Below are 103,608 nucleotides of genomic sequence, written 5' to 3' on the forward strand. Positions count from 1 at the left end.
TATATATTACCAAAACTTGGTACAAGAGAACGGTTAGTAAATATTCAAAATCTTTAGCATTATGACTTTTTCCTTTTCATTTAAGTTTCTTTCTAATTTGATGAATATTTGCTAAAATTTGGATTGAAAATTTCGTAATGGGCAGACATGGATGTACCTTACTGTCCCACTTGTGCTCTATGCTGGCGAAAGGTTGCTTAGAGCATTCAGGTCAAGCATCAAAGCTGTTAAGATTTTGAAGGTAAGTCGAATCCTACAAATTTTCGTGCTCGTAATAACTACACCGTCTTATATATATATATATATATAAAAGTTGTTACTACATAGTCGAGGATAATAAAATAAACTAAATATAGTGGTATCTCCAATATAAACGGACAAACAAATACTTTGTTGTTAATTAAAGGTTAGACATGTTTAACCAAATATCACAAGGACTTAATAGAATTTGTCAATAATTGAGGATAAAAAATGCAATTATCCATACAATCATGATTTTAATATCAGTGAAAATGAAAGATTGAATAAGTACTAATTAATTGGTTGTGAAATTTGTAGGTGGCAGTGTACCCAGGAAATGTGTTGGCCCTTCACATGTCAAAGCCACAAGGCTACAAATACAAAAGTGGACAATACATGTTTGTCAACTGTGCTGCGGTTTCTCCATTTGAATGGTAGGTGAAACTTTTTTATTTAATAACTTAAATAAAATAGAATCAACTCATATCATAAACTTGACCAATTCACGATATACATGAATTATTGGCCCTTTGAATTACTACGTCAATGCAGTATTTGCTGACTCTTCTGGATAATATTATAAATTTCAGGCACCCATTTTCCATTACTTCGGCCCCAGGAGATGACCATCTCAGTGTCCATATTCGAACTCTTGGTGATTGGACCAGACAACTTAAAACTGTTTTCTCTGAGGTAATTAATTAGTCCTTTAAATATAATTATATCTTGTTTTTTAAACTTAAATCCTTAATTTCTAGGAAATATAATTTATTGCAGTCAATGACAGATATCAAAATATCTAGTCTAGTTAAATCTACCTGCATGTCCTTAGATGCAACAGTTTTTGGCTATATGCATCAAAATTGTAGACGCGTGATGTCCCACTTTGGATGACAGCTCTACAAGCAGCCCCTTAAATTTTTCTTTTTGTCTTTTTTTTTTTTTTTTTCCAAAAGTGCATGTCAATTCCACTGTGTTGGTGTAATTATTGATCTTCCTGAATTAATTATAGTCATTTTGGTCTTTGGTAGGTTTGCCAGCCACCACCTAATGGTAAAAGTGGACTCCTCAGAGCTGACTACTTGCAAGGAGAAAACAATCCTGAGTAAGTCCTTTTCCATTAATATATAATCAATCTCCATTACATTCACCTTTTAGAGCGCACTGATTAAGGAAACAGCCTGGACAAATGCAGAGTTAAATTAAGAAAATCCCCACCCTAATATTCGGAGATATTATTCTAATACTACACTTAACTTTTTTGAAATTTAATACTACGAATGTAATGGCGTTATATATCCTCGAGGTACTATCTTCCATTATTTTAGAACTTATGGTGATCGTGATTCATAATGGGTACTGGGTCAGACTCTGGACTGGAAGATATAACAAACTCGTGATCTCTTTTATGCTAAAGAATCGGTACAAGATCTGAATCATTGAATGGACCATCTCTTAAGTAGCAGGATTGTTATTTTTGTAAAATTACTGAGACAGGAACAAGGAGGGATAAGACAAAAATCAATTATTGGTTGATATTTCTGAAGAAAAATGGAATCTTTGCTAGATAGATATTATTCTAGAAAAGGATTTAACATATATCTACTTACAACAACGTAAATAATTTTTCCACTACTAGTGCAATTTTACCTTCTATAGCAGGTTATTTTATTTTTCAAATTATTAATTTCAATTGTTATACTACATAATTACTTGTAACTGCCTTTTAATCTGATAGTGTAAAAATTTATGTTCTTTCGGACTCTAAAATATATCGAAGGGTGCGTGTCGGTTCCTCTAAAAGTATTGAATTTTTGGAGGATCGTAACAGTCTACAACAACGTTTGAGACAAATTGAGTAATATGAATAAAAATTCATATACATTATCCGTGCATAAAATTTAAACTCTACCATAAAACCTTAATTATATGCATATAGCATCGCTAATGGAAATCATGTGTGATGATTGGCAGTTTCCCAAGAGTGTTAATAGATGGACCCTACGGAGCACCAGCACAAGACTACAAGAAATATGAGGTGGTTTTGTTGGTGGGTCTTGGAATTGGAGCCACACCAATGATCAGTATCGTTAAAGACATTGTCAACAACATGAAAGCCATGGACGAGGAAGAAAATTCCTTAGAAAATGGGCACGGAATGTCAAATACGGCACCAAATGCTAGCCCAAATATTGCACAAAAGAGGGGTAAATCAGGTTCAGCAAGCGGAAGAAATGACTTCAACACAAGGAGGGCATACTTCTATTGGGTTACAAGAGAACAAGGTTCATTTGACTGGTTCAAAGGTATAATGAATGAAGCTGCAGAAATGGACCATAAGGGAGTAATTGAAATGCACAATTATTGTACAAGTGTTTATGAAGAAGGTGATGCTCGTTCTGCTCTTATTACTATGCTTCAGTCACTTCATCATGCCAAAAGTGGTGTTGACATTGTTTCTGGCACGAGAGTTAAGTCGCACTTTGCTAAGCCTAATTGGCGAAATGTCTACAAACGCATTGCTCTCAACCACCCTGAGTCTAAAGTTGGTAAGTGCTATTAATCTTCTTCCTTTTGATTTTTGTCTCCTCTTTTTCTTCCGCCACAATATTTGATAGGATAATTGCACTTTTGATCGTTTAATTAGTGATAAATTCTGATTTTGATCCTTTTAATCTTTCATTAAGCTCATTTAACCTTGAATTAATTAACATGTGTGTTTTTGGTTTCTTTGCATAGGAAATATATTATATCTAGATTATTTTTAAAACTATATTACCTCTTAGGACATATTTAACATAATACATCGGTTATTGTATTGTTTAATAGTTAATAGTTTATTATTTTTCAAAATCCACAAGCAAAAGCATCAAAAGTGAATATTTCAATTAACTGAAGTTTGAAAAATGCATAACCAAATATTCCAAAAACCAAAATTAGAACTTGTGGATATTTCAGGGACTAAGAACATAAATTTCTCTTTTAGATATATCCCCCACATATATCAACTTCTACGTGTAAAAAGAACTTTAAGACTTTTGGTATCTATGTCCTTGTTAGAGTTGAAAAAGCATGCTCAATTGATAGTTTTTCTTTATGAAAGCAATTTGCATTTGGGTCGCTTACTCGCTTTCAAATTCCCGTCATGACATAAATTGTCGAAGGCTTACTCGTTTTTCCTTTTTGACAAATTGCAGGAGTGTTCTACTGTGGGGCACCAGCACTCACCAAAGAACTAAGACAACACGCGTTGGATTTTTCACACAGGACATCCACTAAGTTTGATTTCCATAAAGAAAATTTTTGATCAAGAAATGGACCATTAAGCAGCTACGGACAAGTTGTTTTTCTAGAATCCGCCTCCTCTCCCTACCGTGTACAGATAATGTTGTTGCACACCAAGTTGATAAATTTTAATTGTGATTATAATAATAGTATATTATAAAGAATAAGAATATTTTTAGTATATAGGTAGATGCTGAAGGAATTAAGAATGTTCCCTTGGAGAGGCAAAGGCCAAGGCAGGCAGAAGATAGTGGAGTTGAAACTGTTTTCATGGGTGCCATCCACCACTAAAATTGGATTTTACATTATACTTTCTTAGAGGAAGGTGGCTGTCATCATTTTTTTGTTAGTATTGTTTATTTTTTTGTCCTCTTTTGCGTGTTGGAAGAGAGAGCCAACTAGCCACCTACTTAGTAATTATTGACCATGATATGTGGATGTTTAATACTCTGTTTCCAGTAATAATTGTAAACTAGGCCTTCTTGTATAAAAGAGTTAAATAGTTTGGATACCTTAACTGAAGGCCATCAAATTATTCTTTTTAGTGGGACGTAGGTGGATGACAAAATGTTATTATCTACCCTCTCCCTCTCTCCCCCCACCCCAACCAAAATAAGGCAGTTATTACATATTAATTAAGGATGTATATAGATCGGGTTGGTTCGGATTTTTCAAATACCAAACTAAACCAATTACATCTGTTTTTTAAATGTATAATCCAAACCAAATCAACAAAAGTCAGGTTTTTCAACCTCGGATTTTCTCTGTTTTTTGGGTTGTTCGGGTTTTTCCCCGTAAAAGTCTTCATACAAAATATATAACTTGTACTTCAAATATTTCTTTAGTCCTAGCAAGATACGGCTTTCTAATTATGATACTTTTAAGAAAATAACACAAAATGTGAGATGAGAGATGACATTGTACTAACATATTCAACAAAAAAGAAGTAATGAAATCACATAAAATAAAATGATCATAATCTAAAAGTACTAAGACAATAAATTCGACTAATTTACAAGGCATTTTATCATAATGTGAAACTACTAAGTCATGCTAAAATAAGTACGGCTAATACGTATTAATTACATGACTAAATATTAGTAATGTCTAAACTAATATAAAACTAAAGAATAGATATCCAACATTATTGTCATTCCTAGTGTTAGAATTGAATTTCTTTTGTTAGCGTTAGTATTGATTTGATTTTTGTTGGGTTTTATTTGAGTTACTAACTTCTATGGGCTATAAAACTTATTGGACCATTCAAAAATTCTAAATCCAAACTTGAAATAATATGCTAAAAGACAAAAAATTATGAAAAAGTTTAAGAAATATTTATAAATTACATTATAAATAAATAAATATTTTTGAAATTTTATACATGTAATGTCGGGTTGGTTTGGTTCGGTTTGACTTTTTTTAGTTAAAACCAAACCAAACCAAACCAAATCAATGGTGGTCGGGTTTTTCTTTTTAAAATCAAACCAAGTCAAACCAAACAACTAGTCGAGTTTTTTTCTCAATTTGATTCGAATTGTCGGTTTGATGCGGTTTTTCGGTTTCCTTTATACACCCCTAATACTAATAATATGGATCTTTCGTTTTACTCTCAGATGACATGCCTTCACCCATGAAAGCGAAACATAACCTTAAGAATTGCTTGGTTTGCTTAAAATTTTAGAATCCTAATCATGCACACCAAAATATGACTCAATATCTCTAAATTTAAATATCTATGCCAGCACACCAAACTACTTCAGTATATAAAAGTATAATAGAATATCTCTCTTCTTTTTCTTTGCGAATACTAAGGAGACCGTCCTCTTTAATTTGTTTCCAGTAGAAATGGGTATATAAGCTAATACAAGAAGTGAAGGAATTTGTAAAATGTAATCCGATTACTCCTACATAAAAACAATACCTCATATGTTGATCATTATTCCAACTACAATATATTGATACGGAACACAAAATTAGAAGGTAATGACGAGAACAATAATAATATGAGTATGACAACAATTACGAGGAAGATAATAACAAAAATTACTGCAATTACCTTTTAAGAAACATGATACTAAAAATGTTTTTACACCATCGATACGTAATTAATTACACTAATAATTTTAATATTTGTAGCATATAGAACTTTTCTATAAACAGTAGCCAATTATGTGTTGGTAATTGCTTCCTTAAAAATATTGAAGCATTGCGGGTAAAATCGGATTCAACTATATTCGGCAGGATGTACATGCGTGTTTGTTTTCGTTTTAAGACTAAGATGTCTAAATTTAACTATAATATGATTTTTAAGATAGTATATTTAAATTTGAATGCTAAATTATTAAAATTCCTAGTTTTCTCTACATTTAAATGTGTACAATCTATATTTATTTAATACTTAACTTAAAATTTAGATAAAATAACACTTAAAAATATAGAAGGAAAAAAAAAACAAAAAAACGAGCAGCTTCTTCTAATGGCTTTTGGCTGAAGGAAAGAAAACCACAAAATTTTTCACATAAACGTAGTGCCCGGAGAATAAAAAAGGACTTATAACGAGGGACTTGTGGATATTCAGACAAAATTGGATATGAATGGCATTGTAGTTGAGATTAAGATTCTCACATAAATTGGATTCAATATCCCTTAATCATATACGAAAACGTAATTGGTCATGGGACAGATGGAACTAAGTGACATTGAGTGCTTCAAGTTGGCCCCTATATTGATGGCTAAAGAAGTTCAAAAAGTATATACTTTCACTAAACCCGGCCACTAGCACAAAGATACACTAGTGATTATAGTGGTACTCCATCTACTAATTAACTTCAAATCATGGATTACTTCGTCTTTTGACGTCCCACAATCTAGAAACTAAATGATGGGATACAGGCAGGCTGATGTTAACTCTCACACAGAACCGGTTTGGTCCTACGCACAAATGCAGAAAAGGAAAATTTATAATTTCGAAGGACTTGAGATGGATGAGATGTTTCTACAACCCCACCAAGTATTTCCTGCACTGATGAGCAAAACTCAAGAACGGATTATTTATTTGTTTGATGGATCATCAGGTACAGAGCATGAGCGAAAAGCAATTTTTAAGCACCAGGAAAAGGAACAACACTGGCCAAAAATGAAGAAAAAGGAAAAAAGAGTGAAGAATATGGTGGAAATCCACAAACGAGCTAAAGGTCCTCATTCCACCTTATATTTGAGAACATAATGCCTCACTCTTCATGAAGTTAAAAAAAAGACAAATAAAGAACTCACTAACAAGTCTTTCTAGTCTCCCGAAGAGTATCCATCTGATCTCCGTCCTGAATATTAGGTGAACGATGAAGCATCACCCTTCTTGAATTTAGAACTATGGTTTGATACATCCATCTTTCAAAATGTAATAATGCAAGAATGCATCGCATTTAACTACAGTAATTGAACTTGTCGTTTCTGAGATATGTGTTTCCAGTTCATTTACCCCGGACAAGTTCTTTCTTTATAATGATTCACCGTCAACAGTCAAAGCTTAAGCTACAAGGATATTTCTCCTGACAAGTTCCTTAATCTTGGCTAAATTGTAGAGTAAAAATTTCAAAGCTCTTCATTTCAAAATTTGAAAGGCATATCACAAGGTATGGTGGTAATCATGACCCTCCAGAATCATTAATAGTTCAAGAACGTTAAGATTGAGGTACAATATAGAACATCTTATGCACGTGATTAGTTATCTTATGAAAGACGGCATGCTAGAAAATAGAGATACCAAAACAACATCGAATCAGAAGGCGGACCTCATGGACCTCTCTGCATTCTGAAAGCTTTCTGCTTGAAAAGGATTTTCCTAGTTATCTTTTCTTCTTTAGCCTCTGAAAGTTGGGCTTTATGGGCTGGCTCGAAACAATTGCCTGACTGTTAGTATTGCTGGGTCCAAAGGGGATCAAAGGCTTCTTTACTGAAGAGCTTGACACTGTTTGGGAAACTGACAATGTAGGGGAAGCTGCTTTTCTTTTTAGCTGCTTTGGTATCTCCAGCCTTTCAAGGATTCGTGAAGTTTTGTCATCAAGTTTCACAGTACTTTGTGGGTGAGATAAAACCTTCTTATCCAACTTCGGCTTGGAGATACAAGTGGGAGAAGACATCTTTGGCATCTCAGATACAACCAGCTGTTCCCATTCTTCTGTAATTTTAGCACTAGTTTTACCATCAGTCAATTTGCTATCCAACACATTGTCTTCTATAACCTCCACATTGTTGGCTTGTACTGATAAATCTTCTAGCATAGGGTCTTGCAGGGCTGTGTTTGATGCTGTAACCAGTTCTTTAGCCTTAGCAGGTATTGCCCTGAGACAGCCAAACTTTTGAGATGAAGGTCCATGACAGGGCCCATGAGAATAGTGAAAAGAAGTAATTAAACTCAATGCCTACATAATGCTGATGTACACGTGATCATCATGTACACAAGCTCCTAGAACATATATCTTAACCTAAGGGGCACTTAAATGGATATTGTGGAGTAATCAACAGTTCACCTCAGCAACTTAGTGCAGTTTCCAGATAGATCACCAGCAAACCTTTCAGGTCCTTAGCGGAAGAAGAAAACGAATGAATTTCAAGAAACAACTAATGCATAGATCTCATATGGCTAATTGGTGAAATATATTTTACAGCATGCAGATGAAGAAAGAACTCTACAGAAGAGAACAAAGGTTACCCAAATTGTAGGCTCTCTTTGACAAGCAAGTTTAGTCTTTGATGAAAGCCCCTGTCGTGCTGAACTGGATCATAATTTCTTAATTCAATCTGGAATATAATAATAAAGAGTATCAACTTAATCTGGAGAAGTACCAAATTGACTTTCCTCTATGCACCAAGGAAACACAGCTCAGCCCTTTCTTTATATCTAGCAAAGTGCAAATAGATTAGGGATAGAGCTACGTTATTATTAATGATGGGAATGTGAAACAGCAAATCCTTCAGAAAAATAAAATGAGATCCAGTTATTGGCGCTTGATGTATTTATAAATGGATGCTGCTTCATCTTCGATCTCATTAATGCATCTAACTTGGCATTGCTCCCAGTAAGGAACAAAGAGGTTTGGAAGAATCAACTAAAAGCATAGAAATAGAAGTTCCCTAATGAAACAGACCTTAAGCAAAGAGGCTTGCAGAGAATTTTCAATATCCTCATTGACTCGGATGCAAGCAATATTAGTGATGTCAGGGACAGGCAAGACTTCCTCTGATCCAGCAAGCCTCTGCAAATAATTGTGCAGTGACATTACATAATAAAGAGTAGAGAAACATATTGTAGGATAACTGGACATAATAAGACAAGAATAAATCAGAGATCGTTGGAACAATAGAATTTTCTCATCGCAGGTTATAATGTGGTGACACATTGGACTGGGGTACCAACCAGAAAACATAAAGACGTTAAAGGAAACAACAACAACGCAACAACAGTGACTAATTGCACGTTCTCATTGGTGGCATAGTGCTAGTTAAACTTAGTAAGGATTATCTGTCACATGAATATTTTAAAAAAATATGAGAAGGAAAGAAAGCACTAATGCTTGATCAAAATGAAGAGAAACGGAAGGGAAACAGATGCTGTTGACTTCTTTTTAGCAGGAAAATAAAGGTTCAGATGTTGGAGGGACTACATACTTACTCTGAGAATCATCACTCCTTTCTCTGAAGGTAAAAGAATATAATAGCACAGGAAGGAAGTTTGCTTTGCAGTTTCTACGTTACAATTTGATGAGCAAACCAAACCCTGGTCAAGGGAATGCAGTACACCACACAGCACTTGAAAAACTGCCAAATCACAAAGCCAGATCGTGATCTCTTCATCAAGAGTATTTACAGTTTAATCTCAGCGACTGTGTAACATAAAAGTTTATAAGCTCGGCAAGTTTATGCAGTATATATGGAAATGCATGGCAAGAATAACGGTAGGCATTCTGCTTACGTTTAACATTTAGCTCTGATTTGTCAGTATCATCCAACTCAGAGAAGGCTGGGGTAACAATGTAGGAAGCACCTAAAATAACCCCTGACAAGAAACAAAAGCATATATTGAGTGTCGATCACCAATGATCAGAAAAAGGTAAAAATGCATGTTCGAATTAGGTGCCAAACTGATTAATCATGTGCATCATCAGAATCTCCAAGTGAAGTAATTAGTGCAAAGATAGGGTATCAATATAAGTTTTGTCTTCGTTAGGTCTTTGAATTCTCATAACGAATATATTTTCAACTGGGACTAGACATTAACAATATAAATTCTAAACATTGGCATCAAAATCATAAACTAGATGAATCATATATTATCATCTAGGAAATGGCATATCTTGTATTCTTTAATTTTTAGGATGCAAACATTACAACAGAATGCTTTTTAGTTTCATTCAAACTTACCTTCATCAAGTGAGCTCAAGTAAGTTCTCTCAATAACATTGAAGTTAATTGGTAAACAAACTTTCTGAATGTCCTGGCAACATTGGAAAGAGGGCATATAGAGGACTGTATGTTCTCCTATCTTCACAGAGCTATCAACCAAATCCAGTGCTCCAAGCTCAATGCCGGTTACGGAACAAGAAGAGATATTGGTCCGAATCATTTTTGAGTTGTCAAATGGAATGCCATGACACCTGCATGACTGTCAAAGGAGTGACAAATCTAAGAAATTTCACATGACACTTACCGCTAACTACAAGAAAGTAAACAATGTATACTCCTGCAAACCCAGCGGAAGTAAAAATGGGTTACTGATGCAATTAATGGTAGGCATATCAATAACATTCACAGTAACCTATCTTATAACAATTTGCAAAGATGTGTATTTTATTGCAACCAAATAAACTGAATTCACATATCAACATGCTCGGATGGTCAGATTTATGGCAGCTTCAGAAGCACCAACAAACATTATGTGTAGCTTCTTAGGATAGAAGATGCCTTCTAAGAGAAGCTTCTCTAATAAAGATAAATTTCAGCAATATGCTTCGTATCCCAAACAAGTTCTCAGCCGCAATGCCCATAATACAGATTGGCACTGCCAAAACGATTCTGCTTGAACATTTCTGAACTTCCTAATAAACAAATTGGATAATTTAACACTGCATTCTTCCAATATAGTATCCTTGGAACATATTTGAAATTCTACAGGGGAGCCTGTCTGGATAGAGACATTTGGGTTTTAGAAGGATTTTCAGATATTTGAGATTAATCTGATATAAAGACAGAAATGAATTGAAAAACTGATTTTTTATTTCAAATCTAACTTTTCTTAGGTATATCAACAAGTGTAAAGGATTTAACTATTAAGCCTTGGAATTTGAAAAACATAAGACAAATATCTACAATTAAGCATGATCAGAAAATTAACAATGCCGTCGGACTAAAAGAAAGTAAAAGGATTCTGCCATTTGTGGGGAAGACAACATAAATGGAAATAGTTGTTATAACGGTAACAATTTGTTATTACAGAGAAGTCAAGAAAGAAAATACTTTGTGCAGATGAGGATGGCTCTTTGGATAGGAAGACTAAATGAAGATCATATCAAACACGGAGGACCGTACTTGATGGTGTTCCTTTTCAATAATTCATCCACTTTCTAGGTTTGACCAAATAATCTGTTGCATATTCTATCTTCCGTTAATTGATTTTAATGTTTTTTCCATTCTAAAGACTAGCACTAAAAAGTTAATGTAAGCTCTGAAGTTTGTTAATATTTCCTATAGGGCAAGAACATACGATCTATGTGAGCTTTCAGCACTATGTTATAGTATAATAAGGGAACTACTTTTCTACAATTGCAAAAGCAACAAGTACTTCAATGATTTTGCAAGGTTTTGCGTGACTTCCCACTCAAATATGAGATCCACAAGTGATATGAAAACTAAAGGGAAGACCAAAATTAGTTATTAGTGTGACACACTTCTAGACAGGCATAAGGGATTTTTGTCAATCAAAGATTTACTATTAGAGATTGGTTCAAGAAACTAATATGGGAGTGCAATTATACTAATAAAAGGTATATCATCACGCAAAATTTTAAGCTTACTCAGAGAGATAAATCGTAAACTTACTCTGAGAAATTAATATAATATCTCATGGTTAAAATCATAGAATTTAAATTATCACATGTTTGCTAACCAACTTAAACTTACTCAGAGAAATTAAGATAATATCCCATGGTTAAAATCATAGAATTTAAATTATCACATGTTTGCTAACCAACTCATCAGGCCATCACACAACACGTAAGTAGTTTAAATACATCATAAAACAAATCCAAAACTTGAAGGCCAATTACCAATCAGTTAAAGAATGTAACTTAACAGTAGGAAAAACCCTAAACAGTGAGAACACAACGATTTTACTGAAGAATCTATAACCAACAGTTCTTATCATCCCGCTCATCAAGACTTTCACCTTTAAAATAAGGAAACATTCTTGAAATAAACCAATTGTTTTGCATAATATCGTAATGAACTTTATTTATACCTTACAAGGAACGAATTCATCGATTATCTGGTTGAAAGAGGTGCACAAGTTGCAGGATATCTGGTTTATTGAGCCTAAAAGATTGCTCTTAAAGACAAAACGAGCCTCCAATTGTTCTTCCAAGTCCTCCTTCAGTTCCTGAAACCATTTCTTTACCAAGCCAGACAAAGCATGTGCATCTGCAGATCTATTCGTTATAAATATCAAGAGAAAACTTGATTTTCCAGGGAATTATACAAAGATGTTAGGGCCAAGATGTACTCATCCATTGAACTAAATGAAGGAGATTTAACCTTTATGATTCAAATTCTATTAAAACCAGTCAAGGATATTTGCCTTCATAATCCAAGGAAAATTTAACCTCTTTGAATACTCAAGCAAGTAAATGTTTTAGCTGCCATTATCATTACGTTAACAAGGATCCAAAGACATAAGAAAGAACATGACGAACCACAGATGAAAAAGGACAACTTATCATAGTTTCATTTTAGAAATACATGGTCATTAAAATCATTATCACTGTTGAGTAATTTGAATCAGTGACAATTTTATGTCTTATAATTGTAAATGTTACAACCTACAACCAGAAGAACAGAATAGGCATTTCCGAAATCTTATCTGGAAGCCAACTTCCTACTGACTGAAAGGATCGGAACAAAATGATCTCTATGGTAACTAAGGGTACAAAATCGATTCTATGAATCTGCTATAGAAACCAATAAAGATAGGCCTTTCTCAATTAAACAATTTATTATATTTACCCTCAACAAGATCAAGATGAGGAAAACCAAATTTTAAAACATATTTGAACAATTTATTATATTTAACCTAAACACTCAGTGAACAAATATGTTTTAAAAGTATCATCTTAAATACTCCTATACAGAAAGATTAAGTAGTTTCCTTAACCTGGAATATAGTTTTGAAATGAGCAGTTCTCGAGATCACCAATCTGTTTCAGGAATTTGTTAATACTTCCAGGAGTATCAACAAGATGACTTGAATTTTGCTCCAGAAAAACAAACTCTACCGAAACACAGTTATCTGCTGCATCCTGTCAGCAATTCAAGAGGTTTAGACTTTTTTTTGGACATAGGCAAAACATTACCATTTGTTCATTATCCTTCTAAATTTAGTAGTAAAACTGAACAACTAATATATTTAATCATGACCGCGAAGGCTGGAGAACAAAAGTAGAAGGGATAATGATAGGAATGCAGCGAGTAGATGCCTCACCGCGAGAGCCTTTTTGGTAGCAGAGTCCATGGTTTCAAATATGGAGGAACTAATCAAAACCACCTTTCTCGTAATATCTTTACTATGACCTCCCCATGAGTACAAAACTTTGCCATTTAGGATACTGCAAAGTTTCAAATCTGCAAGTGCCAAACGGTGCCCACACTAATTGTAACAAGAGCGACCATATCAAATTAAGTGTGCGCATGTAGCAGCACAGCAACTTGAATACATTTACATTATAGAAGCCTATAAAAAGCACGTAAGATTTACCGCTACAACAAAGAGCTCCAGAACCGTTGAAATCAGGTAAAAAGGCATCCAAAGGCAAATTATTCACAGCATGATGGAAATCGCGGAGATTGAAGTTCCCTCGTGGACTATAAGCTACCTTAAGCTGTGTATAACACCAGTTATCAGTTTACAGGAGTACTTTTTACAAGTTTAGTCAGGTAAACATAGTAGTAATTCGCATTTCATACTAAAAATGACATAAGCATATACAAATTGGTGCTAAAATAGAAAAGAGTTACTATATTTACTTCATCGGTACGTGAAATTCGATTTTTCAACACATAGCACAGTTCAATGCGATCGAGTAGAGGTTTTGTTATCAGGTAAACACAGTAGTGATACGCATTACAGTCTACAAATGAATACACGAACCTAAGCATTTAAAATTTCGAGCTCAATATATAGAAGAGATATTATATTTACTTCATCAATGCGTGAGATCCGATTTTTGAACACATAGCAAAGTCCAATGCTATCAAGCAAGGGTTTCAATCTCGAACTGCCTGTACTATTAGTTGAAGACGATATCGCGTAGAAATTTGCGAGCTGTAACATCGACTGGTAGAGAAGAGAACATGATAAGTATGCGATTCGAAGTGAAATTAACGATAATCATGAAAAAAATTAGACAATGCAATGCTTTGTAAACTCAAATAATTCAACAGATTGATTAATTGCCGTATAGAATTGTTCACGCGTAAATGCATGAGGCTATAAAGCACCTGCTTCAAAGCGCGAAATTGTACAAAGATAAGTATGCGATTTCAAGTGAAATTGGAAGATGGTGAAAAAATAGATAACGCAAGCAAGTCAAAAAATCAATCAAGAGATTGAATTGCGGTATAGAAATTGTATATGCGTAACAATGTGTATATATTCACCTGCTTCAAGTCGCGAAGCAATGGAGGTGATAAGCTCCGTAGATCCAAGACGAAGCAAAGCATCACCATTTTACGTTACATGTTTTTTCCTCCAGTACTCGCTTATTTATAAACTGGTTTTGGCGCCTAACCTTTCATCAGCCTTCCTTGGGATTCGGTTTTTGACTTGTACCGTTAAAAGTGACCCCATCCTTTATTAGTTAAGTGACCAAAATAATGGCTTTTGGATTTAGAAACGTTTTAATAGTTGTTTAGTTTTACTCTAATTGTGTTTTTTAAAGGGCAAAGTGCATATTTGGCTAGGATCTGAGAGATTTTTTTTTTAATTTTTTTTTTGGAATAATTGCTTTTGGTTTTTTCTTTTGAAATGATAAAATAATAGTTGCGGCTTTTACTGAAATGCAACTAAATGATTTCCCTGAATAAAATTATTTTTTTAACGAGACGGAATTAGGAGCTACTTGGGCAGGGGATATAGGTCTCTCATTGTTATTTTATTTTCGTTCACAATCATATGGGCCTCATGTGGCCATTCTGCGAAAGCATCAAAGGAACCAGTATGTGTTGGAACCGTGAAGGAAGATTTGGAAAAGGAAGCTTTAAGGAGTAAAGTTCTTAGTATAATCATGTCCACCCAATTGTAACATAGTATCCGGATCAGCCTCCACGCACTTCAACAAATTCTACAGGTCCCGCCAACATAGATATTGAATAACTCTATCCACCAATGCTTGAGCACATGAAAAGAAATCGCCTGACAATTTTGCCACCGTTGAAACCTACTTCATTGACAACAAGATCACACCCTTGGGTGCAATCCAGTCCACTCATTTAGTACAGAGATGCTTTGAAAAAATAAATTACTATATATTAAAATGAAATTAAATAGAACATCATACTTGAAAGAGAAGTTTAATTGTGATGAGGAGTCCAGAAGAGATTAACAATTGGGGTAACAGCAATTTCAGAATAAAAATTCCTACAAAAAAGTTGTGATTCGCAACTTGGTTTGAAGCAGAATCAGTTGAAACCATTATCAGAGGAAATAAGGCTCTTTTGATCAGGGTCTGAGGAAACTTCTGTTGTGTACTCATTTGGAGCAGTAAGAATTTCAGATATGAACTTTATCAAAGAGCAGAGACCCCCCAAGAAGTTATGATCAATGACACCTCTTCCTTCAATAACATGAGCAAAATCAATCAACTTGATTTGTCCACCTGGATTCTGTCCTTCCAATGCAAGTCCTTTTTCAAACGTCATCAGAATTGAGCAAGAATAAAAATGGTACATGGTTTGATCCTCGAACCACGCTTTCAGCTCTAGTAACTGAGATAAAATGCCAGTAGAACCGCCATAAACAGTTGCTGCAAAAGCACAATCTGGTGGCGAGTACATGCCAGTCGACGTATTAGAAGAAACAAACTTTTTCAGGATTAACTTGACTTCCTCTGCAGGAAGGTTCTGCATTGTAGTCCTTTCGGGTTTCCAGTAACCTGATTCTTTGTTTCCATAGATTTGTATCCCTGATAACCTGAATCCTAACGGAAGGCTTGATGTCTCTCTATCTTTTTTCAAACACTTCTGGATGTACTCCTCGGATGCTTCCGGTGGCCAGGTTCTTGAACCAATTTTAATATCCACAATTGATGGATTGACTCGACCAACAGAGAGATCCTGTAAAACTAAATGGGGTTTCAAGCCAGATCCATCGGATGCCTCTATGAGCTGAGTGCCATGAAAGGTAGGGAAGAATTTGGAGATGTGTTCTGGAATCCTAGTGTCGGAAGAGAATGATGTGTAGAATTTAAGCTCATTCGACCCTCGTTCATCGCCTTGGAGAGGCTTGTAGAAACGTCCTGATTCATCCACAAGGGGACCAAGCTTCCCCTTGCCTCCTTGGTGTCCTGCAACTTGGTTGGGAGGGATATTCAGCATCCTCACAGAAAGTGAAGCACAATATAGCAATCAAAGTCTCTGATGCAGACGTCTTTCCTGTGTATTGTAGATGAGTTGCAGTTAAAATCAGCCCTTAGGGTAAACAAAAAACCCAGCCTGACTAAACAGAAAAGGGAATCTTGACTTTGTTGATTTCTTTACTAGCAAGTAGCAACAATAAAAAATTCATGTAGATTGAATTTCAATTTCTGGTATAGGTGTTACAGGATATTACATCATTTGAATTAACTCTCATCATGATCGCCATTAAATAAAGAAATATATAAATAGCTGATCCCTCTATTGTTCACAGGTCCCAATACCCAATTTCCCCATAATAAAATCTGTCATTCCATCTCCTACAATATAACAAAAGGCAGTAGCATTGTTCAGACAGGACTACTTTCAGAGCCATGCAATAGCATGAGCAGAACACATGATGTGTAGTCTCCTCAAAGACAATATTAGGAAGCATTTGCCTTACCGGATTAAGATTGATCTACTCTCATAAGAAAAATACAAAGCCAATTACTAACAATGAAGACATGTCTAGTAAACACAATCCTGACATCGATCTCCATTCTTTCAATTTTCCTTCCCTAAGTAGATAAAGAATTTGCCCGAGGACTACAAATCAAGCCGTAAGTGAACATAATGACCACATCATCAAGGCAAGATCCCCAAGTAACTATAAGCTTGCAAAACACATACTATCTCCACAGAAAATTCATGGATATGAATTCAAAAATATCCACTTAAAACAACATATCTCTATCGAGTACATATAATTTTCCTCAAGACACCAGCTAGATATGATATCATTCAACTCTTTTTTCCACAAACATCGCACATGTGATTCAAAAACATCTAGCAGATTGTAGAATGTGAATCAAGAGACGAAAACTTCTGTTAGAACAAATATAACTATGAATCCAAAATGCATTTACCAAATCACGATACTATTATAGCACTTCTTCTGTCAAAAGGAAATGACTTCTTTCCAATTCTTTCACTAGCTTTTTTCACATCACTCTCTTATCTATGCCTAGACTAGAACTTTAAGTTGGTAGTACCTACCATTCCTAAGTTTCTTACTTCTTAGAAATAAAAGAAATATTACCAAGAAAAAAAAAATGATTTCCTATACATTGTGTTAATGGGCATTACTATTTCCTCATAATGATGCTATAAAGTTAATCTAAAAGTAATTCAATTTATTTGTGTTTACATTGCTTGTATGAGCTGAACCCTAAACCCATTTTGTATCAGAGGTAGATCCGACACTTTAGTTATGGGTTCTATTTAGATCACAACCTTTTCTGTTTATTAGGTTCTGAATAGATTATTTATATATATTAAATGAATTTCTTAACACAAATATCGGCCGAACCCCTAACTGTGACCGGAGATCTACCTATACTTATTAGTCATTCTAATAAGAGGTTAATAACAATCAGAATCTTACAAGTATGTGCATGCTTTTGAGTTCTAGAAAATGTTAGAAGTTGGTAGAAGAGTAACGTGAAGAAACTTAGGTGGAAAAATTAGAGAGGATCATTCAATAACCCTGTCAAAAAGTAGTCATTAAATTCTCTGGGCATATACGCAAAACACATGCTCAATAAACCAGATGGCAGATATGTCATTAAAATAAAATAAATCCCCAATTTAGTCATAGGCAAAAGTGGTTAACGTTTTGACAACACAAATCACCAAAGAGTGAACCAGAAACATAAATAACACGATCCCACTTCCTTTTTAGTACTTATAAAATAAAGGGATCTAATAAAGACAGGAATTATTTACTGAATGGAACATCAAGGATCTGCATTAATAACAAGATTTTACCAATTAAAAAATATTGAAACACGAGAGAAAAACAAAGCAGAATGAAAACTCAACTTACAGATTGGAAAAAGCAGCGATTGCGTTCCGTGTCTGATGAGATTTTTCTATTTAAATAAAGAATCGCATTCTAATTTGGTACAGGCAATATACAGTATATTGAGATAAATTTGATGCTATGAAAATTTGTTTTTTTTTCCAAAAAAGACGTGTCTTTATCGGAGAAAGACTTTATTTTGGGTCCCTAGTAAAATCAGCATCACGTGAAATTAGAATCTGGTCCTACATGGCTTTTTGTCTTTTTAAAAAAAAAAATCTGATGTACTTAACTATTAATATTTCCATAAAGTCAACTAAAAGATCTTTCTTTTTTTATTATTTCACAACCAAAATATCTTAACTAACTCCAACTGTTTCTTTTTTTTCTTTTCAAATGAGGTATATTCCTTGTATAAAACTAGTGAGCCTTTTTCAAAAATCCATAACTTATTTATTTGGTGCAAATTTCAAAGATTATACGTAATTGTTATTTTCTTCTAAAGAAAAAAAAAAAAGCATGTCCTTTTATATTTAATTTGTTAGTTGGAATTACTATTTTCTTCTGATGATGTCATAATTCTAGATGTAATTCATCATTGTTACCCCCATATATTTTTCATTAATCTTTAATGCAAACTAATGTCTTGTGAGTAAAAAGAGATCACCACATTTCATGAAAATGACATCCTAACCTAAATATGAAAATAAATAGGAGTTGGATGATGAAATGAAATAATAAAAGTATAATTTTATACGATGGATAGCGTGGGGTGTTGAATGATTAATTTATAAAGAGGTAGTCCAATATGTTACAAGAAGATGTTTGTTTATTGAAGTCTAATAAGATGACCTTTTCCAATGCTTTGTTAACAGAAATTAAACTAATTTTGACTTCAACGAGGGCCGGCACGTTAAGAGAAATTTAGTTCATAACATTCTTAGTCGTTCGTGGAAATTGATGACATTTTGGGTCTTTTTTTTTTTTTTTGTTGGTAAAACAGACATTAATATATATAATTTAAACTGCTGCTAGTGCAACCCCATTGTTTTAGCAACCCCATTGGTAAAACAGACATTTTGGTTCTAAGTCAAGGTAGCAACGGCTACTAGCTGGTCAAAGAGGATCATAATTACAAGGAAAAAGGTGCAATTATACCCCTCAACTTTGTGATTTAGAGCAGCTATACCCCTCGTTAAAAAAGTTGTGCATATATACCCCTACCGTTACAAAACTGGTGCAAATATACACTTTCGTTGACAGAATTTTTTTTAAAATCATTTAGCTTGTTTTCAATTTAAAAAATGTCACGTGACTTTAAAAAATCAGTCTACCTATTTCTTAATTAAAAGATAAGCTAAATGATTTTTCAAAAATAATACAGTGTATATTTGCATCTGCCATTATGAATTCAGGAATATATACGCATTACTTTTTTAACTATGATATCTCGCTTAAATCACAAAGTTGAAGGGCTAAAAGATATTGCACCTTTGCCCTAAATACAAAGGAAAACACCAAGCTTTGCTTTGTCATTATTGTTGGCTTGAAAAAAAATGTTGGAACCGCCCTTATTTGTTCCTGTAATTCTGCTGCAATGGAAAAGGAGTGAATTTCTCAATAACCTCAAAACCTTGAGCAATTAGTAATTTCTATTCAAGATAACTTATGTTTTGTTCCTTTTTTTTTTTTTGTGTGTGATTTTTACTACTTTTTGAGATGCGAGAATCAATACGTAAGAAAGAAGTAATTTGGCTTATATGATGATATTATACTTTGAATTGGTGTTGATTTGAAGGATTTGAACTTGAGAATTATGGGATTGAACCCTTAGCTCCAAACTTAGTTGACTTTAAGACTCCGATTGGAAAATTAATTACATATTTGAACTCACTGGATAATGCTAATGCAAAAGCATATAGGGTTTATCAATTTGAAACCTGTTGTTCAACGGTTGACCTTTGACTTTAACCGAGTCATAAATTTTAAAAAGGATTCAAGCATATTTTGCATAGATCGGAGGTGTTCGACAGGGGGATAAGGAAATCAGATAAACCAATTAGTTATGCGCTTTTTCAGATACAGGGCAAGTGGAGATCTAAAATAACATTGATTGCTTGTTTTCTTAAAAACATGATTCCGAATGTTGCATAGCTGCTTTAGAAAATGTGTTTTGACTGCTTGGCATATGTGCATCAGCCATCAAGATGCTAGGCAAAAAGATTAGTTGGTGGGGGGAAGGTGGGCGGCAGATTTGCCCAAATAGAAAGCAAAAGACCGGGCAGAATAAATATTGCCTCACAGTTTTGACATAAAATTTATCACATCCCCGATGGAACGACAAAGGAGGCCCGATTATTCAGAGTCGTATAAATTAATTTTTTTTTTTAAAAAAAAAAAAAAAATCTAAAAAAGAGAGAACGAATTTCTCTCACCTCCTGAAGTCTTTTTCTCCTAAAGTTACATGTGAACACCACAATAAATCTAACTCAAACTTTAACCTCTCTATTTCCTTAGACAGCAATTGTCTTGTTTGTATAATTGGAGGTCCTTAGCCTGAAAAGGCACCCATCCAAATTGGCAATTGCCACCAGTTAACCCCGTTGCAGCATTCACCGCTTCCCAGCAGCTTTCCTAGCAGGGATAGCAGAATCCTCATCATCTGATTCAACATCTCCGTACTCCCACATTGCAAGTCTCTTTTGACGTGCTTCTGTTTGATACTTCTCCAATTCATCCAGAGCCTGTTGCTTGTCCTTGGGCTCCCACCTCTTCCTTTTCTCCATCCTCGCAAGTCCTTCCTGAAAATTTTAAAGGTCCCTTGTTAAAGTAGGAGGCAGAGGAGAATGGAAGCACTAGGTCTTTTCAGAACCCAACTCTACCAGATAAAAGATAATCTAGCTAAATGGAATTTGAACAGCCATATGCAAGACGCGCTTCAAATGATACTGTAGGGGGTAGTGAACAAAAGACCTAGTGGCTATTGAAAAGCTCGCAGAATCCAAAAGTAATAGAAATGAATAAAATAATGTTGAGTCATAATTAATACTATAAAAGTGGCTATAGTTTCGAACCTTGAGCAAGGTGGCATTTATGCTGACGTCACTTTCAGGATCAACCAAAGTCACCAAAAAGACTGTCCCTGTTCCTTGACCTTTAACTTTTCCACCTGAAGTGTCTTTTTCCTCGATAACAGCTCTAAACTCCTTTGGCCCACTTAGAAGAAGCTCACTTAGGCGGTAAGCTGCCTCCTGACCATAATCACCTTCTAGCCCAGGAACTTTAACATGAGCAAGACTGCAGAGCTGAGCAAGACCGGGACTGGAGGAAGCAGATGCATCAAGAGGACGCAACTGACTGTAAGAAACAATTTCTTGGTTTCCATAATCAACGTAGAAAACTTCAAACTTGTCTTTGGAAGATTCCACAGCACCGCGAGGGGCATTGACAATCTTACATATTTTGAAGGGGGAAAATCAGAAAAAAGAATATGATGTGACAAGCAAAAATATAATAATAAAACCAACTATATCCTTCCAGAAATGGAACTTCTTTAACCTACAGTAATGACCAAACAATGATATGCAATATTGGCTAAAGAAAAAGGGCTTAGGGGACAACTACGAACGAAGTTCAATTCACGAGACAAGTGCAGCAGCAAGACGAAGTAATGAACTATTTAAAGAGCTAGGACATTGCATGAACAGGGATTGCTTTTAATATATATATGTGTAGTACCAAAAAAACAATCGATTAACTAGTACAATTTATGAGATGACAAAAAAAGTAGTATAGTTTAAGCAATTGGTTTAATTGATTGATGGAAAAGCACACATCCTAACTTTCTTTGATACAAGAAAAGTAGCAAATCGTAATTTTGAAGATTTAACGGTTTGACTTCATACAACTAGCCAAACTAGTAATTTCCATTCACGTTATAGCATACACAAAGTTAGGGTACTCACTAATTCAAGTCGAATCTACAACTGTTTAAATCAAAGCCTAATGGAACTACATATATAAAATAAAGTAAGAGTAATAGGATTATTGGATCACTTACCATTGCTCGGTTCCATGAATTATCAGCACTGAATTGAGCAAGAACAATATCACCCTTCTTTGGATTAAAGGCACCAATTACAGGAGCCTCCTGAAGACTCAGAGAAGCAAGTTGCTTCTGAATGGCGGCGGCTTTTTGGTCGGAAACCAACTGAACATAAAATTTACCCCCGCCCAAAACTTCGGTGACTGTGACCTGAGAATATAAACGTGTAAAAGTATAGAAGTCAAACAATCATAACACAAAACTAGTACTCACAATGAATCCAGGTGGTAAATTATGATAAACAATAATTAACTGAGAAGTACTAGATCTAATTACATTACCTTCACCTCTTCTTTTTGGCGCCTTTCAGCTGCTCCACCATTATTGCCAACTTCCTCTCCCTCAACATAATTCTCCCATATCTATATCAAGATACTTGTTAATAAATAGTAAAAAACAAATTCGTGACTAATAAGTATAACAGATCTTGCTCTTGCCTTCAATTTCTGCCTTCTGGCAGCCTGTTCAGCTTGCATGAGGAGGTGAACTTCTGGGATTCTATCAGCTCCAAAAGAAGTTTGAAGCCTTGCTAAACCAGCTTCCAGTAGTGTCACTGCCACATTGGATCTCGATTCCCATAATGTGCCAATGAAAGTCCCGGTTCTATCAACTGTTTCTACCTCGATCTATGTAGAGGCAATAGGAAAGAAATAAGAGAGAAATTCAAAATGTAGCACATTACAAATGTTAGAAAGAAAAAATGTTACCTCGACATCCCTCTGCATTATCTTCCGCCTCATCAAGGCAATGGCTTCCTCCGAGTAGGGTTCATTACGACCTGGGCATCTCACTCCAGAAATAGAGAAAGCAATGCTGCAAGTCTCCTTGGGAATGAACAGTTTGAATCTATGACCACTGAGGACATATTCTACTACAGCAGACATCCTCCTGTTACGCTGCAAGAAAGGCAGAAAGTCTCTAGCTTTCTTTGACGATGCCTGCAAGTAAAACAGAAACGGTTAGATATTTCCTCCTTAGCGCCACATAAAAAGAGACAATCAGTGACGAGGACACTAACCGTTAGCAAGTCTGTTACATGCATCACCGGAGGTTCTTTAGGAGAATGGATGCCCTTTTTCCCAGAAGTAGCACGTGATTCTGCTGAGAGAAGGGCATCATAATAGTTTGAACGTTCTTCAAAATCACGATGTCTAACAACAGTTGCAAAACCGCGGGCAAGCAAAAGCTCAGCAATATTCACTCCAGGCAACTGGTTGCCTGCAGCAGATGGAGTGGGTGATGCATCATCCCCGTCCTTGGATGCTAGGAATACAGTTCCAAAATCCATCACCCTTGAATCTGCTCCACTGGCGGGAGCAGCAGGTCCATCTGCCATGCTGACCTTCCGAGAGTACTCCATTGAAACATGCACCTGAAAGGATATAAGCTTAGTCAATCATCTCCTTCTGATTCTGTACCTCTGAAATCAGGAAAAGAGATATCAGAAAAGACAGCAATACCTGTCTTCCGATAAGGCGGTTTCTCAAAAATTCCTTTGCTTCACGAGCGTAGGGAGCAGGCTTTTCTTCTCTACGAGGATTCCCCATTTTAGGAGTCCTAATACTTGAAAGATTGACTCTTCGTTCTGCTGATGGATCTCCAAATGGCAGAGAATCATCAGCTATAACAAGACAATCTCCACTGACAACCTCAACCACCTAAGAAAAGTCAAGAACAAAACATTTGAAGAGAGAGAGAGAGATAGATTAAGAAAAACTTGAACAGCGCTTTGACTCGTAGCTACCTTTCCTGTGAAATTTTGGTCATGAATAGCCTTGGAATTTGTTGCTGGGGCTACATAGTTCGTCCAGATTCTTAAGCGTGTCTTCTTGGCCTCAAGCTCGGCAGTTTTCAGCTTCTTCTTGGCTTCAACTTCAAGCATGTTTGCACTCCAGTCAACATATTTAGCATAACCCTATGCCAAAGGAAAGGGGAGGGCGCATAAACTTTAGATAAGAAAGATCTTAAACGTTCTAAAACTGGAAAACAATTATGCATTTCTTTTCTAGAATTAGGAGGAACTAGCTAATCACCGTCATAAAGAAAGTTACGGCAAGAGAAAGTTAAACATTTAGGTGAAACAGGATCCCTTGCTAATCCACATAAAGAAACCAAGGGATGGTAGAAAATAAGAGAGAGATAATGCCCACACTTAATCTAAAAGTTAATACATTTTGGTGAAAGAGGATCCCTTGCTAATCCACATAAAGAAACCAAGGGATGGTAAAAAATAAGAGAGAGATAATGCCCACACTCAATCTAAATGTAATATAAAGACTTTGATAAGAAGCACAGTGTGTATGTAAAGGTAATAAAGACTACGTTAGGAAACAGGTACATACTGCACACAGATGCATAATACTAAAGACTGCTTCTGTACTGTTAATGACCAGCAAAATAAGAGGACTAACAGCGTAACTGAACAAATCAAAGCACATCGAAACAAAAAAGCAGAGCCTTCAGAATTAGAGAAAATCTATCAGTAAATAAATAATCTTTACAAGAGACAACCAACAAGAAAGGTCCATCTAAGCATATGACAGTTTCCCATTTCTTGGAGAAACCAATCATAAAAAGACAAAGTGTTTTAAAAAAATCAGTTTCTTATTAGACACAGAAATAATTAAAACAGACGTTCTAAAGTATCAGCAGTAGTATGTATATCACGTACATTTTCAATAAGCTCCAATCCCAGGTCCTTTGCTGATTCTCCATCAGGGTAGTACACTGAGCCAATTAGATTGCTATACTTGTCAACACCCTCCAGGACAATTCGAACCTGTATGTTAAATTACATTAGAAAAAGAATAAACAGGAAACAAAAATCATTAAGAGCTAACAGATAGAAACTCACATCTCTATTTAAGACACGAGTTTCAGTAAAATGCTTTGCTTCTCTGCCATATGGATCAGGAGCAACTTCTGTTACAGATGCTGCTGAAGATGCCAGCCTCTGCGCTGATGTCGGAGTTGCACGAGGTTCAGTAGTTAATTCTCCATTTGGTTCATCGGAGGTAATACTAGCATTAATAATAGTTTCCGATGGTGCTCTTCTTCCCATAGTTGGTGCCTGTTTATATTGAAATAAAAGAGTAAACGAACTGGTAAAGTAACTGGTAAAGTAACAAGAGCTGGTCGTAGAGAAAATTTAACGTGTATTGCATTGACCTGTATTCCAGCAACGAACACTTGGATGAACTGGAAGTTTGGAAGCAAGTACACCCGCAGTGTACTTCCATCACGAACCTGCTCAACAAATGCTTCAATAAGCTTACCTTTACTTTGCTCCAATAGGCCCATTGCATCAAAGTTACTAGCATCACCAATTGCAGATGGAGGTAGATCCCTAATAGACGCCTCAGAAGCACCAGGTGCCTGAAAACAGCAGTATGCCAGGAATTACTACGCACGAAAAAATAGAAAAATAAGACAAAAATATCAAGCTTGAAATTTCACTATATATGAAAAACTGAAATAAAAGGCAAAGATACTGTGCAAAAGATCCACCAGCCAACACAAACCACAGCGAGAGGAACTACCCACAAAAGAGCAGTACAGTTTAGATTAGATCTAGTGGCCTTTCTACTTGAAAGAATAACAAGAAAAAGAGTTTCTTTTTATAAGGTAAAAGTTTTATTAATAAAACCAAAAAGGTTGATAGGTACATCCAAAACAGACACAGCCCTTGCAAAGATTCTAGTTTCATATTTCCAAGTGAATCCAAAAATTCCATATACTGATCCATACTCTCTAGTATACTCTTCTTACACCAAAAAAAGAGAAACAAGAGAAAATATAACAGGATAATCTGGATAGCATCCACGGTCTCAGCACTTAACCTAAAGTGCTAGCCATCAAAGCTCAACACATTCTAGATAAAAATCTCGTAGCACAAGGTGTATTGCAGACAGAAGCAGAGCACAAAATCGAAAAACAAATATTCTCAATAACATCTGGAAAATGAAAGGCTAGAAAGAAAGACTTGAACATCAAAATGGAACGCAAATATAAGAATACATAGGCACCAAAAAAGGAGAGTTAAACGACTTCTTAATGTTCCAGTCCACAGAAAATATCATAAAGCTTCGAAAGATATTGCTCTGAAGTTAACAATATCTGTTCTTGATCAAGTAAAAAGGTAAAGTTCACAATATTTGTCCAATAACAAAAACACATCAGAGACAATGAGAAGCGTACCCTAGTCCAACAACCTAGACCTTGTTGTTTGGCTTGTTCTTCAGCATCTTGCAGTGGTTTTAAATAGGGGTTAGCATCTTTCTGTTGATTTTGCTCCCTGACCTGGTTCCATCAAAATTAATCATTTCAAACTAGATATAATGGGAAACAAGCCAGCTGAGAGAAATTAACACCAAATTCACCAACCCTGGCCCAGCCTGCAGCAACAACTAGCATGGAAACATTCTTGTCACCAAGAAAGACAGTGCCATATTCTCGCCCTATGTGAGGTACAGTGTATTCCACCTTGAAAGTGACCTCCTAAAGAAAGAAAAAAAGGACGAATTTCAATCTTATACTACTAAAAAAGAGAAGCAATATATAAATATATACAAGTTAGAATGATCAACGCAAGGACACCTTTCCGATGCAAAGCTTCCTCAAGAAGTCTCTGCTTTGCCATGCAAATGGCTCATCCACTCCACCACGACGTGCCTAAAAGTGGAAAGCTAGAATGAGCAATGAAAAAAGCGATACAGATATAGGAGCACTTTGAAGATATAGATCATAAAAAAGGTAAGGGCTATTAGTGCATGTCATACCAATCGTGGAGCCATTAGAGATGCTAAGGTAATAGATTTTTCAGGGGGAATTTCAGCCTTGGAACTACCCATTATCACCAAACTGTCCCCAGAGGGAACGGCTTTCACTCTTCCCTTCAACCATCCTGTTGATGCCATTTCAACTGCTAAATGCCTGAGAAAAGCAATCCAAGTTAGGAAGAAAATTTAATGGAGGACAAGAGTCATACTGCTCTCACCAAACAAAGAGATCTCATCATCCAGGTAGACATGCAGAAACAAAGAAGCCACAGCCACACTATTCAAGACAAAACCTTTATATGAGTAAGGCCTAATAACTATAGATATTAGTAGAATGATGAGATCTTAGTATCTTACATGGACGAAGTAAAGGTATCAAAATCTTAACACGAATTTTGTTATAGATCTCTGCAAAGGTAAAGCTATTGTAATAGCTAAATAAAAATAACGACCAATATCTCAGCCTAAATAACACAACTGGAAATAAAATATGATGCATAACCAACATACTGTAAAACTAATTAAATAAACATAATACAATTCAGAGGAATGTCAAAGCCGACACGCTAGAAAAATCCTCCCAGACATAACTAAAATATTCCCGACTAGATCATATCAATGTGAATTTTGTTAGGATTTTCTTTCGGTTGTAATCTTGAAACACAAACAATCTAATTCAAAAGACATGATTGAAGGATCATAGAACATAATGATTTTCAAAAAAAAAAAAAAAAAAAATTAATAGTAATAATAATAATATTACTTTAATCAAGAAAACGTAATCTTGAATATGTTGAGCGAAAGTCCTTGCAGTTTCTAGTTTAAGAGAAATTTCTTTCTCTCCTTTGCACCGTTTTGTTTCTCATGTTACTTGATGAAAATAACTAAGAATTGCAGTTGAGGGAGAACCAGTTTCTTAAGGCCACTTTATACTCCAATTACAAATAGAGTAGGCGTGTATGAAAGTTACTCTTTTCATGATGTGTAATAAAGAAGCCCTAATGAGCTACTTATAAATGTAGGAGGATTGCACAAGCGTGACCCGTGTCATGTTCCTAGACACTTGTCCAAATTCATCAGCCACCTTATCGTAAACTTGTGCACGGATACCACCTAATCATGAAATAGACAGTTAATTTTTCACTTTCCATCAAAGTGGGGATTATTTAATTGCCTTATAAAATTACCTCATAAGTTCTACCCAATATACTTTAATTAGCTCTTTCATTTATTAAAACCAACTTAAACACGTGGGAGATTTTTTTTTTTTTTTTTTTTGGAAACTGGTAAATAAAAACACGTGAGGGATATATCATGCATTCTCCCACATAGCGCACGTGACCTAATTCACTAAATGTTTTAATAAATTCTCTGACATTAAGTGCACAAGTGGGTAAAAATTTATATTGGTTCTATTAGTCGTTATTAACTAACGAATGAATACGGTCATGGCAGTTGTACGTCACTTTATTTGACATAGTCCCCTCCCTGTACTACAATACTAGTCAGTTACTTAACACAAACTATAAATAGGGAATATGTCTTTGGTCCAACAATAATGCTTAAAATATCCTTATGTAAGCCAGCGCATGTCATCATCATTCTCAGCATTAGCTATACAAGGGAAAACATGTAATAACATAAATATTTACATAAATGAGCTCAAAGTACCAATTGTATAAATATAATAAAGTAACTCATTGCTATCAATAGTGCCCACTTTTTCAACATGTTCTACAAACATTTTAGGAAGTAATCTTTTCGTCAAAGGATCATCAATTATAAGTTTGGTGCTAATATGTTCAATTGACACTTTATGTTTCTGGACTTCTTTTTTAACTGCAACGTATTTCAATTCCATATGCCTGGCAGTAGCACCCTTCAAATACTTAACGTTTTTTCTAGAAGAAAACAGTTTTGAAATTATCACAATAAACTTTAAGCGGCCTGACATATTGTCGACTAGCCCAAGTCCTGAAATAAAGTTCCGCAACCAATTAGCCTGACAGTAGCCTCAAACCATGCCACAAACTCAGCTTTCATCGTGGATGCAACAATAACAGACTGCTTCATACTCTTCTGTGATATTGCTCCTGCTCCTCCATCTAACAGGAATAAATAACCAGATGTGGATTTTATCGTATCCACAACCAGCATAATCTAGATCTAAATATTCACCCACATCAAGATGATTTGATGTTTTATAAGTGAACATATAATTTTTCTTTCCTTGTAAGTATCTTAATACTTACTTTGCAACTTTGCAGTGGTTCATTCCTGGTTTACTTTGATATATGCGCAACATCCCAACATCAAATTGATGTTTGGCCTCGTACATATGTCGGCATACATTAAGTTCCCAACAATAGATGCATAAGAAATATCTTTCATTAGCTTTCATTCCAAATCGTTCTTTGAACGATGCATGAGACTAAACTTATCTCTTTCTGAATTGGAACGAGCCTTGATGAGCAGTTTTTCATTCTAAATCTCTCTAACACTTTATTAACATTGGATTTTTCATACACCCCAATTGAACGTTGTATCGCTTCTCGGTGGGACCAAGCTTGGTGGTAGTCTGGAGCACCGTGTCTGTCATAGTACTAGCCTATTGATGCAGTTTCTTGCTTTGGATATCTGTTATTATCTGTTGTTCATTTGTGTTTTGGATATCCCAATATTTCGTTGTCGTCGTTCTTTTTTTGTATGCCATGTAATGCTTTCATTATTAATTGCCAAGTTTTCTTCACAACTCTATTGCCTTTGATCATAACTACTTTGATTCTTTGCACTTGAGCTTGGGGTCTTTTGAAAAGAGCCTCTCTACCTCTTCGAGGTAGGGGTAAGGTCTGCGTACACTCTGCCCTCCCCAGACACCACGTGTGGGATTACACTGGGTATGTTGTTGAGACACCCCAACAATCGTTATGATCTATCCTGAGGTATTTCTATTCGATCACATAGGATGCCTCTCTTATAACTTTCATTTCAAAGTTGTTAGGGAGAAATTTCTTGATGTCATGCATCTACCAAGATCATTAGTAGCAAGCAAGAAGTCATCAACGTACATAACTACCATAATAAGTCATCAACATACAAGATTAACATTATAAACTTACTTTCACTGACCTTCTGATAAATACACCGATCAACAGTGATTTTCTTAAATCCAAATATAATAATAGCTTCGTTAAACTGAAGCTAAACTTAAGAAACCTTTGTCGAGAAGCTTGTTTAAGTTTGTACACCATGTGTTCCTTTCCTTTAATGCCAAAACTCTCTGGTGGATCCATATAAGCTTCTTCTTCTAAACTCCCAATCAGAAAGGCAGTTTTCACATCCACCCAAAATAGCTCTAAGTCATAATGAACCACTTAAGCCATTATAATTTTTGGTGATCTTTTCTAGAGAACATTGAAAGTCTTTTTATGAACAGTGCATCCTTCTGAGTGAAATCTTTGGCAACAAGTCTGGCCTTATGACGATTAATGTTGTCATTTCAGTTGTGTTTGGTCTTAAAGACCAACTTACACCCCACTTGTTTGCAATCTTTTCGTAACTCAACAAGGTCCCAAACTTCGGGTAAAAACATCAAATAATATTACTTTAATCAAGAAAACATACACGAATCCTCATACCATTTTCTTGAATATCTTGAGCGTAAGTCTTTGAAACTGCTTTCTTTCCTTTACACTGTGTTCGTTCTCGCGTTACTCGATGGAAATAACTGTGAATTGCAGTTGAAAGAGAGCCAGTTTCATAAGGCCACTTTATACTATAATTACACGTACAGTAGGTGTGTTTTACTAAGCTATTCTTTTTCTTGATGTGTAACGATGAAACCATAATGAGCTACTAATAGATGTAGGAGGGTTGCATAGTGTGAGAAGGGTCATGCTGAAGAGGCACGCATGCTGACCACCCACACATGCTGACCAACCACGCATGCTGATATGTGTAAAGCAACATCAGTGTTTTGGAAGGTGCACGGCGACAAAAGGGAGACAAGGATCTGCCTCGCCTTTTTTGGGAGGCGAGAGGCAAGGCACTCGCCTTTTTGAAGTTAGGCGCCAATTAATACCAAAAAATTAAAATATTTAATTGCATATATAAATAATCAAAATCTCGATAGCAATAACGTATTAGCAAATATTTCAATTCAAAAATTAAAAGTAGATGGTAGATATTAAAAGTCTAGAACTTGAATGGCTCAATAATTCATAAGACAAGCAATAATAAAAGTCTATTCTAATTCTTCTTCAAGATTTTCAAGTTCTTGAGTTCCAAGATTCTCAACAGTATATTGCTCCTCATCTTCTTCCTCCTCGGAGTCTTCATTTACTAAGGACCGACTTGAACGTGTAGTAGCAACTCCTTTGCCCTTGTTATGTGATCTTGAACTTGAAGAACTCCCCCTAAGACCATAGATATTCTCCGCAACTCCAACCTCCCTAAAAACAATACCCCAATGAGATCACGTCCCTTACATACTAGCTCATCTTCTTGATCTTCAGGGCATCCAACTAATCATTCATTTGCTTCATCAATATTATCCAACTGAATTGGATCAATGGTATCGCTAGCATGATAACAACACTACAATGTTCAATTGTACTTAATGTACACTAGATCATTGAGACGCGATAGCTCAAGCCTATTCCTCTTTTATGTTTTAATTCAGGCTCTTTCTCCCCTCGTCACCTCATCTTGCCTTTTTGTAACTGGTCGTCTCGCCGGAAAAAGGTAATACTCCATCGCCTCGCCTCGCCTTGCCTCTCGCCTTTAATACACACTTATCCAAATTCGTCAGCCACTTTATCGTATACTTGTGCATGCATACCACCAAATCATGAAATCGACACTTAATTTTTCACTTTTCCATCAAAAAGCAGAGTTATTTAACAGCCTTATAGAATTGCTAAGTACTACATAAATTCTAACCAATTAAACATCTAGGACATATATCCAACAAATACAACCCAAACACATACAAAGAGAAAATCCAATCTTCAAACCAGCGATTTGAATTCATAACTTATGTAAAACAAAAGCATCACATAAAAACTAACGAAAAATCTAAAGGTTTGCATCAGCGATACATTCAATTATAAAATTAAGTTGATTTGATACAGAAACACAATGAGAGCGTTAATGAAATATACAACACGATATAACAATTAATTACCTGAATGATCAGCGCTGAATGGATCGATTGTAGACGGAAGGAAAGAGAGAAAGCAAAGCAACGTAACAGATCTAAAAAAGCAAATCAGCTAACAAATCAATGTAGAATTGAATTTATTAAAGTTGACGGCGGATCAGATCGGAGAGAATTTTATTTTAGATAAAAATCCTAATTGCAGAGGGACAATATTTATAGGTGAGCGGGGCATACAAGAGAGGAAGTGATAAAAAAAGATCCACCTCTTTTTTGGGTAAAATTACTTAAAATGCCATATTGGTTTGACTATTGTATGGTTGTTTAAGAAAAAAAAAAAAAAAAAACTATCCTCGGGTTTTCTGATTTGGTTAAATAAAAGAAGGTTAGTTACTGACTTTTTAACCCAATCAAGAAAAGAAAAGAAGTGACTGTACTTGGACCAGATTAGGACAGGCGGATTTTCCGTAGTTATGACGACGACGGAGTGCCACGTACGAATATTCTGCCTTTAGGCTCCTGCAATGTCACTCTTAGATACGTTACTTTTGCCAAGTCAGCAGCGAACTGTGGACACTTTTTCGCCCCCATATTTCTTACCTTTTCGCCTCATTTGTGGGGTAAATTTGTCAAAGACAAAACTTAAAAGTTGAAGGCCGGCCTAATCAAATCAAAATTTTATGGTAAAACTTACACAAATAACTACCTTTTTAATGTTTCTAACTAAATTTTTACAAGTCAAGATTTACAATTCAGAATAAGCAAAAAATATTTTAACAGATCCGCGTGATTTTTTTAAATACGGTAAATATACGAAATACGTAAATACAAAACATGTTAGAGTAAATTTAGGCTCTATTTTTGGAACATATTTTTTTTAAAAAAAATCTGAGAGAAAAAATAGGCTATATTTTTGGAACATAATTATTTTCCTTTTTAAATAGTAAGTCAAATTAAATCAACCATATTTCAGACAAATCATTGAAGAGTAAAATCAGGCCCTAATTATGGAATAGTTTTTTTAAAAAAAAAAATTATGGGATTCAATTTAAAAGTTCTCATAAATCACGCATAACGGTTGTTCTTCCATAAAAGCTTACGAATCTCTCTCAACTTTTATTACAATAAAAACTTTTTGAATTCAAAAACCATTAAAGATCTAAAAACTTCCAAATACAGAAAAATAAACACTGAAATATAATGAAATATGGTTAATTGTTTAAGAAATATAAAGTTGTAGTATGCGTATATACAATGGAATACAATGAAATATATCAGAAATTGTTTCATAAATTAGAAATACAAAATGCAGAAATACATTGAAAATACAGCGAAATACAAAAGTCGTGAAAATAAAATGTTGTAAAAATAGGCTCTATATTTGGAACATTCACTATATTTACACCAAAAAAAGATAAATACATTGAAATAGCGAAATAATGTACTGAAATACACTGAAATATACTGAAAATTAAATATACTGTTTGTTAATACACAGAAATACGCTGAAATATACTGAAACATTTTATCAAACACTTGTGGGCACACACCACAACTCTCATCAATGGTGTTCTCGTACGAAAGCACATGTCGTCTCGTATTGCTACAAAAAGGACGTTATCCGAGGAGATAAAGACTTTCAATTGGACTAGTTAATAAAGCTGCACTCCGTCGTCCTTCACCGTTGTTAGAGCTTTTTTTTTCACTCCTTCGTCGTCGACCATGGCTTCACTCCGTCATCAACCTTCACTCCGTCGTCGACCATGGCTCTTTTTAATAAAGCTTCACTCCACCGTCGACCATGGTCACGCTTACTATCCGTAGGATTCTTCGATGTAGGTGATGGAATGGAAGCATATGGAGTTCGCATCTCGAAGAACTAGAACCTGCAAGGTTTTTTCCGAGTTCGAGACGGAGATGGAGATGGTAGTAATAGTGGTGGTGGTGTTGTCGGGCGGCGTGGGTGGCGGAGATAGAGAAGGGAGTGTGGGTAAGCGAGTGGAAGGAGAAGAGAGGGCACCGGAGATAGATAGTAGGGAGGAGAGAGGCGAGCGGTGGGTTGGGGAAGGAGAGAGAGAGGGATTTTTTTTTTTTTGGGTTTGGAGAAGATGATAAATTTTAAATGTGTAGTGAGGGAGAATAGAGAGGTACATGTATTTCAAAAGTTACTGGACCAGTTATGAAATGTAATTTTGGAAAAATAAAGCTACGAAAATTAAATAAAAAATAAAATAGTTATTATTCATAAATAAGTCTTACAGGTAACTATGACAAGTAAATTTTCCAATTTTATGAATTAGGCTAAAAAAAAAATTCATATTGGACTGATTTTAGCCCAATCCAACATAAGTTATTTTAATGTGATATCCAATTTAGCCAAATTTTAGCCCATTTTTAAGATTTAATTTAATTTGAGTTTATTATTTGAGATATACTTTATTTTTTTCTATGTATTCACTTTTCTTGTATCGTAGATCTCATAAGTTTGGGTGTGTTTGATATTTGTGGAAAATATTTTCCCAGAAAACATTCCACGAAAAATATTTTCTGTGAAAATATTTTCCTAGAAAATAAAACCTTAAAAAAAAAAAAAAAAAAAAAGTCAAGTTGGGCGGTCACGATCCAGCCCATTTCAGCCCTAGTAACTTTTGGGCCAATATTAGCTCAATCCATTTATTACCTTACCCAATTTGATAGGCTCAATTTCAGCCCAACCTGCCCATTTGACACCCTATCACTTTTTTCCACAAAAGTCACATAATTATCTCTTTTTTCACCAAAATCATATAACTATGTTTTGTAACACCAAAATCACAAAATGTTAAGCTTCCTAACATAAAATCACACCTACCGGAAAACAACTTCCGATGGGTAATATTTTTTTAATCTAATAGATACAAACCTAATTCAAAAGAATCGGCCGGACCAAATACCCATATGCAGGTGATAAAATACTAAAAGGGTGAATAAATTTAATTAAAAATTATCACAAGATTGTTACTTTCGATGCAAATACAATAACTATTACTATATAAAATTCAATTTCCTACCATCCAACAAAATGTAACACTTTCCAATATATTGAAAAATGGTCAATATACCCTAAGATTGGAAAAAAAGAAGTTATTTCGAGTAAATTAATCAAAGTTAACTAATATTTAAATCAAGCAATATAATATTTGCGTAGGTAAGTTTTTTTCTAAAATAACTCTCCAAAAATTTTAGTAGTCGCCATTCGTCCAGGAGAGAAGCAAGCTAACTTTCTTTGATCCCCTTTCCGAGTAGGGAGGAGAACGAAAATGGACAGCAAATGGTAGTCTTGGTTGATTCGAGGATCTTACGCGGTGGAGCGAACGTATCTATCGTGTTGCATTTTCTCTAGCAGACCCCTCCCCCCCTCCCCGGTCCATCGTACTGGAGCGATTCGAGAAGAACGATAGTTGAGCATATGATTAAATAATGAAGGACAAACTTATCTACGGTCATGTCCTCCTCTAATACATTTTGTTTGCGAACCACAATTACAGAAACTTCACTATCCAACAGTTAGCACAAGCCAGAACATTTTAGTTCTGCTCACGAAAATGAATCATATAGAAAATGCCACGACCCAAATCGGAAATTGTGCGGGCACCTACCCAATCTCACCTAGTAGGTAAACCCATTTTCTCCAAAAGCAACTCATATAATAGGAAAGAATGAATAACTCAACACTACCTCATTTCATTTATTAACAAATCGAAAATAATACAAGGATACCTATACGATAACCAATTTCCAAAACCGTGTCTAGACTAGTACAAAAGATTCTAAGATTTACAACTCGATAAGTGTAATACAACACTCGTACTGGTAAGCATCATAGGCCGACAACGATTAGGAGAACATAATAGCAATAGTAATCGGCGATAATGACGGGAGCATGGTGGCAATAGTAACTCAGACATAGGTATGGTCCACGAATCCGTACGTGGGGAGGGGGGGGGGAGGGGTTACCACAAGAGATACAAATCAACATTCAAGCGTAAATATGAACTTCTACTCCCCAATCCACTAATTATACAAATCAAGATTCACAAATATTACCTCACATAGAAGTAACCTTACTAAGCCCAATTATAGATCAAGTTTACGTCTACTACTCATAATATGCCTACTCTCAGCAGGTGGCTCTTCCACCTCACTAACAAGATAAACTGGCAACTCACGCCGCAAGAGTGGACAACACAAGGACTCAGGATACCATATACAAATACACTAAAAAACACAGTCCCATACAACAACTCAAGAGATAGAAATACTAAATCAGAATCCAATAAGTAAGTAAATGTAATAATGAGTGCATATGCAACGCAATGATATGCAATGGTCAATGAAATCTCCGTACACACATGTTCCAGGTGGAAAACATCTCCACGCTTGGACAGTCATGACCCATGGGGAACCTGCGAAGTCCATGTACCACTCTCGCTATCCCGGTAAAGACATCGGGCATCCGACACTCTCACGATCCCGGTACAGACCTCAAGCATGGCCTCTTATCTCTTTCATCATCATCATCATCATCAGTACCAAGTCTCGCCCTCATATCAGGTTATCATGAAAGATAAGAATGAATGCATGCATAATGTCAATGCTAATGAAAATATTTCTATATCAATCGTGCCACACATGGACACATATCACAACATCATGATCAATATTAAAGCCAACCGTGCCACACCTGAACACATATCTATCAATATCAAGAATAAGTCAAGTGCTTTCCTCTATCCAAGATATTACCCAATAAGTGAGATACAATGATTTCACAATAACGATAGGTCAAATAAGTACTAGGTCTAATATCACACACGTGGCGACAAGCCAATATATCACAATAAGGCATCAATCCCACGACAAGCAACAACACCAACCTAGGTATTCCATCCCAACACCATTTCGGAGACCTAGGCATGCTTTCTCCATCAATCTCTACTGTACATATAGGAAATCCTAATCGAAGTCTAACTCAAGTAAGTCGTAACCTACCTCGAGGCCGAGCAGGTGCCGCGAACATCCACTTGATTTTAATCTTCTATTTTCGAAAAGGAAGCCGAGACGAAAAGGTCTAGGAATAGCAAGGAGTCCGAGTAAGCAAGTGTCAAGGATTAAGGTATTCATACCAGTTAAGAATCTAAATACAACTTCGGGCCCACAAGGTTAAAATCGAAACTTCTCCTCTAATTAGGTTTTCTAAATTTCCATTGACTAATAATCTAGATTTCATGATTGTCTACACCAAAACAAGTCATAAATTTCATTCTTATTTAAAATCCCCAATTTCAAGAAAACCCAAGACTCAACCCATTTGCAAAATAGTGGAAGAAATAGGATTTGAACTTGGTTAATTAGCCTATAATAGAAATCTAAGAGTTTCTTTGAAAATGCCCTGATTTTTAGTCAAGAAAACCATTTTACCCTCCTAGGGCTTTGCAAATTAGGAAATCACATTTTTATTAACTGCAAGCAAAGGAAGAGATCAAAGGAAGATGGAATAATTAAGGTCTAGATGTTACCTATCCAAGGTTCCATGAGATTTGCTCTGAAAATGCCACAAATGGCGGCTTGGATTGAGAGTTGGGTGAAAAATGAGGTCAAAACCAGAAATGAACTTTAAATACTAGGTCTGCCGAACGTCATCCGATATGGCGATCAAGGGACCACTGTGGCGAACGATCGCTACAGCGAATAATGGACCGCGAGGGCGGTCTTAAGGAGATTCGACCCTTCCACCGTGGGGGACATGGAACTCACTGGGGCGGTAAGCTCTAGCCGTGATTAGTCCGCTATGGCGAGCAACGGTTTGCTGAGGCGAACCCGCTACAGCGGTTCACCACTCGCCATGGCAAAGAACTAGGCCCCGTGGACCTAACTCGATTTTAATTTTCTTCTATCTTGACTACGGGTCAACTTAAGCTGAAAATCCCTCGCGTACAACTAGCGGGCACAACTGGTCAAGAATGATTAGGATACAAATTGAGGAAAGTTGGTAACGGCCAAACGGGTCGTTACAGAAGAAGATTTTAAATTGCATTAAAATTATGGGGAAAAAAGGAAATTATCAAACTGAAATAGTTTATCCTAGAATGAACATTTTATTTTCAAATATTTTTGGCTTGAGAGCCTCCTAAGGAGAATGGATCATATATTTAGTGGAAGGATTGGTTCTGTTTCTTTAATATTTCAATTTCTGCATATGGATTTTGGGCCGGATCGGTTCAATTTAATTGAGTTTATATTTGTTAGATTAAAAATAGAAAAATATATATTACCCATCGGAAGTTCGAAATTCCGGTAGTTGGAGATTTTTGTGTTAGTAAACTCAAAGTTACGTGACTTTTATGTTAAGAGCATAGTTAAGTAACTTTGGTGGAAAAAAATGATAGTTATATGACTTTTGTGTTAGAAAACATAATTAAATGACTTTGGTAAAAAAGTGATAATTATGTGACCATCTATGAAATTTACCTGTAATTTATGGGGTTTTCTCTCATCGTCATTGTTCTGAAAAATTTAATTACTCTATGAAAGTCGAGAAACATGATTCTCCGAACAAATTTGTCCACTTGTGTTGAAGCTTGGTACAATAATTACGTGTAGTGCTAGTTAAGTGACTTTGGTGAAAAAAGTGATAGTTATATGACTTTTGTATTAGAAAAAATAATTAAGTGACTTTGGTTAAAAATGATAATTATGTGATCATCTATGAAATTTACATGTAATTTGTGGGGTTTGCTCTTATCGTCGTTGTTCTGAAAGATTTAATTACTGTATGAAAGTCGAGAAACACAATTCTCCAAACAAATTTGTCCACTTGTGTTGAAGTTTGGCACAATAATTACGTGTAGTGCTTGAATTGTCTTTTCCTGAATGAAAACCTTGGTCTAACATAAATCATTTAATCTTGCAGAGATATATTATGGTGATATTTTTACCCACAAATAGTTCCAAAATCTTCCAATTTTAAAAGGCAATGTCATTGAATAACATTTCCACCTAAGGCTCTACCTCTTCCTTCTTTCGATCATGCCACTTCTCACGATTGCATTTGGTCGTGACAATCATTTTAAATGGCATGATCTCATTTTATAAATCGTAATGGTATTTAAATTTTCATTTTTTAATTTGCTTTTACACCAATATATTTCATGTTTCTTAATTTTGTCATACTTACGGAGTGGACAGAGGCTAGAAAAGAAGATCGATGGCTGATAAAGAGGTAGGGCTCTGGCCTGCAGTGGATAGGTAGAGTCATAGTGGATTATAGAGGAATAGGGATGAGGGTTTATCTCCATCTCTTTTTCTTTTCTTTTTTTTTTCCTTTCAATTAAACTTTGCTTAATACAATAACTTAGGCTTTACCTCTTTAACATTCAACATATTAATTGAAAATATTTTTTTTTTTTCTCATAAAGATAATTGAAAAAATGTAAAACCTACAAAAAACAAGAACAAATCAAGACGGTAGGCAGAAAGAATAGTTCGGGGAACACAGGGAGTGTGGTAGACTAAGCCGAAATAGAAAAGGAAGAGATAACGGAATGTGCCAGAATAAATATTGCCTTACAGTTTTGACATAAAATTTATCACATCCCTGATGGAACGAACGACAAAGGAGGCCGGTTTATTCAGAGTCGTATAAATTAAAAAAATTTAAGTTAAAAAAAAAAAAAAGAGGGGAAAAAAAGAAAGAGAACAAAATTTCTCTCACCTCCTGAAGTCTTACTCTCCTAAAGTTACATGACAACACCACATTAAAGCTAACTCAAACTTTCACCTCTCTATTTCCTTAGACTGCAACTGTCTAATTGGGGGACTTTAGGCTGAAAAAGCCCCAGCCAAATAGGCAATTACCACCAGTTACAACTCTGTTGCAGCATTCACCGTTTCCCCGCAGCTTTCCTAGCAGGGACAGCAGAATCCTCATCATCTGACTCGACATCTCCATACTCCCACATTGCAAGTCTCTTTTCCCGTGCTTCTGTTTGATACTTCTCCAATTCATCCAGAGCCTGTTGTTTGTCCTTGGGCTCCCACCTCTTCCTTTTCTCCATCCTAGCTAGTCCTTCCTGAAAATTTTACAGGTCCCTTGTTAGAAAGCTGACAGCACAAAAATAACATAATCCTTAAGTGGGGGCAGGGGAGAATGGAAGCAGTAGGTCCAGTGGCGGAGCCACACTATGCCAGGGTGTTCATCCGAACCCCCTCGGCGGAAAAAAATACTGTTTTTATAAGGTTAAAATTATTTTTTATGTGTATACAATAAATGTTGAACCCCCTTACGCTTCTTCATATGTTTACTTTTCGAACCCCCTCGGGAAAATCCTGGCTCCGTCACTGAGTAGGTCTTTCAAAACCCAACTCTACCAGATAAAAGATAGTCTGGCTAAACCTTTAAGCTTTTAATCAAATGGGACGACACAAATGGAATTTGAACAGCCAAATGCAAGGCACTGCTTCACTATGATATTGTCGGGGGTAGTGAACAAAAGACCTAGTGGCTATTGAAAGACTTGCAGAATCCAAAACTAATAGAAATGAGTATAATAACGTCAAATCACAATTAATATAAAAGTGGCTATAATTTCGAACCTTAAGCAAGGTAGCATTTACGCTGACATCACTTTCAGGATCAACCAAAGTCACCAAAAAAACTGTCCCTGTTCCTTGACCTTTAACTTTTCCACCTGAAGTGTCTTTTTCCTCGATAACAGCTCTGAATTCCTTTGGCCCACTTAGAAGAAGCTCACTTAGGCGATAAGCTGCCTCCTGACCATAATCACCTTCTAGCCCAGGAACTTTAACATGAGCAAGACTACAGAGCTGAGCAAGACCGGGACTGGAGGACACAGATGCATCAAGAGGCCGCAACTGACTGTAAGAAACAACTTCTTGGTTTCCATAATCAACGTAGAAAACTTCAAACTTGTCGTTGGAAGATTCCACAACACCGCGAGGGGCATTGACAATCTTAACATATTTATAGGGGAGGAATCAGAAAAAAGTATCATCATATGACAAGCAAAAATATATCATAAATAAAATCACATTTATCCTTCAGAAGGCATGAAACTTCTATAACCTACAGTAATGACCCAACAGAGATAAGAATTGGATTAGCAAAAGGAAAAAAGGGTTAGGGGACAACCGATGGTGAACGAAGTTCAATTCATGAGAAAAGTGCAGCAGCAAGACGAAGTAATGTATTGTTTAAAGAGCTAGGGACATCGTATGAATAGGGATTTACTTCTGTGTGTGTGGTTGTGTGTGTGTGTGTGGGGGGGGGGGGGGGGGGCGCAAAGAAACACAAAATTAACTATTACACTTTATGTAATGAAAAAACAGTAGTTCAGTTTAAGCAAAAGTTTATTTAATTGAAGGAAACACATACGTTTTTACTTTCTTTGCTACATGAAAAGCAACAAATTGCAATTTTGAAGATTTAACGGTTTGACTTCATACAACAAGCCAAATAGTAATTTCCATTCACATAATAGAATATGCAAAGTTAGGGTAGTCAATAATTCAAGTTGAATCTACAACTGTTTAATTCAAAGCCTTACGGAACTACATAATAAAATAAAGTACGAGTAATAGGAGTGTTGGATCACTTACCATAGCTCGGTTCCATGAATTATCAGCACTGAATTGAGCAAGAACAATATCACCCTTCTTTGGATTAAAGGCACCAATTACAGGAGCCTCCTGAAGATTTAGAGAAGCAAGTTGCTTCTGAATGGCGCCTACTTTCTGGTCGGAGACCATCTGAATATAAAATTTACCCCCACCCAAAACTTCCGTGACTGTGACCTGAGAATATAAACGTGTAAAAGTATAGAAGTCAAACAATCATAACACGAAACTAGTATTCACAATGAATCCAGGTGGTAAATAATGATAAACAATAGCAGTCATTAACTTAGAAGCACAAGACCAAATTACATTACCTTCACCTCCTCTTTTTGTCGCCTTTCAGCTGTTGCTCCACCATTGGAAACTTCCTCTCCCTCAACATAATTCTCCCATATCTATATCGAGGTACTAGTTAATAAATAGTAAAGAACAAATCAATGATTAATAAGTATAACAGATCTTGCTCTTGCCTTCAATTTCTGCCTTTTAGCAGTCTGTTCAGCTTGCATTAGGAGGTGAACTTCAGGGATTCTATCAGCTCCAAAAGATGTTTGAAGCCTTGCTAAACCAGCTTCCAGTAGTGTCACAGCCACATTGGATCTCGATTCCCATAATGTGCCAATGAAAGTCCCTGTTCTATCAACTGTTTCTACCTCGATCTATGTAGAAGGCAGTACGAAAAGAATAAGCGACAAATTCAAATGTAGCACATTACAAATGTAAGAAATAGAAAAGGTTACCTCGACATCCCTCTGCATTATCTTCCGCCTCATCAAGGCAATCGCTTCCTCCGAGTAGGGTTCATTACGACCTGGGCATCTCACTCCAGAAATAGAGAAAGCAATGCTGCAAGTCTCCTTGGGAATGAACAGTTTGAATCTATGACCACTGAGGACATATTCTACTACAGCAGACATCCTCCTGTTACGCTGCAAGAAAGGCAAAAAGTCTCTAGCTTTCTTTGACGATGCCTGAAAGTAAAACAGAGAAGGTTAGATATTTCCTCTTTAGCGCCGCATAAAAAGAGACAATCAGTGACCAGGCCACTAACCGTTAGCAAGTCTGTTACATGCATCACCGGAGGTTCTTTAGGAGAATGGATGCCCTTTTTCCCAGAAGTAGCACGTGATTCTGCTGAGAGAAGGGCATCATAATAGTTTGAACGTTCTTCGAAATCACGATGTCTAACAACAGTTGCAAAACCGCGGGCAACCAAAAGCTCAGCAACATTCACTCCAGGCAACTGATTGCCTGCAGCAGATGGAGCAGGTGATGCATCATCCCCGTCCTTGGATGCAAGGAATACAGTTCCAAAATCCATCACCCTTGAATCTGCTCCACCGGCGGGAGCAGCAGGTCCATCTGCCATGCTGACCTTCCGAGAGTACTCCATTGAAACATGCACCTGAAAGGATATAAGGTTAGTAAATCATCTCCTGCTGATTCTGTAACTCTGAAATCAGGAGAAGAGATATCAGAAAAGATTGCAATACCTGTCTTCCGATAAGGCGATTTCTCAAAAATTCCTTTGCTTCACGAGCGTAGGGAGCAGGCTTTTCATCTCTACGAGGATTCCCCATTTTAGGAGTCCTAATACTTGAAAGATTGACTCTCCGTTCTGCTGAGGGATCTCCAAATGGCAGAGAATCATCAGCTATAACAAGACAATCTCCACTGACAACCTCAACCACCTAAGAAAAGTCAAGAACAAAACATTTGAAGAGAGAGAGAGATAGATTAAGAAAAACTTGAGCAGCGTCTTGACTCGTAGCTACCTTTCCTGTGAAATTTTGGTCATGAATAGCCTTGGAATTTGTTGCTGGGGCTACATAGTTCGTCCAGATTCTTAAGCGAGTTTTCTTGGCCTCAAGCTCGGCAGCTTTCAGCTTCTTCTTGGCTTCAACTTCAAGCATGTTTGCACTCCAATCAACGTATTTAGCATAACCCTATGCCAAACAAAAGAGAGGGCATAAACTTTAGATTAGAAAGACCTTGAACGCTCTAAGCTGAAAAACAATTATACATTCCTTTTCTAGAATTAGGAGGAACTAATTTAACTAATAGAAAAATTATAGATGAGAGAAGTGCTACAACTTCAATTTCATTAGAAGAAGAAATACATTCCTTTCCTAGAATTAGGAGGAACTAATTTAACTAATAGAAAAATTATAGATGAGACAAGTGCTACAACTTCAAATGTTATCATAGAAGCCATCTAAGATTATGGCAGATTTCAATTTCTTGGAGAAACCTATCATTCAAACACACAAAGTGCACCATTTAGAGTGACTTTTTTAAGAACATCAGTTTATTATTAGACACCGAAGTAACTAGAACAGACAAACAAAAGTATCAGCAGTAGTATGTCTGTCACGTACATTTTCAATAAGCTCCAATCCCAGGTCCTTTGCCGATTCTCCATCAGGGTAGTACGCTGAGCCAATTAGATTGCTATACTTGTCAACACCCTCCAGGACAATTCGAACCTGTATGTTAAACTATATTAGAGAAAGAATAAACAGGAAACACAAATCATTAAGAGGAAACACAAATCATTAAGAGCTAACGAATAGAAACTCACATCTCTATTTAAGACACGAGTTTCGGTAAAATGCTTTGCTTCTCTGCCATATGGATCAGGAGCAACTTCTGTTACAGATGCTGCTGAAGATGCCAGCCTCTGCGCTGATGTCGGAGTTGCGCGAGGTTCAGTAGTTGATTCTCCATTTGGTTCGTCAGAGGTGATACTAGTATTAATAATAGTTTCTGAAGGTGCTCTTCTTCCCATAGTTGGTGCCTGTTTATTGAAACAAAAGGGTAAACGAACTGGTAAAGAAACAAGAGCTGGTCGTAGAGAAAATTTATCTTGTATTGCATTTACCTGTATTCCAGCAACGAACACTTGGATGAACTGGAAGTTTGGAAGCAAGTATACACGCAGCGTGCTTCCATCACGAACCTGCTCAACAAATGCTTCAATAAGCTTACCTTTACTTTGCTCCAATAGGCCCATTGCATCAAAGTTACTAGCATCACCAATTGCAGATGGAGGTAGATCCCTAATAGATGCCTCAGAAGCACCAGGTGCCTGAAAACAGCAGTGTGCCAAAAATTACTACGCACGTAAAAATGGAAAAAAAAGAAAATAGCATCAAGCCTTGAAAGATATTGCTGAAGTGCTAGCCAGCAAAGCTCAACACATTCTAGATAAAAATCTCGTAGCACAAGGTGTATTGCAGACAGAAGCTGACCACAAAATGGGACAACAAATATGCTCAATAACATCTGGAAAATTTAAGGCTAGAAACAAAGACTTAAACATCAAAATGGAATGAAACTATAAGAATACATCGGCACCAAAAAGGGGGAGTTAAACGACTTCTTAATAATCCAGTCAGCAGAAAATATCATAAAGCTTGGAAATATATTGCTGTGAAGGTAACAGTATCCATTCTTGATCAAGTAAGAAGGTGAAGTTCACAATATTTGTCCAATAACAAAAACACATCAGAGAGAATGAGAAACACACCCTACTCCATCGACCTAGACCTTGTTGTTTGGCTTGTTCTTCAGCATCTTGCAGTGGTTTTAAATAGGGGTTAGCATCTTTCTGTTGATTTTGCTCCCTGACCTGGTTCCATCAAAATTAATCATTTCATGAAACTAGATATAATGGGAAACAAGCCAGCTGAGAGAAATTAACACCAAATCCACCAACCCTGGCCCAGCCTGCAGCAACAACTAGCATGGAAACATTCTTGTCACCAAGAAAGACAGTGCCATATTCTCGCCCTACAGTAGGTACAGTGTATTCCACCTTGAAAGTGACCTCCTAAAGAAAGAAAAAAAGAACGAATTTCAATCTTATACTACTAAAAAAGAGAAGTTATATATAAATATATACAAGTTAGAATGATCAACGCAAGGACACCTTTCCGATGCAAAGCTTCCTCAAGAAGTCTCTGCTTTGCCATGCAAATGGCTCATCCACTCCACCACGACGTGCCTAAAAGTGGAAAGCTAGATTGAGCAATGACAAAGAGAGATACAGATATAGGAGCAATTTGAATATATAGATCATAAAAAAGGTAAGGGCTATTAGTGCATGTCATACCAATCGTGGAGCCATTAGAGATGCTAAGGTAATAGATTTTTCAGGGGGAATTTCAGCCTTGGAACTACCCATTATCACCAAACTGTCCCCAGAGGGAACGGCTTTCACTCTTCCCTTCAACCATCCTGTTGATGCCATTTCAACTGCTAAATGCCTGAGATTAACAATCCAAGTTAGGAAAAAAATTCGATGAGGCAGATATCATAATGCTGACTCCAGTGTTATCAAAAGCGAAAAGCCCAATAAAGCTCTAAGATCCGTTGGGGCTTTAAGCGCAAAGCGCAACTAAAGCGCAGCGTGGGCTTTAATGAAAAAAGGCGCAAATGGAGAAAAAATACAAATATATATGTTTGGTCCAAGACTAATAACTATAAGCATGAACAACAAATATATGGACAGAGAAATTGATTTTTTTAAAAGGAAAATTTTGTCCTAGAGCCTTGATGACGGCACTAAAGAGCACATGAATCGAGGCGAAGCGCTCAACAAGTTTCGAGCCTCGCTTCAGGGCTCAAGAGCTCTTTAAGCGCGCCTTTGACAACACTGGGTGACACCAAACAAAGAGTTCTCATCATTCAGTTAGACATGCAGAACAAAATAAGCCATAGGCCCTCTTTTGGTACAGAAAAATCAAAACTTTAATCTGAGTAAGGCCTAATAACTAAAGATATATCGGTAGAATAACAAGATCTTACATGGACAACGTAAAGGAAATCAAAACAAAAACGAATTCGGTTATAGATCTTTGAAAAACTAAAGATTAATAAATAAAATAACGACCAAAATCTCAGCCTAAATAAAATAACAACCAGAATCGCTAATTAAGAAAATATAATACAGTTTCAAGCGAATGTCATCTTTATAAACATAACCAAACCGTTACTTGTTTGTACTTATCAATGTGAATACTCCCTAAACATATAAAAAAACAAATCTTCAAACCAGTTATATGAATTCATTATGCATGTACAATAAAATAATCAACATAGAAAATAACGAAATACACGTTCAATTGTAAAAGTAAGTTGATTTGATGCGGAAACACGTAATTAAGAGCGTTAATTAAATAAGAGCAATACCTGAATGGATCGATAAAAGCAAAGTAACGGATCTGAGAGAAAATCAGCTAAAAAAACATGTAAAATTGAATTTCTTCAGAACAATGGACGGCGGATCAGATCAGGGAGAATTTTATTTTAGTCTTAGAGAAGAAAAAAAAAAACCTTATTGTAGAGTGAATTTATATGTGAATAGGAGGGATATAGTGGGGGAAGGGAAAACAAGATTCACCTCCTTTTTCGGGTAAAATTACTTAAAATGCCATAATAGTTTTTGTCCGTTTGTACGGTAATTTGAGATCTGGTAAAAGCAGAATACTACCTCCGGTTTTTTGGATTTTGTTAAAGCAAAGGTTAGTTGAAACTAACTGACTGTACTTGGACCCGATAAGGACAGGCGGATTTTTCGGAGTTATGACGAGGTGAAGCGCCATGTAGGATTGTTCGGCCAATGAGATCATGACATGTCACAAAGAGGTGTTACTTTTGCCAGGTCAGCAGCATCAGTGGGCTCTTTTGTTCCCCTTTTTTTCTTTTTACCGCGATTAAAGTTCTGAAATCTTTTGTTACTGTATGAAAATCAAGAAACACGATTCACTCAATAATTTTTCCCACTTGTGTTGAAGCACGTTGGCAAGTGTATGGTACAATAAGTCAATAATTACGTGGGTTCACAAATTTAATTATTACACATAAAACTTATGCTCGTATTTGGTCCAGTCTTTTTTTTGTTTTTGTTTTTTGTGTGTGTGGTTGGGGGTGGTTGTGCGTGGTTCGGATTGAATCGGATTTGAGAATTATCGGTTTTTGGATTTCGCAAAATGCAATTCAAATCCAATCCAAATAAGTTTTGGATTGAATCGGATTTTTAAATTCAGTTTCGGATACTTCGGTTTGGAAAGTTTGGATTTTCGGTTTCAGTTGAATTGTTTCTTCTTTTTACAAACAATGAACAACCAAATAAAATAATCATACCGGATTATCTTAATATATGGAATAGTTCCTCGTTGCTATCAGAATCATCTAAATAAAATATTCATACGAGCAATCAAATATTATAAGAAAATGCATCAGAAGCACTCCAATATAGTAAAACCATGCCACACATAGAATATCCTGACAATAAAAATAAAATAAAAAATCTAAAAAGTAGTCATTTTTAAAATTTAACAATTCCAAACTGTTCGAATTTCGGTCCTAATTTCAGGTTTATCCAAACTATGCACACCCTTACCTCTAGGGTTCCACCTTTCTATCTTTCCTTCAATCCACTACTATCGATTTTAACTCAATTAACTTTTCTCGATCTAAATTTAGTTTAGCTCATTAATTACCATCCAATACAGAATAAAGTCCTGTTTAAAATAAATAAATAAATCCGAGATTTTTTAATGCTCATAATTATCCTACACGAATGAATTCGTCATATTTAAATTAGTTTTACGTTGACATAGGTATAAAAAGTTCGGATTTTCAGATTTCCAAAAATCCAATGTTCCAAATTCGAAATTTGATCCAAATGAGAATTTCGAAAAATAAATCCAAAATCCAAAAATTCCAAAACTAAAGTCCAAAATGTTCGAATTTCAGCTTTATCCAAACTATGCGCTCCCCTGCCCCTAGGGTTCCACCTCTCTATCTTTCCTTCATTCCACTACTCTCGATTTTAACCCAAGTAACTTCTCTCGATCTAGATTTAGTTTAGCTCATTAATTACCATCCAATACAGAATAATATCCTTTTTAAAGTAAATAAATAAATGAGAGATTTTTAAATTCTCATAATTATCCTACGAATGAATTTGTCATAACTAATTTAGCTTTACGTTGACATTAGTTTACGGTAATCCTCATCTTTATTTCGGGCATATCCAACCAAAATAAATGTCACTAATAAATCCGGAAAGGATGCTTCTACGCCATTTAACATTATTGATTGACATATCTTTATGAAGTTAAGCAGTATGCGAAACTAAGCATCACAATGAAAGCCTAAACAGTCTGGTAAGTATAGAAAATACTAGTACTAGTATGTTAAGTATAGAAAATACTTACTCCTTTTTACGCTTTTGGTAACATAATATCCTTACAAATCTTCTGAAATTACCTTAATAATGACACATAACGTCATTCTAACAGAACATTTTCGTTAAAGCTGACGAAAGTTGTGCTATCTCTGTCCAAAAAATTGACCATCAATAGAGTGACAATATTATTAAAATTGACCAATCACTTTTTATTCTGAACATATTATAAAAATTGACTGCCACATTTTATTTTGAACAAAAGAATTCTGTCTAATTCATTAATTCGGGGGGAGATACTAAATTTTTATATTTGAAAAAGATTTTTGTAAGGATCTATGAACCAGTTTGATGAATTATTCCTAAAAGTTCACATCAAACTAGTGCTAGTTGATGAAAGTTACTTCATAAAGAAAAAAAATAAAGTCAAATTTGTCTAGGATATTTTCTCAATTCCATTAATATGCAATCAGATAAAGCATGACTTGGCGATATTAAAACATTGGTACATAAAGCCACAATCTCATAGATATACACCGAAATCTACAATCTACTTAATATAATATAGATATATAATCTAAATCTAAATAAAAATTTAATATATAATATAGATGAATTTATTGTGGTGCTGCAAGTAGAATAAAGCTTTGGCACAAAGTTGGTAAACGGACAACAATATGTCCAGTTCCAGCATTCTGAAACTTTATCTTACATTTCAATACTTCAAACAAACTAATAGTAACAACTTCGAGCGGTTATGAACACAGGTTGCTCCAGCACATGTTCAAAACTGAATCTGTCGCGATCATCAAAGCAGCAACAGAAACATTTCGTTTAAAGGAAGAAAATAAATTATGCTAACACGTGAATCTTGTTTCTACGATTGTCTTATCTCCAAAAAAGAAAAAGGAATAATATCTCCAAAAAGGAAAAGGAATAAAAAATGGAGCCCAGATCTAAAAGCAACCTTGTAACACCCCTTATTTAGGAAAGTGGAGGATGGAAAATTTTACCTTTGTTTACACAAATGAAAAGGCCAGAATTGAGACAGCATATCATCAAGGAAAACCAAAAAAGAAAAAACCTAATATTGATTTCAAATTCTCAGCAGAAGTGATACTCTTCAGCTTGGATATATAATACACTAAAATACATAAGTTAAAATCATTTATAGATCAAAGTAAAAAGAAATTTCACAAAATTAGAACCATAAAACAGAGAAAGAGGCCTAAGAGAGAGAAGTAGACAGAATTTTCTCTTCCTCAACAGAAGTTTAATTAATATTTTTCATGGTTTTAACTGCTACAAATGCTGGTCTGAGACACAACAGGTTCAAGCACATGCAGGTTCACATCAAGCACTTGAGAGCATAAACAATCTTCAACCCACTACAGGGATTTTGGTGAGTCTGGAATTAAATCATTTGGCCCAAGGTCGTCAATTGGTGGCCGCTGCTTATGATGATCGGTGACTGATTGATAAGCCATTGCTAAAGCTAAGGCCTGGACGTAAAACAAACAAAATCAAGGAGAGCATGAAAGAATAAGCAGCACAATCAGAAGTTCAAAGCCATAACTCAACAGCATAGCAAAGATGATACATTTATCCAAGACCAGAATAATATAGCACATAAGTCCTTTGCTACTACACTAAAAAGAGGCTCATAACTAAAGAACACTTACGACATGATCACGGTCTGGAGGAGCATATATTCCAGTAGTGATTGTTGTTCTCCTGCGAGTATCATTTGGTGCATCACATATCTTTTTGAATCCTGTTGGAACAACTACAACTGGGATACCCACAAGATTGCCAACACAAACTTTCTCCCAGTCAGTTGCATTTCCAATAAATGCATCAACTTTGAAGCTTTCTCTCACTTGCTGAATCAATATACCTCTAGCTCTTTGTGCCTGTTGAGTATCATACAAGTATTGATCTTAGTGTTGACAAATTCTGAACAACTATTTAAAAGTGGATTAAGCCCTCCGTTCAATAACTAGGCCAGTCAGATTTTGAGATGTCTGAAAGAATTTAATTTATAGAGTTTTTTCCCATACCAGTAACAATTTTTAAAATCTAAACCGAGAGAAACTTTGTAGATCAAGACAATTACCTGAACATAGTCAACAGCAGATATGGCACGTGCTCGGCGAAGCTCAATAGGCCATTGATCTTGGGCTTCATATTCATCATCAAGATTTGAGCGTTGCCACTTGTCAAAGTGAGCCAGCATCTCAACGTCCATTGTGAAATTGAGGATGCCTTGGGCAGAATCAACAGTGTAACTCAGGTTAAATGGGACCATATTCACTCCCTTTGATTGAAGTACATGAACAACCTGTCATCGCCGTCACAAAGCAATCCAGTTAAGGCATCCATCAAATAGGATAAAGAACCTAATTAATTCAGCCACATTCCAATATTGGGAAATAGTCACTTACGCCCATATCAGCATCCTCAAGATATCCAACAGTGAGCTTTGTGATGTCAACTGAGAATGGATCGCTAAAGGGTATGTCTCTGGATGAAACATCATCTGGGTCCTTTCCTCTAATGGCATCCAGAACAATTACACAATCCATAGAATTTCTACAAAAAGGGCCTAATTTATCCTGACAAAAAGTTAGATTTTAGTGTACTGTACTCAAAACTAATATTAGGAAAGGAATTGGACTGTGGAATAATTATGAGTACCAAGCTTTCAGCTATGCTCATAACGCCCGTTCGACCAACTGCTCCAAAAGTGGGCCGCAGTGCCGTCACACCACAGCGAGAAGCTGGATAGGTAATAGAGCCGCAAGTTTCTGAACCAATTGCAAATGGAACCAAACCTGCAATATCCAGTCTCTCTCTCAAAACAATACTTTCTGCCTACTAATCAGTAATAAATCAGCGATGGAACTATCATTTGTTCATTCTTCCAATTGGGGAGACGAACTGAAATTAGATATCGAGCAGAATTGTTATGTTAGCAAATTTAGAAGACAGGATGCCTCAAGGAGAATCTAATCAGGGATAGCTCAATAGCTTGAAGATACCTGCTGAGGTGCAAGAAGCAGGCCCTGCTGATGATCCTGTAGAATATTCCTCGATATTCCACGGGTTTCTTGTTCTACCACCAAACCAGATGTCATCATATGCTAAAGAACCAGTTACCAACTTTGCAACAAGAACTGCCCCGGCAGATTTCAGCCTGCATCAACCATAGCTAGCTTATTATAAATACACGGACAATAAGAATCAGTGTTTAGATCTGGCCTTATATGTCATTAATTTCATGATTTGTTATACCTCTTATACACCCAAGCTTCAATATCAAGAACTTGGTCTTTAAAAGATGTTGAACCCCATGTTGTGGTATAGCTAGGTACAGCTATGATGTCCTTCAGACCATAGGGAATCCCATGAAGAGGACCTATATAGAAAAGAAGATGTTAATACTTGTAATCACTTTGAGCTAGAAAAGAGGAGCTAGAAAGCAAAATATTGTCAAAGGGGTTATGAGTCCTGAGGCTATTAGTGACACAAGGGAAAGTGATCAAACAAAAAATTCGAAAAAAGCATTTTTCGTATTACTCTACAAATTTCATAAAGAAGTACCGAGAAATATTGTTTCAAGAAGAAATCAGGAAAAAATAATTCAGAGCATGAGGTGAGAAGCGAAGGAAGCATTGGAAGATTACTCTGGCTGGAAAAGGTAACTGTAGGAAATGAACAACCTTAAGTGCTTCAAGGGTAAGGTAAACCATAACAGCATCAACAAAAGTTCAGTGTGAAGAAACTGTAGAACATTGTGGCCTGAAGATTTAGGATTTCCCAGATTATGTGTAAAGATTCGATGGTTTAATTTTGATATGACTGATACGCATATAATCTATTCGATGGTCTATTTTCTTCCATGGTACTTACCGTGCTCAGATCTTAACTTTTCATTATGGCGAAGTTGGATGTAACCATCATTTTTTCAGCTGCAAAGGTCCATGACATCTATGGAGTATTAAAATGAAGTTTCTATTTTGTCTCTTCCCCACAAAATCCCCCGGCCCAGATGTATAAATAGAAGTTCATACAGAGAATCCATTCATCCAAAAAATTTGAATGGATCGGAATGTATATGAAGAATTCATTATTATTGAGCCACTGTTCATTGATTGATTAATGGAAAATCCAAAATTATGAAGGTAAACAGGAAATACATGAAACAGGTTAGTGGAGAGGAATTGGGCAGACCGTTACCCAAATATTTGCCTTCAGCAAGCAGTTGATCAGCCTCTTTTGCTTGTTTGTATGCTAATTCTTCAGTAATTGTAACAACGGATTCAAGGACAGGACCATACCTGTGACACCCCCAGAACATGCATCATTATGAGGACTAGATAATCAATAACAAGAAATAAGTGGAAGCAAACACTAGTTCTAACACCTCTTCAGTCTCTTCAAAAAAATTCCAGTCAGCTCTACTGATGTGATTAGATTTGCCTTGAGAAGTTGACCGAGTTCAAGAATCTGATAAACAGCATAGATGTATGAATAGAAGGAAAATGCCATAAATTTGAGCGCATAAGTCCTGATACATAGATTAAAGGGAATAGCAAGGAGCACTTACACTCATGAATGCTATATCCTCATCACTTTTTGGTCTTTGTATACCAGCAGGTGATGGATAATTGAGCCTTTTGTTTGGTTCATTTTCTAGTTGTTGGACCTTCCATGCAGAATTGAAGACTAAACAAGAAGGGTTTTGCAGACCTCCATCAGTAGAAGCAACTAACTTTCGGTTGGATCTGATTATAGGTATGTTAAAGTCATTTGCTCCCTTTTCGATTTCAAGCATCTGAAAGGAACGAACAGTAGAGCCAAATATTTTAGTTCAGAGCAAGAAGGATAACCAGAATAATTAAACTGTCACAGCAGTACCTTATTCTTGTTCAAGAAGCAAGAGTCCAACATTTTGAATCCACATTCACATATAGGAAGATGTTTGGCCTCTTCCGAGCATACACCGGGGTTTTTAGGACCCAACTTCCCTATTTCCTGATTAATGGTCAGATGACAGAAAGAAGCACAGTCCATAAACCCTGAACTGCTCTACAAATGATAGTTCAGAAAACAGATATAGTCTGAACAAAAGGAAAGACACAAGCCAAGTGACCACTTTGCTATTGATAACAGCTTTGGGCATTTAAACTTTTCAATAACAGGCTGGAGATAAGATTCTTCATTTACAATTTAACTTTAGTCAATAATCTCAACTATGACAGTGATTAGTAATGGATCAGTAGGATGTTTCTAATTTATGTTATGCGCAAGCTATCACTTTGCATTGACTACACTTTAGCAGCAGGCGGCAATGGAAATGAAACAAGATAAACAAAAACTTTGCTGCATTCTTCTCTAGTTACCCCCTCCATCCCAATTTACGTCGCTACTTTGACGAGGTGTAAAGTTTGAGAAAAAGAAAGATTTTTTAAATTTGCAGTCTAAAACAAACCTTAGATATTTGTCTGACTATAAATCATTAAGATTAACGTGAAATTTTGAAGTTAAGTTGTTTCTAACTAAGAAATGTGACATTTTTTTTTTGGAACAAACTAAAAAGAAAAGTCTGTCACATAAATCACGATGAAGGGAGTAACCTCTAACAACGCAGTGATAAAAACAGACCAATGTACTTGTAGTATTTGCATAGAAAGTCAAAGTAAAATGAGAGAAAGGCCTACCATATCTGTGGAATTGTTGCAGGTAAAATCCCAGTATCCTGATGAGTAGGAAGAAACACAGTTGCTATTTACCAACAAAGTAAATACAAGCACGAACATGGGCAACTGCAATAACCAACGAAGTGGACGTGCCGGAAGTTGGTAACACACGTAGCCCTCTTTACTCGCCACGTCATCCATGGGGACTAGATTTCCGGTAACCCTCTCTAGTATGTAATATCTGTTTTTTTTTTTCTTTCTCTGGTCAATGCCTTTCTTTGGATCGAAGGCACTAATTATAGAATCCCCAATTAACTGAAATTCCCAAATTTGTATTTAATAATTAAAACCATTGACTAGTTGAGTTATTGACTTGTTTAGGACAAAAATACTTTAACTGTTTCAAATTTACCTTTACGTGTTCTGATTCCTGGTTTATTCAGAAAAATCAACATTCTCCTTAGTAAAGACATAGCAATGGGCACCTTTACTGTAAAATAAGTACTGGATATCGTTACTTGATGTAAAGAATTTATCAAAAAAGTTACATACGCATAAAATTACTGATGCACAAAAAATTGGCTTGCATTTCATTTGGTATCAGTCCACTGACTTAGGTTAATTGGTAGGCTAGTTCAACTTGTTAGGAGCAATCACATTACCATTAAACAGAATATAAGAGTATGAAAATATTAATTACATTTCACTCAACTCTCTCTGCTCTTCTTCTTCGATCTTCATTTTCCTCATCTTTTTACTGCGATTTTGAGCCCTTACAGCTTCTGCAATATTTTTGCTATCAATTAACCCATTTGATTCGGGCTGAGTCATCCTCCTTATTTTTATTTTTTTTAGCATAATACATAAATAAGCCCTCAAACTTAGCCTAAGCTGAGAACTATGCGCTTCAACTTTATCTGTTCACAAGTAAACACTTCAACTTATTTTCACTTTATCAGTTGAACACTCCAACCTATAAAATATTCATCTAGACACCTCCAAAATTTATGTGTCACGCTAACATTTGTGTTTACATATTCAACTTTATACAAATTGAAGTGCCTATTTGTACACACAAAATGGAGGGCATAATTGACAGCTGAGGCCAAATTTGAGAGCCTGTTTATGTATTATGCCTCTGTTTTTTTATCACTGCCAAGTTATCTATTTGCTTGTAACCAAGGCTGAGTCATCCTCGTTTTTTATTGAGATAAGGGTAAAAAATACGCTTTTTTATCACTTTTTTTTAGTTTTCGTACCTAAAGCTATCGAAGGTTGAAAGCTACCTAAATTATCAACTTCCTCTAGTTTTAGCAAAACACACCTCAAATTATTCTTGAATGACATATGATCTGCACTCTCCATTTTATATAAACATGTTGCCAAGTGTTGTCCATGTGGATAAATAATGTCACAATGGCAACTACATGAAAATTTAAAAAACAAACTGAAAAATAATATTTTTTGTAAAAAAAATCAAAAATTATAGAAAATAAAAAAAAATAGTTTAATAATGGAAAAGTTATTTTTAAAAAAAAGAATAAGAAAACTGATTATTTAGTTTTCACATTTAAAAAAAAATAAACTTTCTATTTTTTAATCATTTTTTTCTGATTTTCTACTTTTTTGATATTTTTTTACAAAAATTATTTTTTTTCATATTTTTTTTAAAAAATCCAAATTTATTTTTTAAAAATGCTGATTTAAAAAAAATAATAATGCAGTTTTTAAAATATATATATATATATATATATATATATATATATAAAATATTATTTTTTAATTTCCATTTAGGTGCCACCATAGCATTACTTACTTATGCGCGTGGACGATTTTTTTGAAAAATTTGAATTTTCCACGTGCGCTTTTGGAGAGTGATTACACATTTAGTTCAGATGTGTTTTGCAAATTAGATAGTGATAGTATAGGTAATTTTTTCAACTTTATGATAGTCTAGGTATGAAACTCAAAAAAAGTGATAGTATGTTTTGGACCCTTTATCTCTTTTTTATTATAGATAACTCCTCACCCAAAATGCAGTAACAAATGCTTGGCCCCTTCTCAATTTTCGTTCTCAATATTTTCTAATTTTTTAAAGGTTTACAGATATTTTGTTATTGCATTTTGGGCGTTTCCTGTTTTTATTAAGCTCGCATCACCTTAGGCGGCACTAATTGCTTACTTGAAAATCCTATATTAATAACCAGTTATATAAGTTAATGAACTGTAACTAGTTAGAATTTAAATTAGTAGATCATTTCTTGAGTTTGTTATTTACTACTACCTGTTGAACTACCCACGTCCACTAACGGCTTCAGAAAGCCTTATCCAAACGGCCCATAATTAGAGAGTCGCACAAAACAACCTTGTGGATCGTTAGGAACTGGGTCGTAGTACCATACGGCTGAACACAGTAATTTTAGACACTCTCACGAACTAATTTGTCAAGAAAGACCGTCTGGGTCGGAGTCTTAATTGAGTGGGGCATCGTAAGGGAACTGTACCTTCAACTTCGATGCTGTTTATGTTTGGTCCAATGTAACATTGAAAATCTAAACACGCAGGGTTGTCTCAGTATGAGCGCGCTTCTTGTGAGGTGCATGAAACTCTTAGGTACAAAAAGAACATAGAAAAGAATTTTAAAAGAAACCTCAGTATGCGCCATGGTGAAGGGCATGAAACTCCAGTCTTACAAAAGAAAATGAACAGCATTTTGCAGGATAATAGAATAGTAAAAGAAAACAATTCTTCTGATAAAATCTATGATAAAGAGAGGATACTAGGATCAATCCACATCCAGATAAAAATTGTCTCATATACACTAACTGTGATACATGCTTGTTTTGAGGGGAAGGGCGACCAAATTGCTGGAAAAACTTGCTTGCCTTGGGTCGTCAAGAATTTGATAAAAGAGGAAAAGGAGAAAGAAAACAACAGGAAAACAACTAGCTCAAAAATCTAAAAGAAGTCCGACTGAGGTCACTAGTGCCTTTTCCCATCCTAATTGTCGCGCCTAGTCCTCCGACGAGGAGCAGCAGCAGCATCCTCACTCTCCTCTTCCTTCTCCTCAGCGGCGGCTTGACTATTGGAAGTGGAAGTTTCGGCTCCATCAGTTTTCTCTGTCACTGTCTCTGCACTAGCTCTAGCCTGCATATATACACACAGCAGAGACATCAGACCTAAAAGGAAAAATGAAACAGGAGGGTTCTTTTATTTTTTCTCTTTTAACTTGAATGGTAGGTGTTAGCGCTTACAGGCTGCTGCTTCTTCCCACCGAAGATGAGCTTCAACAGAACTGAGAAGACAACAACTATGACTGAGACAACAACACCCACTGTGATATTGGGCTGTGTCTCAGCTTTCTCGAGAAGTTCCTAGAGATAGTAGTCAAAAATGCATTAGCTACTTGCAGCAAAACGAAACCCTTTAATGCAACAAGAGAGAGCAAGTGCCTTCACTTACCATTACTTTGACCTTGTGTTTACCCAGGACAGGGATGTCAGCTACCTTGTGGAGGAGGTCAAATACCACTTTCTGCAAAGTATTCCCACATATTTCAAATTGTGCGACATGAGAAAATAAAAGCATAGGGATTTATATGGTGAAGAAAGTTAAATCCTTTACCTGGTATCCTTTGAGGCCACCAGATTCTGCTTCTTCCTCGGCTTTCTGTTTCTCCTTCTCTACATCAAACTTGGGTTTCCAGGCAGTCTTCCTATATGATTCTGCAACTTTTTCATCACTCGCTATCAAGATATTGTCAAACAATATGCCATCTTGCATTGTCCAGATCTCAATGCCAATAGCTGCAATAGGCTCAAAGTTGGGTTTGTCAAGTTCAAAATGGTCAGGATTTGGGATATCTCTGGGCTTCCATATACCCTTGTAATTGGGGTTGTCAATAAGTGGAGCGTGCCATTTTCCCTTGTAAGCTGGATTTCTCTTCATTGGTCTTTTCCACTCTCCACATCCAGGAGCTGCTTCACATTTTGGGTTGTCTATCTTTGGAGCCTCCCATTCACCATCCTCCTCATCGTCCCAGTCTTCAGGCTTTGTGGCCTCGGGATCATCAACCTCCTCAGGCTCATCATCCAACCATCCTTCAGGCTTCTCAGCTTCCTCGTCTTCAATTTCCATTGGTGCATCCTCGTCCCAATCATCTGGTTTCTTAGCATCTGGGTCGGGAATCTTGGCTCTCTCATCCCAATCCTCAGGTTTCTTATCTTCTGGGTCTGGAATGGTCTCAGCAGGAATGAGTGGCGGCTCAAAATCATCACTTGAAAGGAAGTTAGCCTTCTTCTTTTCTTCCCCGTCAACCAAGATCAGAACTTCATTGTCCGGTTTCAACACAGCAGTGTAAACATGGGTTAGTTTGTCAGCTGGTACAGAAGGAGGAAACTTGAGGTGGTGCTCAATGTACTCCCCGCTCTTAGGGTTCTTATGTTTCAAAATAAAGTGCACCTTGTTTGTGGCTCCACATTTATCGGGTCCAAACATTATAGTATAGGGCGACTCATTATCAAAACCCTTTGCGGTCCAACCTGCTTCCTGAGGGCGGAGGTATTTTATGTAAGCACCACCACATTCAAGTCCCTCCTGGAGACGAACCTCATATTGAAGGACAACAGTTCCATCTTTGAGGTCAACAACATTGTCAAGCTCCTTGACAATAGCGTATTTCCTAGCCTTCTCACTAACTAGAAGTCCGTAATCATCATGTCCCTCGCTCTTGGCATGTTTCCACACACCTGACACACAATTACATGTCCAATTTAGACTTGCACATCTTCCAAGATCAAAGATTTGACATCACATCATTAATGCAAACACAATGCACAAGCATATAAGACACTGTTTTACTTCAGAGATATATTACTTTTCTATAAGGGCTTTCTGCATCAGAGATACTACTTCAGCCTACATAGCAAACTAGAGAGTACACAGACATAGGAACTTTAAGTGGCTACATGAAAATTTGGTTCTCATATCATATTTTGGCAGGGATAATCGAAATATTTCAATGCTTAAGACTGCATAATAGTCAATCCGGGCACGTAAATTGCACCTCCACATAAGTTCCGCAGCTTAAAGCACTTTAATTTTTCAAGAGTAAAAGTACTTACTCTACTTACTCTTAGTAACTAAGATAGGATCATTTACAAGCACTGAAACCCTATTACAACTAAATAATCCTATATAGTTAAGAGACAGGATAAGCATCCATAAAAGATAAGAACATCACAACATTTTTCGCTCCCCTGTCAGCAAGCAAACACTTCAAACAAGTTATGTTCCTTAATCATTCCTTCTTCCTTTAGCCTTAAAATTTCAAAATTACTTCTCAACCTTCTGATTCTTTTAATTCTACTCCATTAACAAGGTTCAAATGAATCTGAAGGAAATACCAAGGACACAGTAGCAGCTAATAATATGAACTACAAATACATATGATTTTTAACAGCTTAAAAGACACTACAATGATCTAGAACACAATAAATGATTTCACAACTTAACAACAAGGTGAAATAAAAAATAGCATAACATAAAAATCAAAAGAAATACTAAAGAGATCCAAGCAAAACCTCACCTGAATAATCCTCTTTCTCAGACACAATCCATCGCCCATCAAATGCTTCATTAAACGATTCATAGAACTTCTACAGAAAAACAAACAACCAAATCTCAGAACAAATACAATACAATACAGATCGTTAAAAAATCCAGTAAAAAACAAAGTTACCGATAGTAAAATCTTACCACATCAGAAGAAGCATAAAGCTGAGAGAAAAAGCAACAGGCGAATAGCAACAGTGCATATTGCGCACAGATCTTCCTTTTACTTTCTTCCATAACCCAATATGGACTATGCGAAGAAGATAATATACGTAACTGTATCAGAGATCTGTAATTTGGAAAACCCTAAGGCGTGTTTGGATCAAGGAGAAGATAAGAAGACTCTAGAAACTATTAGAGGAAGAGAGTGAGAGCTTATTAGAAGGACGAAATATTCAGAGTGCATAAATAGATCTTGAGAAATAAAGGCATCGACTTGTTGTAGCCAATGGAACTTCATGACACGTGAAGTTAACCAATGGCTGTTTGCCACGTTTGCATACGCGACGAGGTTAGCGAAATTAGGATCTACGGTTGAGATTGTTTTCAGCTGCCCCATTGGTCACTTTTGACTCTTGTTCTTCTTTTTCCATTTTGATTAGGATCTACGGCTATTTAACTATTTTTTAATCTTATCTTAATTTCCATTTTCTATTTTTCTGATAGAGTAAGGTGTTCAAAGCTTGATTTGGACCATTAATGAATCTTTTTATTTACTAGAATTTTGGTACTTAGACAATAATTAATTTTTATTTAAAAGGAAACCGAGTCAAATTATATTATAAATCAAAAGAGTAATTTAATTTATCAAGACTGTGAGTACAGATCTGTATATTCCCTTGATTCTTCTCTCCTAAATATTTCAAGGGTCGTTAATAGCGTATTTCTCGAACATAGGATGATTTGGATATGTGTAGACCTTCTTGGGATGTATTTGATGTCCATGAAATGATATTGTGGATCTTCTTAAAGTATTTGATTGTCAAGAAATATTCGGCCACATATTAATCTCTTTATGCATATCTCGAGAAGTTTATGGATTTTCAAGGGAATATGTGCCACTTTATATGGGGATAAGCTATGGTTTAATTAGGGTAGAGTAGCCTTGACAGATATTGGGCTCGTCTTGGAGATTCTCACAAAATTTCAATGTCTATAAATGCCCCCTACTTTAAGGATTGTCGGAGTGAATTTGTCCAAAATCATGAAAGACGAGACTTGAAGTACCTATGAAAACGGAGGTTTTATTTTTGCGGTTTGGTGGCTCCAGATTTTACAGATCTGATTTGTGAGAGAATAGATGAAGGGCGGATTTGGTCCCACTAGGAGAAAATAAACTGCAATCACAAAATAAATAAAAAGAGTATTGTGAATTTAAATATGTATATCCCTTGATTCTTCTCTCCTAAATATTTCAAGGGTCATTAGTAGTGTATATCTCGAACGTAGGATGATTTGGATTTGGATATGTGTGGACCTTCTTAGGATGTATTTTCCTTGATCTCCATGAAATGATATTGTGGATCTTCTTGAAGTATTTGGTTATCAAGAAATATCCGGCCACATATTGATCTCTTTTTGCATATCTCGGGAAATTTATGGGATTTTCGAGATATTTTCAAAGGGAAATGTGTCCGTTTATATGAGGGTAAGCTAGGATTTAATTAGGGTAGGGTAGCCTCTAAAAAACCATTCCCACAAAATTTCAATCTCTAGGATGTAATCTTCACTTTTCATTAATCTAAAGATGAGTTTAAGTTTTTATATGCTTTCAAGCTTAATCAAATATTATTACAAAGAAATATGTAAAGGATAAATTCATTTTATTTGATGAGCAAACAATATGTACAGTATCGTCTTGTGAACAGCTAATTTTTATAGAATTGAAATATTGATAGGTTAAAGTCACAACTCTATATAACATAAATAAAATTTGATTACAGAATTGTAAATTACCAACATTTCATTTTATTTTATTTTTTTAACTTTATTTCTCTTCGTTATTCCCCTTGAAATTTGAATTGAATTCGAAAAATCAAAAGAAACATTTTTTTTCCTCTCAAGGCCTTTGTTAGCAACAAATTTTCTCAATTACAGAAAATAAACTGCAAGTACAAAATAAATAAAAAGAGTTTTCATTTATTAAGATCGTGAGTACAAATCTGTGTATTCTGTTGATACTTATCTCCTAGATTTTCTCCGTAATTCGAGGGCAGTTTGTAGCGTATTTCCCGAACGTAGGATAATTTGGATGAGGATATTCTTTGAATATATTTGATCTCCATGAAAGAAACTTTTATTGACTTGACAGTAAGCATTTTCAAAATAATTTTGAAGTTCATTTAGTGAAAACTTCAAATTGTAGACTAGTAATATTCATGAGTAGATCTCCCCTAAAAGAAACCTTTGATTTCATGAAAACATTCCTACTAGATTAGCACATCGGAATAACTATTGTACCATATATATAGAGAGAGAGGTGTAAAATCATTTTTTACGAAATTCCTTCGGAGAATGGAGTCATAAGAAGAATTACATCTCATTATTATGTATTAATAATGAACAAAACATAGGTTTTCTATAATTAGTGCATCCTTACTTTAGGATAGTCAACTTAACCTAAAGTAGTTTTTTTTCCCCAAAAACACTTGAAACCTTAGTCAAAGCACAAATTATTATTCTAAAATTTGTAAACACATATCCTTTCAAATTGATTAATCAAATATAAATTGACACTATGCAAAAAATTTTGAAGAAACACTTTTCACAAAAAATATTTTTCATGATAAGCAAATTTTGGGAAGTTTGACTAAACGGGCTATTAGAGGTCAACGCTACGAAGTTGACCATCAATTTTTCTTGATTTCTTATTGAAACTTTGTAATCCTAGTTTAGTCATTTGTAGCGGTATTATTACGATTTAAGATATATAATATATATATTGAAGTTAGATTGAGAGTTTAGTGTATTTAATTGCAATGACCCATGCCACAATTGGCCTGTTAGATAATCCATTACTTGTTAGGTGAATTACGACTTTCCAAAACTTAATTTGGTATTCAGTAGCCTAACGCTTCTGCTTATTATTATTTTATTTATTTTTCTTTCCTGTATGAAATTGAGAGGATGAGATGGACTTATGTCACATTCCACAAAAATCTGTTCCGTTATTTTATTTGGAAGCAGGGGTATACATGGATCGGGTTGGTTCGGATTTTTTCAATACCAAATCAAACTAATTGCGTCGGGTTTTTAAATTTATACACCAAACCAAACCAATAAAATTTTGGTTTTTCATCCTCGGGTTTTCTCGAGGTTTTCGGGTTTTTTTTTCCGGCATAGTCTTGATGCAAAACATATACTCCCTCTGTTTCAATTTGTTTGAACCTATTTCCTTTTTAGTCCGTGCCAAAATGAATGACTTCTTTCCTAATTTGGAAACAAATTCAGCTTTTATGAATGATTTCTGCCCACACAAATTTTCAAGGCTTATTTTGAACCACAAGTTTCAAAAGTCTTTCCTCTTTCTTAAATGTCGTGTCCAATCAAATGGGTTCATATAAATTAAAACGGAGGGAGTAACTTTTACTTCAAATATTTCTTTAGTCCTAGTAAGATACAACTATATAATTAAGACGTTTCTTAAGAAAATAACACAAAATGTGAGAAAAGTGATGACATGGTATTAAGATATTCAACAAAAGATAATAAAATAGGTTAAAATAAATATCGCTAATTAATAAGCCATAAAGAAAATGACCATGATCTAAAAATACTAAGTAATGCTAAAATAAGTACGGCTAATAAGTATTAATTACATAACAAAGAAAAAAAACTTAAGTTATGTATTTCCACTCTCTAAACCAATTATGCAAAACTAAAGAATAGATATCCAACATTATTGTCATTCGTAGTGGTAAATTGAATTCCTTTTGTCAGCATTAGTGTTGAGTTGGTTTTGGTTTGGACTTTATTTGAATTACTAACATCCATAGGATATAAAATTTATTGACATTCAAAATTTCTAAGTTCAAGCTTGAATAATATGATAATACATAAAAAACTACAAAAAAAATTAAGAAATATAATATTTTTATGTATAAAATATTTTAAAAAATTGAATACATGTAATGTCGGGTTGGTTTGGTTCGATTTGACTTTTTTAGCTAAAACCAAACCAAACCAATTATGGTCGTTTTTTTTTTTCAACACCGAACCAAGTCAAATCAAACCACTAGTCGAATTTTTTCTCGGTTTGACTCGATTCATTGATTTAGTGCGATTTGTCGGTTTACTTTGTATACCCCTATTTGGAAGGATTAACCAAAATTCGTGCCTCAACACACACAACTTATACACACTCAGAGTCTCAGATATTTGAGCTATATTTTATGTAGATTATTTTAAAAGATTTAATTAAAAACCGGATTATCACTAGCCACAATTTGTTTGGTTATCCTAAAAACACTTCAATCTAGTCTACTCAAAATAATAGATAATATCCTTAAGATAATTAGTTCAATTAATTATCAAATAACAATATGTTTAATAATTCGATTTCAATAAGCTAAATCATGCATGCCTTTGTTATATTCTTTAATGCAGCATACAATCGTATCCCTCATCATGAGGTGAGTAATAGGGACGATGGGATCTCTTTACTTTTAATTAACGTTCTATAATTGATTTTAATTAGCGGTCTATAATTGAGTTTTGTGAATGAGAAGTTTTTGGTAAAGGTCATTTTAGGCAATCATTTAAATTTTATCTCTAATTTTAGAAGTTGGGTAAAGATAGTCCTTGGGACAAACAAGACATTAGATTGTTATGTAAAATCTACCTACTAAATTCGGAAAAGGGCCAAATATACTCCTGTATTGTTGAAAAAATTTCTCTTGTTTTGTCCCTTTGAGGACATCCGATAAAATTGGAACGATACAGAGAGATTAGCAGGGCCCCTGCGTAAGGATGACACGCACAAATTGAGAAATGATATTATTGAAAAAGGGCCAAATATACCATTGCAATTTTAAATCGTGACTTAACATTTCCTCATAGATTTTTCAATTTGCGTTGAGATCTCTAGAGCGTGGTCTAAAAGTTCAAAAAGTTGTAAGAAAAATAAAAATAATGATAATTTATTAAATGTCTATCCCAAAAGTAGGGGTACATGGACCAGGTTGGTTGGGATTTTTCAAATACCAAACCAAACCAATTGTATCGGGTTTTTAAATCTATAAACCAACCCAAACCAACAAAAGTCGGGTTTTCAACCTCTGATTTTCTCAGTTTTTTCGGGTTGCTCAGATTTTTTCGGGTTTCTCGGATTGTTCGTGGTTTGATATGGCTCATCTTACAATAAACCTGACAAAATCTGAGTTATACGCATTAGTTCCTTTGCAATAAGGTTTTTGAGAGAATACTTCCTAAGGAAATACCATAACAGCTCTTAAAAATAGGTACAGACTGTTAAAAGACAATCATGTATTATGAGAATTCTTCAGCAACTTTTGAATGACAACACTTTCTCAGGGATGTATAACCAACCCCTTTTGATACTTACCGAGTAACACAAAACCACATTCATATCACTGGACATAAAGGAAACCATGGGATCAAGTTGGTAAGCTTCTCCATTTCAAAAAAAAAATAAAAAAAATGTTGGTATGCTTCTGCTTGCCACCAATTTAACTACTTAAATTCTGGGGTAATTGCTAAAAGATATGGCAACGGTAATTGCCAAAAAATAACCTCAACAAGGAAATGATCGCCAGAGAAATTCAACACTTAAATCCAATCGCTTCCAATAGCATTAGAGACAAAACAGAATATGACAAAACTACAAACTACATTAGAGTTGATGGAGTAATACTCTAAGATCATATAGACTATTACTTATATGGGCTTCAAAACTTACGGATCATTTCACAAATTAAGTACAAACCTGAATGTAAAAATACAGAAATTATGAAAAAATTTAAGAAAATATTTATAAATCACATTCTAATAAATATTTTTTATGTATAAAATAATTTAAAAGTATTATAGATATAATCGGGTCGGTGTGATTTCGGTTTGACTTTTTTTAGTTGAAACCAAACCAAATCTATTACGGTCGGATTTTTTTTTTCCAACACCAAATCAAACCAAACCCACTAATCGGGGTTTTTTTTTTTTTTTTTTCTTTTCTGGTTGGATTCGGTTTATCAATTTGGTGTGGTTTATCGGTTTACTGTGTACAACACTACCCAAAAGAGATTACCGACAAAAAATCTGAATCTAATTGTACTCTGAATAGCAGATGGCTAAACAACAAAAGCTATATCCAAAAATAGTTCGTTTTGTTTTGCCTTTTGCCTTTTGCCTTTGCAATTACCAATCGATGAAGTGACTTTCTTGAATGAAAACCGGCATGAATAACAAGTAATTTGGAAGGGCTTCTTGATAACAGACTGTGATTCACAGTCCTCGATCTCCGCCTTTGATCGGTTTCATCAATACTTCGATATCTAATTTCTCCATATATATATATAGCCTGCATAACAAGCAGAAAGATGATCAATTTAATACATTAGAAAGGTGTAATATTCCAGGATTATATATTAAGAAAATTGGCCCTCAAGCATGAATTTGCTAAACTAGGAAAGTCGGAGTTTTCTGGACTCAAACCCTCAAGGCTGTTCTTTAATTAAGCTGCAACGAAGAAGCATAGCTCTATCACTATGAGCAGCATTGAGGGAGAGAGTTCAGAAGACTCTAGATCTCCATTAATGTCATCTCTTGCACATACTCGATTGTTTCTAATTAAATCCATACAGAGCGTGCAAAAAGATGCATATATCACGAATTAAAGAGGAGCTTGAGAGTTCATATGGAAGTAGCTCATTATTTATAGGGTAAATTCGGGTCAATTTACTCAATATTTTTAAATTTGTTTCTCCATCAAGTAAATATATTAAAATGTCACTACTGTATATCTGCAAGCCTTGCTCTTTCCATCCCTCCATTTTTTACTTCTTTTTGTTCTTTTGTAAAGAAAGTGTTATTGCTGATGAACTTCGAGTAAATTGCCTCCACAAGTCTGATGCCAATAAATAATAATGAAAACAAATTGAATTTACTAAGAAGTTACATGTTAGGTCCCTTGAGGGAACGTCCTGCGAAAATTCTAACAAATTAGCATCTAAAGAAAATGTAATTCCAGGCAAACATTACGTGTCATTGATATGGATTACAATGGACCACTCTTTTTCCTTTCTTTTTATTTAATCATTTTTTTTGCGCGGATTGCCCTTCTTTTGAGGTGGTCTTTAAATTTTACCCCTCATATTTGTGGTCTTTAAATTATGCCCCTCATATTCTTTGGTCTTTAATTTTTGCCCTTCGCATTGCAACTCGAGCGTTCACGCGAGAAATCATGAGGTTACGGTTCGAACCCCAAAACATAAATTAAAAAAAAAATTACAAGAACAAAGATTTGGGTCGCGTGTATCGGACCGCATATACTTGTTAAGGAATTGCAAATTTATGCGGACGGCATACTCATGCCTTATAAAATGGGCGGACTTGACATAAGTATCGAATTAAATAACTTTGGTAAATTGTGAGTTTATGGGTGGGTACCACTTTTAATGGGCAAACTTTTATGGGACGGACATAAATTTGTGAAGGAATTACCAAAGTTATCACAGGACCGACATACTTATGCCAAGTCTGCCATAAGGCATAAGTATCTGCGATCGGCGTAAGTTTGGTAATTCTTAGCAAGTTTATCTTTGATGAAGCAAACTTTTATCTTGGGACCGTATATAAACTTTGTGAAGAAATTCTGCAAAGTTATCTTGAACGGCATACTTATGCGAGTGATACGCTCATAAGGCATAAGTATCACAGGGTCAAACTATGCTTTGGTAATTCAGCCCTTCTTCAAGTGTAGCGATAGCGGCATATAGCGAAATTTAAACTACGCCTTGCGAATTTTTTTTTAAAAATTTTGTTGTTGGGGTTCGACACTTCAGAACTCATGAGGTTTAGCCGAAGGGTAAAATTTAAAGATTTCAAATATGAGAGACAAAATTTAAAGATCACCCAAAAGAAGGGCCCTCATTTAATTCGTCTTTTTCTCTGACTTTACTTACGACACTTTAAAATGATACGGGAAGAAGAATTATGTGGAGTATTACTAGTATTTTATTTCTGGCCAAACCTCGTTATAAACGGCTACTGATTTGTGTAAATATTTGTAGTATATAAATGTTATCAAATATTTAAAACTATTAAAAAATTAAAGTTCATTTATTTTTTAAATTCATTGTTAAATTAAACCACATCACATAAATTGAAACAGAGTGAAGTCTTTTGAAGGCCAAATGGATTTATCAATTTTTTTGAGTGTTTTGGTGAATTTAAAAGCCCATTTTATCTTAAAATAAGCAAAAAAAATAATTAGCCCCATTTGACTTAGCCTTATCTAAAGAAGCTTATAAATTGAAAATAACTTTATAAGCCAAAAAAAATAAGTTGGACTACCCAAAAGCAACTTATAAAAAATTTCGTTTTTTTAAAGCATCCAAAGCAGTGCTCTTAATACTTTGTGGTGATTATCTTAGGAAGGGTCATTTGCACTTTTGTCCCTATTTTGTGCTAGTCTTCAATTTTTGCGGCTCATAACAAATAACTTTTTCGCAAGGCATAAGTTTATATTTCCGCATCCTAATATCTCATAATTTATGCCCCGCACTGTTAAAGAATTTATCTTACTGCTACACATAAATTCGATTTTGAAAGCCAAAAATGAAAGACCAGCCCATTTGAAGGGAAAACCGTGCAATTTCTTCTCTTTAGGAACGGCTTTGTTTATTAAAAAACTGGGCTGGGCTTTCAGTGGAAACCAGGCCAGCCCATTCGTCGCAATCTATCAGTCAATCTCAAATGGGAATTGTTGTCGGCCTTCACCGTCTTTACCGACTTGACCATGAAAGAGTAGTAGTAGTAGTAGTTTAATGAAAATAGAAAAAAGAAAGAAAAATATTGACAACATCAAACATCAAAGATAGTCGTAGGATATCTGATCCTGAATTGAAATGTTCTTCAAATAATTATGCAGAGAAGCAAAGTCATAAAGACACTATATTTCTGTTTGCGAAACTCCTATAAAGACACTATATTTTTGCTAGCTAATTCTGCTGACGAAGTATATTATTATCAATATCCACCCTGAGGGTTATTATGTATATGCCTTGTTTATCTCAATGTATATTCATTGCCACGGATCATTGTTAATCATTTCTTGCTTTCTCATGCGATTTTTGTTTTAAAGCCGTGGTGGTAGGCTTGAAACTAAAACTTAGTTTGTATATTTATAGCTTCTTTGGCCAAGTTTTCAAAATTTACTTTATTCTGTAGAATGTTTTTTTATTAAAAGAGTTTTATTAAAAGAGTTTTTCGAAAAAGTACTTTTGAAGAGTAAAAATTAAGTTTGTGTTTGGTTAATCAATTTAAAAATCATTTTTAATATTAATTAGAGGAGGTCTTTTTTTTTTTTTTTTTTTGGTTGCAAAGGATACTATATTATATTTATAATAAAAGTGGCATACAAAGATCGAGGTGTTATGGAAGCACTCGCGGATCAATGTTATTTATCATACATGTGGTGGCATTGCTAGTGCCTAGCCTAGAGGGGCTCATAAGTGTGTCGTTACAAAAGGAGATGTTCTGGGAAGCATTGGACCATGTGATATGCCTTCGCCTAGTAGTGTTAGACCGATCTTCTTTTACAAAAAAGAGGCGGTTGCTCCAAAACCACGAAGGAAGGTGGAGTTGTCAGACGACGTCCTTCTTTATCAAGTGCATTTAGAGCGAATTAATCTGGCCGTGTCCTTCTTTTTGTTCTTTTTCCCTTTACAATTACCGGTGATGAAATGACATCCTTCTATGAAAATTCGATTTCTTGAATATATATTGTGAAATAATAATACTGTACACCCTCTACGGGTGCCATGACCTCATATATATATGAATAATATTTACATATTACATAAATACCCCTAGGTATCCTCTATTACACCCTGTTGTGCGGGGAAACCACGCGCGAGTTGGATCGTAAATATTCAAAGCGTTGACCGGATAAGTTCTTCGTGAAAATATCGACCAAGCGGAGTGTGAGTTGGGACATGAACTACCAAATCACCATGAGCAACACGCTCTCGTACAAAATGATAATCAATTCGAATATGCTTACTACGATCATGTTGACGGATTCCAAATGGTACGTCGCGAAACATTATCACAATAAAGTCTAACGGAGAACGTATCATCAATCCCGACTCGCTAACAGAGAACGGATCCAAAGAGTGTCTGTATGCGGGTGTAGGAAAGCGCACATACTCTGCCTCGGTGGACGACTTGGACACGTGGGTTGTTTCTTCGCGCCAAGAAATGAGGGCGTCCCCAAAAAAGATCGCATAACCGTGGTGAACTGCAACTATCGGGACGGCCGGCCAATCTGCGTACGAGTAAGCTAACATAATTGAAGCTTGCTGCAGACGTAACCACAAACCAAAATCTGCCGTACCAACAAGTACTGTAGACGCGCTTAACGACAACAAGTGAGATGTACGAGGAGCATGCATAACCGAGAAACCAAGTGTACAGCATATGTAATATCGAGTCTAGTCATGGTCAAGTATTGCAAGGTTCCCTACCATACTACGGTACTCACTAGGATCGGACAATAACTCACCATCGGTGAGAGACAAAGTAGTACGGCGGGAAAGAGGAGTGCGTCTTGGCTTAGGTTGTATGAAGGTTGAACTTACGAAGAAGATCCTTAACATACTTGTGTTGGCATAAAAATAAGCCATTAGACGTACGCTGCTTGAGGAAGAAATGCAAATTCCCCAAATCTTTCATAGCAAACTCTTTGGCCAAAACGGAAATGAACTTGGTAATTAAAGGAGTAGAGTTGCCAGTAAGAATGATATCATCAACATATAAAAGAAGATAAATAATGAAATTGCCCTTACGAAAAATGAAGAGAGAATTATCGGATTGTGCACAAAAGAAGCCACGTCGCAACAAGCGCTAAACCAGATGATACAAGCTCGTGGAGCTTGTTTAAGACCATAGATAGACTTTCGGAGACGACAAACATGATTCGGAAAATCGGGATGAACAAACCCCTTAGGGAACATTCCATATACACTTCCTCTAACGATGTCCCGTATAAGAAGGCATTCTTAACGTCTAATTGCCGAATAATCCAACCAAAAGAAATAGCAAGAGTTAAAACCAACCGAACAATAGTCGATTTCACAACAGGGCTAAAAGTCTCAGTGTAATCTACACCAGCTTGTTGATGCATTCCACGGGCAACTAGACGAGCCTTAGGCCGAACCACGTTACCATGCGCATCGCATTTTAGCGTATAAACCCATTTTGTACTAACCAAGTTTTTATTCGAATTAAATGGTACTAAGTCCCAAGTATGATTAGTGAGCATTGCATTAAACTCCTCGGCCATGGCTTGGCCACTTTGGCACCTTATTAGCTTGTAAGAAACAACTCGGTTCTTTTCATACTCGATAGTGTTGAGATTTAATAGAGTATTTGGTTCAAAAATACCATCTTTAGCGCGAGTCCGCATTCCATGAACATTAGTAGAAGACGGTGGAACAAAGATGCCACCCCGAAAGGAGGAGCGACATTCTGTTGGACCACGGTATCAGAAGAAGCACAAATGTGGTGCGGACTGTGGGGCTCAGAAGAAGACGCAGGTGGGGAAGACGACTCAGCAAGGTATGGGCTAGGTGGGACGCTTGGACTGGAATGTGACAACTCAAGAGGGGACTGTGTAGGTGGGCTGGGAATGGAGTAGAACTCGGTGGTGGACTAAGAGGACCATGAGATGCCGGGACGAAGAAGGTGAACACAGGGATGGGGCAGACAGACGGGTGTGGTCCGAAACAGAACGATCACCTAAGGGAATGGTGTGAGCCACATTAGTCGGGGATTGGGAGAAGGATAAAAGTGAAGGGTCCGAATCACTAGTCCCAATGACTTTGGATGGTTGACTCGACACTAAGGTTCGATATGGATAGACAGACTCATGAAATCCGACATCCCGACTCACATATACCGCCCGTAATGGGATCCAAACCGATAACCCTTATAGGGAGCATAGCCAATGAAAACACATGACACCGACCTAGGAGCTAACTTGTTTGATGGTTTTGCGGGGAAAATTAGGGAAAACACGACTTCCAAAGACGCGTAAGAAATTATAATCCGGAACCCGTTTAAATAATTTCTCATAAGGTGATACACCATGCAAACCGGAGTTGGCAATCGATTAATGATATAGGTGGCCGTATAAAAATGACATCGACCCATAATTGAGCGGTAGTGAGGCTGCAATGAACATTGTTCGGGCCAACTCAATGATATGTCGATGCTTTCGTTCGGCTACCCCATTTTGTGCACAGGTGTCCGGGCATGATTTTCGAAAAAAAAGAAATACCATGATGTAAAAAATGGTTAATTAAAGGACCATTATCAAACTCACGCCCTCCATCACTTTGAAAATGTTTTATTTTTGTATCAAATAAATTCTCAACCAACTTTTGAAAGAAAATAAAATTTTGATAGACATCTGATTTTCTTTTTAAAGGATAAATCCAAGAGTAGCGAGAATAATCATCCACAAAACAAACATAATATCTGTATCCAAGATTTGAGGAAATAGTAGATTGCCATAAATCGAGGAATGAACAATTTGCAAAGGTTTATCACACGAATGAATGACATCTTTAAACGGAAGACGATGAGATTTTCCCAAACGACATGAAACACAGTCATGAATAAAACTAGTTGCACAAACAATAGCCTTATTTTTCCTAAGTGTGTCTAGAACTCTATCTCCACAGTGACCAAGTCGACGATGCCAGGTTGGACCAGGAATGGAGGTTGTCAAAAGAGCTATTGGCGGAGTAGAACGATTGGTGATGGTGATCGGGTATACACTCCCACGACTAGTAGCCTTGAGTAGCACCTCCCGAGTGGTTGTCCTTTACAAAAACATGATTCTCGTCAAAACTCACGGACTGATTATTATCTTTGCACAATTTTTGAACGGACATTAAATTAAATTTAAGTTGTGGAACATGATAAACGAGTTTAACCAAAGACTTATTGTTGGAGTTGGGAGGCATCACAATATTTTTAATAGGGACTTTAGTACCATTTGCAACTTTGAACTTGAACTTGGCCAGAGTAAAGAGACTTATTCGTTAAAATACCTTGATCATGAGTCATGTGGGAAGATGCCCCGGAATCAGGAAACCAAGTAGTGGTTTCATTCTCGCCCGTAGGAAGTGCAGCAAAAGCTGACGTAGACGACGTCTGAGCATAACGGGAAGGACAAGCTGGCGAGTGACTGGATGATAGCATATTTGACAAACTACGGGAGGGTATTAGTCCCAAACACCCCCCTCAACATTAGAGTTGCTGCAAAGATATGGTTAGTACCACGGAAGCAAGAACCGTAATACTTTTAGATGCTAAATCGAATTACAAACCTGGCCATACCTCCTGGAGTATTCGAGTGTGTGCATTTTGCCGTGGCCACGAGACACCCTCTTCTTCTTGTCCGTGTTCCGGCCACCGTGACCGCGACCGCGCCACGGCTTCCACGGCCTCCCGGCCGCGCCGACCTCCTCGGCCTTTTACCGTTATTTTTATTGTATTGTTTTGCTTGATGGTAATTAGAAGTAGAGAGTTAGTGTTGGTATGGCGGACGAAGTACTTACGTGGCAAACGCTTGATGAGTCACTAGCCCATGTTCCCTGTTCTTCTTGAAAATCACCCGCTGTTCTTGAACTAGTAGCATAGAACGCAGCTCATCAAAGGACATCGCCCCCAAAAAATGAGTAACGCCAGTAATGAAGGATTCATAATCTCGCTGAAGACCCAATACGGTGTATTCAATTAAGTCTTTATTCGACACGGAGAATTGATAGCGACAAGAGAATCGGTATCAATTTAATCGACGAAGATACGCCTCCGTAGATTAGTCTCGCCTTTCTCGACATGAGACAACATACGTTTCAACTCCATAGACCGAGCCATACTTGCATTCATAAAACGAGACCGTAATCTCTCCAAATCATTATCGAATGTTTAATATCATGGACATCAACTAAAGTCTCTTTAGACAATGTAGTAAACGAACACACGCGCACAATTTGATCAATTCGTATCCGATGATGATAATCGGTATTGCCACTCTCATGATGATGAGCATCAATATATAAAGTGGAGGCTTCGAATGGAACCATCAACCATGCCGAACCATGAGCAATAAGAAACGATTCAAATTGTGTACGCCACGATAAATAATCTTGACAACATTGAGAGTAGTAGTAACAAAATTCTTGACATTAAATTTAGACGGCTCTGACTAGCGGCGAGAGAGGCAAGAGACGGGCGATGAGGATGAAAACCGGGGGGTCGCCAAAGCGGAAAGGCGTGTGTGGGCGGGATACGAGTCTGGATGACCGAGCGAACGTCGAACCCCGTAAGAAAGACCACGCTCAATTGGTGAGTACGGAAGAGAGAGAAGGAGCCACGGAACCGTGTTGGAGTCCACATAAAAGTTGTCGAGGATGGCTCTCCATTACCTTGGTGCATAGGAAACGAGGAGACACGAGGCGCAATTGTAAAGGCGGCGACATAGTGGCGCCATGAACGAACGACGTCACGCAGAAGCCACGACAAAGATGAAGAAAGAGGCGTGGACAAAACGGAGACTCAATATTGGTTGAGACCGTGGAAGAAGGAATTCCAGTAGATGCCATGAAACTGGGCGGAAGCAGGTGGCAAGGGCTACGGAAAGAAGAAGAAAAGAAAAAAAAATTAAACCCTAGAATAACGTGGCTCTTGATACCATGTGAAATAATAATCATACACCCTGCGGGTGCCATGACCTCATATATATATGAATAATATTTACATATTACATAAATACCCCTAGGTATCCTCTATTATATATAGTCATCTCCGCCAATTCCATTTTCAGCATCCTCTGATATATTCTCCTCATGGAGGAACCAGAAATCATAATTACAAGGCATTCAAAAAAGTGTCTCTATGTCATACCTGGAATTTGAACCTGTAAAGCAGAGAAACTTTTCCATCAGACTTGTCACTATAGTTAAAGCTTTTGTTATGTTTAAGCCCTAAGGGTGTTCAAAAGCATATATATTGCCCAATATAAGTTTTGGACGAAAAGATTACCGTTGAACCCCTTCATTAAATTTAGCTCCGCTACAGTCCATTAGTTAGTTGTGTTGAGTTAAATCAGCCCAAAGATATTTTAACATGGTGTGATATTGTTCGTTTTGGGCCAAGTCCGCACGGTTTTCATCGAAAGGCCTCACACCAAATCCTACACCTAACTTCTCAATCTTTTAATTTCCCGTGTGGGGGGGCTTTGTTCATGTAACAAGGTTTGCATCATATATAGTCAAAAGTATAGAAAAGGGTAAAAGAATATTGTATTAGGAACTGTAGCTTCTGGCCTGGCGCTAGCGGATTTGATCTGAAATTCAAGCGCTGAATTCTCCAAAACTAGGAAAGCCAGAGTTTCCTGAACTCAATCTCTCATGGCTGCTCATTAATGTAATTAATTTAGCTGCAAGAAATAGAAATAGAAGTAGTTCTATATATGAGCAGCCATTGAGGGAGAGAGTTCAGAAAACGCTGGATTCCCATTAATATAATCTCTTGCATAACATGTACAGCAGGCTGGGCAAGTGGCTACTGATCACTTCTGAACTCTTACATATACATATGTAATAACTTTGCGGTGCGTCTTGCTGTATATGTGTGCTGAATATCTAAGGATCGGAAGAACTGGACTGAGGGTAGCTAACTATTTATAAGGTAATTGCGGGCCAATTTACTACTTAATTTATTTTAATATTAAAACGTGTAGTTGTAACCCTTGCTCTTTTCATCCCTCCATTATTTTCTTATTTTCTTCGTATGTTCTTTTTTATTAAAGAAAGTGTTTTATTTTTTTATTTTTTATAAACCATAACGAAAGTGTTATTGCTGATGATTAACTTCTAAAGTCCCTCCAGAGTCTGGTCCTAAAACAAATTAAATTTACTAAGAAATTTCACGTTAAATTCCGTGAACGTCGGGTTGCGAAATTTCTACCAAACTTGCATCTATTAAAAAAAGGTAATTACAGGTAAACATTACGTGTCATTGATATGGATTACAATGGACCACTATTTCTTTTCCCTTTCCTCTTCGATTGTCTTCTTATTGTTTTCTGTTTTTACATGCATATATGACAGAGTAAAAAAGGTACTTAGAAAGGATTTTTAATGCTCCATTTCTTTTATTTTATCCGTCTTAATTTGATTGATCACCAAATTTAAGAATGTAAACAGAAAAAAGAATTTTATGGTAATATTCAACAAAAAGTACCCCCTAATCTTATGTATAAAAAGCGTTTTCAACAAGTGAAGTCGCTAAAATAGGTTGGTCTTCCAATTTCAAAGGATCCACACGAAAGTAAAGAGACAAACCTAAGAGATACCATCATAGAAAGAATCGTCTCCTCCTCTGTGTTTTTGAGTGTGGACAAGGATGTCCAATTTTGGACCGACTTCCCCTCTCTGATTATTAATATACAAAAATAGATCTTCAATTAATCTATTCTCAGTAATTTGTTGTGAAAAGTCTTGTTAAGACTTGTGAACAAATGGCTCTCCGTCAAATCTTTGATCTTTCACCTATGCCCTAGTTATGCGCTGACACACCAAAAATCGAAGCTAATAGACGAGACAATTCCCACATGTCCCCTTTATTTTTTTTGTTTAGGATATAATAAAGGGAATTTAGAGGTCAGGTATCACTTTCATGCTTAAGTGATACGTTGAGTGAAATAGCAAAAGATAAATGATTTTTTTTATACAAAAAATAGAAATGTAACATTGTTCACCTATTTTTAATAATTCAATGAGATTGTTTAAGCAATAAACTCTATTGTTTAAGTAATAAGTAGCTAGTTCCACTTATTATGAATAATTACTTATACATATTTCAATTGATCTGATAATGTAAATTCTTTTTTCTTAATTATGCATAGCATAGAACTTAAACTCCTTTTGGAGAAAGGAAAAATAAGAAAAATACTTTGAAGCTACTAAATATACATACTCCTAAAAAAAAAAGAATAAAAAAATATACATACTCCTATAGAAAACCCAACATTGAAAAACAAATTAGTATAAACTGTAGTACTTACACTTGTAACTACATAAGTGGTCCAAGTTCCCTGCATAAATCCCACTTAAGTAAATGTTTGAGAACCCTAATATACAAACACGTGTCTTCTTAAATCGTCACAAACCCCCTTTTTTATTATGTTTTTTTATGAATTTGATATTGCTAGGCCAATCATAATATAATCATGAATTTATTTTATAAATAAATAACCTTGGAATTCTCAGTATGGTTGCGCAAGCACCTGCCTTGTTATTTTTCTAATATATCTAAGTGCGGTGGGGGTACGAACACAGCTATCCCGCTTGTACCAAAAGCTTTAAAAAATGTACCCGCAATGGATGCTTGTAGCATAAGCTATATAAATTGTACAGTTTAACCAACTACTTTTTTATCCCACGTGGACGTATGTCATTTCTAGGTGCGGTGAGGGGGGGGGGGGGTACGAACACAACTACCCTGCTTGTACCAAAAGCTTTAAAAAATGTACCCGCAATGAATGCTTGTACCATAAGCTACGTATGCACCTCAAATTTAATTCCCCGACACATATTTATTTTCTCCGTACACTTTTATTTGTTCTTAACCAACTACTTTTTTATCCACGTGGACATATGTCATAGTACTGAATATTTATTCTCTCCTCACTGTATGTGACGATTTTAATTCTCGACACATATTTCTTTCCTCGTGGACTTTTACTTGTTCATAAATGAAGTACTTAACATTACTAAAATATATATATGTTCAAATTACTTGTTCATTTACAAAACCAAGATAAAATTAATTAAATCTTTCCCATTTTATCCTTAGTAATAAATGTTCTTGAAAATAGTCAATTTTGATTAGAATGTATTTATTGGAGAGGGATAGGGGTAAGATAGTAAAATACATTTTTTTATTTATGATTTTTTAAGGGACGTGCAAAAGGAAAAGTGACAAGTAATATGGGACGGAGGGAGTATATATTTTACCATAATATTACTCCCTCCGGATCAAAAAAAGAGTCCACGTAACTATTTGCATACCCCTTAAGAAAATACTAACTCCTAGACAAAAATAGGTAATTTGACTAAATTACCCCTAATTAAATAGACATTGAGATTTGATCATATAACACTTAATAGGGGCAAATATGGAAAAACAAGATTAATTCTTTCTTGATTTGCTAAGTGGACTCTTTTTTTGATCCGAAGAGAATAATATTTATTGGTGTAAGTCTCAATAGCCTTCGAAAATTATTTGAAAATGAGTAATTAATGTGAAGGGTAAAATTAATAATAAGAACAAAAATTTCTTTTCCGATATTACTTGGCCACATTACTAAAAATATATGTCCAAATTACTTTAAATTTACAAAATCAAGATAAAATTAATTACATCTTTCCCATCTTACCCGTAGTAATAAATGTTCTTGAAAATAGCTAATTTTGATTAGGATGTATTTATTGGAGAGAGGACGAACAATAGCAATGAAAATTTGTACCAAAAGTTATATAAATTGTACAGTTTAACCAACTACTTTTTTATCTCACTTGGACATATGTCATAGTACTGGATATTTATTCTCTTCCTCATGTATACGTATATGCACTTCAGTTTTTAATTCTCCTACACATATTTATTCCTCCATGCACTTTTCTCGCCACTTTTGACTTTTCACGTTCTTTAAGAATTAATAAATGAAGTATATATTTTATTATAATATCCATATTTATTGGTGTATAGTCTCAATAGCCTCTAGAAAATGATTTGAAAAAAAGTAATTAATGTGAAGGATAAATTAAGAAGAACAAAAATTTCTTTTTTTAACGTTGACAAGTAAAAGTGAAGGGAGGGAGTGACTTTTATCCCCATTTTCCTTCTTTGTCAATTCTTTACTTATTTTTCTCTCCTTTGCATTCCCTGATTATTATATCTTTCTAATTTGATTTCTTTGTAACAATTCTTTTTATCTATAATTGTTAATATAAAAAATTATAATATATTTTTTAATTAATTCAATAAAAATATTTTATTAGTTTTGCTTTTAAAAAATCCAATATATACAACAATGGTTCTTATGTTTGGATCTGAATAGTTAATTAATTGAAATGAATATCAATCTGTTGGTATACATATAAGATATTAAAGAATTTAAAAGAAAAAAATCTAGAATCAAAATATTAATTTTCCCTCATATTCTTACTAATTTTCTTTTTCATATTGATGAACAACTTGCATGTCATGACAATGAGACAAAAGTCAGACTCTTTCCATCTCAAAGACTTAATTCCATCACATGTTTTTAAATTTTAAACTCCATTTTTCAAAATATTAATTTTCCCTCATATTCTTACTAATTTTCTTTTTCATATCGATGAACAACTTTCATTGTCATGACAATGAGAAAAAAGTCCGACCCTTTCCATCTCAAAGACTTAATTCCATCATATGTTTTTAAATTTTAACTCCATTTTTTAATTATAACTAAAGTGATAGTACATAAAATACATTTTGTATATCTTGCTATATATAATAACAATTAGAATGTTTTTAAAAGTTATTTTCAAAATACAAACCTTAAAACATTTAATTAAAGTGAATAGCATGTTAGCACGTTAAATCGCATCGGCATGTATTGCTAGTTTGAAATATAGGCGTCGAAATTTATGCATGGGTCGTTGCTTTTTTCCCTTTTAATTTGTCCAATTATATATATTCGTATCATTAAATTGGCTAATTACATAGTAACGCATGTACCATCCAAAGGGGTGCCAAAACGATTATAAACATCACAGACAGTCATGATGCATGGGTGGTTAATTAATTAAAGAGATGTCATATATTGAAACTAAAATATATATGGATGGCAAATCAGGATTTTGTAAGACTTAATTATCAAATAGCTAAGTTAGACAATGAAATATCAAAAGAAAACCAAAAAAGCTTTAGCTGAATATTATAATCAAACCATTTTTTTGGGTACAATAATCAAACCAAGTACTACTATGTACCTGATTCCTGAATTACAATAGAATATTAATTACGCTTCTTTCTTGGAGTATTACAAAAGGAAGAAACCAATAAAGTTCAAAACGAACCTTTTCTTTTGGACTATATTTGTCTTCCCCTTCCAGCATGCACATGCTGTATTTTCATCATATCTTATTGCAAATCACAAAATCCCCCACTTTTAATTAGCTTAAAACTTAGAAGTTAGGTGAATAAAAGAGAAATGGAAAATAAAATAAGAGAAGTTAGAAAGACTACATTTTTAGCCAAATAAACCATCCAATGATTGATGTTCGGATGAATTTAAATTCTATATATTTGACGATGTAAAAAATATAAGTACATTTAAGTATTCATGATATAAACACTAACTGATAATCTGATAAAACTGAGTAATTAACTGCTATATAGGTTAAACTATATATATTGATACTAGTTTCATGAGGCCCGTGCTAATTCAAAATATAAGAGTAGATATTTTAATTAAGGATATAATTAGTGTTATACTATTTTACTGTATAATAATAAAATCTAAAATAAATATATTTCCAATATATAAAAGCAAAACTTGCATTTCACTCCTTTTAACATCTTTAACTTTCGTTTTGATGAAATTATTTGAACATCTTTAACTTTCATTTTGATGAAATTATTTACTTCAAATTAGACACGGAGCAAGAAAGTTTATAAGTTTGAATCAAGCGCTACCGAATCGGCCAAAATCGTAGCCTACACTCTAACTCAACCCCGCTTTCCAAACTCATTTTGTGTTTCATGTGAACTCATTTAAAAAAATTATAATGTATATTATTTTCACTCATATTAGACAAACTTATGTTTTTATCTTCTAGAATCATCTGACACAACAAATTCTTTCAAGAACTCCAAATTTATACTGCAATATTTATAACCTTAGTTTCGAGTCTTCACACGAATAAACCTAATGATCTTACAAAAATATTAATAAATAATAATTAACTTGCATTACTAAAGTAAAAGATTTTAAAACTATGCCTAAATATGATTTTAGGACATATATTTATAAACGCATATGAGCTCACTAAAGAAACAAAATATTGGAGGTTTAATAAAAGATATAGTAAGACCTAATAAATGCTCTAGCAGTAAAAGAAAATTTGGCTCCAAATTGCCTAAATTTAACCAGAACGTATAAGAACAAATAACATATTTCCACCGTCCCAAAATACTTATCATGTTTTGTTTTTTAAAGGCAATTTAACTAATCTTCGGAGCTATATTAGATTAGATTAATTCAATATTTTAAAATTTAAAATTTAGATATTAAAAAATTATATGAATAATGCTATAAATTGCAATGCTTTTATCAATAAAGTGATTTTTTTAAATAAATATTATTTAAATTATGTAATTGGTCCTCGAGAAGTGTAACACGACAAATATTTTGAGATGAAGGAGTAAAAAATAATTTAATAAGGAGCAAAAAAGAAATTCACAAAAAGTTAATATAATATCAATATAAACCAATTACAAAGGCCAAGTATGCAAAAGAATTTGCAAAGTGAAAATTGCAAAGGGACAAAGCAACAAGAAGCCAACTATGCAACTTTATATAGTACTAACGTGGGTCCCTATGGGCCGGCTGTGAGGACGACAAAAGATTAGGATCCTTGCTTATATATAGTATAAATATAAATATCGTGTATGTAAAAGAATTTTCTCACTGTCAATATATATATATATATACACACCTTGAATCCTATTATATATATGTACACACACACCTTGAATCCCATTTGTATGTTGGTCCGCATTCCTCCCTTCATGCCATGCATGCATGTTTTTTTTCTTTTTCTTTTTTTCTTTTTTTTTCCCTTTCTGGATATATACACTGTAAAATTGATGAATATATAGAAAGGAGCAGAGGCTTCAAGAGCCTCGCAAGCTTCCAACATTTCAACACAGCAGCTAAAGCAATACATTAATACACCAGTAATTAAGCTACTAGTACTATGTATATATTAGTGATCTGGAAGCTGGGATATTGGAAACATTTGAGGGCTATTGAAAACTTCTCCAATTGAAAAAAAAACATCTCTTTTTGTTCTCACTGCTTGGCTCTTTGGAACTTGGAAGAACCAGCTAAGAACTAGTTAGATCTATATAGCTAGGTCCTAGGCCTATAACAATAATTGGACATCGTCAAATATTCGGAGATCTAATTTTTTTTGACATCACACTAGTTTAATTACTTTAATTTATCTAATCACTACTTTAATTTAGTGACCACGTAAAACAAGCCAGCCCTACGTGTCCCCGTTTGTCAGTTCTCTATATATAAAGCTTAATTAATGCTACGCCCCAACTTACAGGGAGGAAAGCGTGAAGTAAATACCAGAAGGTGCTCATTCATCAACTGAAGAGTCAAGAATTAATATGTGCTGAATTAATTTTCTTTTCCACTGAAAATAATATAATCCTTTTATGTAAGTGAAATTGATGTTCGAGAGAAAAAGAGGTGTCACTACCAAATAATATGTGTACAAGTCAATATCTATGGGCCTGGAATCCACTGATTTATATTTGTATAAGTTTTCCTGCTGTAGGTATTGACACCATTGCATACTTGTTACACCACGGTTGATCATTCTCGATTCTGGACCATATTTGTATTTCTAAGGAGAAAATAATCGAAATGGTCCGAGTAAAGAATGATTTTTGGCGTAACTCAACCAAAAAGCTAACTTATAGGATAAGGATTGTCCAAGTTAATAGAAGGAGAGCAATTATCTATCCCATATCTGATGCGGGACTGTTAATACTCCGATCCCCACACACCCAGATGTCATTAGCTGGAACGTGTACAATATAATATGGGGCCCAACATCAATGAACAAGGAATTACATGCATACGGGTTTCGCTCTGATACCTTGTAAAGAATGAATCTTAGGCTTAATCAACCTCAAAAGCTAGCTAAGCTTTTGGATGAGATGGTGGCTCACTTTAATATGGAATCAAAGCAAGAAGAGGTCATGAGATCTAATCTCACTGCCTCAGATAAATAATTTTCACGTGCTTGGGCCATAAAACAAAATAAAAATAAAAATTAGGCTCGCACGTAAGGGAGCGTGTTGAGAATGTAATTAAACAAAAAAAGTGCGCGCTCTCTTTCTAATTACTTAAGGTTTTAGACGAGATGGTGACTTGGTCCTTATTAGTACATAAACATGATATGTCCTTATCAAATTAACTGTTATTTCTTGAAACACATTAAGGACCATCTATATCAACACAAGTTTTAAAAATTGTTGTTACATGTTTAGCAACTCAAGTTTTTAAGAAAAATTTAATAGCATACAAATCATAAATTAAAAAAAATCATGCTTTATTGTCTTAAATTTGGTGTTAATCGAATTTAGACGCATAAATAAAGGAGTACAATATAGTCCATTGCCATCACCGAAATGCTGGGAATAAAATAGACCCGCAAAAATAATATTCACGGTATTAGTGATAAACGCGGAACACTAAGTTATGGTTAAATCAACAAGAATAAAATGCAGCAATAATGACACCAAGATTTTACGTGGAAACCCTTCTGAATAAGGGAAAAACCACGGCCAAGAGGAGCAGCTGATATCACTATAGTAAGGAATTTTACACTGTGTAGTCACGAGTATAAATACTCCAAAGACCACTACACACTCAGAAGAAATAACACTCTTTTTGGTTTTTCCCACTTCACTACAATATCGCTCACACTCTATTTTTCTTCACAGACTATTTTCTTACACAGTCTATGGTATACCTCACTCTCCTATCACTCAGATGTATTGTCTAAGATTTTTGGTGTGTCTGTAAACTGAATGAGAGTTCCCTATTTATAGGGATGGAGTGAGCCAATTTTCTTCTTGGCATTAAATTTTGGCTGGTAACAAATTTCCACACTAAAGATTTCATTTGAAATCCTTGCCCACATTTATGACTTTGCCATGGACAAGGAAGATGTTTTCTTCCTCAAAATATGGGCTGGACCCCACAAATCTCCCCTTCCAATCCTATTCACCTGAAGGAAGGTACACACTGGTTTGAGTGCATCCGACAAGTTCTTTACTTCGAACTTGTCTCTCGGTACCACCTTGGTCAACATATCTGCAGGGTTTTCACTCGTGTGAATCTTCTTGACCTGGAACAATTCACTCTCCACTTGTTCACGAATGATACCTGACGTCGATGTGTTTTGTTCTCGCATGGTACATGGAATTCTTGCTCAGGTCTATTGCACTTTGACTGTCGCAATAGACAATATACTCCATCTGTTGCAATCCAAGCTCTTGAAGAAATCTCTTGAGCCATATCATCTACTTCCCAGTTTCAGTAGCCGCAATATACTCCGCTTCAGTTGTAGACAGTGCAATGCACTTCTGTAGCTTCGACTGCCATGATATATGTCACGACCAGGGCTACGGGCCATGACGGGTACCCGGGGCTAACCACCGAACACCGTTCATTCTGTTACTCATCTGCTCTCATTCATAATATATTCTTATAATCATATGAAACTATTAACATTTGAAACATATTTAATTTTATAAACATAAGCCCTTCGGCTATCAAAATAATATATATATGCATATACATAAAGACTGTGAGACCATACTACCCACACTGCGTATCTACGAGCCTTTACTAGAGTACTAGACATATGGACGGGACAGGACCCCGTCGTGCCCAAAGTATATGTACACACAAAAATACTGTCTCAAAATAGCACCTCCGGAATAAAGGAGGGCTCCTGTAAATCTGCTGGTAGCTCCTATAGATCTGCACCGTCTCCCTGTCTACCTGTGGCCATGAACACAGCGTCCAAAGAAAAGGACGTCAGTACGAATATTGTACTGAGTATGTAAGGCATAAGCAATAATGAAACATCCATGAAATGAGGAGGCATCAAATGAGGAGCAATCTGTGACTGACTGAATCATAAAAGAAATAATGCAAGCTGGCTTACTTTCATGCTCATCATCATATCATATATGCATAAATGTATAAGCTGCCTGACCATATAGGTACGGTGTGATAATCAATAACATTAGCATTAGCCTGTGTCCAGGCCTCCCGCGTCCGGGGTACCATCTCATGCCGCCCACTAGTGGTGTCTGCCCATGCCATCTGGCCATGGTGTATAGCTGCCCGCCTTGGCGGTGACTGCCTGGCCATATAGGCGCGGTGTAATATCATCATATGCTCATCATAATATACTTATCATAACTCATCATAATGCATGCATAGAGACTCATAGATAATCATACTTTATCGGGGTGACATAAGGTCGTAGACCCCCGATTTCATTATGGAGCATTCATAAGCATTCTGCCTCACCTTGAAGGAACAAGCATAAGGTGAGTGTATATAATGATCAACATCAATAGATTATAAATAGCATCATATCATGGGCTATAGCTTCTTAGACTTAACTTATCATCATCATTATCATACTCACAACATAGCTCTTATCTCGTATGACTATTCATGAACAAGGGCTCGTAGTTTTCTTAAAGATAGGAAATTCATAAGGAAGGAGGAAATTCATGCCATAAGATTCATGCCTTAGAAAGAAAGGGCTAGCCTCACATACCTTTGTCGTTTAACTATTCTATCGCTTGCTCGTTCTCATTTAATGCACTCGTTTATACCTTCAAGGGAATTCATATCGACATTAGCTAAACAATCATGAGAACGTACTTACTAAAGCTAGAGAAAATTGGGCAGCATTTCCTTTGTTTATACTACTTCCTCCATATTCCATATCAACTCCCAACATTCATAACATCAATCATAATATCATAAACAACAAGCATCATCCATTTGCATTGCCCACATTTCACAATTTCACTTCCAATTCTCCATAATCATGACCAAAGTCCATTATCGCGTTCTTTCTCATACAATACTTATTCCATGTTCTAAATGTCATTTATAATCTCAACATATCCATTTTCATGATTCAATCCAAACTACTACTCAATAATGACACTATTCACACATTTATGACCCATTTTCTATACTCTTCTACAATCCAAGTGTTTCAACCTATCAATACTTCAAACAACATGAGAAGATCATGAAACTCACCTTAGATGATGGAGGAATAAGCCTTGAATGGTAATACACCTCTTGCACTAAAACCCTATTTCACCTTTCTTGGGATTTCTTGACTTGAATGACTTTAATGGGTTTCACACTCTTGATTCTTGTTGGTTTGATGAAGTTGATCATCAATTTCCTTTGTGTTCTTGTGGTTGAAGTGTATGGAATGTTCTAGAGAAGTCTTGACTTGTGGAGGAGTGAAAATGAAATGAAAATGAATGAGAGAGAGGTCCCTTATATTAATTCACAATCAGTCCCGACCGAGATCTACGGACCAACATACGGTCCGTATGTTTTCTACTGGCCGTAGATCTGGTCCAGTGAAGGATGCCATACTGGGCTGAATCTACGGTTGGACATACGGTCCGTAGATTTTATACGGCCAGTATGTCTGGCCGTATGTTTGCCCAGCTTTCCGAGACTTGTTCTCGTCGACTCGTTTGATCTCCGATCCTTATGGAACCTTCTTAACACTTGTTTAACACCTCAATACCAATCTAAGGGACGTTATAACTCTTCCTCAAAGCATCATTAGAACGTCATTAACTCGATACTCGTAAATCATGTCCGACACACGACATATGACTTGCTTTCCTTAACTTAAATGTCTTTGAAAATCTTAGTTAGGACCCTCAAATGCTATTTCTTGCTCGCCAAAACATCGTATACATTATACCCTTCGATGGCCTATTCACTGTACGCTAACGGGGAATTTCCCAAGGTGTAATAATATAGCTCCCCCTGAAAAAGTAAACAAATATCCAGTAGTGGATTTTCTGTTATCAAGGTCATCTGCCATATCAAAATCTGTATAGCCCTTCAAAATTGGATTTGATCCTCCAAAACGCAGGCATTCATCTGAGCTTCCTCTTAGATACCTGAGTATCCACTTCACAGCTTCCCAATGCTCTTTCCCTGGATTTTCGAGAAATCTGCTAACAATACCGACTGCATGAGCAATATCTGGTCGAGTGCATACCATTGCATACATCAAACTTCCGACGGCAGAGGAATAAGGAATCTTGGCCATTCTCTCTTTTTCCTCCGTTGTTGTAGGACACATCTCTTTGCTCAGTTTCAGATGACCAGGAAGAGGTGTGCTAACCCACTTAGCACTCTTCATATTGAAGCGCTCCAGTACACGTTCTATGTACTTTTTCTGCGACAAATAAAGCTTCTTTTCATCTCTTGAACGAGTAATTCTCATGCCCAAAATCTGCTTAGCATGACCCAAGTCTTTCATTGCAAAAGACTTACTTAACTGTTTCTTCAACTCGTCAATCTTGGAAGCATTTCTGCCTACAATCAACATATCATCCACATATAGCAGGAGGATGATAAAGTCATCATCGAAAATTTTTGTGCAAACACACGGTGATCCGAAGAAGTCTTCTTATAGCCTTGCTCCCCCATAACAGATTCAAACTTCTTGTACCACTGTCTGGGAGCTTGCTTCAATCCATATAGACTCTTCTTAAGTTTGCATACAATACTTTCTTTACCTTTTTCCTTGAAGCCCTCAGGTTGTTCCATATAGATCTCCTTTTCTAAGTCACCGTGAAGAAAAGCAGTCTTCACATCCATCTGCTCAATCTCCAAATCAAGACTAGCAGTCAAACCAAGAACTGTCCGAATTTTCACGACAGGAGAAAATATTTCGTCAAAGTCAATACCTTTCCTTTGACCAAATCCCTTAACAACCAATCTAGCTTTGTATCTGGGCTTCAAGCTGAGTTCTTCGGCTTTGACTTTGAACACCCACTTGTTCTTCAAAGCTCTCATGCCCTTAGGAAATTTCACCAACTTAAAAGTATGATTCTCATGCAGAGATTTCATCTCATCTTGCATGGCTTCAATCCATTGATCCTTGTGCTCATCTTTCATGACCTCCTCATAACATTCAGGTTCTTCCCCATCAGTGAGTAATACATACTCATTAGGTGAATAACGGGAAGAAGGAACATCTTTGTCTAATAGACCTTCTAAGTGGAATATCTGACTCATCCACGACTTCATGAGTAGGAGCATCTACCTCATCAATATCAGCATCGGTATTATCATCAACATGCTGATCTGGAACATGATTCTGGGCATCACCATCGCCATCGAGCCCACCAACGTTATTAACATTTGTATGAGGGACTTGATCAAGATTAACTAAACCTTCAGAACTTGAAGATTTTATCTTCTCCGCTTTGTTAATATCTTCAATGGTTTGATCCTCCACGAAGATAACATCACGGCTTCTCACGACCTTCTTCTCAATTGGATCATATAGCCTGTAACCAAACTCATCAAGGCCATAACCAATGAAGATGCACTGCCTTGTCTTGGCAGTTAATTTTGACCTCTCATCTTTAGGCACATGTACAAAAGCTTTGCAACCAAACACTTTCAAGTGGTCATAGGAAACATCCTTGCCATACCAAACTCTGTTTGGAACATCACTTTGCAAAGCAACCGCAGGGGATAGATTAATAACATGTGCGGCGGTCAACAAAGCCTCACCCCAAAAGGAATTCGACAACTTTGCTTCAGAAAGCAAACATCTGACTCTTTCCATCAAGATCTTGTTCATCCTCTCTGCTAAACCATTAAGCTGAGGAGTCTTAGGAGGATTCTTTTGGTGTCTGATACCCTGTTGCTTGCAGTATTCGACAAACTTTCCACAGTATTCACCACCGTTATCAGTACGAATACGCTTCAGCTTCTTTTCCGTTTCTCTTTCAACTGAAGCCTGAAACTGCTTAAAGACACCCAACACTTGGTCTTTAGTCTTTAGGACGTAGACCCAAAGTTTCCTTGAGCAATCATCAATAAAAGTAACAAAATAAAGTGCACCACCCAAGGTCCTTGTTTTCATTGGACCACATAAATCTGAATGCACCAATTCAAGCAACTCTGTCTTTCTTGAAGGAGGATGAGATTTGAAAGAAACTCTATTTTGTTTTCCAGCCAAGCAGTGCTCACACTTTTCTAATTTAGCACTTTCGAAATTTGACAATAATTTCTTTTTGGCCAGAACATTTAGTCCTTTCTCGCTAATGTGGCTAAGCCTCTTATGCCATAATGTTGTAGAGCTATTGCTCTCAACTGCATTCACCATATCAACACATGTAGAGGTCGTAGTCTAGTTTCGTCACGAGCCACAATCATGGAACCTTTAGTAAGCTTCCACTTTCCAGCACCATTGGTACTGACATATCCCTCATCATTCAAAACACTAACAGAGATCAAGTGCAAACTAACATCGGGTACATGCTTTACATTGTTTAAAACTAGTTTAGTTCCAATACTAGTTTCCAGACAAATCGTTCCAACACTAGCCACCCTAGATACAGTCTCATTACCCATACTCAAAGTTCCAAAGTCACCCGAAGTATAGGATGAGAAAAATTCCTTCCTTGATGTCACATGAGATGCGGCACCACCGTCCACAACCCAGCCTTGACTCATCACAGCAATATTTATCGATCCGCATCAAGGACAAGTAACAAGATCTTCTCGTAGTGACGGTGGCCACACGATTGCCATCTTCTTTCTTTTCCTCCTTATCTCTATTCTCCTTTTTCAATATTCGGCGTAACTTTTTGTGTGCCCTTTTTTCCCGCAATGATAGCACTCAATATCTTTAAGTACGTTCGGATTTGCTTCTATGATGTTCTCTATTTTGAGAACCACGATTCTTGCCTCTCCCCCTAGTGTCGGTCACCAAGACATCGATGAGAGGAACCTGAGATTTTCTTCTCATCTCTTCATTTAAAAGATCGCTCTTGGCAAGATCCATAGAGATCACACCATCCGGAGCAGAGTTTGATAATGAAGTTCTAATAATTTCCTAAGAATCTGGTAGGGAACCAAGTAGAAACAAGCCTTGAATTTCTTCATCAAAGTTAATGCCCATAGCAGATAACTGGTTCATGATTCCCTGAAAAATATTCGGATGATCCGTCATTGCGGGAACCATCGTGGTATTTTAAACCCAAGCATTTGCTTTATCAAAAACATCTTGTTGTTACCAATTTCCGAGCATACAAACTTTCAAGATGCTCCCATAGGGTCCGAGCATGTGTCTCCCCAGAAATATGGTTCAACACATTATCGTCAACCCACTGTCTAATAAAGCCGCAAACCTGCCGATGCAACAAAGTCCACTCTTCATCTGATTTATTATCAGGCTTTTTAGTGGCAAAAAAAGGTTGATGAAAATTCTTGACATAGAGCAAATCTTCCATTTTTCCCTTCCAAATGGCATAATTTACGCCACTCAAAGTAACCATTCTACTAGTGTTGGCTTCCATTGTTTATCACAAATACAAATACTACTTATTAAGAGACCAAAGTAATTCTTTTCTGATGTGGAAGTTCGGATCGTGCCGCAACCACGAAAGATACTCGCACGTAACCTTGGTTCTGATACCACTTGTTGGGAATAAAATAGACCCGCAAAAATAATATTCACGGTATTAGCGATAAACGTGGAACACTAAGTTATGGTTAAATCAACAAGAATAAAATGAAGCAATAATGACACCAAGATTTTACGTGAAAACCCTTCTGAATAAGGGAAAAACCACTACAAGAGGAGCTTGATATCACTATAGTAAGGAATTTTAAACTGTGTAGTCACGAGTATAAATACTCCAAAGACCACTACACACTCAGAAGAAATAACACTCTTTTTGGTTTTTCCCACCTCACTACAATATCGCTCACATTCTATTTTTCTTCACAGACTATTTTCTTACACAGTCTATGATATACCTCACTCTCCTATCACTCAAATGTATTGTCCGAGATTTTTGGTGTGTTTGTAAACTGAATGAGAGCTCCCTATTTATAGGGATGGAGTGAGCCAATTTTCTTCTTGGCATTAAATTTTGGCTGGTACCAAATTTCCACACTAAAGATTTCATTTGAAATCCTTGCCCACATTTCTGACTTTGCCATGGACAAGGAAGATGTTTTCTTCCTCAAAATATGGGCTGGATCCCACACGCAACTGTCATGAGTCATCTATCACTAAAACCTATGCCACCAATAATCGTATTGCATGAGTCGACCCCCCCTTCAGGTCTGGTTTGAATCGCTGCTTGTTTTACAAAACAAGGAGAACTTCGTACAAACCCGCGAAGAGCTAATTACGAGAAGTATATAACAAAAGGATTCTTGTTAAATTCAGTAAAATCAGATAGACATGTTCCTTCCTTTAATTTCAATGCCCTAGCTTATCAGTTTAAGTATGAGTGTCAAACATAGAGATCAGTTGGGGAATAGATTCCTTATTCGACAGATATATTTCATTTGACCTCTTGAGTGTCATGGAAAGGTGAAAGGTTTACGATTTTGCGCTTCCACACGAGCCCGAATAGGTAAAGATTATTAATCTGTACTTTGCACCAAACTAACTGTCTTCTGCATACTTTTATCATTTAATTAAAAATTAATGAAAATATATTTTTATCCAATTTTTCACTTGACTACGATAACTTATACTCGTACTATCAATTTGATATAAATATCTAATGCAAATTATTAATTTGTTAGCTATGATTATATGAATATCGAAGCAAGTTTTTACCGCCCAGTAGGTAGTAGGCAGGGACGGATTTACGGCTCGCCGAGGGTGAAATTATACCGTATATATAAGATAGTTTTTTATTAAGAGTTATATATAAAGTAGTTTTTTATTAAGAGGTTGGTTCGGTGATTTAGGGTGTTCAAAATTTACCTTGAGGTTCCAAGTTCAATTATCAACCATTACATTTTTATTAAATCAAATCCGCCACTGGTGGTAGGTATTCGTTTCATGCAGCTGACAATCTGAAAAGAACCTCCAATTTCTAAGGGATTAGCAAGAACCCTTCAAGCAATACGTTCTCGTGACACAACTTTGAGGCAGGACTAGTATTTCAATCCTGTGATTTCGTATCTGAAAAAAGTCAAGTTCCCCTGATTACATTATAGATGTTTATTAATACATTTTAACTTACCATGTCTCTAGTCTCCAACGGATTCTCCTAACAGCTGAGACTGACATTCATAAAAGTTCTTTCTAAATAAATGTCGCTAATTTGTCACTGTATTCGACACCTACGAAATTGATGTTCATTGTTGTGCCATGTAGTATTAAATTTGAACTTCAAGCAATCAGTAGAACGCTAAACCAAAAGAATCTAGGCTGGATTTCCTGGATTTGCCAATTCTAACAAGGCTTCGAAATATACATTCTGCCAATTCTGACAAGGCTTCGAAATATACATTTAGAGGATACTCAACCTGAAGAAAAGTAGTTTGAAGAGAGTACTACTTTTGTTGATTCTCCTTGAAAGGTCATGGGACAGGCAAAACATTAAGTTTGTTGTTCAGAGAGGACATTCGTAGGGTGTACTGGTTAAAAGAGAAAGATCCATTTTATTTTAAAGCAAATACGATTAGTCAAAGGGTCATTCTTCTTAAGGAAGACAAATTTAACCCAAAACTTGCTGTGCTCTCATAGATCGTAAAAACATACTACAACTGTAACTTATTCAAGTCGAACATAATTAGCTGGAAATGCATACATATAAGCATTTTATTTATAATGTGCTATGACGCTATATATACAGGTCTTCAAAAAGTTGAGAATACGTCGTCACATCACCTTTCAAACTCTCCAAATGCAAATATTGGATCACATCCTGGCGGATATATAACACCCACGTCATGGATCCAAAATGCATAAAACCAAAATGCATAAAACTCACTGCAATTTCTGATTGGGATTCACCCCAACAGATTTCAACGTCTCCGCATGAGGTTCCCTACAATGACACCAATAAAATAAGAAAATTAAACAACAATAAAAAAAACAGAACAATAAAAAAAACAGGGGAAGCCTACTAAATCCTTCGCCTACTCTAATAAAATAGTAGTAACTGCTTTTATACTAGAGATGCCATCATTTACTAGCCCAACAGATGAATCCGTAAGGCCTGCTGGGCCAAAACGTGTCGACAATACGTAGCTTAATTGGGTTGTGACAAATATGTTATCAAAGCCGAACACTCGTTCAATACGAGGGGTACAAATCTCAGCAAGGAAAGAAAGTACTACTCCCTCCGTCCCAAATTTATGCGACACAGTTGGCCAAGTTTATTTGACCGTATATTCGGACTTACAATCTTTCGAACTTACAATCTTTAAGTCTTTTGAAGAATAATTTAAATCTTTAGAAACTAGACACAAAAAAATACAAGTCACAACAATAAATAATTTAAAATGATTAGAAGGGCATACGAATAAATCGCGGTCAAAGCTTATTGAAGTACCTAGCTAGGACATCCCCACGCATGGGATCAGGCATGACAGATTGATTATCAAAATCCTGGACATGAGCCACCTTTCGGAAGAAAGATTTCTTTATGAAGCTGTTTCCATCATCCACAACACTATCCGGTTCGGCGACTTCCGGTACAGTTTCTCTCCTTGATTTCTTCAAGGAGACATTGGGCGCCCGCTTCAGCTGATGCGTGGCTGTATGTACCCCAAAACCCACGGATAGTGCTATTAGTCCCAGTGCCACATACACTGGAACAAACTCTCCTTTCAGTCCCCTGTTTTCAAGTTAACATCAATATATTACGGAGTTCTATTTCTAAAAATGGGAAATTAGATTAGTATCTCAAATATCGATAAATTATGAATTTGATCCTTGTGATTTCTGATCAAGTACATTTTAATTCTCAATTAATTTTCATGTGCATTTTTTATCACGTGAGCCTTCACAAATTTAACAAATTATTAAGTGCTAAACCACTCAATTATCAATGTATTTTGTTAAATTTGTATTGTTAAATGTGCGTAGACAAATATTACAAGGATAACCAAAATTTACAAATGAATGAGGTGCGTCCCCAAAAATACAATTACCACTTCCTAATTTTTTGTTGGTAATAGAAGTGCTATTGACCAAAATTCACCTGGGCTTAGCGTCTGGATGCTCAGCAGTACTGGCATATGACCTCAGTTTGGTAATATTTGATTTTGCAAAAGCAGAATTTACGCTAACACGAGTAGCCATAGATTTCCACAAATTCTACAAAAGGTTGAAATGAAGATTTTCAATAAACAAAACAATCAAAATGCAACTCAAGAAATTAACTGGACTTACCGAAGACCTGAATGCCATGATGAAAGATGTAGTAGCGGAGTGAAGCAGTAGCAAAGCAAAAGGATTAGCAAAGGGACGTTAATTTTCTGTTGAAGAGTTTTTGGTTAAGTGACAACTCTATATATTGACGGAGACATAGATAATCGACACGACAGGATAGGCATGCAAACTTAAGGACACTCGTCAAGAGCTAACAAGTCCACTTTGCGCTAGTCAGTGACTCATGCAAACTAAATATCCATAGAAGCTTATGCTTTTTAATTTATGTTCTGTTTGGCTGACAAACCTCTCGACTTCCGCATAATATATTGTTCCAAGTGTTTTACCAGCCTTTGAAAAAGCAAGATGCCCGAAGTCGGTTACTAGGAACTCATTGTATGGCGGTCACCCCAACAAATTATGTATAATCTCATAGATTCACCTTCCTTGACTATATTTATATTTTTATACTATAAATAAAAAAGGACGTTAAGATCACACACAATTTTATCTAAATCACCTAAGCTAATTCGGGTAGAATTAGGTAAATTACTTAATTAGTAGTAAATCATTCAAAAGTATATTAACTACTAAACTTATTTTAGTACCAAAAAAGTATAATTGCTCTCTCTAACAATTTAGCAAGGACCTCAATTACTAAACTTGTCTTAGTACGTGATTGAGGTAAAGGCACTTCTCCCTGTCTTTCTCTACTTGCTTTCAATGAACGGACATATATCTAAGCCCAACGCCTTAACCACCACATCCTTAGATAGATAAATTTAGAAGAAAATTAAAACAAGGGAGTTTTTCCCTTTAAAATCTAAAGTAGAAATAGGTGGCTATTGTATAATTTTGTTAACGTGTTCAATGGCAGAGTCCTCGAAAGTCTTCCATTAAGAAAGGAATAGAAAGATCACGAAGGAGAATTCTTTAACCTATTCAAAGGTTCGACATCTTTTCCTACTCTTTTCCTACTTCTAACTGTTCTCCTAACCGGATAAGGTAATCAACTAACCGGGAATTCATCTTCAGAGCTAAGTCCCAGAGAGGCAGGAAGATGCTCCAGAATCTTTTCGATTGCTCGTTCGAAAACTACGATTTTTAACTCTGAAATTGAATCATTTCCTTCTATCTGAGAAGAACTTCCAGATTAATAGGAAGGAAGCAACATTGGATGCATTAGAAAGTAGCCCAGTGGCATCAGTACTACTATATAGTATTCACAAAATTATACACATATTTAAAGTACATTCACTCGTGAAGTAATACACGCACAAAATATCATGGATATCACCACCATGTAAACTTAAAAATCTACAGATATATTACACGGATTTTACTCATATATAGTTCATCGTCTTCGGATCGCATTACAGAATTAATTAGAGAACAAACTCTAAACTGCAACCTAACTCGACCACAAAGCCTATGATTAATTTACAGATTCGGATCCACTCCTATAGTCTTCAAGGTCTCCACACCTGGCTTCCTGCAACAAAAATTGCTAATAAGTACCAGCCCTATTCCATATTTATTAAACGCAAAAAGAAATTGAAAAGCAATTATTATTCCTTCCGTCTCAATTTATGCGACATTCTTCAAATTTCCAGAATCATATTTGTACTCCCTTGCTAAATTTTTTTTATATACCTTATAATATATAATTGAATTATCGATTGTTGTGACTTATAATATATTTAAGTAATTTCTAAATATATAAATTTTATTTATAAAATATGAAATTTTCATGTTCAAATTTGGTGTCAAATTTGCGCCACACAAATTGGTACAGAGGGAATTGCAAATAAGTCGTGGAGTAATACTAATAGGTTTAGTACTAACTTGGTATAAACGTCGCCACGAGGATCAGGAATGACAAGCCTGCTAGCACGATCCTGAATGTGAGCCACCTTTCGGAATAATGATTTATTGACAAACTTTTCGGCCTCTTCTGCAACATGTTCTGGTTCCATTATCTCTGGCAGAGTTTCCCTTCTTGATTTCTTCACATATACATTAGGGGCTCGCCTCAGCTGATGCATCGCCGTGTGCAGCCCGAAACTCGTAGACAGTCCGATCATCCCTAGAGCCACACATACTGGCACAAAGTCTCCTTTCCGGGACCTGACATTATCACAGGCCAATTTAGAGCAAGCAGGTTCAATTGAATCCCTTATATCTATTTTGAACTATATTTATTGGAGAAACAAAAAATTAAAATCTATACATACATGTAATAAAATGGAGGACATCATTAGTGTAAGAAATTTTTACATTACTCCTATTTAGGTTATTTTTTCTTGTTATAACTAGTAAGTAATCTTATTTTCAAAATTACGAATTCACATTTTAAAAAGGCTTACTTGTATATGACAGCGGAATAGACTATATACATTAACGGTATACATCAGACCTCTCTATAACGGCACCCGCATATAAATAACACCTCTCTACCACAACCAACTTTTTTACATTACTCCTATTAGGTTATTTTTTCTTGTTATAACTAGTAAGTAATCTTATCTTTAAAATTACGAATTCACATTTTAAAGAGGCTTACTTGTATATGACAGCGGAATAGACTATATACATTAACGATATACATCAGACCTCTCTATAACGACACCCGCATATAAATAACACCTCTCTACCACAACCAACTTTTTTCGAAACTGATTTTTGATGTTATTACTTCTCTACAATAATATTTTACCTATAACAATAACAACCAACTTTATAACAATACTCTAAAATAATTAGACATCTTTTTAAAAATAAAATATTTATAATTACCAATAATACGTATAGAAATTTTGCTCAAATATTTAATCATTTAACAGACTATTACAACAAAAAAATATTATATGAATATATATATATATTTTCATCATTGAGCGATTTTCCTTCATTATATAACGTGTGATTATTAAGCTTAAAATTTAACAACTAAAAATAAAAATTAGATTTTATACATTTTTTTTACTTATAAAAGTGAAATATTATTTATATGTCAATACTGTTACAGGTGTATAATTATCATTTTCTATAACAACTGAAAAATTTCGGACCCAATAATATATAGAGAGGTTAGACTGTATATAATTTCAACTCTAATTTATAAAGATCGTAAAACCAATTATCAAGCTACAAATTAGAAGGAGAAATTTATGGAGTAGAGCGATGATCTTACTTGGGCACAGTCTCTTTGAGTTGGAGGGGAGAAGCTGCCTTAAGTTTTGAAGTGGCAGCTGTTGCATAATTTAGTGATGAGCTTCCCTTTAACTGATTCAGTGCGGACTTTAGAGAAGACTGCAACATCGAAAAATAGCCTTTCTTTTAGTTTATTAAGACAAATAATCAGGAAAAATGTTTATTTCCTGTCTCACACGATTTCTTCTTTTTTCATCACAAATTAGTCGACAAAATATTTGTAGATCTAAAAATGTAAGACTTGAGACCACCAATTTATGAGATTAAAGAAGCATCACACGACTAATATCAATTGTGCGCAAATGCAAAATAAATTTTTTCGATAACGAGCATATAAGGAATAACATTCATGATCACTATAACGGAAATTGGATCTTACCACTGATCTAAAAGCCATAGAGAGAACAATTTGTGTAGATCGAAGTAAAAAGTCAGATAGATTTGGAATATGATTCGAAGCTTGGTGTATAACTTTACAAAATCGAATTGCCAATTGTGGTCGATCACATTTGCACTTGTGATGGTCCATTAAATAGTTGAAGGACAGAGGGTTCGGGAGACACCTAGGACACAACAAGCAAGGGCACTATGATTTTACCAAATGAGAGTTGGCCATGTGTCAACTAGAGAATGAGTCCACGTCATTTCTATAGACATAGAAGTCTCCTGAAGTTACCAAGTGATCTTTATCAGATTATCACTTTATTAAGCGTAGTATCCAGAACGGATAACTAGTAAGGGGTCGTTTGGTGCATGGTATAAGCTAGGTTATCCCAGCACTTAATTTTTTTACAATATTTAGTAGAAGGTGTAAATTTATTCTGGAATAAATTTATATCTTGTACTAAATAAAGTATAAAATGCATCCCATGGTATGTTGATATCCTAAAGATATCCCACTTATCTCGATTATTTTATACCATCTAGGAGATGGTATAAAATAGTCCCAAGATATGGGATAAATTAATCTCGAGATTATAATCCCGGGATAATTTTGGCCATGCACCAAACGACCACTAAAGAAATTGCACGGTTTGTCTTCAAATGGGCTGGTCTTTAATTTTTTGTCCGTCAAATGGCTGATCTTTAATTTTGTCCTTCGAAATTGAACTTATACATAGCGAGCCATAAGTTCTTTAAGAGCACCAACATAATTTATAGGATATTTTTATGCGAAAATATAAAATTATGCTCAGCAATAAAAGTATTTGTCTCGGGGGACAAAATTAATGGCCAGCACAAAATAGGTCAAAAGTGAAAATGACCCCGCGTATTCCCTTTGAATTCATGGGCTTGAATGAATTATTAGGGTTGATCCACTGATCTGGAACTACAAATCACATATAGACATAACATTCATTTTTTTGCGCGGATTGCCCTTCTTTTGGGGTGGTCTTTAAATTTTACCCCTCATATTTGTAGTCTTTAAATTATGCCCCTCATATTGCTGGTCTTTAATTTTTGCCCTTCGCATTGTAACCCTGAGCGTTCACGCGTAAATCATGAGGTCTCGGGGTTCGAACCCCGCTCAAGCATAAATTAAAACAAAAAACAAAAAGGTTTTGGTCCCGTGTATCTTGGACCCGTATACATTTGTTAAGGAATTACTAAAGTTATGTCGGATCCGGCATACTTATGCCTTATGGGCAGACTTGGCATAAGTATGCCGGGTCCGACATAACTTTGATAATTTCTTAACAAGTTTATGCCGGTGGGGGCATACTTATGGGCAAACTTTTAGTTAAGCCTTAACTAAAGGACTTTTCCTAGTTATTTATGGACGGACTTTTAGTTAAGGCACAACTAAAAGTATGCCTATAAGGCATAACTAAAAGTATGTTCCATATGGCGGAACTTTTCCTTAAGGCATAATTAAAAGTTTGCCTTATAAGATAAAGTCTATGTCTAAAGGAAAAATTATGCCTTATGGGGCATACTTTTAGTTGTGCCTTAACTAAAAGTCTGCCCATAAGGCATAACTAGGAAAAGACTTTTAGTTAAGGCTTAACTAAAAGTTTGCCCATTAAAAGTTTTCCCATAAGTATGCCGGACCCGGTATAAACTTGTGAAGGAATTACCAAAGTTATGCCGGACCCGGCATACTTATGCCAAGTCTGCCCATAAGGCATAAGTATGTCGGGTCCGCAGATAACTTTGATAATTCCTTCAACAAGTGTATCGGTGGGAGCATGTAAATTTAAACTTTGCCTTGCGATTTTTTTTTTAAATTTTAGTCGAGGGGGGTTCGAACACCGAACTCATGGGTTTTAGTCGAAGGGCAGAATTTAAAGGTTTCAAATATGAAGGGCAAAATTTAAAGACCACCCCAAAAGAAGGGCAATTCGCATAACATTAGGCTTATGGACTTGTAATCTAGCGATGTCCAAATGGGCCGAAGTGCACACATGTCGAATTTTAGGACCATCATTTAAGCCATCTCCATAGTGCCTAAAATTTGCAAGTCTATCAGCTTTGAAATATTTTTAGGTATGCAATATCTAAAGTTTCATATGGCGGAAGTTCAGACACATATAACCGAAGTTTAGTTGGTGTTGCCTGAAGTTCATGCACATATGGTTGAAGTTCAACCATTTTGCTTGAATCCAGGCATAAATATCTGAGTTTCAGCTATGTATACCTTCTGACACTACGCATTTAAAGTTTTTTCAAAATAGATAGACGTGAAACGAATTTAAAAATTGAATATAAATTATATGATAGACGTGAAACGAATTTAAAAATTGAATATAAATTAAAAAATGGTGTCCAAATAAGATATCATGTGAAAAGTTTACGTTCAAATGCGATATTGGGTTGACATAAAACTCAGTTGCAAATTCTATATTTAAATTTCATGTTAACTAAATCTATTTTTTCTAGCATTTCTCATAAAATCTAAGCGTCAATATTTGCTAGAGATTAAAAGTATCCATTTTTATAATCTTAGATAACTAAAATTATTCACGAGTATATTTACGAAATTATTTTGAACTTACCCCAAACATAAATGATCAGTTTTGTCATTTTTTTTTCCATTTATTTATAATATGCTACCAAAGAATGCTATCAAATAAAATTACTTGCAGTTATCTTCTAAGTGATCCAATTGTGCAAATAGTTTTAATTTTATTAGTGCATTAATGTAAATTTCTAAGTTATTAGTGATTATATTTTTTTGTACTATATTAGAAGCATGAGTTGGGGGTGGTTTCGTCGTCCACCTCCAACTCATGTTATTTTTTTTTTAAAAAAAAGTAGACCCCACCAGCTCCAAACTCATGTAAAAAAAAAAATTGGACCCCATATTAAAAAATCAAGCAATATTAAAAAAAAATGTGAACCCCATATTAAAAAATCAAGCAATATCTATGTAATTCCCAAAGTATCCCCGTTAAATCAATAATGGTGGATTCATTGCCACATGCGTATCAACCTATCAGTGGGAGCAAATGAAATCATTGTACAGTAAAAAACGTGGACTCCATATTATTGCTTTTCTTCAAAAGGTTAAGAAGTCAAACCATACAATTTCCTTTCTTTTCTTATATTAGCTTGAGATCTAATCTAGATATTTAACTGTTGTATTTGCTATTCCGCCATGTCATTTATTTGTTTTGTTTATATATATATATGTATATGTATGTATGTATATGTATACATACATATATATATATATGTACATATTTCTTACTCTAATAAATGTGAAAAAAGATTAATGTCGTAAAAGAAAAGATAATAATAAATAGAGATCAAATAATAAATAAGGTAAATTAGTCAAATTATAATTCTAATTGACGTTTTTTTTAAAAAAATTGTGCAAAGGACAACGCGACAAGTGAAATAAGCTAAACCAAGAACATTCACCAAAAATTAAAAAATAATAGTTCTTCGTTTAAATAGAAAATCAAATTTCTATTTTGTTTCGTTTTAAACATGTAAAATTAATTTAATTATTTGAACTAGAATTATCCAAATCAAAATTTGATAAACAATAATAAGTATTGTTTAGGTCCAATCTACATACATTAACAATAGAATATTTTACATCTTTAAATTAATCGAATTAAAATTCAAAGTATCAACTGATGCTTAAATATTGCTATTATTTTGTCTCAAAGAGAGGAAAATAGTTTCCTTTTAAACAAGTCTTCTCTTTTAAAAATTACAATGTTATATTAATCGTGTTTTGAATGTACTCTCTCTCTCTATATATATATATATAGAGAGAGAGTATATGCATAAAAACAATGCAAACTTATGTATGTTTATTAGTAATATATATATATATATATATATATATATTATCACTAGCCAAATACAACTATATACACATAGATACACTATAATCCAAAGTGTTGGGCCCATGCGCAGCACGGGCATACGCATCTAGTTATGTGACAAACTTGTCTTCTTCTAGCAACTTGTTTGTGGTGAAGACACGAAAATAACTTTGTCCGTTCTATAAACTGGAAAACGATGTTTTTGATGTGTGGAAAAAGTATGAAAAGTAATTTTACTGAATGAATGTAATTTTCAAACACTAACTTACAATACAATCATGCACCTCAAAAGATCAAAAAGGACAAACACATATGGACATATGAAAGAGAAACTAAAATTTCTTGCTATTTAAAGCCAAATAATTTAAAGAGAAAAGACATCATTTAACCCCTGAACTTGGCATGAAAACTCGCCGAAAACTAAACTTAACTTCTATTTATTTACCCCCCTTAACAACTTACGATTTAATTATCTTCCCCCTCTAGTGGCCCGCACCCGCCGAGGGTCGGGGTAGTGTTAGACACGCGCGAGCTAATCGGGTCCACGTCATTTATTAATTCCCAACTTATTTTTACCCATTCCCACATAAAACCCGACTCAAATTTCACTAACCCGACCCACCCCCAATTAAAATTACCCATCCCAAACAAAACCCAAACTACTGCCTAATCGTCACTTTTCCCCTTTCCACTACACAACCAAACCTCCACAAACCGATCATTGCAAAGTTAAAATCCTAAAATATACGTAAATCTTGTCGTTTCCCGAGTGATATTGAAGATTAGTTAGCCACAAAGGTACACGATTCTTGTTGTTCTCGTTAGGGTTTGTCTAGATTTCGATTTCTCGTTGCAAAAAATTAATCTTTAACTTCGTTTTCTTTTTTTTTTTTTTTTTTTGGTGTAAATGGTAATCGAATCTTGTAATTTTTCATTTGTTTTCAATTTTAGGTTTTGTGAAGAAAATGGACATTATGTGTTTGTGACTCGAGGTTTAACCAGAGGTAATTTAGAAAACCCCTCGTATTAAGTATGTTGGAGGTAGTGTGACAGATTATTTTGATGTTGATCTTG

The 103,608-nt window shown here is 35.5% G+C and overlaps 9 protein-coding genes and 1 non-coding gene across 17 annotated transcripts in view; 2 read left to right on the forward strand and 8 right to left on the reverse strand.

Annotated features, from left to right (window-relative positions):
• The window catches only part of LOC132045134 (respiratory burst oxidase homolog protein C), a 6,881-nt gene extending 2,839 nt beyond the window's left edge, over positions 1 to 4,042 (forward strand). Inside the window, exons 6-12 of the mRNA XM_059435673.1 lie at positions 1 to 32; positions 146 to 241; positions 559 to 674; positions 831 to 933; positions 1,272 to 1,345; positions 2,215 to 2,789; positions 3,438 to 4,042. The exon at positions 1 to 32 is cut by the window's left edge and continues 352 nt beyond it. Of these exons, the coding sequence (XP_059291656.1) occupies positions 1 to 32; positions 146 to 241; positions 559 to 674; positions 831 to 933; positions 1,272 to 1,345; positions 2,215 to 2,789; positions 3,438 to 3,547 (1,106 nt within the window). The 3' untranslated portion in view covers positions 3,548 to 4,042. The remainder of the gene's footprint in view (positions 33 to 145; positions 242 to 558; positions 675 to 830; positions 934 to 1,271; positions 1,346 to 2,214; positions 2,790 to 3,437) is intronic.
• A 2,117-nt stretch (positions 4,043 to 6,159) lies between these two features.
• On the reverse strand, positions 6,160 to 15,156 carry LOC132045154 (uncharacterized). 4 transcript variants are annotated; one of them, XR_009412353.1, is made up of 13 exons: positions 14,449 to 15,156; positions 13,991 to 14,125; positions 13,547 to 13,670; positions 13,274 to 13,413; positions 12,947 to 13,091; positions 12,038 to 12,216; positions 9,946 to 10,186; positions 9,497 to 9,580; positions 9,197 to 9,342; positions 8,673 to 8,780; positions 8,237 to 8,325; positions 7,317 to 7,866; positions 6,160 to 6,542 (listed from the first exon to the last, which is right to left on the reverse strand). XR_009412353.1 is itself a non-coding variant. In XM_059435694.1 (12 exons), exons 1-12 carry the CDS (start codon positions 14,515 to 14,517, stop codon positions 7,371 to 7,373), a joined length of 1,956 nt encoding a protein of 651 aa, XP_059291677.1. In that variant the 5' UTR covers positions 14,518 to 15,156; the 3' UTR covers positions 6,557 to 7,370. The 4 variants fall into 4 exon arrangements, 2 of the variants coding, with proteins under 2 accessions (XP_059291677.1, XP_059291678.1); XR_009412352.1 differs by having other exon boundaries at positions 6,160 to 6,547; XM_059435694.1 differs by lacking the exon at positions 6,160 to 6,542 and having other exon boundaries at positions 6,557 to 7,866.
• A 138-nt stretch (positions 15,157 to 15,294) lies between these two features.
• On the reverse strand, positions 15,295 to 18,441 carry LOC132045155 (inositol polyphosphate multikinase alpha). 2 transcript variants are annotated; one of them, XM_059435696.1, is made up of 2 exons: positions 18,290 to 18,441; positions 15,295 to 16,440 (listed from the first exon to the last, which is right to left on the reverse strand). In XM_059435696.1, exon 2 carries the CDS (start codon positions 16,381 to 16,383, stop codon positions 15,469 to 15,471), a length of 915 nt encoding a protein of 304 aa, XP_059291679.1. In that variant the 5' UTR covers positions 16,384 to 16,440; positions 18,290 to 18,441; the 3' UTR covers positions 15,295 to 15,468. The 2 variants fall into 2 exon arrangements, with proteins under 2 accessions (XP_059291679.1, XP_059291680.1); XM_059435697.1 differs by lacking the exon at positions 18,290 to 18,441 and adding an exon at positions 17,331 to 17,803.
• Positions 18,442 to 20,663: 2,222 nt separating this feature from the next.
• On the reverse strand, positions 20,664 to 32,508 carry LOC132045088 (ribonuclease TUDOR 1-like). The gene is made up of 17 exons (XM_059435612.1): positions 32,334 to 32,508; positions 27,149 to 27,302; positions 26,967 to 27,041; positions 26,754 to 26,867; positions 26,568 to 26,669; positions 25,539 to 25,745; positions 25,225 to 25,440; positions 25,042 to 25,149; positions 24,115 to 24,285; positions 23,831 to 24,028; positions 23,389 to 23,742; positions 23,078 to 23,308; positions 22,808 to 22,996; positions 22,652 to 22,732; positions 22,326 to 22,520; positions 21,340 to 21,717; positions 20,664 to 21,066 (listed from the first exon to the last, which is right to left on the reverse strand). The coding sequence occupies exons 2-17, from the start codon at positions 27,284 to 27,286 to the stop codon at positions 20,878 to 20,880; spliced, it is 2,946 nt and encodes a 981-aa protein (XP_059291595.1). The 5' UTR covers positions 27,287 to 27,302; positions 32,334 to 32,508; the 3' UTR covers positions 20,664 to 20,877.
• Positions 32,509 to 39,882: 7,374 nt separating this feature from the next.
• LOC132045087 (ribonuclease TUDOR 1) lies at positions 39,883 to 47,332 on the reverse strand. Its single transcript, XM_059435611.1, has 17 exons — positions 47,175 to 47,332; positions 46,096 to 46,249; positions 45,913 to 45,987; positions 45,700 to 45,813; positions 45,511 to 45,612; positions 44,863 to 45,069; positions 44,563 to 44,778; positions 44,360 to 44,467; positions 43,757 to 43,927; positions 43,475 to 43,672; positions 43,033 to 43,386; positions 42,722 to 42,952; positions 42,452 to 42,640; positions 42,296 to 42,376; positions 41,964 to 42,158; positions 40,941 to 41,318; positions 39,883 to 40,417 (listed from the first exon to the last, which is right to left on the reverse strand). The coding sequence occupies exons 2-17, from the start codon at positions 46,231 to 46,233 to the stop codon at positions 40,229 to 40,231; spliced, it is 2,946 nt and encodes a 981-aa protein (XP_059291594.1). The 5' UTR covers positions 46,234 to 46,249; positions 47,175 to 47,332; the 3' UTR covers positions 39,883 to 40,228.
• Positions 47,333 to 50,231: 2,899 nt separating this feature from the next.
• Positions 50,232 to 55,690, reverse strand: LOC132045117 (uncharacterized). Of its 3 annotated transcripts, none has more exons than XM_059435651.1 (12): positions 55,579 to 55,690; positions 54,097 to 54,213; positions 53,786 to 54,013; positions 53,603 to 53,685; positions 53,416 to 53,516; positions 52,471 to 52,594; positions 52,218 to 52,372; positions 51,874 to 52,010; positions 51,621 to 51,791; positions 51,293 to 51,517; positions 50,859 to 51,089; positions 50,232 to 50,678 (listed from the first exon to the last, which is right to left on the reverse strand). In XM_059435651.1, the coding sequence occupies exons 2-12, from the start codon at positions 54,127 to 54,129 to the stop codon at positions 50,565 to 50,567; spliced, it is 1,602 nt and encodes a 533-aa protein (XP_059291634.1). In that variant the 5' UTR covers positions 54,130 to 54,213; positions 55,579 to 55,690; the 3' UTR covers positions 50,232 to 50,564. The 3 variants fall into 3 exon arrangements, with proteins under 3 accessions (XP_059291634.1, XP_059291632.1, XP_059291631.1); XM_059435649.1 differs by lacking the exon at positions 55,579 to 55,690 and adding an exon at positions 54,900 to 55,369 and having other exon boundaries at positions 54,097 to 54,267; XM_059435648.1 differs by lacking the exon at positions 55,579 to 55,690 and adding an exon at positions 54,900 to 55,193.
• A 1,983-nt stretch (positions 55,691 to 57,673) lies between these two features.
• LOC132045146 (calnexin homolog 1) lies at positions 57,674 to 60,878 on the reverse strand. Its single transcript, XM_059435685.1, has 6 exons — positions 60,636 to 60,878; positions 60,466 to 60,535; positions 58,503 to 59,626; positions 58,341 to 58,412; positions 58,133 to 58,252; positions 57,674 to 58,025 (listed from the first exon to the last, which is right to left on the reverse strand). Exons 1-6 carry the CDS (start codon positions 60,726 to 60,728, stop codon positions 57,879 to 57,881), a joined length of 1,626 nt encoding a protein of 541 aa, XP_059291668.1. The 5' UTR covers positions 60,729 to 60,878; the 3' UTR covers positions 57,674 to 57,878.
• Positions 60,879 to 65,393: 4,515 nt separating this feature from the next.
• LOC132045158 (U6 spliceosomal RNA) lies at positions 65,394 to 65,491 on the forward strand. Its single transcript, XR_009412354.1, has one exon. It is a non-coding gene; the product is annotated as a U6 spliceosomal RNA (small nuclear RNA).
• A 27,803-nt stretch (positions 65,492 to 93,294) lies between these two features.
• Positions 93,295 to 95,216, reverse strand: LOC132045113 (uncharacterized). Of its 2 annotated transcripts, XR_009412349.1 has the most exons (5): positions 95,063 to 95,216; positions 94,872 to 94,987; positions 94,221 to 94,505; positions 93,590 to 93,713; positions 93,295 to 93,552 (listed from the first exon to the last, which is right to left on the reverse strand). XR_009412349.1 is itself a non-coding variant. In XM_059435645.1 (4 exons), exons 1-4 carry the CDS (start codon positions 95,078 to 95,080, stop codon positions 93,653 to 93,655), a joined length of 480 nt encoding a protein of 159 aa, XP_059291628.1. In that variant the 5' UTR covers positions 95,081 to 95,216; the 3' UTR covers positions 93,295 to 93,652. The 2 variants fall into 2 exon arrangements, 1 of the variants encoding a protein (XP_059291628.1); XM_059435645.1 differs by having other exon boundaries at positions 93,295 to 93,713.
• A 1,097-nt stretch (positions 95,217 to 96,313) lies between these two features.
• Positions 96,314 to 98,798, reverse strand: LOC132045110 (uncharacterized). The gene is made up of 4 exons (XM_059435642.1): positions 98,634 to 98,798; positions 98,235 to 98,353; positions 96,887 to 97,168; positions 96,314 to 96,533 (listed from the first exon to the last, which is right to left on the reverse strand). Exons 1-4 carry the CDS (start codon positions 98,781 to 98,783, stop codon positions 96,482 to 96,484), a joined length of 603 nt encoding a protein of 200 aa, XP_059291625.1. The 5' UTR covers positions 98,784 to 98,798; the 3' UTR covers positions 96,314 to 96,481.
• Between the last annotated feature and the right edge of the window lie 4,810 nt (positions 98,799 to 103,608).

This window comes from Lycium ferocissimum, unplaced genomic scaffold, assembly GCF_029784015.1.
Source record: "Lycium ferocissimum isolate CSIRO_LF1 unplaced genomic scaffold, AGI_CSIRO_Lferr_CH_V1 ctg60, whole genome shotgun sequence".
NCBI lineage: Eukaryota > Viridiplantae > Streptophyta > Magnoliopsida > Solanales > Solanaceae > Lycium > Lycium ferocissimum.

Excerpts from the sequence above, each read along its gene's own strand:
- LOC132045087 (XM_059435611.1), bottom strand. The coding sequence starts at position 46,233 with ATGGCATCAACAGGATGGTTGAAGGGAAGAGTGAAAGCCGTTCCCTCT. Across the intron at positions 45,988-46,095 it reads CTCTAATGGCTCCACGATTG|GCACGTCGTGGTGGAGTGGA; the intron begins GTATGACATGCA and ends TTCCACTTTTAG. Across the intron at positions 45,814-45,912 it reads GGAAGCTTTGCATCGGAAAG|GAGGTCACTTTCAAGGTGGA; the intron begins GTGTCCTTGCGT and ends TTCTTTCTTTAG.
- LOC132045146 (XM_059435685.1), bottom strand. The coding sequence starts at position 60,728 with ATGGAAGAAAGTAAAAGGAAGATCTGTGCGCAATATGCACTGTTGCTA. Across the intron at positions 58,253-58,340 it reads AACACAAGGTCAAAGTAATG|GAACTTCTCGAGAAAGCTGA; the intron begins GTAAGTGAAGGC and ends TACTATCTCTAG. Across the intron at positions 58,026-58,132 it reads GTGGGAAGAAGCAGCAGCCT|GCTAGAGCTAGTGCAGAGAC; the intron begins GTAAGCGCTAAC and ends GTATATATGCAG.
- LOC132045110 (XM_059435642.1), bottom strand. The coding sequence starts at position 98,783 with ATGGACCATCACAAGTGCAAATGTGATCGACCACAATTGGCAATTCGA. Across the intron at positions 97,169-98,234 it reads CTCAAAGAGACTGTGCCCAA|GTCCCGGAAAGGAGACTTTG; the intron begins GTAAGATCATCG and ends TGATAATGTCAG. Across the intron at positions 96,534-96,886 it reads CGTGGCGACGTTTATACCAA|GAAGCCAGGTGTGGAGACCT; the intron begins GTTAGTACTAAA and ends TTTTTGTTGCAG.
- LOC132045113 (XM_059435645.1), bottom strand. Across the intron at positions 94,506-94,871 it reads CATCCAGACGCTAAGCCCAG|GGGACTGAAAGGAGAGTTTG; the intron begins GTGAATTTTGGT and ends ACTTGAAAACAG. Across the intron at positions 93,714-94,220 it reads CGTGGGGATGTCCTAGCTAG|GGAACCTCATGCGGAGACGT; the intron begins GTACTTCAATAA and ends GTGTCATTGTAG.
- LOC132045154 (XM_059435694.1), bottom strand. The coding sequence starts at position 14,517 with ATGGTGATGCTTTGCTTCGTCTTGGATCTACGGAGCTTATCACCTCCA. Across the intron at positions 12,217-12,946 it reads ATTTCAAAACTATATTCCAG|ATGCACATGCTTTGTCTGGC; the intron begins GTTAAGGAAACT and ends ATAGATCTGCAG. Across the intron at positions 10,187-12,037 it reads ATGAATTCGTTCCTTGTAAG|TCATGCAGGTGTCATGGCAT; the intron begins GTATAAATAAAG and ends CTCCTTTGACAG.
- LOC132045117 (XM_059435649.1), bottom strand. The coding sequence starts at position 55,079 with ATGGATGACGTGGCGAGTAAAGAGGGCTACGTGTGTTACCAACTTCCG. Across the intron at positions 54,268-54,899 it reads GCAACAATTCCACAGATATG|AGCAGTTCAGGGTTTATGGA; the intron begins GTAGGCCTTTCT and ends TATCATTTGTAG. Across the intron at positions 53,517-53,602 it reads TTTTTGAAGAGACTGAAGAG|GTATGGTCCTGTCCTTGAAT; the intron begins GTGTTAGAACTA and ends GGGGTGTCACAG.
- LOC132045155 (XM_059435696.1), bottom strand. The coding sequence starts at position 16,383 with ATGCTGAATATCCCTCCCAACCAAGTTGCAGGACACCAAGGAGGCAAG.
- LOC132045088 (XM_059435612.1), bottom strand. The coding sequence starts at position 27,286 with ATGGCATCAACAGGATGGTTGAAGGGAAGAGTGAAAGCCGTTCCCTCT. Across the intron at positions 22,997-23,077 it reads TAATGCAGAGGGATGTCGAG|ATCGAGGTAGAAACAGTTGA; the intron begins GTAACATTTTTT and ends GCCTCTACATAG. Across the intron at positions 21,718-22,325 it reads ATTCATGGAACCGAGCAATG|ATTGTCAATGCCCCTCGCGG; the intron begins GTAAGTGATCCA and ends AAAATATGTAAG.